Source organism: Musca domestica, unplaced genomic scaffold (genome assembly GCF_030504385.1).
Source record: "Musca domestica strain aabys unplaced genomic scaffold, Musca_domestica.polishedcontigs.V.1.1 137, whole genome shotgun sequence".
Taxonomy (NCBI): domain Eukaryota; kingdom Metazoa; phylum Arthropoda; class Insecta; order Diptera; family Muscidae; genus Musca; species Musca domestica.
This window is the reverse complement of record NW_026712187.1, coordinates 255,863-377,758: the sequence shown is the minus strand read 5'-3', so window position 1 is coordinate 377,758 and position 121,896 is coordinate 255,863. Positions and strand designations below refer to the sequence as shown.

Genomic DNA, 121,896 nt, shown 5'->3' with positions numbered 1-121,896 from the left:
TCGATTTTTTCCAAGGGAGGTACTAGAAGGAGTGAACCGATACATTCCATTTTCACCAGAGCTAGGGTTAATACAATTATTGGGATATGAGAAATTTGAAGGCAATCGGACTCTTACATCACGTTTTATAAGAGTTGTAATTATTCAAAATTACAAAGTTGGAGCAAAATCGGATAATCTTTTCTCTTTCTGTGCAAAAATATATTTTTTGAAAATTTCGACCTTTTGTGGGGGAGGTACCAGAAGGAGTGGACCGATATCGTCCATTTTAACACCAGACCTTGGGTTAATATAAATATTGGGATGTGTGAAATTTGAAGACAATCGGAATCTTACATCACATTTTATGAGAGTTATAACTATTAAAAATTTTGACCATTTGTGGGGGAGGTACTTGATGGAGTTGAGCGATATTGACCATTTACACACCTGACCTAGCACTGACGCAAATACTGGTATTTGCGAAGTTGGAGCAAATTCGGATAATCTTTTCTCTTTCTGAGCAGTAAAATATAGTTGTTTGAAAATTTCGATCTTTTGTGGGGGAGGTACCAGAAGGAGTGAACCGATATTGTCCATCTCCGAACTCGATCTAAGTTTGACAATAATATTACGATGTAAAGTGACCTAGGGTTTCAAATCGTTATTTCGATGAGGCACGTTTTGGCCGTATGAAATGATACATCTGCAGCTATATGGCTGAGGATATAATTATGGCGTTAGACTTTGTTGCAGTTTTTTTATCACACTCTGTATATTAGATCCCCCTGAAACCAAATTAAAACTGCTCGAAAGCCAAATGTAGATAGGTGGTATGATCTATTTCAAATAAATTCTTTTATTACGGGAGCTCTACTAAATATGCTTAGTGGTGTAGGGTATCATATAGTCGGCCGGCCCGACTTTTGACTTTTCCTTACTGGTTTTATGCAAGGAGTGTGGGTTAATTTTATACAATTTAAATAGTAACTCTCCCCTTATGGCGAAGTCCTTTAAAAAGGAAGTTGTGCATTATGTAATTAAATATAATTCCGTAAATAACTTCCACTCCCACAAATAAACACTAACAACCATAAGGGGGATAATCGCCCAAGGCACAATATTAAAATAATCAAGATTACATCGTCGCATAGTATTCCATTGCTCAAATTCAGTTGATGGCTTGGTTTCAATTTTTGCGAGTAGGTTAGACTCTTTAAAAATCAGTGACATGAAATGTTTAAAATTCAAATTTATTTTAAAATCTATTTGGCAAATGTACTTTGAAGCTGGTTTATGTGCCACTTTCGGACAAAGTGTAAGTATATGGAACAGGATAGCAAGGTAAGTATATCAGTTCATAGTGTGCATCATAGGGGATACATATCGTTGTAATTTATTTCTATTGATTTAGAAATAAAGTCTTGGTTGGCCATAGCCTATCACGGCTGCCCGCCGGTATTAGAAGAGAGGCAACGCATGGTTTTTGTAGGCCTACGTTGGGATGCCGTACCATGTAAAATATAAATGGCAACGCACAATGTGTAGTACCTCAGGGGTTGTGTGGAAATCTACACGATGCAGGGTAATTGCTGGCCGCATTTAAAAAAATAAATATTTTTAATATTTAATATTTTTAATATTTAATTTAATATTTTAATATTTTTAATAAATATTTAAATAATTTAAATAAATATTTAAATAAATATTTTTTTTTTTAAATTGCTGTCATAAATCATAAAAAATTTAAAAAAAAATTGTTTTCAAAGTGTGTGTGTGTAAAGTAATATTTGACAAACTGTATATTTCTGTAACCTAAAAATATCAATTAATTTTTTATTTTCGACAAAGACTGTGTAAATATTTTGTTGCCAAAAAGAAAATCTATCTTGCGAACATTCCTCAACTTTCCGTAAGCTTATTTGCGTCATGTCTCGAAACTTTCCATTCGAGACTATTTCAAAATAAACAAACATTATTTAATATCGAGAAAAACAAGTGAATTTTATTTTAATAAATAAAATTGGTATTTTATTGAAAATAGAACATTTAATTTCAAGACAAGATATAAATATCTTCCATCACTACCCCAAAGAACAGTGCAGAACTGGCAAGCATAGAACTATGAACGCATTGAAGACTTTTGTGGTATTGGCCTCCCTTATTGGCTTGACCTTGGCCGAGGACTATTGCAACAAAGATTTGTGTTGGTATGGAACACACGTTGCCTGTGGCCATAATGGGGTAAGATTTCGAACATGAAATTTGAAAATTATTTTGAAAATATACATCTTTTTCTAATATCCTCCCAAACATACAGCAATTCGCCAAAACATGTCCCAAAGATGCTGCCCTGGTCAAAATAGATCAAACCTTGAAAGATCGCATTGTGGCTGATTTCAATAAGAAACGTAACTTCATTGCTGGTGGTGGTGACTCGAATCACTCTCCTGCCTGTCGCATGGCCACAATGGAGTGGGACGATGAATTGGCCAAATTGGCTGAGTTGAATGTCAAGCAGTGTGAAATGGAACATGACGATTGTCACAACACCCAAAGCTTCCCAGTGTCGGGACAAAATCTCGCCTGGATGACCTACTTTGGTACACCCCACATTCCAAGTCTTATCGATGGTTCGATTCAAATGTGGTATGATGAACTCAAGGATAGTAGCATGAAATACATCAGGAGCTATCATCAGCATGAGCAAAATGCGTAAGTTTTATCGCTAGAAGCCTTACCATGAAAGAGTGGGATATTAATGGAAATTTTCTAAAATTTCAGTGTCATTGGTCACTTCACCGCCATGGTTGCCGATCGCAACTATCGCCTGGGTTGTGCTGCCTCCACCTACACCGAAACTGGCAAAGATTATTCATCCTTCTTGTTTGCCTGCAACTTTGCCTTCACCAACGTTTTGGACCAACCCATCTACACTGACTGCGCTAAAGCCGGTACGGATTGTGCCACTGGTGTCAATCCTAAATATCCTAATTTGTGTTCAACATCGGAAAAATATAAGGTTACATTCTTTTAGGTAATGAAAATAATAAAAACAAAATAAAAAATAAACTTATAAAAATTTGTTTGTATTTCTTTGATTTGTAGTCCTGGTAGTACCCAACATACCAAAAATACAATACAGCTTGAGAACAATATTATAAAAATATAATTTTTCAACAATGCTTGAGAAACACTTATGTTCCACAAACATTTCTCAAGTCTGTCCCTTGTTGACAAATTAGTTTTGGTTTTTTGTGAAAATTGTCAGCAAGAAATTATTTTCTTTGGCAAAAAACCAAATCACGCGAATTTAGGACCCATTTGTGGACCGAACCCTTAAGGTATGGATGAATAATAAATCCGGGAATCTTTCACATAAATTATTCCAATCCCATTTCAGATTGGAAGCATCAAAAAAGTTGCAGTTCAATAAATGTGTAGTCTTAGTGGAAGAGATGCAGAAGTTCAAATAAGGGAGAAGAAAGCGTCAGGGTATCAAGGCCACATGCGGCAGTGACTAATGGGATGTCCATCAAGAAAAAACGTTAAAAATGATTAAAAACTAAAAAAAAATAATATTTTATACTATTACAAAAATAAGCTTATTATAATATTATTTTTGTAAGCTTATTCTACAATTTCAAATATAAGCTTATAAATAAGGGTTCCGTTTCGATTATTCTATACTTGTTATACAAACATTTTTCAATGTTTTCTCAAGATTTTCTCAAGCTTAAGGCTTATGTTCATAAGCTTATTGTAATATTATTCTCAAGCCATTTTGGTATGTTGGGTAATTACCCAACATACCAAATTGACTTGAGAATAATATTTTAATAAGCTTACAAACATAAGCCTAAAGCTTGAGAAAATCTTGAGAAAACATTGAAAAATGTTTGTTTAACAATTATAGAATAATCGAAAAGGAACCCTTATTCATAAGCTTATTCTTGTAATTGCAGAATAAGCTTACGAAAGTAATATTTTATAAAGCTTATTTTTTCAATGGTAAAAAATATTTATTTATTCATTTTTTAATTATTTTACACATTTCATTCATTGATTGCCATCCCAGCTGTCACTGCATCCTGTTGCCTTGATACCTAGATGCTTTCTTTCCCCTTATTTGAGCTTCTGTATCTCCTCCACTTATTCTTCACTTCTGTTGAATTCCTGCAACTTTTTGACGCCTCCATTCTGAAATGAGATTGAAATAATTTATACTACAGATTCCCAGATTTATTATTCATCATTACCTTAGAGTTTCGTCCGGAAATGGGTCCTAAATTCGCGTGATTTTGATTTTAACCAAAGAAAATAATTTTTTGTTGACAATTTTCACAAAAAAAATCAAAACAAATTTGTCAACAAAGGACAGATTTGAGAAAAGTTTGTGCAAAAAAGTGTTTCTCAAGCATTGTTGAAAAATTCTTATGATAAACTATTTTCATAATATTATTCTCAAGCTGTATTGTATTTTTGGTATGTTGGGTACAATTAGGCAATAACAGAGTAACTGATTTAATAAATGTAAGAGCATTAGAATTTACTTAAGAGAGGGAGAGAGAGAATGTTACAATAGCATAGACAAATAAAGGTAAACTATACATGTCTATGAAAGTAAGTTCGAAAGAGATCATCTATTAATACAGAGAATTAAGTAGAATAGAGATACTTTAATAATGAAAAGAGAGGAGTAAATAATATTTAAAGAACGGAGATATTAATAATTAAAAAAAGTTAAAAATTAACGGTCTCTTTTGCTGACAGATGTACACTCTCAGCATAGACAAATTAAGGTATAGACTAAAAAGTTTTAAAATTTACCCCTTCCGGCAGATGTCACTATTGTTGATCTTGGGCCAGTCAAGTCACTCAGGGCTAGTGAAGTCACTCGACTTCGAAAACAATTTATTCATTTTTCTGCTATTTAAGTTCTATATATTTATATTTCACTACATATTTGGATAATGTTAAAGTAAACAAAGTCACTGTTTCGTTTTTAATTGATAAATAATAAAGAATCATAAAAATATTTAATATTTTGTGTTTTGAGAGAATTGAGTTCTCTCACAGCATGAACGACATCTATTGAAGCACTTTTTTCGAAGATAACAGATGAGACAACTTTTTAGTCTATACCTACATCGCTGACTTGCCAAATTTAAAAGGAGCATTTTTATGAGCATTTGGGTTATTCAAAATTGTAACCCCTTTGTAGGGAAAGTAACAGAAGGGGTGGACCGATACATCTTCACACCAGATCTTACGTTCGTTGTATTGGAATGTGTGAAAATTGACACCGACAGAAGTATACCCTCAGCCAATGTTCGATTATTTAAATAAATTTTGACTTCAGTTATGATTATTCAAATTATTGACCCTCAATGGCTAGGTTCTGAAGGAATGACCATTTCGTATTGGAGCTAAATAAATATGATATAATTACTGCAACGCGCCAGACATGTGCTGATAGAAATATTGAGATGTGCCAAATCTGATTGGAATTGGATGTTAATTTCGCTTTTTATGAGCTTCACGGATATTCAAAATTTTGACCCTTTGTGGGCGTGGTAAAAGGAGTGGTCTGATATATTCCATTTTCACACCAGCTAATGGGTTAGTAAAAGTATTGTGATGTGTATAATTTGAAGACAATTGAACTATTATCACATTTTATAAGAGTTATAATTATTCCAAATTTTGACGCTATGTGGGGAAGGTACTTGGTGGTGTGGGCCGATATTGTCCATTTTCGCACCTGACCTAGCACTCATACAAATATTAGAATTTGTTAAGTTAGATATTAGGATATGTTAAATTAGATGATTCTTTTTTTTTGAAAATTTCGACCTTCCGATATTGCCCATCTCGAACTCGATCTAAATTTGATAATAATATTACGATGTACCAAGTTTGGACCAAATAGAATTGTCCCTTCGAGAGTTGTCGTGTGCACCAACCATCCAAATAGGCGAACGAACATCACTAGATTGATTCCAAATGTCCGGAAACGAATTTGGTCTAAAGGAACCTAAGGTATAAAACCATTTTTTCGATTAAGCATGCTTTGATAGTATGAAATCATATATACCGTCTGCAATCATATGGCTGAGGGTATAATAAGCATATGATATGACTCGATGGTGTATCTCTCCCATGCCTGTATTACTTAGAGGAAATAGAGGAAATTCTAGTGGCATAGAGAGCGTTATGGATCGACTCGAGCTACACTTTATTGAAAGGCCTCTCCATAATGAGCTGGCAATGCAGTATTGGGGGTTCCCATATTCTTTCCAACGTATCCACATCTTCAAATATGCGGTCGCCACTACCGACCTTTGACATAAGGGTGTTTCGATGTGCTTATGGTATATGAATTTCTTATGGTATATGATCTATCTAAGATCGTCAACAGAAAGGAAGGAAGAAATGTTAATCGGTCTGTAATCTTTGACCACAGTGTAGGTTTCCCAGCTTTGAGGATACAGGTCACCATTACCTCTTTTTACGCAAAACCGGAGACAAGCATTATAGACTTCCTACAAGATAGCCAACACCGGCTCAGACACATATACCTACCATCTGGGAAATAGGTCCCTCATAGAAATTCAAGAGTCTCCAGACAAGAGTTTGTCCATGTTCTATCATATGACTTTATACTGCCATGGATTTGGGGTCCTAAGATACTATTCTACGAAATCTGACATCATTATCCACTCCCTCTATAGACTCACAAAAGCTGGTCCAACATTTACGTGTTGACTTCTTTAACTCAATTTTATACTTATTGAAGTCTGCTTTATTGGCGTTCCAATCAGTACTACGTTTAGCTCTGCAGGCGCTGTTATATGAACTCTTTGCCGTTTTACAAAGAATAGAAAGGGCTATGTCTAACAGCCCAGCTGGGGTTTCCTCCCAGGGAAGGTGATCGAGAGTTTTCTCGTACTTTGAACAAAGAACATACGTGGCAGCGTTCACAGTTTTCTCGACATCATTTGTTGATTACAGACCTGGAGGAACATAGTTCAACTATGACGTGAGATATTTGAATTGTTCCTAGTTCGTCCCTTTTAAATCCCGATACGATTTTTGTTTAAATCCAAAAGAAACACTCGAACGAATATTATTTTGTGATCTGATTAAAATAATATCCCCATTTACACCGTTCTGAGAAGTTGGTCTGTATTAGAAGATTTTTATTAAAGGCTCGATTACACATGATGTTAGAGTCATATGTAAAGTGCATTTTTCCACCATTATCTGTAGCATTTTTAAAGCCTACTCGTAGGTTATATTCTAAAAGGAATTATTGAGCCCCTCAATGTATGCTAAAAAAATCTCACTTTGCATATGACTCTAACATCACGTGTAATCGAGCATTAACAATAAAATTGAATACCGACTCACCTCTTATATTCTTGTCGTTCTTTCCCCAATATAATGATGTCATTGCATGGTGGATTCGGGTCTTCGTAAGGCATGCATGAGGAGAATATCAGCAGTGGTTTTGTCAGCAGTGGTTTGGTGTTACAATTACCTCCTGAACCTCAAAAAAGTCACCTAATAAGTTTGTTTGTTTATTATACCCTTCACCTTAGTATGGAGGGTATATTAATTTTGTCATTCCGTTTGTAATACCTCGAAATATACATTTTAGACCCTACAAAGTATATATAATCTTGATCAACATAAAATTCTATGTCAATTTAGCGATGTCCGAACGTCTGTCCGTCTGTGGAAATCACTCTAGCCGGTTGATAAAATTTTACTCCAATCTATATTATGTAGGTCCACGTTTTGGTATAGCCCCCATATTACGGTACCTCCCGATATTCAGTATTTTAATGAGTTTAGTGACATTATTTACCGGAATTGTTTCAAATTTGGTATTTGAAGTTCGAAATGAATATTACAGCCTATGACAGAAAATTGTCTGTGCAGGTCCATATCTTCTTCCAGCCCCCATATAACGGTACCTCCCTATGTTTGGTATTTTAATGATTTTAGCGACATTGTTTACCCGGATTGTTTCAAAATTCGTATTTGCAGTTGGTAACAGGTACTTCAGCCTGTGACAGAAAATTGTCTGTGCAGGTCCACATTCTCGTATATCCCCCACATAACGGTACCTCCCTATATTCGGTATTTTGATGATATTAGCGACATTACTTACTAAAATTGTTTCAAATTTCGTATTTAAAGTTCGGAACAGGCTCTTCAGCCTGTGGCGGAAAATTGTCTATGCAGGTCGACATTCTCGTATAGACCCCAATATAACTGTAACTCCCTATATTCGGCATTTTTATGATATTAAACAGTATTTTTCAATGTATTTTTTATAATTTTCAAATTTATCTCAAATTGTGGAGGGTTTTGAAAGTTCGACCCGGCCGAAGTTACAGTTTTTTACTGCCCTTTTTCAGACGAAGATTAAAAACTTCCTTCTAACTTGATCTTCGTATAAGAATGCAAATCAAACAAATTGCAAATAATTTTTTGTATGTTTTATTTTGTTTTAACATTTCCGCTTCCTAAAAGAATGTAACCTTATATTTTTCCGATGTTGAACACAAATTAGGATATTTAGGATTGACACCAGTGGCACAATCCTTAGCGGGTCTAGCGCAGTCAGTGTAGATGGGTTGATCCAAAACGTTGGTGAAGGCAAAGTTGCAGGCAAACAAGAATGATGAATAATCTTTGCCAGTTTCGGTGTAGGTAGAGGCAGCACAACCCAGGCGATAGTTGCGATCAGCAACCATGGCGGTGAAGTGACCAATGACACTGAAATTAACAAAATTTCCATTAATATCCCACTCTTTCATGGTAAAACTTCTGGCGATAAAACTTACGCATTTTCCTCATGCTGATGATAGCTCCTGATGTATTTCATGCTACTATCCTTGAGTTCATCGTACCACATTTGAATCGAACCATCGATAAGACTTGGAATGTGAGGTGTACCAAAGTAGGTCATCCAGGCAAGATTTTGTCCCGACACTGGGAAGCTCTGAGTGTTGTGACAATCGTCATGTTCCATTTCACACTGCTTGACATTCAGCTCAGCCAATTTGGCCAGCTCGTCGTCCCACTCCATTGTGGCCATGCGACAGGCAGGAGAATGATTCGAGTCGCCACCACCGGCAATGAAGTTACGTTTCTTATTGAAGTCAGCCACAATGCGATCTTTCAAGTTCTGATCTATTTTGACCAGGGCAGCATCTTTGGGACATGTCCTGGCAAATTGCTGCGTGTTGGAGGGATGTTAGAAAAAGATGTATATTTTCAAAATAATTTTTAAATTTCGAGTTCGAAGTCTTACCCCATTATGGCCACAGGCAACGTGTGTTCCATACCAACACAAATCTTTGTTGCAATAGTCTTCGGCCACGGCAAAGCCAATTAGACAGGCCAAAAGCAAAATGCTTGTGGTGGATTTCATAATTTAATATTCTCTCTAGCGAAGCTTTGCAACTGTTGCACTGCTGATCGCAGCATGGTGTGGGAGATATTTATATCTGAAATGAATATTCTATTTGAAATTCCAATGGAATATGTTGGAAAATTTTTTCATTCTAATCAATTTCAAATGTTTTTCATGCTATTGAATAACATTTATTTGTTTTGTTAAAAATAAGACTCCCAGCTATGTTTGTCGTGCTGATGACGAAGAGAAAAAAATAGCAAAGCGATGCTAATAATTTTTCCAAGTTGTTGTTGCGGATTTCCTTTTGGAACGGAATGTTTAAACAGTTCTTTAAAGTTAGGCTTTTATTTTTGGATGGAAAAAAACATCTGTTATGTATTTACATATGGCGATCATAATAGATTTGTTTTTCGATAACAATTCGATATTTGGGTTATACAGGATGAGATAAAAAAATCTGCAACAAAGTCAAACGCTATAATTTTCACATATTTTTTTTTAAATTTTATTGGATGAAAGCAAAAAATGTCGGAAATAGCATCAAATTTTAGAATAAGTTTAGATTTGTTCGAGTTGGTCAGCTTTCTCCAAAACGGCCAATGAAACCGTCACACGCTGCCCGAATGTTGCTCTGCGGTATTTTGGCCCATTCCCGGCGAAGCGCTTGCTTGAGGTGCTCGACACTTTGGTATTGCTTTCCAAATTACTTCAGACACAATAGTCCAACGGATTGGTATCCGGAGATTTTGGTGGCCATATGAAGCGAGGAACCTCATTTTATAACCACTCATGGGTAGCGCGTGCTGAGTGCGATGGTGCTGAATACTGAATACATTTAGTCTGATGCCACGGTCGATTAATACGAGAGGCGAGCGACCATCGGCTGTTATGGCGGCCGGGGGCCATCGACATGGCCTGCGCTTGAGTTCTGGTGGCCAATCGGAGATGCACATTTTCAGCTGACCTCTTTGGCAAGTAAACACGATAATTTTGTTTGTTTACAAATTGCTGGACAACGAATGTTTTCTCATCGGAGAAAACCAAATTCGGCATTTCATCACTTTCGGCCAAGCGAAGCAACTCTTTAGCTCTTTTGAGTCTATTTTCTTTCTGTTGCGGTGTAAGTTCTTGCACTTTTTGGAATTTTAATGGCTTTACCCCGAACTCATTTTTCAACATTTGCCGAATGGAATATTGCGATATGTTCAGCTCACGAGTCATTTTTCGGCCACTGCGATGCGGTTTTCGATCAAGTCGCTTCTTTACTTTTCGAACCATTTTTGTTGATGTTGCGGTTTTCTTCCGTCCACTTTCTTGACGTCGGGCTACGCTACCAGTATCACGGTAACGGGCTATGGTACGAGACACAAAAGATTTATTCACATTTAAATGCTGGAGTGCTCTAACGATAGCCACTTGTGGTTTTCTGGCCAAATATAAAGAAATCACACTATCACGCTTGAATTCCGTCACGAATAACTTTTTTCTGAAAAATTCTCACTAGAATGCTTTTGTACGCTTGTAAACAATATAATGAGCTGTCACAGGAATAATTTTAACAGCTGTCGGACGATTTGCTTAGAAATGACGGCAGTCTGAAGTTAGCTGCAGTTTTTTCATCTCACCCTGTAATGTTATTGTATAATAATATTGCTCGCTAAGTGCACCAAGACACCATGCAGGTTCGCAAACGCGTCTCTGATGTATCTTATCCTGAAAATGTGACCAACCAAAGTTCTAGTTGCCGCCGCATTCCGGGGGATAAACTAAAGTGTCAAAAAGGGGCTCCAACATCGTCTCTTCTAAGAGCTATGATGTCTTTGCCGTCAATGGTGAACTGTTTTATGTGTCGTCAAATACATCGTTTTTAGCAAACCCAATTCCGTGGAACCTCGTTGATCCTAACCATCTTATGTTTGATGTCTGACAGATTCCTTCGGTTATTCACAGCCCTTCCTCTTTTTTAATTCGTAGTTCATAATCACAATTCAGTCATTCCCTGCAGTAGATGATTGCTGTTGTTTTATTATTCGAATTTTTCAAGGTGGCCTTTATGTGATTTTCCATAAATACGCCTGGTATTTTAGCTGTTACACCAAAAGTCTTCAAAATCTTTTATTTTGAAGTTTACCAAGAAGGATATAACCATTGCACAATGGATCCAAATCTAATTTTTCTGTCCAAAACTATTTCAATGTCTCCATATATAAACCCTAGAAACCAACAGCGACCTTAATATCAAATTTCAGCTCTATCCTTTCACCCAATACCAAATTTAAAGAATTTACATCCATCTCCATCCCAAACTTAGTACCATTTAATACTTTTCGAGCAATTATGGTACGCATTTGCAAAACCACCACCAGATCTCAACACTAGATGCCAATAGAGATCACAATATCACATTTGAGGATTCCAGCTCTATCTCTTAACCCAATACCAAACTTAGTACCATTTAGCACTTTTCGTACAAATATAGGACGCATTTCTAAACCACCGTCAGATCTCAAACACAGATGCCATCAAAAATCGAAATTCGGAATTTTATCTCTATTCCTCCACCCAATACCAAAAATAGTACAATTCAGTACTTTTCGTACAATTACCACCTCCATATATCCGTGCTACACATGAACAGCGACCCAATAACAAATTTCAGATATAAAGCATTATCTGCTCCTCCAATACCAAATTGTACCAAATATAGTGCTATGTAGTCCATTTCGTTCTCTTATAGTACACATTTCCAAAACCATCTCTTTATTACTAATAGACCACTAAATTTCGCATGTCATATTTTGTGACATATCATAGAGGTATGTCAGAGCCGCACTCGACTATTGACGTGGTTTTCTTATAATTTTACATTAATATACCTAGCCATGATGCCAAGCTGCTTATGTACCCACACCTTTACTTTACAAAATGGATACTCATGCCAAATTTCAAGTTTTTACCTTCACCCCATTTTTACAATTTTAAAAGTTTAGTACCATTTTAAAACTTTTCGTAACCTCAAAACCAAAACCCTTCCAAAAACCCATTGGTACATCTGTCCTGCACTCCATCAGTGAGCATTTGTTTGTCCAATACAAAGTATTAAATTATTAGTAAATTTTAGTACATTTCGTACCCTTTTAGTACGCCCACGCACCTCGTGTAAAATTTTAAGATTATAGGCACAGCCTTTTCGTCTGGGAGTTGATTCTCGTTTAGCCAGTCAGTTATTTCACTACTCTTTTATATACATAGATACCTGATACCAAATAATTAGGAATTTTTATACCTCAATCATACAATCCCATAGAAATCTTATTTCCAAATTTCAGAATTCCAGCTCTATCGGTTCACCACCATTTCAGTTTGTACCAAATGTAGTACAGGGTTGTCCATATTCGACGGACCCATCTGGCAACGCCATAACGTTTGACACAGATGTCACATCGCTTAATAACATACCGCGTTTGAAGCGTCAGTCCAAGCAGATTTTTACCATGAACCAATACACACCACGCGAGCGCTCGGAAATAGTTGAAATTTACATTCAACAGAAGAAGTCAATTGTGAAAACTCAACGTGCTTTTAAAACATTAAAAAATGTGAGAAGTGCGCCTTCTAAGAACACCATTAAGCGTTTATACGAAAAATTTTCGACTGGTAAGGCTCTTTCTAATTCGAAGAGGCCATATAAAATCGCTGCCGTACGAGCCAGTGTTGAGAGGTCTCCAAGAACATCCCAAAAACGCCGTTCTTAGCAGTTGGGCATGGCTCGGTCCACTTTACAACGGATTATTGGCATTGATTTGTATTTGTTCCCGTACAAAATTCAATTGACGCATAGAATGTTGCCTGCGGACAAGCCTCGTCGATTGGAATGGACCCAAAGAGTCATGGGTCCGTCGAATATGGGCAACCCTGTACCTGTTGGTACACATAAGTACACATTTCCAAAGCCCAATCCAACACTCCCACAATATTCTCAGTTCCCAATTTCAGGATTCCACCCATATAGGTTTACCCAAATACAAATTGTGCCAAATTTAGTACCTGCTAGTACACATTAGTACAAATTCCCATAAATACCTGCATCATATAATCCAATAGAAACCTTATTCCTAAAATTCACGATTCCAACTCTGCAGGCTCTCCCAAAATTTTAATTTACCAAATTTAGTACCATTTTGTACACATAAGTATTCCAGCTTTATCAGTTTACCCAATTCGAAATTGTACCAAATTTAATACCATTTTTTACTTTTCGTGTACATAAGTACAAATTTCGAAAACTCCATATCCATATCCTAATCCTACACTCCGCCGGTAATGTTAATTTCAAATTTCAGAATTCCAGCTCCATCCGTTTTTCCAAATTCAAATTGTACTAAATTTAGTGTACTTAATGGCACTAAATTTAGTACAATTTGAATTTGAAAAAACGGGTACACATATCCATAAATGAGTACACATATACAAAATTACCTCTTTAAGCTTGATTCCAATTTCACATTTTTATACCCTCCACCATCCTATGGAGGGTATATTAGCTTTGTCATTCCGTTTGTAATTTCTCGAAACATTCATAATAGACCCTACAAAGTATACATATTCTGGATCAGCGTAAAATTCTCCAGCGATGTCCGTCTGTCTGTTGTAATCACGCTATCTTTCGAGAAGGCTAAAATTTTGCATATATGCATAGTTTGCCAGTAGGCAAGTTACCTTCGTAAATGGGCCATGTCGGTCCACGTTTTCGTATAGCCATCCCCCCTATAACAGTACCTCCCTACATTGGGTATTTTCATGATTTTAGCAACATTATTTACCGGAATTATTTCGAATTTCATATTTAAAGTTCGTAATGGGAACTACAGTCTGTGACGGAAAAGTGTCCATGCAGGTCCAGGAGTTCGTATAGCCCCCTTACAACAATATCTCCCGATTGTCGGTATTTTTATGATTTAAGAAACATTGTTTACCAAAATTGGTTCAAATTTCGTATTGGAAGATTTTAATTGGTACTACAACCTATGGAAAAAAGTTGCCTATGCAGGCCCACGTCTTCGTATAGCCCCGATATAACGGTACCTCCCGATATCCGATATTTTAATGATTTTAGCGACATTATTCACTGGAACTTTTTTAAATTTCCTATTTGAAGTTCGTAATGGGTACTACAGCCTATGACAAACGTTTTTCATTTAAGTGGTAGTTTTCGGATTTTGAAATTTTTTAAGTTTCTTCCAAATGGTGGAGTGTATTAATAGTTCGTTCTGGCCGAACTTAGCTGCTTTTTTACTTGTTTTTTTATATGCATCATACACTCCATCAGTAACCCTCGTTCCAAGTTTAAGAGTTCTAGCTCTACTGGTTCGTCAAATACATATTTAGTACCCTTCAGTACTTTTCCTACCGTTCTAGTTCGTATTTCCAAAAACCAAGCCAATAGTGACCCTCACTCAAAATTACAATCTTTTCGCTTCAGCCGTTCCGTCTGGGCGTTGATAACTCAATAAGTCTGTCAGTCAATCGATCACAATCAATATTTTAGTGACAGAACACATTGGGGATCAACAACATTTCATCCTATAGTTGTGCTTTAAATGTTAACATAGCTCTGTTATTGACCTTCATATACTACACATTGTCTAGTCTCTAGTTTTAGTTTTGTCTTCGCTGGCAGAAACGTTTTTCTATAGTCCCCAAATACCAAATTTGGAACAGTTCCGATACTGTTATATATAGAGGCTAAAGGAAAACGCGAGGCAATATAAACAATGTTAAGCCAGAGGGGGTAAAACCCATTCCAAAAGTTAAATATCGAATTCCAAAAAAAAAAACATTAAGTTCGGCCGACCGAACTTTTAATACAATCCACCTTAGGGTAATGGAAACATTAGAACCAATTATGACCCACAAATACGAATTTTTAGACTTATTCGTGGCAAAAATCATCAAAATACCGAATATCGGGAGGAACCGCTATATATAGGACTATACAAAAAACGTGGACCTATACATACAATGTTTCGCCAACGGAGCTAGAACCTGTTATGTCAAACTAATACCAATTCTCAGACAAATCCGTGCAAAAGTGTGACAAAATCCATCAAAATACCGAATATCGGGAGGTACCGTTATATGGGGGCTATACGAAAACGTGGACCTATACATGCAATGTTTCGCCACCGGAACTAGAACCCACTATGACCAACAAATACAATTTTTTTTGACAAATACATGAAAAAAATGAGGCAAAAACAATCAAAATACCGAATATCGGGAGGTACCGTTATATGGGGGCTATACCAAAGCGTGGACTTATACATGCAATGTTTCGTCACCGGAGCTAGAACCCACTATGACCATCAAATATCAATTTTGAGACAAATACAGGGTTGCCCATATTCGACGGACCAATGTCTCCAATCGACGAGGCTTGTCCTCAGGCAACATTTTTTGCGTCAAATGAGTTTTGTACGGGAACAAATGCAATGCAATGCGAATAATCTGTTGTAAAGTGGACCGAGCCATGCCCAACTGCTGAGAACGGCGTTTTTGGGATGTTCTTGGGGACCTCTCAACACTGGCTCGTACGGCAGCGATATTCTCGGCCGATCGCCTTGGTCGACTTTTATATGGCCTCTTCGGATTAGAAAGAGCCTTACGAGTCGAAAATTTTTTGTATAAACGCTTATTTGGTGTTCTTAGAAGGCGCACTTCTCACATTTTTTAATGCTTTAAAAGCACGTTGAGTTTTCACAATTGACTTCTTCTGTTGTATGTAAATTTCAACTATTTCAGAGCGCTCGCGTGGCGTGTATTGGTTCATGGTAAAAATCTGCTTGGACTGACGCTTCAAACGCGGTATGTCATTAAGCGCTGTGACATCTCTGTCAAAATTATGGCGTTGCCAGATGGGTCCGTCGAATATGGGCAACCCTGTACTCTTTTGTCTTTGCTGGCAGAAAATTCTCATATAGGCCCACTTTCCATAGTCCCCAAATACCAAATTTGGAACAGTTCCGATACCGTTATATAAGGGCTATAGGAAAACTTAAAACCCATTCCAAAAGCTAAATATCAAATTCCAAAAAAAAAAATGTTAAAAAAATAGGGGGCTAAAATCATCAAAATATCGAAAATCGGGAGGTAAAGTTATTTGGGGGCAATATGAAAATGTGGACCCATTACAAACTCTTAATATTAATTTAGGAACAATTCCGTGAAAAATTGTGGTAAAATCATTAAAATACCGAATATCGGGAGTTACCGTTATATGGATTATAGAAAAACATTGACTGAAATTTTCAATACCAACCATATTAAAAATTTGAAAGCTCTACGTCAAAAAATGTGGGCTGTATCGTGATTTCAACAGCAAATTTAATATGCCCCCCTTTCCATGGTGGAGGGTATAACAATTCTACGGACTGTGGAATACATTAAAGTAATTGATTGAATGGTCCTCGATGATCCAGAATGACCACCTACTTCATTCCGTTCGAAAGTTAGAGTGATTTCCACAGACGGGCGGATAGGTCTGAATCACTTTGTGCAGTTTGGTCGCTATTTGCCGAAAATTTTCATTAATTACAGAAATATATAAATATTTTAGCGATTTTTGTCGATAACTCAAAACATGAGTTAGAGAATCCTACTACAGACATCGGAAAACGCACCAAAACTCAATAGCTTTAATTTAAGAAAATGGTACTGCAAAGAACCTACCAATTCCAACATGTCATTAATACATCATCAAAGTCCGCTTTAAGTTGCTTAATTAATAGACATTATATATTTCCGAATTTGAACATAAGTTGGGATATTTTAAATTTCTTCCCGTTGTACAGTTCATTGCAGCTTTGGGACAATCTTCGTAGACGGCTTCATCCATTACATTGTTGTGGGCAAAATTGCAGGCCATCAAACATACCTTGTAATCTTCGCCAGAAACTGAATAAGTGGAGGCAGCACATCCCACACGAGTATTGCGATCCGTTACCATGGCGGTGAAATGACCTATTACCCTGTAATGAGAAAAATTCTAATCTAAAACCATTAAATATTCATAAATAACCTTCCACTTACGCTCCGGTGTGATGTTGAGGATACTTCCGTATGTAGCCCATTTTACATTGGTTAACTTCATCGTACCATATTTGCAGGGAATGTTCAATGAGTTCCACAAAATCTGGTTTATTCTTATAGGTCAACCAGGCTAAATTTTGTCCAGAATTGCGATATGCTTGTGTATTGTGACAGGCTTCCCGTTTCATTTCACACTGCTTGACATTCAATTCGGCCAGTTGAGCCAATTCATCATCCCATTGCATGGTGGCCATACGGCAGGCTGGTCTATGATTGTGATGGCCACCACCTGCTATAAAATTGCGCTTTTCATTGAAGCCATTTACTATGGAGGTCTTTAAAGGGTTAGTTAGATCCATCAAGACCGCATCTTTGGGACAGCTGGGAGCAAAGTTCTGGGAAATTATAGAAGTTATTACTATTGTTATTAAAAAGAAAATTATTAACAAGTAAAAAAGCTGTAAGTTAGGCCGGGCCGATTTTTGAATACCCTTCACCATTTGGAACGAATTTGGCAATTTTCAAAAAAAAAAAAATAATAATAATAAATAAATAAATAAAATTATTAATAAATAAATAAAATCCGCTAAAAATTCTTTTAAAATCTTCGAAAAATACCGAATGTAGGGTATATACGAGGGTCATACGACGACGTGGACCTGCATAGGCAACTTTTGTCATAAGCCATAAGAATATTCAAATACGAAACTCGAAAAAAAATCTGTTTAGAATGTAGCTAAAATCATCAAAATTACCGAATATATGGAGGTACCGTTATATTGGGGCTATACGAAGACCTGCACAGACAATTTTCTGTCTTAGGCTGTAGTATTCATTACGAACTTCAAATAACAAATTTCAAACATTTCCGGGGAATAATGTCGCTTAAATCATCAAAATACCGAATATCGGCAGGTACCGCTATATGGGGGCTATACGAAGACGTGAACCTGCACAGACAATTTTCTGTCTTAGGCTGTAGTATTCATTACGAACTTCAAACACCAAATTTGAAACAATTTCGGCGAATAATGTTGCTAAAATCATCAAAATGCCGAATATCGGGAGGTACCGTCATATGGGGGCTATACGAAGACGTGGGCCTGCACAGACAATTTTCTATCTTAGGCTGTAGTATCAATTACGAACTTCAAATACGAAATTTGAAACAATTCCGGTAAATAATGTCACTAACCGAATATCGGGAGGTACCGTCATATGCGGGCTAAACGAAGACGTGAACCTGCAAAGACAATTTTCTGTCTTAGGCTGTAGCATCTATTACGAACTTCAAATACCAAATTTGAAAGAATTCTGGTGAAAAAATGTTCATAAAATCAATAAAATACCGAATATCGGGAGGTACCGTCATATGGGGGCTATACGAAGACGTGGGCCTGCACAGACAATTTTCTATCTTAGGCAGTAGTATCAATTACGAACTTCAAATACGAAATTTGAAACAATTCCGGTAAATAATGTCACTAACCGAATATCGGGAGGTACCGTCATATGCGGGCTAAACGAAGACGTGAACCTGCAAAGACAATTTTCTGTCTTAGGCTGTAGCATCTATTACGAACTTCAAATACCAAATTTGAAAGAATTCTGGTGAAAAAATGTTCATAAAATCAATAAAATACCGAATATCGGGAGGTACCGTCATATGGGGGCTATACGAAGATGTGAACCCGCACAGACAATTTTCTGTCATAGGCTGTAGTCTCCATTACGAACTTCAAATACCAAATTTGAAACAATTCCGGTGAATAATGTCGCTAAAATCATCAAAATACCGAATATCGGGAGGTACCGTTACATGGGGACTATACGAACACCTGGACCTGAAAAGACAATTTTCCAAATTTCAAACATTTCCTGTGAATAATGTCGCTAAAATCATCAAAGTACAGAAAAAAGGGAGATACCGTCATATGGGGGCTATACGAAGACGTGGACCGGCACAGACAATTTTCTGTCTTAGGCTGTACGAACTTCAAATAACAAATTTCAAACATTTCCGGTGAATAATGTCGCTTAAATCATCAAAATACCGAATATCGGGAGGTACCGTTATATGGGGGCTATACGAAGACGTGGACTTGCACAGACAATTTTCTGTCGTAGGCTGTAGCATCCATTACGAACTTCAAATACCAAATTTGAAACCATTCCGGTGAATAATGTCGATAAAATCAACAAAATACCGAATATCGGGAGGTACCGTTATATGGGGGCTATACCAAAACGTGGACCTACATGACCCATTTTCAATACCAAAAGTCCTGCAGCCATAATACACATTTGAGTAAAATTGTATCAACCTACTTCATTTCGTTCGGAAGCTAGAGTGATTTCCACAGACGGACAGACGGATAGAGGATAGACGGGCAGAGGGACAGTCGGAGAGATGGACGGACATCGCTGAATCGTCATAGAATTTTATGCTGATCAAGAATATTTATACTTTGTGGGGTCTACAATGTATATTTCGACGTGTTACAAACGGAATGACAAACTTAATATACCCTCCATACTATGGTGGATGGTATAAAAAATGCAAAAAAAAACTTACTCCATTATGTTCACATGCAATATGTTTACCCGCAGGACAGAGGCTTTGATCACAATAATCGATGCAATAGATTTCACCAATCAAAACGATAAAAATTGGGATAAGACTATGTTTCATTTTGAGTATTTTTATGCTTGGGCGCCGTTCAACGTTGAATGACTTAAAAATTTATTTCTTCGACCCAATGCCTCTCCAATTGTTTGATTTTATCAATTTTTAAGTCTATTGTCATTGCGCTATTGTGGTAACAGGTGTTCTATTTTTGTTAATTCATGATTAATATTTTGCGAGTCTCAAGCTAAGTAAGATGGGACAGTATAATGACGACAATAGCAAGTATACGTAGTCTCTTTTCGAAGTTTCAAAATTAAATAAATGAATAATTGCAGGCATAACAAGAGTGGGAAATAAAATAGCTATATATGCTGAAATATTATCGATCCGTACTCTTTAATAGACTAGTAAGGTGTCAAATGCCTTACAGATTACCTCCGGAAACATATACTCCCTCTCCAGGGGATGAAAATCTGATGTTTGATTGATTTAAAAACTACACGTTTTCAAATGTCATAATATAAATACAGGGAGAGATGAAAAAACTGCAACCAACTTCCGACTGCTGTCATTTCTAAGCCACTCGTCCGACAGCTGTTAAAATTATTCCAGTGACATCTCATTATATTGCTTACAAGCGTACAAAAGCATTTTGATGAGAATTTTCCAGAAAAAAAGTTATTCGTGATGGAATTCAAGCCATCACGCTTGAATGTGATTTCTTTATATTTGGCTGGAAAACCATAAGTGGCTATCGTTAGAGCACTCCAGCATTTAAATGTGAATAAATCTTTTGTGTCTCGTACCATCACTCGTTACTGTGGTACTGGTAGCGTAGCGCGACGTCAAGAAAGTGGACGGAAGAAAACAGCAACATCAGCAGAAATGGTTTGAAAAGTAAAGAAGCAACTTGATCTAAACCCGCGTCGCAGTGGCCCAAAAATGGCTCGTGAGCTGAACATATCGCAATATTCCATTTAGCAAATATTGAAAAATGAGCTCGGGGTAAAGCCATCGAAATTCCAAAAAGTGCAAGAAGTTACAGCGCAACAGAAAAAAACATAGACCCAAAAGAGCTAAAGAGTTGCTTCGCTTGGCCGAAAGTGGTGAACTGCCGAATTTGGTTTTCTCCGATGAGAAAACATTCGTTGTCCAGCAGTTTTTAAGCAAACAAAATGATCGTGTTTACTTGCCAAAGAGGTCAGCTGAAAATGTGAAAACCTTCGGTTGGCCACCAGAACTCAAGCGCGGGCCATGGTGATGGTGTGGGTCGCCATAACAGCCGATGGTCGCTCTACGCTCGTATTAATCGACCGTGGCATCAGAATAAATGCCGAATATTATCACGAAAATATTCTGGAGTGTATATTAAAGCCTTGGGCACGCAAACATTTTGGCCGCAGACCTTGGACATTCCAATAGGAATCCACACCATCGCACTCAGCACGCGCCACCCATGAATATTTACAAAATGAGGTTCCTCACTTCATTTCTATCCCACAATGGCCACCAAAATCTCCGGACACCAATCCTAGTGTCGATCACTTCAAGCAAGCGCTTTGTTTGCCGGGAATGGACCAAAATACCGCAGAGCAACATTCGGGCAACGTGTGACGGTTTCATTGGCCGTTTGAAGGCCACAACTCGTGCCAAAGGTGACCAATTAGAACAAATCTAAACTTATTCTAAAATTTGATGCTATTTTCGACATTTTTTGCATTCATTCAATAAAATTTAAATTTGTTTAAAATTTGTTGCTGTTTTTTTATCTCACCCTGTATATCCTTGATCAGCGTAAAATTCTAAAACGATTTATCCCTCTCCGTCCGTATGTCCGTCTGTTGTAATCACGCTAGGGTCAAAAGGAATTGAGATAGGAAGCTAAAATTTTGCATAGATTAGTCTATTGTCTGCAATTAGGTCGAAGATTCGAAGTTAGAAGATGGTCTATATCGATCCACGATATCATATAGCCCTGGTATTTGGTATTTTTATGGTTGTAGCCAAAATTTTTCAATGAAATTGTCTGAAAATTCACACAAGAAGTTCCTTCTGAGTACTTTACTGCCTGGAAGAGCATTGTCTATATAGCTCCACGATATCGTATAGCCCCCATACAACGACATCCCCCGATATTCGGTATTTTCATGATTTTAGGGACATTATTCATCGAAGTTGTTAAAAATTGTTTATTTACAGTTCGTAATGGGTACTACAGCCTATGACAAAAAATTACATATGCAGGCCCACGTCTTCGTATAATCTCCGTACCTCGCAATAATCGGTATTTTTATGATTTTACCCACATTACTCACCGGAGTTGTTTCAAATTTCGTATTTAGTGATCGTAATGGGAACTACAGTCTATGACAGAAAATTGTCTATGCAAGTCCAGGTCTTCGTAAAGGCTCCATATATCGGTACCTCTCTATATTCGGCATTTTTACGATTTTAGGTACAATATTCACCAACATTGTATGAAATTTCGTATTTGAAGTTCCTTATAGGTACTACAGCCTGTGACATGAAATTGTCTATGCAGGTACAGGTCTTCGTATAGGCCCCATATATCGGAACCTCCCTATATTCGGTATTTTCAGGATTTTAGCTACAATATTCACCGCAATTGTTTGAAATTTAGTATTTGAAGTTCCTAATAGGTACTACAGCCTGTGACATGGAATTGTCTATGTGACATGGAATTGTCTTCGTATATCGGTACCTCCCTATATTCGGTATTTGAACGATTTTAGCTACAATATTCACCGAAATTGTTTGAAATTTCGTATTTGAAGTTCCTTATAGGTGCTATAGCCTGTGACATGAAATTGTCTATGCAGGTACAGGTCTTCGTATAGCCCTCATATAACGGTATCTCCCTATATTCCGTATTTTCATGATTTTAGCGATATTATTCAAGGGAATTGTTTCATATTTCGTATTTGAAGTTCCTAATGGGTACAGTCTATGACAAAAAATCGTCTATGCAGGTCCACGTTCTCGTATATGAAAAAATTTGCCTATGCACTTCCACGTCTTCGTACTTCGGTACTTTTAAGATTTTAACAGAATTTTGAGCGTTTTTTTTTTAAATTTTCCAAATTCGTTCGAAATGGTGGAATTTACTGCGTTTTTACTTTTTTTTTGGTGCCGATATCCTGTCAAAACATGTCAAATTAATCAAAATTCAGTTGTAACAAAAATTCACAGTTAATAGAGAATACATTTCAGAATTTTGATATAAAATTATATTACCCTTCAACCTTCGAATCATTTTTCTGGAATAAACCTCATATTTTATTCATGTAAAAAAAAGTTTCCGACCCATTTTAGGGAATTTAAATACTTAAATTATAATTTACAAATTTATTCAAACCGATGTGATAATACCGCTTACAATTGAGTATCAAATTTCCTTGCGAAAAAAATATTCTGTCTTCTATTTATCATCACCGAAATTGAGGAAATTTTATATTTGTTTTTAATAGCTACAATACAACAAATAATACCCAATAGAAATATAAACTATTAAAAATTCCATGATTTACTGTGGCAGCAAAATAATTTTTCAAATCTACGATTTTTACCTGAATCACACCCAGCATTCATTCAACCATATTCCCACATTCGTCTCGTGTCGGCTATGAAATACAAACTGTTAATAACATTTATCATGTTCGCACTATTTTGTGGAAAATCCCTTTAAATGAATTGATTAGATGAAATAAAATTTTACGATTATTTTTTGCATTAATTTACAATTCAATTTCAGTTTCATAGTTTGTTGATCTTTTTAATTAATCAAAAACAATATACAATTCGTACAATTATCTTAAACATTTGTAGAGCAAATGAGAAAGATTTGTTAAGATTTTAAGGAAATATACGGTTGAATATGTTTATAAAAGGTAAAGATCAGTTAAAAGTGTTTATAATGAAACGAATATTCGGGTAACTAAGTTGGTCTGAGAAAATATGTAATTTAATATATTTTAAACTACCGCGCCGTAAAAATTTAAGATTGGTATTATTTAAAACTAGATTGAAGAAGTAATGAAAACGATAGATGTTCTATACTTCCGGGTAGCTCTTCTAATTATGTGAACTATTGTAGGGCAACATAACTGAGGCAGTTATTAATATTTAAAACCCGTAAAGAAAATAAAGTCGGCGGGACCAACTTTATGATACTCTACACCACTTTGCATATTTAGTAGAGCTTCACATAACAAATAAAAGTTTTTATGAGGAATTTGTGAGAATTAAATCATACCAACTATGATTATAGTTATAATTTGAAGTCCAAAAGAACAAATATATGAGGCAAATATCCTCCTCTGAATCGATTTCTACTGAATTTTTCGAGGCATTTGTATCTTTTAAATTCGGTATTGTATTGCCCATTTGGTGCGCAATTAATTTGAAATCGGATAAAGATATATATGGGAGCTATATACAAATCTGAATCGATTTCGATAAAATTTGGAAAAGATATTTCTAAGCTGTATTTGATATATTTCCCTGAAAATCGTTGTTACGGAGCGCATATCATGGCTGTGGGTAACAAATATAACAAGTCGGATAAACAATATATAAAGGAGTTATGGCTATATCTGAACCGATCTTCACCAAATTTGACATACTCTCAATTCGGGCGTAAGTGACAAATTCCATCCCATTTGTATGGAATATTAGACGTTTGATGATAAAGGTGAACCGGACGAATTTATATATGGGAGCTATATCCAAATCTGAACCGATCTCAATAAAATATTGCATAGGTATTTCTGAGCTGTATTTGATATATCGTTGTTACGGAGTGCATATTACTGCTGTGGGTAAAAAATATAATAAATCGGATGAACAATATGTATGGGAGCTATAGCTATATCTGAACCGATCTTCACCTCCATGTAATAGAACTTCACTATATTGATGGTTTTTAGCTACATTATTCACCGAATTTTTTTCAAGTTTCTCATTTGAATATTGCAATGGCTTATGACAAAAGTTGCCTATGCAGGTCCTTGTCGTCGTTTAGACTCAAAAATGACGACTACATTAGGTATTTTTTAAAGTTTTAACAGAATTTTTATCGGATTTTATTTTTTTGAAAATTGCTATATTTGTTCTAAATGTTCGGCCGAACTTACAGCTTTTTTACTTGTTATGTTTTTCCTTATTTTTAAAATTAGTTAAATAGCGCGAAAAATGAATGAAATATCTGGATTTTCTACCAAAAATATGATCCGAACTATTCATTCTTTCAATTTCATGGCTAAAATGGTTAATAGCTTTAATGCGCGAGCCGCAATGTTCGTGTCTTCCAGTCTTTAGATTTGAAAATGTTTTGTTTTCCTTTTTTTTTCAAAACAATAAATACATACACAAAATTAGTAAAAGTCGGACAAACTTAGAAAAATATTGTAATTAGCTGGTAGCTCTATCCTACCTTTTTATGGTACCATGGTTAAAGCTAAAATTTTGAAATTTGGTATGGGAATCAAGGTTGGAAAGTAAAGCTGGAGATACATAAAGCGCTTATCTGGCTGGCTTCTTCGTAGATGAACAAAGGAGTTTTAGGTTGACCTAGTTCGATTTTGGCCATTTCCGAAGAAGCCAGCCGATGACTTAAGCCAGCCAGATAAGCGCTTTATGTATTTCCAGCTTAAGTTTGATATATGAAGGTGGCTTTGAAAATGTGTACTACAAGAGCATGAAATGTAGTAAATAGTACTTTATTTGGTACAATTGGTTTTTAGTTGAAGGGATGAAGCTGGAATTTTGTAATTTTGTGTTGGAAAGTGAATGAAATGTACCAAATAGTATTATATTTGGAACGATTTGGTATTGGTTAAACACATAGTGCTCGAACTTTGAGGTTTGGTATTAGGGTCACTAATCATGTGTAGCCTGAACAAATGAAGGTGGTTTCGGAAATGTTGGTTTCGGAAATTGTACGAAAAGTATTTAAAGGTATTAAATTTGATATTGGGTAAGGGAATAGAAGGAAATTCTGAAATTTGATATAGATGTCGCTGTTGGTAACTGTGGTTATGATATGTTTATGTTTTGGAAATGTGTACTATAAGTGTACGAAAGGTACTAAATGGTACTAAACTGGATAGTGGGTGAAGAGATAGGGCTGGAATTCTCAAATTTGATGTTGAGGTCCCTGTTGGTATCTGAAATTGAGATATGTAGGTGGTTTTGTAAACAAAGGAGGCATTTATAAAACGAAAAGTACTAAATTGAATTAAATTTTGTATTGCATGAAGGAATTGGGAGGAAATGCTCACATTTATTTACATACATATATTAAAAAAGAAGTTAAAAGTATCAATCGGTTTTGTCGACAGATGTAGCCAATGTTCGATTATTTAAATATATTATAACTTCTGTTATGATTATTCAAATTGTTGACCCTCAATGTTGTACGAAAGAAGAAATTGGCCAATATTGTACATTTCGTATCGGACCTAAATAAATATGGTTTAAATATTGCGACGTGCCAGGTTTGGACGCTCACTTTATATGAGATATGTGATACTTTTAAGAAAATGTTAAAATGTGCGGGAGATACCAGATATAGTCGACCGAAGTATTCCATTTTCATACTTAAGCTAATACCGATAAAAATATAGGGTATGGGCAAAATTACAAGAAAATCAAACATTTATATTCAATTATATGCTAAATAATAAATTCCACATTCATTTCAGATTTCTGGTTGACTTGTTTCGCAAGTTATGAAAGGCAAAAGTATTGCATGTGTGAAATTTGAAGAGAGTTGAATGAATATTTCGCTTTCTTTGAACGCTTTGTTCTTTTCAAAATCGTGAACCCTATTTGGGTGAGGTACAAGAAGAAATGGTCCGATCTCTACCATCTTTATAACAGATCTTGTGTTGATGGAAATATTGATATATACCAAGTCTGAATGTAATCGGATGTTAATTTCGGGGTTTATGAGATTCAAGGATATTCAAAATGTTGACCCTTTGCGGAGGAGGTACCAGAAGGTACCCAGCAGATAATGCGTATGTAGAAGTAATAGTATGTCTGAAATATGAAGGGAATCAGATGCTTTTTTCAAATTTTATGATCGTTTTAGTTATTCAAAACATGGACATTTGTGGGGAGGTTCCAGAAATAATAGTCCGATCTCTACCATATTTATAACATATCTTATATTTTTTTGATGGAAATATTGAGATGTAGGAGTTTCATGGGTATTCCAAATTTTGGGGGGGAGGTATCAGAAGAACCGAACCGATATATTCCATTATCACACCAGACCTTGGGTTAGTAAAAATATTGTGATGTGTGTAATTTTATATCATATTTAAAAGAGTTATATACTTGATGGAGTGGACCGATATTGTTCATTTTCGCTCCTAAACTAGCTTAAATGCAAATATTAGGATTTGCAAAGTTGGAGCAAAATCTGATTATGACTTTTCTTTCTGCGCAGTAAATATTTTTTTTGCAGCTTTCGAACTTTTGTTGGGGTGGTATCAGAAAGAGTGGATCGATATTGCCCATTCCGAACTCGATCAAAGTTTGATAAAAAGTTTACGATGTACGAAGTTTGGACCAAATCGGATACTCCCTTCGGGAGTTATCGTGTGCACCAGCCAGACAGACAGATGGACATCGCTAGATCGACCAAAGAGATCTAGGTTCTAAAAGCATTATTTCGATGAGGCACATTTTGGCCGTAACAAATGATACATACCCTCTCTAGCCATATGGTGGAGGGTATAATAAATAGGTCTCATGTTAGGACGTTTTGCTTTAAATTCATTCAAATGTTGCAAATGACTTTATTTTCCTTGTATTTGTATTAACTAAATCCTGACAAAATTTGGTAAATAATGTAACCTGAATAACGAAGTGATAAAATAATTCAGCCAATTGTGTACTAGGTAGGCTCTTCATTTTCAATGTAGTTGTATTTAAAAAAATATTTGAATAAAACTTATTACTACATCATCGCACGTGTTACTCATGAATAGTAATTCAGTTATCGTTGAAAATACATACATCTGTTTGTATGTATATTTACTTCTAACGTCAGACTTAACGGTGAGCGAATTCTATTTCTTACAACAGATATTAAATGTAAATAGATGTGTACGCCGGGAGACAATAGTGTCTGAACTGAATTCACTTGTACTTTTTGTTCGTGAAAAAGTGAAAACCTATTTGATATTCATAACCTGTCGGATGGACTTCATATCTGCTAGTCCCCGGTGTTGTGTAATAATTTCTATGTTTGCACAAAATTCTGTATAAAGATGCACCTCGATTCGAAGATAGGCATCAGTTGTTCAGCCTACGTTTCAACTATAGAACCCAACTTGGACATTAGGAAGAAGAAGTAGAAGTAAAGAAATATGGCCCAGTTTTCATTGTTCTCTGGAATTTTATTTGCATTCCTGTCCCTGGCCAAGGCCACCGATTATTGTTCTCCTTCTCTGTGCAAGGAGGGCGTTAATCACATTGCCTGTGGCCACGATGGGGTAAGTTTCAAAAGTCATACCTATCCCTTCTTTAATGATACGTAAATTTTATTTCAGGAATTATCTGAGGTCTGTCCCTCCGATGCCAAATTAGTCGAAATTGATGACCAATTAAAGGAGGTCTTAGTCAATGCCCACAATGCCAAACGTAATCTAATTGCTGGTGGTGATGAGGAGAAACATGAGCCTGCTTGCCGAATGGCTACCATTCAATGGGACGATGAATTGTCGCTATTGGCTGCCCTAAATGTCCTGCAGTGCGATTTGAAACATGACCGATGCCGCAATACCGATGATTTCAAATATTCCGGTCAGAATATTGCCTGGTTGGGTTACCATGGTACGGCTAACGATGCAAGCCTACTGGAAAAGGCCGTGGACTTCTGGTACAGTGAGGTGGCCGATAGTAAAATGGATTACATCAATAAATATCCCAAGAACTATACTGGACCGTAAGTTTTTAAAAAGGTGGGTGGATAATTTCGACTTACCTTAATTTTTTGTATTTGTAGAGCTATTGGCCATTTCACCGTCATGGTGGCGGATCGTAATGTTCGCGTTGGCTGTGCCGCTGCCACTTATTCGGTTGAAGGTGAAACGTATAAAGCTTATTTGGTAACCTGCAATTATGCCACAACGAATATGATTAACTTCCCCATTTATGAACGTTGCGATAAGGCAGCTGAATCCTGCACCACCGGCGCCAATCCCTTGTATCCAAATTTGTGCTCAACATCTGAAGAATATGCTGTCAATAAATGGTTCTGAAAATTCCGGTTTTAGGTTGAAAAATTCAAATTGAAATAAAAAAATATAATAAAATATAATTTCCGACATTCTTCGATTTTGAACATTTTGGGATTTTTTGGGATTTTCAGTGCCACCTTTGATATATCTCATTAGAGGCCTAGGATACTGAGTATTTTAAAAATATGTATAGCAACATTTTAAGGCATTGTCTCCAGTGTCCATTGGTAATGAGAGAGAGAGAGAGAGAGAGAGAGAGAGAAATGGAATGGAATATGGAGAACTATCGAGAGTCTGTAGTTATATCCGAAACTAGCAGAGTGCCCACTTTTAAATGTTAGATCCGTTCCAACAGAGAACAATTAGTTTAATTTGACAACCCTAGAAACCCACAGTGAATTTAATATCAAATTTCAGAACTTACAGCCAGTTCCACGATATCGAAAGAACACGTTCGCACAACTTTTACACGACAAACAGCTGATTTCCGTTCCACTAAAATCTATCAGAACGAAAATTTGCACGAAAATCAAAGCGAACGAAAACGTAAGCATTTCAGTGTAATTTTGCGTTCCACTATCTTTTTTCTTTCGTACGCATGCGAACACAAATGTCAAAATCAGTCACTTGTGTGTTTGCTATCGTATAATAACAATTAAGGAAAATTGTTTTAACATAAACATTGCTTGATTGAAAATGGAAACAAAAATGTAAGTAAAAATAATAAATGCAATTTAATATGTGAACAACAAATATATATTTTTTTTATTTTCTCAATTCCAGCACGAAAAAATCATCAACTACACAGCTGCGGGCACTAGTTGAGTAAATGGAGGAGAATCCTGTGTTCGCCAGAGGAATGCCAATTTTTGGAAGCAGCAGAAGAAGTTTTAAATCGGGGCGGATTTGGGTAGTTCTGCAACCGGGCACCCACGTCTCTTCCATCATATCCAAAAGAGCCCGAAAACTTCCTTCGACACACGAAAGTTGGCCACAAACCTAGAAAAAATCATTTTTTATTATTTCAAAAATGTAAAAATACATTCATACTTACTGGTTGTTAGGTACTTCAAATAAATTCGAAGCATCTCTTAAATGCCTCCGTGGCACATTTCGAACCTCCTCCATAAAAAATAGGGCTACGGAAATATTCTTTTTTTTATTTTCTAAGATCACAAATAGTTTGAACACAATCACTAGAAATTTTGTTTTGTTTGTTTATTTACAATTTGTTTGTTTACAACTGAAATGTCAGTTGAGACAGAGCCACTGCTGCTTTTTCGCGTTTAAATTAGACATTTGACGCTTTTTTTGCTTTATTTCGCGATTAATTTTTCCAAAAAAATATTTAGCAACACTGAATCACGTAAGGCTATGCGAAAGAAAGAACGAAAGTTAGTGGAACGCATTTTTATACGAAAGTGAGTGAGTAGCCTTCGTTCGCACAAATTTTCTTTCGAGATCGTGGAACAGGCTGTTAAGCTTTATCCCTTCACTGAATACCCAATTTAGTACCACTTGGTACTTTTCGTACAATTATAGTACACATTTTCAAGATCGCCTCCTTATCTCAGTTCGAGATACCAACGGAGACCTCAATATCAAATTAAAGCTTTCCAGCCTTGTCCCTTCACCCAATATCCAATTTAGTACCATTTAGTATTTTTGTACAATAATTGTACACATTTCTAAAACCACCTCCATATCTCAATTCCAGATACCAATAGCGACCTTAATATAAAATTTGAGGATTCCAGCCCTATTCCTTCAAATAATGTCAAATTTAGTACCATTTAGCAATTTCCGTACAAATATAAGAAGCATTTCCGAACCTCCTCAATATCTCAATTCCAGATACCAATAGAGACCTAAATATGAAATTTTAGAATTCCAGCCTTGTCCCTTCATCCAATACCAAATTTAGTACCATTCAGTACTTTTCGTACAATTATAATTCATTTCCAAAACCGCCTCCTTATCTCAATTCCAGATACCAACGGAGACCTCAATATCAAATTGGAGGATTCCAGCCTTGTCCCTTCACCCAATGCCAAATTTAGTACCATTTAGTAATTTTCGTACAAATATAAGACGCATTTCTAAGCCTCCTCCATATCTCAATTCCAGATACCAACGGAGACCTCAATATCAAATTTGAGGATTCCATCCTTGTCCCTTCACCCAATACCAAATTTAGTACCATTTAGTATTTTTCGTACAATAATTGTACACATTTCTAAAACCACCTCCATATCTCAATTCCAGATACCAATAGAGACCTTAATATAAAATTTGAGGATTCCAGCCCTATCCCTTCAAATAATGTCAAATTTAGTACCATTTAGCAATTTCCGTACAAATATAAGAAGCATTTCCAAACCTCCTCAATATCTCAATTCCAAATACCAATAGAGACCTCAATATGAAATTTTAGAATTCCAGCCTTGTCCCTTCATCCAATACCAAATTTAGTACCATTCAGTACTTTTCGTACAATTATAATTCATTTCCAAAACCGCCTCCTTATCTCAATTCCAGATACCAACGGAGACCTCAATATCAAATTGGAGGATTCCAGCCTTGTCCTTTCACCCAATGCCAAATTTAGTACCATTCAGTACTCTTCGTACAATTATAGTACACTTTTCCAAGACCACTGCCAAATCTCAATTCCAGATACCAACGGCTACCTCAATATGAAATTTTAGAATTCCAGCCTTGTCCCCTCATCCAATATCAAATTTAGTACCATTCAGTACTTTTCGTACAATTATAATTCATTTCCAAAACCGCCTCCTTATCTCAATTCCAAATACCAACAGAGATCTCAATATCAAATTTGAGAATTTCAGCCTTATCCCTTCACTTAATACCGAATTTAGTACCATTTAGTACTATTCGTACAATAATTGTACACATTTCTAAAACCACCTCCATATCTCAATTCCAGATACCAATAGAGACCTCAATATAAAATTTGAGGATTCCAGCCCTATCCCTTCAAATAATGTCAAATTTAGTACCATTTAGTAATTTTCGTACAAATATAAGACGCATTTCAAAATCTCCTCCATATCTCAACTCCAGATACCAATATGAAATTTTAGAATTCCAGCCTTGTCCCTTCATCCAATACCAAATTTAGTACCATTCAGTACTTTTCGTACAATTACAATTAATTTCCAAGACCGCCTTCGATTCCAGATACCAACGGAGACCTCAATATCAAATTGGAGGATTCCAGCCTTGTCCCTTCACCCAATACCAAATTTAGTACCATTCAGTACTCTTCGTACAATTAAAGTACACATTTCCAAAACCACCGCCAAATCTCAATTCCAGATACCAACGGCTACCTCAATATCAAATTTGAGGATTCCAGCCTTGTCCCTTTACCCAATACCAAATTTAGTACCATTCAGTACTTTTCGTATAATTATAATTCATTTTCAAAACCGCCTCCATATCTCAATCCCAGACCAACAGAGACATAAATATCAAATTTGAGAATTATAGCCCCATCCCTTCACTTAATACCGAATTTAGTACCATTTAGTACTATTCGTACAAATGTAGGACACATTTCCAAATCACCGCCAAATCCCAAACACATCATACCACCAGTAATCTAAATATCAAATTTCTGAATTTTATCTTTATCTCTTCACCCAATACCAAATATAGTACCATTCAGTACTTTTCGTACAATTATAGTACACATTTTCCAAACCACCTTCATATATCTAGGCTACACATGAACAGCAACTCTAATACAAAATTTCAGATTTCAAACACTATTTGTTCACCCAATACCAAATTGTACGAAATATAGTACTATTTTGTACTATTTGAAAATCGGCATATAAAACCCTTCAATGTTCAAAATCGAAGAATATCAGAAATTCTGCTTTTGAACAATTTTTTTATTTCAATTAAAATTTTTCAAAATTTCACAAAAAATTTTCAAAACCATTTGTTGACTGCATATTCTTCAGCTGTTGAGCACAAATTCGGATACGAAGGATTGGCGCCGGTGGTGCAGGATTCAGCTGCCTTATCGCAACGTTCATAAATGGGGAAGTTAATCATGTTCGTTGTGGCATAATTGCAGGTCACCAAATAAGCTTTATACGTTTCACCTTCAACCGAATAAGTGGCAGCGGCGCAGCCAACGCGAACATTACGATCAGCCACCATGACGGTGAAATGACCAATGGCTCTAAAAATACAAAACAATGAAGGTAAGTCAGAATTATCCACCTACCTTTTTAAAAACTCACGGTCCCGTATAATTCTTGGGATATTTAATGATGTAATCCATTTTACTATCGGCCACCTCACTGTACCAGAAGTCCACGGCCTTTTCCAGGAGGCTTGCATCGTTAGCTGCACCATGATAACCCAACCAGGCAATATTCTGACCGGAATATTTGAAATCATCAGTGTTGCGACATCGGTCATGTTTCATATCGCACTGCAGGACATTTAGGGCAGCCAATAGCGACAATTCATCGTCCCATTGGATGGTAGCCATACGACAAGCAGGCTCATGTTTCTCCTCCTCACCACCGGCAATTAGATTACGTTTGGCATTGTGGGCATTGACTAAGACCTCCTTCAATTGATCATCAATTTCGACTAATTTGGCATCGGAGGGACAGACTTCAGATAATTCCTGAAATAAAATTTAAGTTTTATTAAAGAAGGCTTAGGTATGACTATTAAGACTTACTCCATCGTGGCCACAGGCAATGTGATTAACGCCCTCCTTGCACAGCGAAGGAGAACAATAATCGGTGGCCTTGGCCAAAGCCAGGGATGCCAATAAAATTCCAGAGAACAATGAAAACTGGACCATATTTCTTTACTTCTACTTCTTCCTAATGTCCTAGTTGGGTTCTATAGTTGAAGCGTGGGCTAAACAACTGATGCCTACCTTCGCATCGGGGTGCATCTTTATACAGAATTTTGTGCAAACATAGAAATTATTACACAACGCCGAGGAGCAGCAGATATGAAGTACATCGGACGGGTTATGAATATCAAATAGGTTTTCACTTTTAATTTCTTTATTTTGAATTCGAACAAATAGTACAAGTGAATTCAGTTCAGACACTATTGTTTCCAGGCGTACATATCTATTTACATTAAATGTCTGTTGTAAAAAATAGAATTCGCCCACCACTGAGTCTGCCGTTAGAAGTGAATATACATACTAACAGTATGTAAGTACTTTCGATTATAGGTGGATTACTATTTATGAGTAATACGTGCGATAATATTGGAACTGCAGTTGTACCTCATCGAAATAACGGGTTTGCATCCTTTGCCTCAGGACATTTGGAGTTGATATAGCGGTGTCCGTCTGTCTGTCTGTCTCTCTGGCTGGTGCTCACGACCATTCTCGAAGGGAGTATCCGATATGGCCCAAACTTGATACGTCGTAAAATTATTATCAAACATAGATTGAGTTCGCAAATGAGTAAAATGGGTTTACTCCAAACTCCCCCACAAAAGATCAACTTTTTCACAGAAAATAAATTAGCTCAGAGAAAGAGGAAGCTTCTTACGATTTTGCTAAATTTTTGGCCAACTCCATCAAGTACCTTTCCCAAAATGGTTCAATATTTTGAGTAATCATAACACTTAATTAAGCGTATATCAATATTTTTATCAGCACACTAACTTGTGTGAAGATGGTATATGGGAACACCTCCTTCTTGTAACTCTTCCACAAATGGGGAAATATTTTCAATGATTGTTACCCTCAATGTTTCACTCAACCCGAGGTCTGATGTGAATATGGGATTATTCGAACCAATACTTCTGTTGAAAGTTGTAGTTTTTCAAAATTTTGTACTCCAATGGGGAAAGAACTAAAGGTCAAAATTTTGAATAATTATAACTCTCATAAAATGTTAAATTATAATTCGACGTTTCTTCTAGCTTCGCTCAAGGCAATGTATTTACCTACATTAGAGCTAGTCGTTAAATCCTATCCCATGATCCCCTACAAGGGGTCAAAATTTTGACTAATTATAACTCTCATCAACGATTCTCAATATTTTTTTTCAACATTAAATCTAGTGTATATATGGAATATGTCGGCCTACTCTTTTTGGTGCCATCAGAATTGGATCAGATGCGACACGAAAAAGATTGACTCACTCACTCGGACTTTCATTGTCCGATTTTGTGTGAAAGTTCCTCACATTCGTAATATGCACTCCACAATAATGATATTTGATACCAGATATCAGATGTAGCCCAGAAATACCTCTGCCAAATTTTATCAAAATCGGTTCAGATTTGAATATAGCTCCCATATATTTCTTCAGCCGATTTCAGGTTGAAAATTAAATTTGTCTCCGTCAAATTTAGTGAAAATCGATTTTGCCTCCCATATATTAGTATCCTCTGCTCTAAAGCGAAATGTAGATAGGTGGTGTTTAAGTTGGCCTTCAACTTCCCGAGTCCGGTGAATCACGGATGCTGATTGACACCACGGGCATCTCCTCGGCGGAGACCGTAGAGCGCAGATGCCACTGGGCGGTGGTTGTTGGTTAGCTCACTTTGATGCATACGATACTCTGCTCTCATTGCAAACAATTGTAGATGTAGTAGTAGGCATCGATAAAGATCCTCGGCGATCGCCGCGATCCTCTGTGATTGCATGAACCTCGGCGTTCAATTGTCGATCAGTAGTTGGAGAGTACACTTCTCGCACGCTAACCGATTCTAACCCGTCCTCTGACGCCAGCCCAAATTACTAAGGTAATTTTGTTGTTGTATACGAAAAGACAAATCCACCAATAAAGCTATGAAACTATTTGGAATTATTTATTAATAATCTCTTGTGCTTCAATTCTTTTCACCATCACCATACTCTCGAAACGCACCTTTACCCATTCCCCCACTCCCCTGAGTTAAACAGGTGGTATAATTTACTTGAAATTAATTCTTTTCTTACGGGAGCTCTATTAAATATGCATAGTGGTGTAGGGTATCGTATATTCGGCCCCTACTTTTGACTTTCCATAGAAAATTATCCTTATCGGCCTACATTTAGGTATGGCTTTCATATATTTGTATATTTCGAGTTTCGATATTCGATAAAGCATGCCTCAATTTTCAATTAACAATTTCCGACCAAATCAACTGTAATTTGGCATTTAGATTTTGCCTCCATTTGGTATAGTCCTGTATTTCGTGGTACCTCAGGAATTTCTGCATCAATTATTTTTCTGCCTTAAATATAAAATTTGGAATTTGGCCATTAAGGCATGTAGCCGATGATTTTTGTACATATTTACTTATGTCTGGTTGCTAGGTACATATAGTGTTCATAACAAAGATGTGAACAACTTTGTAATACTTTAGGTATATTTACACAATTGGTGCTTCTGGCTACTTTTAATAGTAGTCTTTTACAAGTATAATATAATGGAATCGTGTAATCAATTATGGTTTTTTAATAATAACGCTTGAATGGTTTGCAAGATATACATACAGTCTACTTTGTATTAAAGTGTGTCTGCAAGAGTTGCCATAAGCTATTACAATATTTAAATGCGAAACTTAAAAAAAAATCTGTTTATAATGTAGCTAAAATCATCAAAATACCGAATATAGGGAGGTACCATGAGGATTATAAAACGTGGACCAGCACAGAAAAATTTCTATTTCTATTTAATTCCGGTAAATAATGTCTCTTAAGTCATCAAAATACCGAATATCAGGGGTACCGTTATATGGGGGCTATACGAAGACGTGGACCAGCCCATTATCAATACCAAAAGTCCTGCAGACATAATATATAATAATATAATACATTTGAGTAAATTTTCCACAGACGGACAGACGGGTAGACAGATAGACGGACAGACATTGCTAAATCGACATGATCAAGAATATAATATAATAATAAGTTTAAAAAAATTGGTTGAAAAATGTAGCTGAAATCATTAACATACCGAATATCTGGAGATACCGTTATGTGGGGGCTACACGAAGACATAAATTTGAATTTTATGTTAAAGAAAGGAAGCAGTTCCCACGGAGAACTCCAAATTTCGAATTTTGAAATAGTTCTGGTGAAGAGTCTGGCTAACATCGTCAAAATACCGAATATCTTAGTGTCGATTATAGGGGCCTACACGAAACCGTGCAAGTCTACAGCCAATTATCTGCCAGGGAAGATGGAGCCTATTACGAAATACAAATACCAAATTTAATAAAATTCTGTTGAAAAATGGGGTTAAAGTCATTAACAAACCTATACATAATATTGGTAGGTACAGTTTGGGAGCCCTAAGAAGATGATGATCTATACAGGGTGAGATAAAAAGACTGCAACCAATTTCAGACTGCTGTCATTTCTAGGCCACTCGACCGACAGCTGTTAAAATTATTCCAGCGACAGCTCATCATATTGTTTACAAGCGTACAAAAGCATTTTGGTGAGAATTTTCCAGAAAAAAAGTTATTCGTGATGAAATTCCAGCGTGATAGTGTGATTTCTTTATATGTGGCTGGAAGACCAGAATTGGCTATCGTTAGAGCACTCCAGCTTTTAAATGTGAATAAACCGTTTGTGTCTTGTACCATCGCTCGTTACCATGATACTGGTAGCGTAGCCTGACGTCAAAGAAATGGACGGAAGAAAACAGCAACATCAGCAGAAATGGTTCGAAGAGTAAAGAAACGACTTGATCGAAACCCGCGTCACAGTGGCCGAAAAATGGCTCGTTAGCTGAACATATCGTAATATTCCATTGCGAAAATATTGAAAAATGAGCTCGGGGTTAAGCCATGGAAATTCCAAAAAGTGCAAGAACTTACACCGCAACAGAAAGAAAATAGACTCAAAAGAGGAAAAGAAAGTGGTGAACTTCCGAATTTGGTTTTCTCCGATGAGAAAAATTGTCGTTGTCCAGCAGTTTGTAAATAAACAACGTGAAAATTCGCACCTTCGGTTGGTCACCAGAACTCAAGTGCCGACCGTGGTGATGGTGTGGGCCACCATAACAGCCGATGGTCGCTCTCCGCTCGTATTAATCGACCGTGGCATCAGAATAAATGACGCAAAAATATTCTGGAGGGTGTATTAAAGCCTTGGGTACGCAAACTCTTTGTCCGCAGACCTTGGGCATTCCAACAGAACTCAGCAACATCTTCCTCAGCACGCGCCACCCAAGGATGTTTATAAAATGAGGTTTCTCGCTTCATTTCCAGTCCACAATGGTCACCAAAATCTCCAATCCGTTGGATACCAATCCTATTTTTCTGGAGTATTTTGGAAAGCAAGGTTGGCAATGGCCGTTTGAAGGCCACAATTCGTGCCAAAGGTGACCAATTGATGTTTATATAATGAGGTTTCTCGCTTCATTTCCAGCCCACAACCAATTCGAACAAATCTAAACTTATTCTAAAATTTGATGCTATTTCCGACATTTTTTGCTTTCATTCAATAAAATTAAAAATTATGGCGTTTGACTTTGTTGCAGTTTTTTATCTCACCCTGTATATGCAATTTTCTTTCATTGGCGGTAGTACCCATTACAAACTCCAAATATCAAATTAAAAACAAACCAGTAAGGAAAGCTCAAAAGTCGGGCGGGGCCGACTATATGATACCCTACACCACTATGCATATTTAGTCGAGCTCTCGTAAAAAGGTTTATATAGGGCATTTCAGAGCTCTATGAGATATTTGGTACAAAATCAAAATCTATCTAATTCTATCGTGCATTTTACGAACTATAGCTATCTCTGAACCGGGTTTCTCCAAATTTGACGTATTAGCTTCTAGACTGAATTCGGTCTTATGTACGAAAATTCATGCCATTTGGGCTTATATTGGCCATTTGATGCACAATTAACACGAAATCGGATGAAGATATATATGGGAGCTATAGCTATATCTGAACCGATTTTTACTAAAATTGGTGTATTTGCTTCTAAGCTTATTTCGGTCGGATTTACCAAAATTGATGCTATTACGGCCATTTGGTGGTCAATCACCCGAAATCGGATGAAGATATATATGGGAGCTATATCCAAATCTGAACCGATTTCGATAAAATTTAAAACAGCTATTTCAGTGCTCCATCTAATACCTGACACCAAGTATCACGGTTGTGGAGTGCATATTAGGAAGGTGAGGGACTTAAAGATCAAATCAGATGAAAGATATATATGGGAGCTATAGCTATATCTGAACCGATTTTCTCCAAATTTGAAATACTTGCTTCTAGGCCGAACTCGGTTGGGTGTGCCAAAATTCAGGTAATTTGGGCTGATAGTGGGCATTTGGTGCACATTTAACCCGAAATCGGATGAAGATATATATGGGAGCTATATCCAAATCTGAACCGATTTCGATAAAATTACAAACAGCTATTTCTGGGCTGTATCTTATATCTGGTACCAAATATCATTCTTGTGGAGTGCATATTACGAATGTGAGAGGCTTAAACACCAAATCGGATAAAACATATATATGGGAGCTATAGCTGTTTCTGAACCGATTTTCTCCAAATTTGTTGTATTTGCTTTTAGGCTAATCTAGGTCACATGTGCCAAAATTCGGGCCATTTGGGCTGATATTGGCCATTTGGTGGTCAATTAACCCGAAATCGGATGAAGATATATATGGGAGCTATATCCAAATCTGAACCGATTTCGATAAAATTTAAAACAGCTATTTCTGTGCTCCATCTAATACCTGGTACCAAATATCACGGTTGTGGAGTGCATAGTAGGAATGTGAGGGACTTAAAGATCAAATCGGATGAAAGATATATATGGGAGCTATAGCTATATCTGAACCGATTTTCTCCAAATTTGATATACTTGCTTCTAGGCTGAACTCGGTTGGGTGTGCCAAAATTCAGGTAATTTGGACTGATAGTGGACATTTGGTGCACATTTAACCCGAAATTGGATGAAGATATATATGGGAGCTGTATCTAAATTTGATCCGTTTCTCACCAATTTCAATAGGGTTCGTCCTTGGGCCAAAGAAATATTGTTTGGAAAATTTCATCTCAATCGGATAATAAATGCGACCTGCATTTTGTTCACAAGAATACATGGACAGACGGACGGACGGACTCACATGCATAAATCGACTCAGAAAGTGATTCTATGAAGGTTCTCAAAAGTAACTATGGGTCTATCTCGTTTCCTTCTCCATGTTACAAACAAATGCACAAAGACATAATACCCTTACCACTATGTGGTGTAGGGTATAAAAATACCGAATATCTAAAGGTACACTTATATGAGGTCTATACCAAAATTTGAACCCATGTGTACAGTTCTCTACAAGGATGTTTCCAACATATCAGGAGCACATACCTCGAATTTGTAGCAATTACAGCAAATTCGGGTTAATATTGTGACTAAAACACACAAAAAAATACTTTAAATCAGCCGGTACCGTCATATGGGGCCTATATATAAGGACCTATGTAGCCCATTTTCAATACCAACAAGTAAAAAAAAAACATTAAGTTCGGCCGGGCCAAACTTTATTACCCACATATACCAATTTTTACACATATTCATGGGAAAATGTGCCAAAAAGCATCAAAATACCGAATATCGGGAAATACGGCTATATGGGGCTATACAAAAACGTGGACCTATACATACAGTGTTTCGCCAAAAGAGCTAGAATCTATTAAGACCAACAAATATCAATTTCTAGACAAATCCGCGAAGAAATGTGGCAAGAACCATTAATACGCCGAATATCGGGAGGTACCGTTATATGGGGGCTATACCAAATCGTGGACTCATATATGCAATGTTTCGCCACCGGAGCTAGAACCCATTATGACCAATAAATACCAATTTTTAGACATATCCTTGAAAAAATGTGGCGAAAATAATCAAAATACCGAATATCGGGAGGTACCTTTATATGGAGGCTATACCAAAGCGTGAACCTATACATACATCAAATAATGTGGGCTGTATCGTGATTTCAACAGACAGACAGACGGACATCGTTAAATCGACTTAGAATTTATGCTGATTATGAATATATATACTTTATGGGGTCTACGACGAATATTTAAGGATGTTACAAACGGAATGAGAAAGTTAAGATACCCCTCTTTCCAAGGTGGAGGTTATAAAAATACTGCAGGTATAGAACATATCTGAGTAAAATGTCATCAACCAACTTCTTTTTGTTCGGAAGCTAAAGTGATTTCCATAGACAGACAGGTGGACAGACATCGCTATGTAGGTCCACATCTTCGTATAGGTACCTCCCTATATTCGGTTTTTATACCCTACACCACAAGGTGGTCAGGGTATTATGTCTTTGTGCATTTGTTTGTAACAGGCAAAAGGAAACGAGATAGACCCATAGTTCCTTTTGATGATCTGCATAGAATCACTTTCTGAGTTGATTTATGCATGTCAGTGCGTCTGTCCGTCCGTCCGTCTGTTCATGTAATCTTGTGAACAAAATGCAGGTCGCATTTATTATCCGATTGAGATGAAATTTTGCAAACAACATTTGTTTGGCCCAAGGACGAACCCTATTGAAATTGGAGATTATCGGTAAAAATTTAGATATAGCTCCCATATATATCTTCGTCCGATTTGCCTTTTATTGTGCACCAAACGTGTAATATCAGCCCGAATAGTATGGAATTTTGCACATACAACCAAATTAGGCCTGAAAATAAGTATGCTAAATTTTATCGAAATCGGATCAGATATAGATATGGCTCCCATATATATTGTTCATCCGATTCGTTATTTTTGTCCGCAGCCGTAATATGCACTCTGTAACAACAATATTTGGGGAAATATATCAAATGCAGCTCAGAAATACCTTTGCTAAATTTTATCGAGATCGGTTCAGATTTGGATATAGCTCCCATATATAACTTCGTCCGATTTACCATTTATTGTGCACCAAACGTCTAATATTTGTCCAAATGGGATGGAATTTGGCACATACTACCGAATTGAATCTAGAAGGTAGTATGCCAAATTTGGTGAAGATCGGTTCAGATATAGTTATAGCTCCCATATATATTGTTTATCCGATTTATGGTATTTGTTACCCACAGCCGTAATATGCACTCCGTAACAACGATATTCAGGGAAATATATCAAATACAGCTCAGAAATATCTTTGCCAAATTTTATCGAGATCGGTTCCGTTTTGGATATAGTTATCGGATTTCAAATTATCCGATTTCAAATTAATTGTGCACCAAATGGGCAATACAATTCCGAATTTAAAAGATACAAATGCTTCGGCATATTTAGTCCTTTGAGCTTTAAATTATAATCATAGCGTGTATGATTGAACTCTCCCATAAAAACTTTTAATTGTTGTGCGGAGCTCTACTAAATAAGTAAAGTGGCGTAGGGTATTATAAAGTCGGCCCTGCCCGACTTTAAGACTTTCTTTACTGTTTTTATACCCTACACCACATAGTGGTAAGGGTATTATGTCTTTGTGCATTTGTTTGTAACATGGAGAAGGAAACGAGATAGACCCATAGTTACTTTTGAGAACCTTCATAGAATCACTTTCTGAGTCGATTTATGCATGTCAGTCCGTCTGTCCGTCCGTCCGTCTGTCCATGTATTCTTGTGAACAAAATGCAGGTCGCATTTATAATCCGATTGAGATGAAATTTTCCAAACAAAATTTTTTTGGCCCAAGGACGAACCCTATTGAAATTGGTGAGAATCGGATCAAATTTAGATATAGCTCCCATATATATCTTCATCCGATTTCGGGTTAAATGTGCACCAAATGTCCACTATCAGTCCAAATTACCTGAATTTTGGCACACCCAACCGAGTTCGGCCTAGAAGCAAGTATATCAAATTTGGAGAAAATCGGTACAGATATAGATATAGCAACCATATATATCTTTCATCCGATTTGATCTTTAAGTCCCTCACATTCCTACTATGCACTCCACAACCGTGATATTTGGTACCAGGTATTAGATGGAGCACAGAAATAGCTGTTTTAAATTTTATCGAAATCGGTTCAGATTTGGATATAGCTCCCATATATATCTTCATCCGATTTCGGGTTAATTGACCACCAAATGGCCAATATCAGCCCAAATGGCCCGAATTTTGGCACATGTAATCGAGATTAGCCTTAAAGCAAATACAACAAATTTGGATAAAATCGGTTCAGAAACAGCTATAGCTCCCATATACATGTTTTATCCGATTTGATCTTTAAGTCCCTCACATTCCTACTATGCACATCACAACCGTGATATTTGGTACCAGGTATTAGATGCAGCACAGAAATAGCTGTTTGTAATTTTATCGAAATCGGTTCAGATTTGGATATAGCTCCCATATATATCTTCATCCGATTTCGGGTTAATTGTGCACCAAATGGCCGATATAACTCCAAATGGACTGAATTTTAGTACATCGGACCAAATTCAGCCTAGAAGCAAGTATATAAAATTTAGTGAAAATCGGTTCAGATATAGATATAGCAACCATATATATGTTTCATCCGATTTAGTGTTTTAGTCCCTTACATTCGTAATATTCACTCCACGACCGTGATATTTGGTACCAGGTATTAGATGGAGCACAGGAATAGCTGTTTAAAATTTTATCGAAATCGGTTCAGATTTGGATATAGCTCCCATATATATCTTCATCCGATTCCGGGTGATTGACCACCAAATGGCCGTAATAGCATCAATTTTGGTAAATCCGACCGAAACCAGCTTAGAAGCAAGTACACCAATTTTAGTAAAAATCGGTTCAGATATAGCTATAGCTCCCATATATATCTTTCGTCCGATTTGGTCTTTAAGTCCCTCACATTCGTAATATGCACTCCACAGGAATGATATTTGGTACAGATATTAGATAAAGCCCAAAAATAGTTGATTTTAATTTTATTAAAATCTGTTCCGATTTGGATATGCCTCCCATATATATCTTCATCCGATTTCGTGTTAATTGTGCATCAAATGGCCAATATCAGCCCAAATGGCATGAATTTTCGTACATAAGACCGAATTCAGTCTAGAAGCTAATACGTCAAATTTGGAGAAACCCGGTTCAGAGATAGCTATAGTTCGTAAAATGCACGATAGAATTAGATAGATTTTGATTTTGTACCAAATATCTCATAGATCTCTGAAATGCCCTGTATAAACCTTTTTACGAGAGCTCTACTAAATATGCATAGTGGTGTAGGGTATCATATAGTCGGACCCGCCCGACTTTTGAGCTTTCCTTACTGTTTTTTTTTGGAAATTTGCAAATTCCCTTCATATAGTGGAGGGCATTCAAAGTTCGGAAATTACTGTCAACAATGTTTCTCTTTATTTATTTTTATTATTTTTTTACCAATTTGGACTTTCACCATTTGTTAACATTGTAAACTTCTTTGGGAGCGCATAAATTGGGATATTTGGAATTTTTACCGGCTTTACATTTTGCAGTTGCTCTCGCGCATCCAGTATAGATAGGACTCCCGATCATATTTGTCGTTGCATAATTGCAGGCCACTAAAAATGTTTTGTATTTAACGCCTTGAGTGGAATATGTGGAGGCAGCACAGCCCACGGCAATGTTGCGCTCGCCCATCAAGGCTGTAAAATGGCCGATGGCTCTAAGGGGAAAAAATTGGAATTTCTTTATGAAGAATTGGAAAAGTCAATAATTTTCCTTTACTTACGGTCCTTTATAGTTCGACGGATAAGATTGGATTTGGGTCCATTTGGTGTTTTTATATTCTGAGTACCAGGCGTTTATCGCTGCCTTTATTAGCTGTTGTTTATTCGGTGTTCCCGTATACGATCGCCAGGCCAAATTTTGTCCCGCAAATTTATATTTTTGTGTATTGCGACATTTATCATGTTCCATCTTACACTGACGAACATTGTACGAAGCTATTTTGGCTAATTCCGCATCCCATTTCATGGTGGCCATACGACAGGCTGGCTTAAACTTGGCAACCTTGCCACCAGCAATCAAGTTACGTTTATTATTATGTTGATTGACAATAAACTTTTGTAGATTCGGTCCAATTTGTACCATGGCAGCATCTTTCGAACAACTGGAATAAAATTTCTGAAAAAAGTGGGATTATTTATATTTCCGTTTTCTTTACAGAATTGTATTCAACTCTAATACCCCAGTATTGTTGCAGGCAATGTGTGTTTGACCTGTTGGACATAATCCCGATTTACAATAATTGGTGGCAGCTGTGCTCAGATATGCGGCTGTACAGAGTATTGAGATAAATAAATATTTTTTCATTTCTTTTTTTTTTCGAAAAATTTTCACTTCTACAGAACGTCTAAACTAGGTTACAGCTCAAATTTAATTGAATTTAAGAGATTTTAATTTATCATTTTTGTGTTTTTTAGAGTTTTTTTTTCCGTTTCGTACAGGAAATTATTTCCGCACAAGTTTTGTATTTTGTTTACATTAAAATTGGAAACGCAAATATTTGTTCTCAAATATTCTGTACACATGTTTCAGATTCATTTACGTTTTAAATCTTTATGAATGGTTTAAAATTTTTTAAAATGAATGTCAGTTCATCTGTCCGTCCGTCCATGTATTTTCGGCCAATATCACCAACTGGCCAATATCAATCCGAATGACCTGTATTTTGGCACATTCGAACGAATTCAGTCTAGAAGCAAATGCATCAAATTTCGAAAATCGTTTCAGATATAGTTATAATCCTCATATATATGCTTCATACGATTTCGTGTTTAGGTCCCACACATTCGTAATATGCGCTCTACAGCAATGATATTTGGTACCAGATATATTATAAAGCTTAGAACTACCTCTGTCAAATTTTATAGAGATCGGTTCAGATTTGAATGTAGCTCCCACATTTATTTTTATTCAATTTCAGGATTACTGTGCACTAAATGGCTAATATCAGATAAAATGAGGTGAAATTTGTCAAGTAAGACCGAATTCCGCCTAAAACCAAGTACTTCAAATTTGGAGAATATTGGTTTAGATTAGCTTTATATATCTAAACCGATATTCTATATGTATATTGTCCATCCAATTTTTTATTTTAGTTACCTACAGCCGTAATATGGACTCCACAACAACGATATTCGGGAAAAGATATCAAATACAGCTTAGAAATATATATGACACATTTTATCAAGATTGGTTTAGATTTAGATATAGCTTCCGTATATGTCTTTATCCGTTTCACGGTTATTGTTCACCATATATGTCATATCAGCCCAAATCAGATAGATTTTTTCATATACAACCGAATTTTTCCATTTATTGGAATTCGACTCCGATATATAGTTATTAATATAATACTTCTCAAAGTGATGTTATTTAGTATGAGAGGTAAAAACGCCTCCGCCAAATTTAGTAATAATCGATTCAGAATTAGTTCCATTTGAAATCAAATTATAACTGCTCTAAAATAGGGTTCATGGTTTGATGATCTACTTCACATAAATTCCCAATATAAACTTTTTTATGTGTTTGTTTCTCTTTCGATTTAGTATATGCATATGTAACGGGATCAGTACTATATTCGTATAGTGGTTTAGGGTATCATAAAGTCGGCCATGCCCGAATATTTATTCTTTCCTGAAGATTAATAGAAATGTGTTTATCTGACATCTAAAAATAATTTATTTAAACAAATGTTACCAAATTTAACCATAGTGAGGAAGGTGAATATGTTTATAAAGTACGTCAAAGTTTACGCTACAGTCTCAGCAAAATCTCTTTAAAATTCTGTCAAACTTTTCAAACATACGTTTGAATTGGCAAACAAATACGACATCGTTTATGTACTCAAAATTATTTTTTTAATTAGCAAAATGTTTTTACAAATAATTTTTTCACCACTTCATAACATGGTTGTTGCATTGGATGTTAATTTTAGCTAAGACACTAAATGGAAAAATATAATTATAGTTCATAGTGTTATTATTAGATGGCGCTTTGAGACGTTATTCGCTCCACATTCAATTCGCTTTAACGTAAAACATTAGTTGGACACATGAAATTGAAGTGATGAAAAACTATTTCATATTAATATATTTATTTTTATTTATTTAGTTTTAAATTATTTATTTACGTTTCTTGGTAAATATTTTTAATTTTTGTTTTAGTTTGTTTAACCTTCCAATCTCTATTGGGGGCTAATGAGCCTCCAACTGAGATGCATTCTCTTTTATGTGATTAAATCTCATGTTCAATTGTATATCTTCGAACTTCAAACATTTGACAAAAATTGTTATAATCAAAAAAAAAAAAAAAAAAAAAAAAACGTTTCTCCATGTCTAGTTGACTATTTATTCTTAGTTTGGTAGTGGGTAACGCTATTACCTAGGGCATTAACATGCCTATGCATACCCAGTGAAAACAATACTTACATAATTCTAAATTATATTATTATTATTCTAGTCCCTCACTTTCGTAATAGGCACTCTACAGGAATTGTAACGATAGAACTTGGAATTGTAAAAAATAACGCAAAAAATTAAATTTTAATCAAAAATTTTTTTTATTCGAAAGATCAATACGTGACATTACCATTTGAAAATGATTTCGGGCATATGGGCGGTGCCTGTTGGCTGTTCTTGACGAAGTGCATTCTGGACGTCCAATTTTTGGCCACTTTTTCGAGCACTGCTGGCCGTATGTCACGAATAACACGAACAATGCTGGCCTCCAAGGCGTCAATTGTTGCTGGTTTATCAGCATAAACCAGTGACTTCACGTAGCCCCACAGGAAATAATCGAGAGGTGTCAAATCACACGACCTTGGAGGCCAATTGACAGGTCCACTTCTCGAAATCAACTTATCGCCAAATTCTGATTTCAATAAGTCGATGGTTCGTTCGTCGTATGGCACGTAGCGCCATCCTGTTGAAACCACATCTCCTCCGGATCAATGTCATCCATATTTTTAAACAAAAAATCATTGATCATGGTGCGGTAACGATCTCCATTGACCGTAACGCGAGCTCCGACCTCATTTTTGAAGAAATAAGGTCCGATGACGCCACCAGCGTGAAAACCGCACCATACGGTGCATTTTTCTGGATGTAATGGAGTCTGTAGGGTCTCTTGTGGATTGGTCTCACTCCATATGCGGCAATTTTGCTTATTAACACACCCGTTAAGCCAAAAATGCGCCTCATCGCAGAACACAATTTTGCGATAAAACAACGGGTCATTTGCCAACAGCTCTAGAGCCCAATCGGCGAAAGATTTTTTTTGAATTTTTTGTGTTACTTTTTACAATTTAAAGTTCTATCTAGCTTAAAAAACACCCTTTACAAGATTGCAGATAACAGATAAAGCTCAGAGAAACCTCTGTCAAATTTTATCGAGATCGGTTCAGCTATGGCTTCCATATACATCACCAACCATATACATAATATCAGCTCAAATTGGATGGATTTTGGCACATTTAACCGAATGTTTAAGTAACCATTTAAACTCGAATTTTCTGAAAATTGGCCGTATTTTCACAGTATGTAGGAAGCCTAGGATACTTCCCAATATTTATGGTTTTAGCTACATTTTTCAAAACAATTATATCAAATTTTTATTTGAAGTTCGTATTAGGTACCGTCTTCTCTGGTAGATAATCGACTATAAAGGTCCAAATTTTTTTTATAGCCACACATTTCACCGGAGATATTTCTTATTTGAAGTTTAGTGTTTCCAATGGATACTTCTTGTTTTATTTAATATTTTTCATGCCCAAATTTTCGTATTTTGGAAAGAGCGTATTTTTTTCCACATGTTAGTTCCATATATGAAATCACCACCCCACGGTTCAGGCATCATTGACACTAAGATATTTAAAACGAATCACCGGACCGTCCATGACCATGGGTAACTAATAAATCAACTGGGCATTCTTCAATCCGTAAACCGTGAATCTTTTAAATTAGAAATAAGTAATTTCAAATTTCAACAAAATTTTCCTTGTTATAACTGTAGTATTAAGTAAGTTTTAAAAAAAATAATTCAAATAAGGTGTGAGCATTTCGAACTTTTTCAAATTTCTAATTTTTACAGAAAAAAAATTGAAATGATAAACTATGCCTACAAATTGAGGGTGGTAAGTCTTTAAATTTTAATATAAAATAAAAATATTATGAAAAAAATAAAATATTATGGTTGTTACAAACAAATAAGTTATGTAAGCCCTTTGTTTGCCATGTTATCATTTAGGTCAAAACAATCTTGACAATCTATTGTTTTACTTTCCCACGATTATTTTATATTTTCTTCTGAAAAAAAAAAAATATATAATTAGTGAACGTCATTCAATGGAAGGTCAAAATAAAACAATTTGTGCCCGTTAATCGTCAAGTGTTACCATTAAATTATTTCGTAACTAGGGTTTTGGATTATTTATATTTCTCCAAAATTTGAAACAATTTATGGTTATTGTAATAACTTACCACTGTAATCTCAATGTTATAACTAAAAGGGTGTAAATCTTTTGGTATGAACAAAATATGGCTAAACTCTGCTTTTCAATAAATTAAGTTTAGTAGATGCAAAGGTTGGTTTACCTTCATTATTTGAAATTTTGGGTTATAAAAGCATTTGTAGTGGGATTCTCGATCTCACTTCTTGATTTACGCAGAAATATTGGTAAAACAAGTTAAAAAGTATCAGTCGGTATTGCCGACAGATATATACCCTCAGCCTATGTTCGATTAAATAATCGAAATATATTTGACTAGTGTTACAATTATTCAAAAGTTTGACCCTATATGGAGCCGGTTCCGAAGTAATGTGTCAATATTGTCCATTTCGAATCAGACCCAAAGAGAGGTACTTGATTGAGTGGACCGGTACTGTCAATTTTAGCACATGACCTAGCACTGATGCAAATATTAGGATTTGCAAAGTTCGAGCAAAATCGAATTATCGTTTCTCTTTCTGTGCAAAAAATATTTTCAGTCACCCGAAGGAGTGGACCGATACATTCCATTTGCACACCAGACCTTGTGCTAATAAAATTATTGCGATGTGTGACATTTAAAGACTATCGGACTCTTACATCACATTTTATAAGAGTTGTAATTATTCAAAATTTTGACCCTTTGTGGGGGAGGTCCCTGATGGAGTGGACCAATATTGTCCATTTTCTCACCTGACCTAGAACTGATGAAAATATTAGGATTTGCAAAGTCCGAGGAAAATCGGATTATACTTTCTCTTTCTGTGCAATAATTTTTTTTTTTTAATTTTTTAATTTTCTTTGAAAATTTTGACATTTTGTGTGGGAGGTACCAGAAGGAGTGGGCCGATATTGCCCATCTCCGAACACGCTCTAAGTTTGACAAAAATATTGCGATGTACTAAGTTTGGGTCAAATCGGATGTTCCCTTCGAGAGTTATCGTGCGCACCAGCCAGGCAGACAGACAGACAGATGGACGGACGGACATTGATAGATCGACTCCGACTCTGTAGCCATATGGCTGAGGGTATAATTAGAACGTAAAGTTATGAATGAAAGATCTATATTAAAGTTGACATTAGGAATTTGCGGGCGATGCCGACCCTACACCACTACGCGTATTTAATAGAGTTCGGAGACAACAAAATTTTATATTGGGAATTTATGTGAAGCAGATTATACCAACTATGAACCTTATTCGAATACGAATTATGCCTTATGAGCAGTCAAAATTTTGGAACTATGTCCAACTCTAAATCGATTTTCAACAAATTTAATTGAGACTTCTAGTACCAAGAAAACATTGCTGTATAGTGCATGATATGACTTCGATAAGGATTATATCAAATAATATTTATTTGAGCAATCGATTTACCGGACCGAGTTTCACCAAATGGTAAAATCCGGTTGAATATAAAACAAGTAAAATGACATTAAGTTCGGCCGGTCCAAACTTTTAATACCCTCCATCTTAGGGTAAAGGAAACATAAGAGCCCATTATGACCCACATATACCAATTTTTAGACATATTCCTGTGAAAATGTGCCAAAAATCATCAAAATACCGAATATTGGGAAATACGGTTATATGGGGCTATAAAAAAACGTGGACCTATACATACAGTGTTTCACCATAAGAGGTAGAACCTATTAAGACCAACAAATACCAATTTCTAGACAAATCCGCAAAGAAATGTGGCAAAAACAATTAAAATGCCGAATATCGGGAGGTACCGTTATATGGGATCTATACCAAATCATGGACCTATACATGCAATGTTTCACCAAAGGAGCTAGAACCCATTATGACCTACAAATACCAATTTTCAGACAATTCCGTGAAAAAATGTGGCAAAAATCATCAAAATACCGAATATCGGGAGGTACCGTTATATGGGGACTATATCAAAACGTGGACCTATACATGCAATGTTTTGCCACCGGAGCTGGAACCCATTATGACCTACAAATACCAATTTTCAGATAAATCCGTGAAAAAATGTGGCATAAATCATTAAAATACCGAATATCGGGAGGTACCGTTATATGGGGACTATACCAAAACGTGGACCGATTTAGAATTTTATGCTGATTATGAATATATATACTTTATGGGGTCTACGATGAATATTTAAGGATGTTACAAACGGAATGACAAAGTTAATATACCCTCCTTTCCAAGGTGGAGGGTATAGAAATCTATTCAATTTGGTCTGACATTACATATAAGATGAGCAATGACCATAAAGTCGGATGAAAATATATATCGAAGTTATATAACAATCTGAACCGATCTCGATAATATTTGGCAGAGGTATTTTCGAGCTGTACCTGATGTCCGGTATCAAATATACTTGGAGTGTGGAGTGCATATTACGCATGTGATGGACTTTAAGGCTAAATCGGATGAAACATATATATGGGAGCTATAGCTATATCTTAACCGATTTTCACCAAATTAGAAGTACTTGTTTCTAGAATGAATTCGGTCGGTTGTACCCAAAAATCAGGACTTTTGGACAAATATTGGCCATTTGTTACACAATTAACCCGAGATCGGTGGAAGATATATATGGGAGCTATATCCAAATTTGAACCGATCTTGAAAGAATTTGGCATAAGTATTTTCGAGCTCTATAAGTATTAAATATCATTGTTGTCGAATGCATATTCCGCATGTGTTAAAGCACTAAATTGGATGAAACATATATATGGGAGCTATAGCTATATCTTAACCGATTTTCTCCAAATTTGATGTACTTGCTTCTAGACTGAATTTAGTCGGATATGCAAAAAGACAGGTCATTTGGATTTACATTAGATATATCATTAACCGAAATCGGTTAATGATATATGGAAGCAATATCTAAATATGATCCTATTATCACCAGTTTCGATAGGGTTCGTCCTTGGTTCAAACAAATATTGTTCTCAATCGGATAATAAATGCGACCTGCAGTTTGTTCACGAGTCAGACGGTCAGACGGACGGACATGCATACATCGACTCACAATTTGATTCTATGCAGATCATCAAAAGTAACTATGGGTCTATCTCGTGTCCTTTTTACCAACAAAAGCACAAAGACATAACACCCTGACCACCTTGTGGTGTAGGGTATAAACATCGAATGCGATAAAAATATGAAAAAATTGAAAAAAAAAATATTTTTTTTGCGATTTTCTTCACTCTTCTGTTAAAAAAACCCGTCAAGCGGTTCCTGACTTATAAGCGGAATAACTAACATCAGTTGTACCTATTTCGCCAAATATTCAATATCTTTGCTATCAGCATCACTGTAATGGTCAGAAGTGACCTTCTAATGTATTTGTGATTTCGTCGGGATTAAAAATATTCACGGTTTAGTGGAGATTTTCGTTTATTTTTTACCTAAAAGTTATGGTTTATTTTAACCTATTTTTCGATGACCATCCGAATTTGTTGTCTTCTGTCCAGCCCTAAACCCTAAATCCATGCAAAATTCCATCTGTAGAGCAACAAAATCACAATCCAGATTTTTTCTGTTTTTGGTCCATTTCAACCTCTAAATATTTTGCGATCAGTTCCAAAAACAATAGGCTTCTATTCTGAACCTAACGCTACCTCCATTATCAATTTGGTGAGGATCGGATCGGAATTAACATGGACGGACATACATAGCTAAATCGACCCAGCTCGGCGAGATGGGAAGATCCATATATAGTTTCCTATGTGCAAACCATTATTGTTAAATAATTTTTGGCCAAACTTATAATACCCCCAACACATACATAGTGTTGCAGGGTATAATGAACCCAGCTATCTATTCCAGTTAAACAAACACTGAGAGGAAACATCACAATACCCTTCAAAAAAAAAAAAAAACACAAATGTTAATATTTAAATATTTTATTTTTATTTAATATCTACAATTAATTATAGTTAACAATAATATATTACATTATGAAAATATCCTACAGCTATATAAATAAATAACAAAGTAAATGTTAATAATAACATAATAACGATAACAGCTCATAAATAACAAAAATTAAACAAGAAAATGAAAACAATTAGTTGGTCGGTCAGTATTGTAAACTATCCATCCATACATACATACATATGTATGTACGAGCATTCGTGTGCATTTTAATGGTTACACACAAATATTGTCAATTATTTTTAAAATGTCATTTAACACAAACGGTGGGGAGTTTGGGATAGAAAGCATGAAGAAAGCTCAATGCGTTAAGTGATTAGAAATGTATCGTAATTTAAAAAATTGAAATGCTCATTAATATTTAGAGTTGGAATTTATATTTGAACTCGTAAAAAATATGTGGGTACACACATTCGCCGTTATTTCTGTTTTACTATTGGCTAATCGTATGATGTTCGTTTTTTTACTTAACCGATTTGCAATTTCCAAATCTTTGTTCCGAATATTAAACGCGAAACCGTATATATACTACGACTATAGTCGCCTCCCCCAGTCTCTATGCATATTTAGCAGAGATAATCGTAAGAATTTTCCAAAGTGTTATATGGAGATCACCAAATATAGCTATCGGTCCATTTCATCTCTCCTTCTTTATGTTACAAACAAATTCACAAAGAGATAATGCCCAGTCCATATCGGTGTACATATCGGAGAAAAGTTTGTATGATAACTGTGTAAAAATTCGATTCTTGGAAAAACTAGAAGATTCGTATATGAGAAAAATATATTTAGAAATCGCCTTACCATCTGGTTCTATGAAGATCTTAAAAAGATATATTCTGCGTGTTAACAATATAATACCAAAATGGGGCGTCTATTGATAACCCGAAACCAAGACCAAATTCGTTGGAAGATTTGGCAAAACCCTTTAAAACAATTGTCATTGAAACATTATTGCAACGGTAGCATTTTAGCTATGGATGATTCAATTAAAAAATCTGGTAAAAACTCGAAAACAAGATTAATTAATGTAGTACCGATTCCGAATTTCAAATACAAAATTTGAAATAATTCCGGTGAATAATGTCGCTAATATCATCAAAATACCGAATATAGGGAAGATATATGGGGGCTATACGAAGAACTGAACCTAAATATGTAATTTTCTGTCATGGACTGTAGTACACATTAGAAACGTCAAATACGAAATTTGAAACAATTTCGGTGAGTAATGTCGCTATCGTCAAAATACCGAAAATCTGAAGGCACCGTTATATGAGGTCTATACCATTTCCTGAACTGGAATCAAAATTTTTCGCAACGAGAGAACCCCAAATGTAAAGTTTCAGCTAATTTGGTTGGAAATTGTGGCAGAAACCTTCAAAATACCGAAAATCGGGAAGTACCTTTATATGGGGGCTATACCAATTGGTGGACCTGAAGCAAACATTTTTTGCAGAGAGATAACAGACCTACCGAGAACTCCAAATCAATCAAGTTTCATCTAATTTGGTTGGAAATTGTGTCAGAAACCTTCAAAATTCCGAAAATAACTCCTATAAAATGTTTACCCTTGTGGGGAATGTACCAGAAGGGGTAAGCGGATATATCCAATCCCCATACTTGATCTTGTGTTGGCACTTACGACCGAATTGAGTCTAGAAGGTAGTATGCCAAATTTGGTGAAGATCGGTTCAGATATAGCTATAGCTCCCATATATATTGTTCATCCGATTTGCCACGTTTGAAAAGAATCAGATGCTCATTTCGCTTTTATGAGCGTCATGGTTAACCCCTTTGTGGGAGTGTAGTAAAAATATTGAGATATATGAAAATTGAGGAGAATCTTTATAAGAGTGAAATTATTCAAAATTGTGACCCTTTGTGGGGCGAGCTACATGTTGGAGTGAGCCGATATTGTCCATTTTCGCACCTGACCTAGCACTGACATATATATTGATATTTGATATGATTCTGTCTCCTTCTATTAGGTAAATTATTCTTTGTGAAAATTCTGACCTTTTGTGGGATAGGTACTGGAAGGGGTGGACATGGACGATAATGCCCATGTCTGAACTCGACCTAAGTTTGAAAATAATATTACGACATACCAAGTTTGGATGAAGTCGGATATACCATTCGAGTGTTATCGTGCCACCAGCCAGTCAGCCAGACGGAGGGACAACCCTAGATCGACCCCAAATGCCCTGAATCAGATTTGATCCAAAAAGTCCCTGTGTCTAAAACCGTTACGTCGATTTATATTGGGAATTTATGCGAAGTAGATAATACCAACTATGAACCAATTTGGGAACTATATCTAACTCTAAATCGATTACCTCTAGTACTAAATATCATTGCTGTATAGGGCATGATATGACTTCGATAAGAATTATATTTTAAAAAATATTATTGAAGCAATAGTTTTATGGGAGCTATAGCTATATCTAAACCGATTTTTTACCAAATTTTAAGAACTTGTTTCTTGGATGATAGAATGGCCATTTGGTGCACAATTAACCCGGAATCGGTTGAAGATATATATGGGTGCTATATCTAAATTTCAACCAATTTCTAAAGGGCTCGTCCTTGAGCCAAATATATATTGTTTGGAATATTTCAGCTCAATCGGATAATAAATGCGATCTGCATTTTGTTCACAAAAATACATGGACAGACGGACTGACATACATATATCGACCCAGAAATTGATTCTATGAAGATCCTCAAAAGTATCTATGGACAGAAAATCAAAATTCAAATGGTTACTACGTTAGGAGTTGTGGCTATGGCGTTATGGTATGTCACAAAAAAAACAATTACATTTTACCCCCTTAGTTTGGTTTGAACAACTGTTTTATGTGGTAACGGTTATGGTTATGGCATGTCTAATTGAGCCTTTAGCATAAGATTACCTTATATAAATTTTGCCATAGATGCTACTTTAAGTATGGTCCACTCATTATTAAACATGAATTTCCAATAAAAATGTAAATATTCCCATCACTTCTCTCTAACACTCTCTCTCTCCCACGAATGTGTTAATGGTACTGTTAGAGCCTCTCACGTTTGACTTTAAGTCCCACGAATGTGTTAATGACAATGTAAATGTGTTTGTTTGTTTGTCACTTATGCTCTGTTTGGAAAAAAAACTATTTACAAATATAATTATGTTAAAAAATAACAAATAAATAAATCTTCCCCCCTTGGAGAATAGACACCAGTTTCGCGCACTTTCAATTGTGTTACACATTGTCTTGATGATAATGGGGATAATGCTGACTTGGGCGATATTTGTGACCACCTCGGAATCGTGCGGGTATATTTTTCTCTCTATACATTCGGTGTAGCTGACGGGCAGGTGTTTGAGGTGTTGTTGTTACGCTGTCATTGTTGCTGACAGTTAGCGCCTCTGTGAGCTGTGGTGACGGGCTGTGATTCTCAATTGCATTTGTGGTGTTCAGACTGCTAAGCGTTTGATTTGTGCTTGTTAAGCTCTCGCTGGAGTCGTTGTTGTTGTTTTTGTTGTCTTTTTCTTCGTTGTCATTGTTTTTGTTATCTTTGGCATTAAGCATGTCATCTGGGGATAATTGAAGATTTACAGCATTCATTTCATTGTCGGATTTCTCAACAATGCCATTTGTCGTTAGTGATAATGTTTGGTTTGTGGCAATGATTTGTTGATGACTTGTTGCTGGTGTTGTCGATGTTGAAGTCGCAGCATCAAGGCCACTCTTTGGATTATTGTCATTGGCTGGGGCATCCGTTGCACTTTCATCGTACTCTTCTTCATAATCATCAGCATCATCTTCATCATCATCATCCTCTTCTTCATCCCCCTTTTCTTCTTCATCCGTACTTTTTTCTTCATCTGGTTTGGTTGTTGTAGCAACAATTATATTTTTATTGTTGTCATCTGTTGTGGTTGTCAATTTCTGTTCGATTATGGCATTTTCGGGCTCTTTCACTTCACTCGTAGTCGATTCATCATCATCTTCTTCGTCGTCTTCATCTTCCTCTTCTTCGTCAGCATCATCATCGTCGTCATCGTCCTCATCTTCATCGATTTCATCATCCTCTTTCTCTTTCTCCTCTCCACTTTCTTCATTATCATAATCACTCTCATTATGGGCACTGTTACTTTCCTCTGTCTTTGTAATAGACGTTGAGTTCAATGGTCCGGTTAATGGTGAAGCTGTCGTTGTTGTTGTTTCTGGTAAAATGACTATTGGAGCTTCACTGGAGCTGGAAGATGTAATACTCATTACGGAGTCATTGATATTGTCAGCAAGTTTGTTTTCTATTGTGACATTGGCCATAGGGGTGGGGAAATCGTTGGCCAACTCCGTGGTTTGCTCCAACGTTTCCTCTGACTTGGCATTCGAGTCATTGCCAATATTGGAGACACTCAAATTTTCATTGGGAGTATTTTCCGTGGACATCTGGCTGTCATTTTTTGTCAACATATCAAAAGTTTCGGTTTCGGCTGATTCCTCCTCTTCCTCCTCACTTTTGGGTTTTGGCCTTAACATAGCAGCAATGCCCACATTTGTAAGTTTTATGTTCTCTTCCCTTTTCTCCTCATCTGTTACAACTTCGTTTTCTTTCGAAGACTTTTTATCGTTTTCTTGCGCGAGGTCATTATAATCCACTTCTTCCTCAGCCTTATTTTCATTCTCCTCTTCATTCTCTTTATCCTCCAACTCATTTTTCTCAGCATTTTCTTCATTAATGACATTTTCCTTTTCCACCTTATCTTCCTTCTCTTCCTCTTCATCGTAATACTCATCCGAAGTGCCATAATCTTCATCATTACGATCGGTTATCTTACTCTGTGATGGCGGTATAACCGATCCACCACCACCTGGCAACACCCATTGAGCTCCCTGTGCCCCCAATTGCATACACTGGAAATGCATTTCGAAAATTTGCGTCGATGCCAATTGTACCATAAAATCCATACAGGCATGCATATTATCACCCTGCAAACCGACATCAGACATCTGGACACACATGGACATGGGGATGCCTAACATAACCGGTATACAGAACGGTGAGGGGTTACGGGCGGATACAGCATATTTGGCCGATTGTGTTTCATTGACGAACATTTCCAGATTTAGTTCGTTTTTCGGACCCACATACGTCACATTGGCGCACACTGAAAGAAGAAGAGAGGAAAATGGACCATAATTAGAAAATTTTGTAGAGACGGTAATTGGAAGTAAATACATATATTTGTTTGGGAAATTTCAATATTTTCCAAAATTACGGAAATGTATGTGGCTATGAAAGAAAATCTGAATATATGTGAGGACTATTTTTTGGTTCAGCAGAGGCTTTTTCGTGTTTATACCCTACAATACAATATGTTGACATGTGGTGGTTTCAAGTATTTTATGCATTTAGCCCGAGATTCCGAAAAATCTTGTCTTGATCTGAGTCAGTCATGCAAAATTCTTATCTTGGGCCGGAAATCCAGAAAATTCGTGTTTCGTGTCAATTGCCGATGGGAATTTTGATATTTTCTATATAAAAGTCATGGTCAATTTCAAAATATTCTAAAATGGATTTTTTTCAAAAAAAAAAAAAAAAAAAACTTGGAGAATTGGAATTTTCGAATTTTGAAATAAATAAAGTTGTGCTGAATTATTCTCGGTTTGTGCTTATTTGTACCATTAACATTTTTTCGATATCTCTTACCAAATTAAAAAAAAAAACGATATTTTCGAAAGTATGTCAGAATTGCAGTTTTCGAATTTCGATAAACTAACTGTTGTGATGAGTTGTTCTTGATTTGTGCTAACTTGTGCAGTTTATTTTTTTTCTCTATTTTCGAGATATGACAATTTCGAAAAACAGAAAAATCGTTGCAATTTTTTAAAAATTTAAATATTGATATGCTGGGGAATGAGCGAAAAATTATGTTAAGTGGGCACGTCTCATTAAATTTTTTCACATCTCAATGTTTGAATATTTACAAAAGTTACAGTGATTTTTCTGAAAAATACAGTTTTTTCGAAATTGTCATATCTCGAAAACGGTAAAAGATATTGAGAAAAAATATACGGCACAAGTTAGCACAACCTAGCACAACTGCTGGTTTTTCGAAAATCAAAAATTGCAATTCTGGCATACTTTCGGAATTGTCGTTCTTTTCGAATTTAGTAAGAGAGAACAGTAATGAGAACAATTCTGCATACTTTAATTTTTTGAAATTCGAATATTGCAATTCTCTCAGATTTTTTTTTCGGAAAAAATTTTTTTCGAGCATTTTTTTCTAAAATCTTTGATATTTTTCGAATTTCGAAAAAAAAGATACGTATCGGGTAATATTTAGCACGACTCTTGTACTAAAAATATATATTTTGACTTCTGTTATGATTATTTAAATTGTTGACCCTCTATAATTAGGTTCCGCAGGAATGGACCAATATTGTCGGACCTAAATAAACAAGATATAAACATTGCGACGTGACGTTTGGTCTATATCGAGTAATTCCTTCACTTTTTATGAGATATGTGATTATTTTTAGAAACTGTTAAAATGTGCGTGAGTTACCAGATATAGTCGACCGAAGTATTCCATTTTCATGCTTCATCTAATACAGACAATAGAAAAAATTGGTATAGGCAATATGGGTAATATCAAGAAAATCGAATATTTATATCCAATTTTTTGCGAAATCATAAATTACACATGCATCTCAGGTTTCTGTTTGGGAGAAATATTTAGATATAGCAAGTTGTAAAGAATCGCTGACTTGTTTCGCAAGTTATGACTGATACAAGTATTGAAAATTGTGACCCTTTGTGGGTGAGGTACCAGAAGGGGTTCATCTTCACAAGAGATCTTGCGTTAGCAAAAATGTTTGTGTGTGTGAAAGTTGAGGAGAGTTGGATGCTTATTTCGCTTTCTTTGTGCGTTTTGTTTTTCAAAATCTTGAACCCTATGTGAGGCAGGTAGCAAAGGAAATGATCCATACCATCTTTATCTTGTGTTGATGAAAATATTAAGATGTACCAAGTCTGGAATAGAATCCGATGTTAATTTCGCTTTTTATGAGCTTCATGGATATTCAAAATGTTGAAACTTTAAGGGGGAGGTACCAGAAGGAGTGTATGTATTCCATCTTAACACCAGACCTTGGGTTAATAACATTATTGGGATGTGTGAAATTTGAAGACAATCGGACCTTACATCACATTTTGTAAAGTTGTAATTTTTCAAAATTTAGACCCTTTGTGGAAGAGGTACTTGATGGAGTGGACCGATATTAGGATTATATATATTTTAGGATTTGCAAAGTTGGAGCGAAATCGGACTATCGTTTTTCTTTCTGTGCAGAAAATACATTTTTTGAAAATGTGGATCTTTTGTGGGGGACGTATCAGCAGGAGTGGACCGATGTTGCCCATCTCCGAACTCAATCTATGTTTGACAAAAATATTACGATGTACCAAGTTTGGACCAAATCGGATACTCCCTTCGAGAGTTATCGTGCGCATCAGCCAGTCAGATAGACTGACGGACGGACGGACATCGCTAGATCGACTTCAAATGTTCTGAAATGGATTTGGTCTAAAGACACCTTGGGTTTAAAACCGTTATTTCGACTACGCACATTTTGACCGTATCAAATGATATATACCCTCTCTAGCCATATGGCTGAGGGTACAAAAATTGTCAAACTGAAAAAATTATGCATTTTGAGTACTGAAAAGGCTAAAATGAACTGTTGAATCGAATTTAAACTTTTAATATGGACATTTCGCTGATGAAGCAACAGGCACTTGCAAGCTTGCTTAAAAAATATATGGACAAAAGGACATGTGCCTTTTTGGACCAAATCTTTATTATATTTTAACCAGTGCATTTTGCGGCTCCAGGGGAAAAATTTGCAATTTAGTTTGACTCCGTGTGTTACTATCAATTTTATTCGGAATATCAGATTTAGGACAGAATATACATTAAATCGGATTAAATTTTAAGGTTGTATTCTCACTGGGCCAATAATCGACATTTTCAAAATTGAAGCACATTTAAGCTTTAAGCACAGACATTTACTCTATTTGATTTCGAATAGTTTTTCATGGAATTTTCTTTTTTTAATCAAAATTCAAAATTTTAAATTTCTTTGGTTAATATTTTCGCTAAAAGAATGGTCGTTTTGTGATATTTAATCCAATTTTACATATAAACAAGTAAAAAAATCACTTAAGTTCGGATACTTAAGTTATACCCTCCACAATTTGGAAAGTAACTCATGTAAAAATATATATGTAAATGCCGATATTCCAGTATTCGAGGGGCATGCGTTACGTCTGTTATTAGGAACATGCAATCCAAATTTCAAACAATTCTGTAAAAAAATTGACTTCACACATCAAAATATCGAATTCCGGGAGGAAAAACTTTGACTTATATAGAAATTGCTGAGAAAAAGCAGTAGGACCCATTACGGAATCCATAAATTACGTTTTATGTAATTCAGGTAGAAAATGTGGATTAAGTCGTCAAAATACCGAATATCGGTAAGTATCTTTAAATGGGAGCTATAGGCAAACGTGGTCCTAGACAGTGTTCTGCTGCAGGATATAGAATCTAATATGAACTCTAAATATATAATTTTAAGCTATTCCGCTTTATCGTCAAAATTCCGAATATGGAGAGGTACAATTATATGGGAACTATAAGAAAAAGGGGATCTGTAAAGAACAAGTTCTGCCACTCGAGACAAGATACAACTCTTTGCCAAATTATAGCTTCCTGTCACACCCCGTTTGGACTTTAGCATGATTACAACATACGGACGGACGGACATGACTAAATAAACTTAGTTGATCACGAATATATATACTTTGTTGGGTCTAAAAATCCCTACTATGTATGTGGAGGGTATAAAAATATAATTAAGCAAAAAACATTTTAAAGAGATTTGTATACCTAAACTTCTTGAAGAAGTTTAGGTATTTTCATGCCACAACTTGTTATTGTAGATGTTTTGAAGATTTTGCAATTTTTTTCCATGAAAATGGCTTATTTAGACATTTTATCTTCCTACCGTAATCGTAAACATTGCTATTTGTTTTGGTTTAGCCTAAATATATGTGAAATCACTTCTTGTTATTTTCGGCCACTGGAGTCTGAAATTGGATAGATTTTTCTTGAAGACACATTTGGGCAAAAATGCATTTTTTAGACATTTCTTAGTGTACTAAAGTTATGACAATGTTGCAATACCCCCCCCCCCACCCCCACACTCCCTTCACATCACATGCAGACATGATCCCTAAACTATTTACATTTTAATTATAAATAATGCATTTTTAAAATAGACCAAAAACAACAGAAAAAATAACATTGTTTAAAATGAAATTTATTATGCCCCACGAAAGTAATGCAAATTTGAAGCTGTCGCTTCGCCGTCTTGTCGGTGATATATCTGAAATGTAAAATAAAATAGTTTGAATGACTGACATTGTCGTTGAAAGTGAACATTTTTATGGATAATTTACTAGTCATTTGATTTGATTTGCATGCCTACTAAGCCTCCGTTGTATTTACATGCCATCCACTTAATTCGCTCGCAAGCGAAACAAAAAGCTGCACTCTGCCAGCTAAAAATTGCTTGCAATGAGAAAGTTTTGTTTTTTTTCTTTCTTTCGTTTCAATGAATCAAAGTTGAAAGTGTCTTGCAAACGCCGCCAACTTCCATTCGCATGACAAAAGAGTAGCGCCAATAAATTGTATCATAGGGTGTTAAAATAATTTATAAACAATGGAATTTAATGATAAGCTAATGTGTTGTTGTTTCTATCGAGCGTTTTCACATGTTAACAAGTGGTGATTATAATCTTATTAAGATGGCAAAGATATAAAACTGGTAAAATGCACCGAAATACGTCACACTCTACCCTACTAGCTCTATGCAGTTTTGAGAGAATTGGAGTTAATGTGCATCATTTACATAATATCGACGGAATTTATATAGGCGCTATATCCAAATATGAACCGAAAAGGCCCATGTTTGAGCTCATAGGATAAGGCCGGATTTTTTTTTGATAAAAGAAATTCGGAATTAAATAGGAAAAATATGAATTTTTCTCCCCAAATAAAAAAACATTGTTTTTATAAAAACAATAAAAGTGGGATTAAGCCCGACTAATCGAAATATGTTATAGAGCTCGGAAATACCTTTGTCAAATTTTATTGAGATCGGCTCAGATTTGGATATAGGTCGCATATATATCCTTAATCCGATTTCAGTTTTTTTTTTGTGAATTTCGGGATGTACGTTTCCTATTGGTGGAACTAGGCTCCAACATATTATATAATATAATCCTTCTCGGAGTGATATCATACACTCTATACCAATGTTATTTGGTATAAAACATAAAAATGTCTCAGTCAAAAATTTGGTGAAAATCGATTTGATCGATCGATCTCTCTGAAACCAAATTATAACTGCTCTAAAGCCAAAGGTTGATAGGTGGTGTGATCTACTTCAATTAAATTCCCAATATAATTTGCGGTTACGGAATCTCCACTAAATATACATAGTGGTGTAGAGTATAAATATACCGATTATATGGTCCCGCCCAATGTTTGGCTGTAAGTTCGGCCAGACCGAACTTTGAATACCCTCCACCATTTGGAACGAATTTGGCAATTCTCAAAAACAATAAAATCCGTTAAAAATTCTGTTTAAATCTTAAAAATACCGAATGTAGCTATTATATTAGTGTCTATACCACGAGATGAACCTGCGTAGGTAAAATTTGTCAAAAGTCATTACAATATTCAAATGCGAAACTTAAAAAAATCGGTATAATGTCGATAAAATCAAAATACCGAATATCGGGAGGTACCGTTATATGGGGGGTATAAACAAACGTGAGAATTCTTATAAGGAGTAAAAGGCAGCATTCGAATGGGTCGAACATTTCATGTCTCGATATATCCATAATTTTACCCTCAACCATACAGAGGTATGTATCATTTGAAACGGTCAAACCGTGCCTCATCGAATTACGATTTTAGACCCTAGGTCTCTTTGGACAAAATCTGTTTCAGTACATTTGGAGTCGATCTAGCGATGTCCGTCCGTCTATCTGTATGACTGGGTGATTTGATCCAAACTTTTTACATCGTAATATCATTATCAAACTTAGATTGAGTTCGGAGATGCGCAATATCGATCCACTTCTTCTTTTACCTCCCCCACAGAAGGTCGAAGTTTTCAACAAAATATTTTACTTCACAGAAAGAAAAAGTATGATACGATTTTGCTCATGATGTAAGAGTCCGATTGTCTTAAAATTAGGCACATCACAATGTTTTTTATTAACCCAAGCTCTGGTGTGAAGATGGGATATACCGAACTATTACTTTTGATATCAATATTTTTTTTAACTCAAGGTGGGATATATCAAACCACCCCATTCTGGTACCTTCCTCTCAAAGGGGTCAACATTTTGAATATCCATGAAGCTCAAAAAAAAAAAAAAAAAAAAAACGCCGAACTAAGATCCAATTCCATTCAGACTTAGCTCAATATTTCGGACCATTCCCTCTGGTTCCTCCCCCACAAAGGGTCAAAGTTTTGAATAACAAAAACGATTATAAAATCCGAAGTAAACATTCAGTTCTCTTCATATTTCTGATACCTCCCTCATATAGGGTTTCCGGTTTTGAAAAACAGCCCAGAAATAATATAGGATATCAGTTTTATTGTATACCAAATGGCAAATATCAACCCAAATGGGCTGAATCTTGACAATTAAGACTGAATTTAACCCAGAAACCAGTACTTCAAATTAGGTGGAAATCGGTTCAGATATAGCAACAGCTACCATATATATGTTTTATCCGATTTGGGGTTTAAAGTACCTCACAAGTGTAAAATGCATTCGACAACAATGATATTTGGTACCAGATATCAGATACAACTCTGAAATAAGTGTATCAAATTTTGTCAAGATCGGTTCAGATTTGGATATATCTCCCATATATATCCTTAACCGGTTTCGAGTTAATTGTGCATCATATAACCAATATCAAGCCAAATTACCTGAATTTTGGCAAATCCGACCGAATTCAGTCTAGAAGCAAGTAAATTAAATTTGGTGAAAATCGGTTTAGATATAGCTATAGCTCTCTTATATATGTTTCATCCGATTCTGTGTGTAAGTTTCTCACATTCGTAATATGCATTTGACTACAATGATATTTGGTACCAGATATCTTATGGAGCTAGGAAATACCTTTGATAAATTTTATCGAGAACGGCTAAGATTTGGATATAGCTACCATATATATCCTCAATCCGATTTCAGGTTTATTGCGCAAATAATGGCTAATATTAGCCCAAGTGGAGTATATTTCAGGACGTAAGTTTCCATTTTGTGGAACTCGGTTCCCATATATATATTTTTTAATATAATCCTTCTCGAAGTAATATCATGTACTCTACAGCAATATTATATGCTATAAAAGATTAAAATGTCTCCTTCAAATTCAGTGAAAATCCATTCACAATTGGATATGCCTCCAATATATTTGTTCCCTTTGGAACCAAATTATAACTGCTCTAAAGCCAAGGGCTGATAGGATGTATGTTCTACTTAAAAAAAAAGAAAAGAAAAAAAAAAAAAAAAAAAAAAAAAAAATATATATATATATATATATATATATATATATATATATATATATATATATATATATATATATATATATATATATGTATATATTTTTTTTTTTTTTTTTTTGTTACGTGAACTCTACTAAATATGCATAGTGGTGTAGGGCATCATGTAGTCGGTCCCGCCCGAATTTTGAAATTTCCTTACTGGTTTATCTGTATTAGATGAAATATGAAAATGGAATACTTCGGTCGATTATATCTGGTACCTCATTCGCGTCTGAACATTTTCTAAAAATTATCACATATTTCATATAAATTGAAGGAAGTAACCTATATAGTCCAAACTTGGCACTTCGCAATATTTATATTATATTTATTTAGGTCCGATATGTAATGGACATTATTAGTCCATTCCTTCGGAATGCACTCCATGGATTGTTAACAATTTGAAAAATCATAACAGAAGTCAAAATATATTTAAGTAAACGAGTATTGGCTGAGGGTATACATCTGTCGGCTAAACCTACATATAGTTATACCCTACACCACATAGTGGTAAAGGTATTATGTATTTGTGCATTTGTTTGTAACATGCAAAAGGAAACGAGATAGACCCATAGTTACTTTTGATCTCCATAGAATGACTTTCTGAGTTGACTTACGCATGGCAGTCCGTCTGTCCGTCCGTCCGTCTGTCCATGAATTCTTGTGAACAAAATGCAGGTCGCATTTATTATCCGATTGAGATGAAATTTTGCATATATCATTTGTTTGGCCCAAGGACGAACCCTATTGATATTGGAGATAATCGGTAAAAATTTAGATATAGCTCCCATATATATCTTCGTCCGATTTGCTTTTATTGTGCACCAAACGTGTAATATCAGCCCGAATAGTATGGGATTTTGCACATACAACTAAATTAGGCCTGAAAATAAGTATGCCAAATTTAATCGAAATCGGTTCAGATATAGCGAAAGCTCCCGTATATATTGTTTATCCGATTTGTTATTTTTGTCCTCCGCAGCCGTAATATGCACTCTGTAACAACAATATTTGGGGAAATATATCAAATTCAGCTCAGAAATACCTTTGCTAAATTTCATCGAGATCGGTTCAGATTTGGATATAGGTCACATGTATAACTTCGTCCGATTTACATTGTATTGTACACCAAACGTCTAATATTTGCCCAAATGGGATGGAATTTGGCACATACGATCGAATTGAGTCTAGAAGCTAATATGTCAAATTTGGTGAAGATCGGTTCAGGTATAGCTATAGCTCCCATATATACTGTTCATCCGATTTGATGTATTTGCTACCCACAGCCGTAATATGCACTCCGTAAAAACGATATTCAGGGAAATATATCAAATACAGCTCAGAAATATATTTGCCAAATTTTATCGAGATCGGTTCAGATTTGGATATAGCTCCTATATATATCGTTGTCTGATTTCAAATTAATTTTGCACCAAATGGGCAATACAAGTCCGAATTTAAAAGATACAAATGCTTCGGCATATTTAGTCCTTTGAACTTTAAATTATAATTATAATCATAGCGTGTATGATTAAAGCTCTACAAAATTAGCAAAGTGGTGTAATGTATCATAAAGTCGGCCCCGCCCGATTTTAGGACTTTCTTTACTGGTTTAATTTAAATTAATATTTTGGAAAATAGGGAACGTTTTTTTTTTTTGTTTAAGATTTTCTTGATTGTTTGTCTTTATCGCTTGTAGCCAATATTTTCTTAGCATCAGCAAATCTTCTTCAGGCTAGTTAAAATAATGGTACGAAAAAATTTCTTTCACAATTTAAAATATACACTCTTATATTATCATTTATTAAAACAGTTTTAATAAAACTAAAAATGTTGTCTATATTTCGAAATATTGCACTGATGCCAAGGACATTTTCATAAAAAATGTAATGACTTCATTTTTATTGGCAATTGCAAGATTGGAAAATTTGGCATTTTTTCCATTTGTATAGGTTTGTCCAATATTTGGCTTTGTCATCTTCATAAGTGTATTTTAATGTCTTCAGATAATAACTTTCATTTTCTTGTTTGGCTCAATACCGATATGCTCATATCATCTACTCTGATTCGCGTAATATTTGCAATTGGATATTTGTATTCAATTAGCACGCTGGCAGTTGTGATACAACGAGGATGGTAATTTCACTTAACAGTAATTAAATTTCTTTTTTTTTCGGATCACAACAACAAATAAAAAATTGAAATTGTTGACACATTGTCGGTGGTTCATATCTGATCTGGCATACTATGTTTCTTTGGTAACTATTGTAAATCATTCATTTGTTAGGTGCTCACTTTGTTTGAACTTCAGACATGTTCGAAATAAACAATTAATTTTTTTTTTGCCAAATTTTTATGTTTTTTTTTTTCTTTTATCAACATTATCCAATAGTCATCTTGAATCGCATTGTATAAGACAAAAATATTTAATATTTTCAACACGTACTTTTCTGATCGAAATTATATTGTTTCACTTTGATACCAACACAACAGCCACATAAGGGTCCGGCACAATCGCATGGTTTACCAAAAGTAGACCATATGGAACCTTTGCTGGAGAATTTAAAATTGGACAAACTACGGCCGCGAGACACCGATACGGTTGGTGGCAGGAAGACTTGTTTCGTTGTAAGGTCATAGAAGATGAGACCATTGTTGTAGCTGCGATTTTCGACTAGAATACATGAGGTGACTACGATTAGCACAAGCGTACATATTTTCGGCGCGAACGACATTTTGTTATTTGTCGTTTTTAAAAAATAATTTTTCTGAGTTTGAAATTTTCTTTTAATATTTAATTTTTTTCTGCTTCTTTGGTTTTAAAAATACTTAATTTTTTGTCACTTGAATTGTATTTTTTTTTGTTAATTTTTATTGGCCAAACGACCGGACCGCACTCTTCGAAAGTTGATTATGCATTAAAGATGTGTTTGCGGTTAGCATTTGTTTAAAAATGAAATTGAAACTCTTTTTTGTGGTGCTGTGTTTGGCCGTTTGGCAGGCAGGCAGACGGGCGGGCAGATTGGTGCTGTGCTATGAGCCGTTTCTCAGCTTGTGGCACATGCGCAACAATGATGGGTGCCAAACAACAGCCAGTCTGCCTACTTCTGTGTGTCGCTGTGTCGGTTTGTCTATCTTAAGACGCCGTCACTAAAGCAACTGACGATAATGATGTTCATCATCATCGTCGTCATTGTCTCAGCCAAACAGTCAGCAACTGTAACACCTTCAGTAAAAACAACAACAACAAAAAAGAGTCAGTAACCAAATGCACAGCACAAAGTTTGCATGCAATGCTCACAACGTGATCGTGTCTTAGCCGTAGTGGAAGAATGAATTGAATCAGTGTTACCACTTTGGCGAGTTTTTAAATAAAGGAGAAAACTTCCTTAGCCCGTTGTGAGTTATGAGGAACTCCTACCCGAAATATTCGACTTCAATCGATCTTAGGATTTACGGCCAGATTGAAGAGATTTATATTCTTATTATTTTAACCAAAAAGGATTCAAAGAATTTTGACACTCATTAGTTCTTGGGAGCGGAATTATTTTTATACCTTCCTACATTCATAGTATTGAGGGTTTATTAAGTTCGTCTCATCTAAATAATAAGTCATCGAAATAATAATTTAAGACACAACAAAGTATATATATATATTCTTGATCAAAGTAAAAATCTCAGACGATTTAGCCCTGTCCGTCCGTCTATTGTAATCACGCTAATCAAAACTAATAAAGAGAGGAAGCTAAAATGTTGCACAGATCAATCTATGGTTTGCAGGCAGGTCAAGATGGGATATATCGGTCCACAATATCGTATAGCCCCCATATAACGGTACCCACACGATATTTGGTATTTTGACGATTGTAGCCAAAATTTTCAATGAAATTGTCTGAAAATCCACAAAAGGAATTCCTTCTGAGTACTTTACCACCTGGAAGAGAAATGTCTATATAGGTCCACGATATCGTATAGCCCACATACAACAGTACCCCCGATATTCGATATTTTGACGATTTTAGGGACATTATTCATCGGAGTTGTTACAAATTTAATGTTTAGAATTCGTAATGGTAACTACAGCCTTTGCCAGAAAATTGTGTATACGGGTCCAGATCTTCGTATAGGCCCCATATATCAGTGCCTCCCTATACATATTTTGTCGATTTTAGGTACAATATTCACCGAAATTATTTGAAATTTCGTGTTTAAAATGACAGAAAATTGTCTATACAGGACCAGGTTCGTATAGCTCCGATATAACGATACTTCACAATATTCAGTATTTTGATGATTTTAGCGACATTATTCCTCGGAGTTGTTTCAAATTTCGTATTTAGAGTTCGAAATGGCAACAACAGTCTATGACAAAAGTTGCCTATGCAGATCCAGGTCTGCGTATAGACCCCAGTATAACGGCTATATTCGGTATTTTTAAGATTTTAACAGAATTTTTAACGGAGTTTTTTGTTTTTGAAAATTTCCAATTGATGGAGGGTATTTAAAGTTCGGCTAGGCTGAACTGACTGTTTTTTTAATTGTTCAATATTCAAAGTTTTTTGTGTAACTCCTTACACCAGCCTATGATGTCTTTTAGGAATCATATAATCGAGGTTAAAGGATCGAGGTAGTAGAAATTTTTCAAGAAACACATAAAAAACGCTGTGAAGTTCAGTCGGCGTGAACTTTTAATACCTTCTACCATATGGAAAATATGTCTGAAATTATAAACCAGTAATGAAAAATCAGAAGTCAGGCGGGCCGACTATATGATACCCTACACCACTATGCATATTTAGTAGATCTCCCGGAATAAAATAATTGATTTGCAGTATATCATACTACCTATCAGCATTTGGCTTTAGAGCAGTTATAGTTTGGTTTCAGAGGGAACTAATATATGGGAGGCACTTTCGGGCCGAACTTTGAATACCCTCCACCATTTGGTACAAATTTGGCAATTTCCAAAAAATTAAAATCCATTAAAAATTCTGTTACAATCATAAAAATACCGAAGTGGGTCTATACGACGAAGTGGACCTGCATACCCAACTTTTGTCATAAGCCTACACAGACAATTGTCTGGCAAAGGGTGTAGTACCATCAAATATCAAATTTGAAACAATTTCGGTGTTTAATGTAGCTAAAATCATCAAAATACCGAATATCGAGAGGTAGTGTTATATGGAGGCTATACGAAGACGTGGACCTGCACAGACAATTTTCTGTCATAGGCTGTAGTACCCATTACGAACTTCAAATACCAAATTTGAAACATTTCCGGTGAATAATGTCGTTTAAATCACCAAAATACGGAATATCGGGAGGTAACATTATATGGGGGCTATAGCAAAACGTGTACCTACATCACCCATTTTCAATACCAAAAGTCATAATACACATTTGAGTAAAATTTTATTAATCTACTTCATTTTGTTCGGAAGCTAGAGTGATTTCCACAGACGGACAGATGGATAGACGGGCGGACATCGTTAAGTGGACATATAATTATATGCTGATCAATAATATATATATATATATATATATATATATATATATATATATATATATATATATATATATATATATATATATATATATATATATATATATATATATATATATATATATATATACTTTGTGGGGTCTAAAATGTGTTTTTCGAGGTGTTACAAACGGAATGACAAACTCAATATACCCTCCATACTATGGTGGAGAGTATAAACCTATATATATATATATATATATATATATATATATATATACTTTGTGGGGTCTAAATGTATATTTCGAGGTGTTACAAACTTAATACTATAATACTATGATGGAGGGTATACAAATTATATGTTTTTGTTGTTTACTGTCAATTAAACACCTGATCATTCTCTGTCAAAATCTTCCTTAATATTTCCGTTTTTGAAAAAAGAGTCAAAAAATGTTTAAACCCCTATATCAAGAGTTTTATAAACTGTTGCCATACTTTCCATTTAATTTCGCTTAATTTTTGCATTTTAAGTACTGATAATGTAGGAACGCTACCAGCAAAAATCCTTCAATATTGGTTCAGGTTGCGGTACAGACTTTGTATAAAGACACCACCTGATTTTAGTTATTGCGATTGTCTTGGCGATATTTCCCAATTGACTAGCCAGAAAAAATTTATGTTGTTTTTTTCGGAGGAAGAATAGCTTCTGTCAGAAACTATTTAATATATAAAATGGAAATAAAGATTTATTGTCTTATAAGTCACAAAGAAAATAACGTCATCATTCTAAAATGTGACGTCATCATTCTAAAATGTTGATTTGTGGGAGTATTTTGCATAATTTAATGATATTTTTCTTACCTCTCCGAAAAAAGTCGTTTTGTAAAAACCGCTAAACGACAACATTGTTGCAAGTTCAAACATTTAGGCTGAGACGGATTATTCACCGCTTGTTGTTTTGTTTGAAATGGATTTGAATGATTGGTTCAGATTTGCTGCTGGTTTATTTTTCTATCGTTATGATTGTTGTTGCAGTTGTTGTTGTTGTTGTTGGCGTTATTGTTGTTCCACCACTGCAAACAAATCAAGCACATATGTCGTTGATTATTGAGTGGCAATCTTTCACCTTTGGAAATTTTTACGTGATATTGTTACTTTACTCTGTGATATAGAAAGCGATAGTGATTTTCATTACAAATAAAATAAAATGCAAATATATCAACATTATAATGACTAATTGCTTTCGATTTGAATTTTTTTCCATGAATACACATATATGAGTAAATAGGTGTTATAATTATAGTTTTTCTCATTTTATTGGAAAATTTTGAAGTTGTTCGTTTGATGTTTGTAAGAAGTGTGGGGGAATTTATTAGGGAGAATTTTTGCTCCTTTCTTTAAATGAATAACAAAGATGTGAATTGTATTAATTTTTCAAAGAATATTTTTTTGGTCCAAGGACGAACCCTATTGAAATTGGCGAGAATCGTTTAAAATTTAGATATAGCTCCCATATGTATCTTCAACCAATTTTGGGGTAATTGTGCATCAAATGGCCAATTATCAGTCTAAATAACCTGCATTTTGGTATATCCGACCGAATTTAGTCTAGAATCAAGTACATCAAATTTGGTGAAAACGGTTCCCATATACATGTTTCATTCGATATGGTGTTTAAGTCCTTCACATGCGTAATGTGAATACGATCAAAATGATATTTGCCAACAGATATCTTGTAGAGCTCGGAAATATCTTTGCCAAATATTCGGCTAAGATTTGGATACATAAATTCCTAATCCGATTTCAGGTTTATTGTGCAAATAATCACTAATAACAGCCCAAACGGAGTGAATTTCGGGACTTACGTTTCAATTTCGATATATATTGTTGATATAATCCCCCTCGAAGTGATATTATGCACTGTCATGTCATGTCATGTTATTTGGTAAAAATGTCTACGTCAAGTTTGGTGAAAATCAATTCAGAATTGGATATGCCTTCCAAATATTAGTTCCCTCTGAAACCAAATTTTAACTGCTCTAAAGCCAAAGGTTGATAGGTGGTATGATCTACTTCAAATAAATTCTTTTGTTACGGGAGCTCTACTAAATATGCCTAGTGTGGTGTAGGGTATCATATAGTCGGTCGCGCCTCACTTTTGACTTTTCCTTACTGTTTAATAATGGCCCGTTCAACTTTATAAAATGGGTCTATCCTAAATGGCGGATGCCATATCCATATCTTAGACTCTTTCAAGCTTTCCTTCAACACAAACAACACAACACAAAAAAATATTTTTCAAAAATAATCATTGGTTGTGTTGCCAAATTAGAATAAAATTCTGAGTCGATTTAACTTTTGTCTGTTGAAATCCAGATAGATTTTATACCACTTAAGATAAGTCTTTGCAAGTTTGCGCAGACATTGAAGTTATTCCAAGAAAAAAATAATCCATACAAGTCCGCTTTTCGAAAAACAGAATTTTAGGATATTAGTACGACCCACAGCCAATTTTTCTGTTCAAAACTATTTAAACGTCTCCAAATGTAAACCCTAAAAACCAACAGCGACCTCAAAATCAAACCAAATTTATTAAACCAATCTACATCTCTCCATCCTAGACACAAGCAGTGATCCAACATTGGTGCTATTTAGCACTCTTCGAACAATTATAGTACACATTTAGGAAACCACATCCATGTCAAGGTGACAGCTGAACAACGACCCTAAAACAAAATTTTAGATTTCAAGCACCATCTGTTCACTCAATAAAAATTATACTAAATATCGTACTATTTAGTACTTTTCGTGCACTTGTAGTACACAGTTCCAAAACTACCTCCATATCTCAATTCCAGATACCAACAGTGGCCACAATATCAAATTTGAGAATTTCATACCTATTCCTTCCCTCAATACAAAATTTAGTACCATTTAGTACTTTTCATTCAAAAATAGGTACCATCAGTAATCTAAATATTACATTTTTTTGATTTTCATTCCAAATTTCAAGTTTTTAGCTCTAACCGTGGTACCAAATGTTGTACATTTTAGTACTTTTCGTACACTTATAGAGGAATTTTCAAAACTCTGATGGAGTGCATGATGGATATATCATCAGATTCCAGATTTCAGAATTCTAGCTCATTCGGTTTGTTCAAGACATACATACAATGTAGAAATTTCCACAGATCACTTGTTTGGCCCAAAGACGAACCCTACTGAGTTTGGGGTTTTAACACACACAACAACAATAATTTTTGGTACCAGATATCAAATACAGTTCAGAAATAAATGCTTAAAATTTTATCAAGATCGGTTCAGATTTCGATATAGCTTCCATATATATCTTTATCAGATTTCAATTTTTTGTGCGCCAAATGACTAATTGGACTGAATTTTGGCACTTACGATGAAATTCGGCCTAAAAGCAAATGCTTAAAATTTTGGTGACAATTGGTTCAGATATAACTATAGCTCTCATATATATCTTCAATCGATTTCGGATAAAATGGCTAATATCAGCCCAAATGACCTGCTTTTTGGCACATCCCACTGAATTCAGTCTATAAGCAAGTACATCGAAATTTGGAGAAAATCGGTTCAGATATAGCTATAGCACCCATAAATATGTTTCATCCGATTTGGGGTTTTAAGTCCCTGGCATGCGTAATAAGTGCTCCACAACAATGATATTTGATACCGGGCATCAGATACTTTATGGAGATCGTTTCAGATTTTTATGTAGCCTCGATATACATCTTTATCCGATTTTACGGTTATTGCTCACCATATATATGTAATATTTCTCCAAATTGAATAGATTTTTTCACATTCAGCTGAATTTTACCATTGCTGAAACTCGGTCCGGTATATCTATTGCTTCAATAAATAGTTTTTATACCATCAGCCATACGGCTAGAGATGATATATATCATTTGACAGGTCAAAACGTGCCTAGTCGAAATAACGGGTTTAGACCCTAGGTCTCTTTTTGGACCAAATCCGTTTCAGAACATTTGGAGTCGATCTAGCGATGTCCGTCCGTCCGTCCGTCTGTATGTCTGTCTGTCTGCCTGATGCGCACAATAACTATCGAAGGGAGTATCCGATTTGATCCATACTTGGCATATCGTAATATTTTTGTCAAACTTAGATCGAGTTCGTAGATGGACAATATCGCCCCACTCCTTCTGGTACATCCCCCACACAAGCTTTAGATTTCAAAATATATATTTTCTGCACAGAAAGAGAAAGGATAATCCGATTTTGCTGTAACTTTGCAAATCCTACTGTTTTGGTCAGTGGTAGGTCAAGCGCGAACATGGACAACAACGGTCCACTCCATCAAGTACCTCCAAACTCAAACTTCACACATTCCAATATTTGTATTAACCCAAGGTCTGGTGTTAGGATGGAATACCACTCCTTGTGGTACCTCCCCTACAAATGGTCTAATTTTTCAAATATATATATTTTCTGCACAGAAAGAGAAACGATAATCCGATTTAGACCAACTTTGCGAATCCTGATATTTGCGTCAGTGCTAGGTCAGGTGCGAAAATGGACAATATCGCCCCCCCCACCCTCTATCAAGTTCCTCCCCCACAAAGGGTCAAAATTTTGAATAATTTCAACTCTTATAAAATGTGATATAAGACTCCGATTGTCTCCAAATGTCACACATACCGATATTTATATTAACCCAAGGTCTGGCGTTAAGATGGAATATATCGGTCCACTCCTTCTGGTACCTCCCTCACATATGGTCGAATTTTTTAAAAATATATATTTTCTGCACAGGAAGATATAAACGATAATCCGATTTTGCACCAACTTTGCGAATCCTAATATTTGCGTCAGTACTAGGTCAGGTGCGAAAATGGACAATATCGGTCCCCTCTATCAAGTTCCGCCCCCAAAAAGGGTCAACATTTTGAATAATTACAACTCTTATAAAATGTGATATAAGAATCCGATTATCTTCAAATTTCACATATCCTACTGTTTTTCTGAAGTTAAGATCTGATAGTAAGACAGAATATATCGGTCCCCTCCTTCTGGTACCTCCCACACAAAATGTCGAAATTTTGAATATCCATTAAGCTCATAAAACGCGAAATTAACATCCGATTCCATTCCAGACATGGTACATTTCAATATTTCCATCAACACAAGATCTGTTATAAAGATGGTAGAGATCGGACCATTTCTTTTGCTACCAGCCACCCACATGGAAAGAAAGCGAAATGAGCATCCAACTTTCTTCAAATTTCACACATACAAACATTTTTGCTAACACAAGATCTGTTGTGAAGATGCTATATATCTGCGAACCCTTTCTGGAACTTCACCCACAAAGGGACAAAATTTTCAATACTTTTATCTGTCATAAATTGCGAAACAACTCGGCGATTCTTTACAACTTGTTATATCTAAATATATGTCTCTCATCCAGAATCTTGAGATAAATATGGAATTTATGATTTCCCATAAATTGGATTGGTCAGATACTAAATGGACTATATTGACCCATTCTTATCAAACCCACTCCATAGAGGGTCAAGAGTGTGAAAATTCATAACAGAAGTCAAAATATTTTAAAATAATCGAACATTGACTGAGGGTATAAATCTGTCGGCAAAAGCGACCGATACTTTTTTACTTGTTAATATAATCCTTATCGAAGTGCTTGGTCATGTCCTATACAACAACAACGTCATTTGGTTCATATTCGGCATTTTTGTTACGGAAGCTCTACTAAATACGCATAGTGGTGTAGGGTACCAAATAGTCGGCCTTGCCCGACTTTTGATCTTTCCTTACTGGTTCTTCGTCCAATTGTAATACATTTTCACCAAAAAATAAATCCCATACGAATAGCTTTATTGTTTACACGCTCTACATGAATTAAATCACAAGGTCAAACAAAATCGTAACTTTAAATTAGGCCTATTTTGATTTCTTTCCGTAAGTGTAATATGCGTGTCGAATGGTATTTAAAACGCCGACGTAATCTGTGTTTACAGTTAGACAACAAATAACATTATTTTGTCAATTTTTAAATTAACGGAAGTATTTTTTAAAGTACCGACTAGGGGGTCTTACAAAAATGTTGTTTTTTGTTTTTTTTTTGGTTCATTTCCAACAACTTCCAAATCTGATAAATTTGTCGTGGAATTTATTATTGGAAATAATGAATTTACAAAAAAAAAAAAAAAAATAAAATAAAATAAATGAAAATAAATAAAATAAAAATAATAAACACAAAATATTTTCAAGACTACCCCTTGGCTTTGAATGGAACAATAAAAATATTTTTTTATATCAAAAGCGACACCACGCCGACGTACGCTACGGCGTGTGATTATAATTTGCTTGTAATAACGCCCTAAGGTCGTGCACTGCCGCCTAAATCGTATCGTTAAATATCTTCATTTAGCAGCTAATGATACACATAACAGGTTCCGTTCGAAAACAAAAGCTGAGTGGAAAATCATGTCTTAACTTCTTACATCAAAGCGAGCAAGCCAAGCAAGGTTACAATGACTCAACGAAAAAAAAAAAAAAAAAAATACAAAAATAGAAGGTTTTGCAACTGGGAAAATATTTGAGAGAAGCCAGCGGCTGGAGCAAAACAATGGATATGAAAGAAAAGTCATTGTTGATGGCATGGAGATTTTCTTATAACATTTTTTTGTAATCCGCAAAACACTCTGGGGGCATAAGTTTAGCGATTGCATGCAGCCAAAGAAAAGTGTAAGTGATTTTACTTTTAGACCAAAACAACAGCCACTAACCGTTAACGCCATTGTCGGATCTGATGCTGCTACTTACCGCCACAGAAGGCAAACGAGAGGCAAACAAGAAACCATACAAATTCCCATTGCCAAAAAGGATTCATGCAAAATGCTGGCGCTTATCGCAGATCTTATCCAACTTTGAGTCGCTAAATGGATGTAAAGGCTTCGGAAAATATGTTTGCATATTCCGGTTTAAACAAGCCGTCGCAAATCATCAACAATAGTCAGTTCACCAAGTGTTGTAAATATCAGCTCCTTGGGACATCTACCGGCTGCACAGAATGGATGGATGCAGATGAGTTTTGGCTTCACCAATCCCTAACAAGTTGTGTTGCGGAAAATGCCAAAATATGGTAATACCACAGTATTCGAAATTTACAAGACAACGCAAAAGGCTGAACAAAATGGTAAAAGGGTTAATATGAGGAGGTTTTTTTTTTGGAAATGTATGCTAAGTGTATCAAGTGATCGATTGAAGATTATCCAGAGATTCGTAGACCTAAATGAAATACAACGACCTTTAAATAATTCGATGAAAAACATAAGCTCTTATTAAAAAAAAGTAAAAAAGCTGAAAGTTCTGGCCGGGCATATCTTTGAATGCCCTTCACCATTGGGAATGAATTTGGAAATTTTCAAAAAATAAAATCTTTAAATTCTGTTAACAATCTTTAAATTCTTTTAAAATTCTGTTAACATTTTAAAAATACCGAATATAGCCGTTATATTGGGGTCTATGCGACGTGGACCTACATAGGCATTGTTTGTCATAAGCCATTACCATATTCAAATTCGAAACTTGAAATAAACGGTGAATAATGTCGCTAAAATCATCAAAATATCGTATATAGGGGGGTACCGTTATATCGGAACTGTGTGAAGACCTGGACCAGCATAGACAATTTTCTGTCATAGGCTGTAGCATCCATTACGAACTTCAAATATGACATCTCGTACAATTTCGGTGAGAATTGTACCTAAACTCGTTAAAATACCGAACATAGGGAGGTACTGATACATGGGGCTTATGCGAAGATCTGAAGTTGCATCGACAATTTTCTGTCATAGGCTGTAGTATTCATTACGAACTCTAAATACGTAATTTGAAACGATACCGGGGAATAATGAAGCTAAAATCATCAAAATACCGAATATTGGGAGGAACAGTTATATGGGGGCTATATGATGACGTGGACCTGCACAGACAATTTTCTTTCATATGCTGTAGTATCCCTTTCGAACTTCAAATACCAAATTTGAAAGAATTCCGGTGAATAATGTCGCTAAAATCAACAAAGAACCGAATATCCGGAGCTACCGTTATATGAGAGCTATACGATGTCGTGGACCTACATGGCTCATTTTCTGTCTTAGGCTGTAGTATCCATTACGAACTCGATTTACCGAATTTGAAACAATTCCGGTAAATAATGTCGCTAAAATAATCAAAATTCCGAATATCGAGGAGTACGATTATATGGGGGCTATACGAAGACGTGGACCCGCACAGACAATTTTCTGTAATTTTTTCAAACTTCAAATACCAAATTTGAAATAATTCCGGTAAATAATGTCGCTAAAATCACCAAAATACCGAATATAGGGAGGTACCGTTATATAGGGACTATACCTAAACGCGGACCTACATGGCCCATTTTCAATACCAAAAGCAGTGCAGGCATAATACACATTCGTTCGGACGCTAGAGTGATTTCCACAGCCGGACAGATGGAGATCGCTAAATCGACATAGAATTTCATGCTGATTAAGAATATATATACTTTGTGGGGTCTAAAATGTGTATTTCGAGGTGTTACAAACGGAATGTGTTACACACGAGGTGTTAGAAATATACTATAGTGGAGGGTATAAAAATGTATATCGGAGCCGAGTTCCACTAAATGGAAACGTACGCCCCGAAATACACCTCATTTGGGCTGATATTAGCCATTATATGCAAAATAAACCTGAAATCGGATTAAGGATATATATGGGAGCTATATCCCAATTTTAGCAGATCTCGATAAAATTTGGCAAAGGTATTTTCGAGCTCTATAAGATAGCTGGTACCAATTATCATTGTTGTAGAATGCATATTACGAATGTGAGGCACTTAAAGATCAAATCGGATATTACATATATATGGGAGCTAAATCTATATCTGAACCGATTTTATCCCAATTTGATGTACTTGACTGAATTCGGTTGTATTTGCCGAAATTCAGATCATGTGGATTGATATTGGATATTTGGTGCACAATTAACCCGAAATAGGTTGAAGATATATATGGGAGCTATATCCAAATCTTATTTCTGAGCTGTATCTGATATCTGGTACCAACGATTATTATTGTGGAGTGCATATTACGCATTTGAGGGGCTTTAACACCAAATCGGATAGAACATATATATGGGAGCCGTAGCCATATCTGAACCGATTTTCACCAAATTCGAAGTACTTATTTCTAGGATGAATTCTGTCGGAATTGCTAAAATTCAGTCCTTTTTGGGCTGATATTAGCCATTTGGTGCACAATAAGCCTGATATCGGTTGAAGATATATATGAGAGCTACATCCAAATCTGAACCGATCTTGAAAAAGTTTAATTCACTTCTTTCTGAGCTGTATCTGATTTCTGGTTACAACGATTATTATTGTGTAGTGCATATTACGCATTTGAGGGGCTTTAACGCCAAATCGGATAGAACATATATATGGGACCTATAACTATATCTGAACCGATTTTCACAAAATTTGAAGCACTTATTTCTAGGATGAATTCTGTCGGAATTGCCAAAAATGCAGTCCATTTGGGCTGATATTAGCAATTTGGTGCAGAATAAGTCTGATATCGAATAAAGATATATATGAGAGCTATATCCAAATCTGAACCGATCTTGAAAAAAATTGATTCACTTCTTTCTGAGCTGTATCTGATATCTGGTTCCAACTATTATTATTGTGAAGTGCATATTACGCATTTGAGGGGCTTTAACACCAAATCGGATAGAACATATATATGGGAGCTATAGCTATATATGAACCGATATCGGATAAAATCTCCATAAAATTTGGCAGGTGTATTTTTGAGCTCCATTAATTATCTGGTACCAAATATCATTCTTGTGGAGTGTCATATTACGCATGTGTGGGACTTAAAATCCCAATATTGTTTTGTGTGGAGGTACAAGAAGGAATAGACAAATAACGTCCATATTCGCACATGCTTTCATCAGGTACGTGCCGAGTTCGAACAATGGATGATATTACCTAAGCTCAATATGTTCTCATCATAAATTATTGCCCGTCTCCGAGCTCAGTCTAAACTTTCAAAAAATATTCCGATGTACCACGTTTGGAAGAAATCGAGTACCCCTTCGTACACATATTTTCAGTTTGATCCGAATTAATTTTTAATTATTTTTCGGTAACACTCTGATATTTCATAAAATTGTTGGTATCGAAATTGTCTTCTTGCATTGATTTCCTGATTTAACGAGTTCATAATTTCTCTTTTCACCCATAAAATCGCAAAACTGGCATCTGCTATAACCGGTAGTTGATTAGCATGTGCCAAAAATTTAGGCTACCAGATACTGTGCCAAGAAAACCCAACTTGGTCGATCGTTGTGGGTTAGTACCGTGAAGAAAAAAAAAAAAAAACAACTGCCGAGAGATCTAAGCATTTCGATGTCGTGGTTGTTGTTCGACGGGTATGTTGTCCAGGAATTCAACTCTTTCGTTAGTTCGTATGAATGTATTTTCACTTTCTTTCGGCTGGTCATGTAATAAACAGAAGTTGGTCGTAACTTTGGTTGTTCGTTTGTTTGTTTGTTGGTGGAAAACTAAAGACGACAGCAGCAACAAATTAAGGAGTCATTTAAACACGATATCCAAGCGGCTGCTACTTTCTTCTCCTTCCCCCATTCAGTCATACCGAGAAAAATCCAATGGAACAATTGTCCGCTCAATTATTTGGGAAGTTGTATTCAATGCCAAACATCGTCGTGGTTGCCATGACAATGCATCTATTGATCGGAGTGGCAAGTTGTACAGAGTTGTTGTATGTTGCCACTATTATTGTCGTTGTTGTTGTTGCTGGTGGTGATGTCTTGAATTGTTGGTAAATTTCTACTGCCACAAATTGTTAACATTATCATTTTTTTGTTTAGGCTTCTTCAGCATCACCATCATCATCATTATTGTTATCATCATCGTTTTTGTTTTGCTTTGGTTTTACATTTTAAACCATTGCTTTAGGCAATTACGGTACAGGTTGTGTGTTTTTCTTCTCTGTTTGGATCACCAAATGAATGGAATTGCTCAAAATAGAAGTGGCTCAAAGTGAGCTTAAAAAGAATTTGAAGTTTTTTCCCTCAGCCATATGGCTACAGAGGGTATATATCATTTGATCATCGAAATAACGGTTTTAGACCCTATATCTCTTTAGACAAAATCTGTTTCGGGGCATTTGGAGTCGATCTAGGAGTCCGACAGTCTGTCTGGCTGGCTGGTGTGCTCGATAACTTTCGAAGGGAGTATCCGATTCGATTCAAACTTTGCATATCGTAATATTATTGTCGTACTTAAATCGAGTTCGGAGATGTACAATATCGGAACATTACTTCTGGTACCTCCCCCACAAAAGGTCAACATTTTGAAAAAAAACATATTTACCTCATTAGGAGGCAGGATCATACGATTTTGTGCAAAACTTTGCAAACTCCAATATTTTTGTCATTGGTAGGTCAGGTGTGAAAATGGACAATATTGACCCACTCCCTCAAGTACTTTCCTCAAAAAGGGCCAACATCTGAAATTATTATAACTTTAACAAAATGAGCAATAAACGTCCGATTGTCTTTAAATTTTGCCCATACAAATATTTATAACCTACACCACATAGTGGGAAGAGTATTATGTCTTTGTGCATCTGTTTTTAACATGCAGAATGAAGCGAGATACTCCCAAGTTACTTTTGAGGATCTTTATAGAATCACTTTCTCCGTCCGTCCGTCTGTCCATGTATTCTTGTGAACAAAATGCAGGTCGCATTTATTATCCGATTGAGATGAAATTTTCCAAACAATATTTGTCAGGACGAACCCCACTGTAATTGGTGATAATCGGATCAGATTTAGATATAGCTCCCATATATATCTTCAACCAATTTCAGGTTAATTGTACACCAAATGACCAATAACAGTCCAAATGTCTTGAATTTTAGTACATCCGTCCGAATTTAGTCTAGAAGCAAGTAGATCAAATTTGATGAAAATCAGTTCAGACATAGATATAGCTCCCATATACTGGGCTAGATGAAAAAAAAAAAAAACTGAAACAAAGTCAAATGCTATAATTTTTACATTTTTTGAAATTTTATTGAATGAAAGCAAAAAATGTCGGAAATAGCATCAAATTTTAGAATAAATTTAGATTTATACGAATTGGTCACATTTGGCACAAATTATGGCCTTTAAATGGCCAATGGAACCGTCACACGCTGCCCGAATGTTGTTCTGCGCTATTTTGGCCCATTCTCTGCGAAGCGCTTGCTTGAGGTGATCGACACATTGATATTTTTTAGTGCCAACCTTGCTTTCCAAAATATACTCCAGACACAATAGTCCAACGGCTTGGTATCCGGATATTTTGGTGGTCATTGCGCCTAGGAAATGAAGCGAGAAGACTCATTTTGTCACCATTCTTGGGTGGCGCGTGCTGAGTGGGGTGTGGTTTTCCAGCCAAATATAAAGAAATCACACCATCACGCTTAAATTCCATCACGAATAACTTTTTTTCTAGAAAATCCTCACCAAAAGGCTTTTGTACGTTTGTAAACAATATAATGAGCTGACACTGGAATAATTTTAACAGTTGTCGGACGAGTTTCTTAGACATGACAGCAGTCTGAAGTTGGTTACAGTTTTTTCATCTCACTCTGTAAGTCCAAATGGCCAATATAAGTTCTAAAAGCCTAAGCTTTGGCAAATCCAACCTAATTCAGTATAGAAGCAACTAGATTAAATTTAGTGAAAGTCAGTTCAGACATAGCTATAGCTCCCATATATATGTTTCGTCTGATTTGGATTTCGACATAGCTCCCATATATATCTTATTCCGTTTTCAAGCTTTTTGTGTACCAAATGGCTAATATCAACGCAAATGAACTGAATTTTGGCAATTCTGACAGAATTCGGCCTAGATGCAGCTGCTTAAAATTTTGGTGACAATGGGTTCAGATATAGCTATAGCTCCCCTCGCATTCGTCATATGCACTTCACAACAATTATCTTTGGTAGAAGTTATCAGATACAGCTTAGAAATAAGTGCCTAAAATTTTGTCAAGATCGGTTCAAATTTGGAAGAAGCTCCCATACATATGTTTATCTTCAAATTTTGGTAAATAGCGGTTCAGATATAGCCCAGCTCCCATATAATTGTTTCTTCCGATTTGGTGTTTAAGTCCCTCACATTTGTATTATGTATTCGACAACAATGATATTTAGTACCAGATATCAGATACAGCCCAAAAATACCTCTACTAAATGTTATCAAGATCGGTTCTGATTTGGATATAGCTGTCATAGATATATCTTCAAACGATTTCGGGTTAATTGTGCACCAAATGGCCAATATTTGTCCAAAAGTCCTTATTTTTAGTACACCCGACCAAATTCAGCTCAAAAGCGAATACATAAAATTTGAAGAAAATTATCGAGATCGGCTAAGGTTTGGATATAGCTCCCACAAATATCCTTAATATGATTTCAGGTTTATGGTGCAAATAATGGCTAATATCAGTCTGAATGGAGTGAATTTCGTGACGTATGTTTCCATTTTGTGGAACTCGGCTCCGATACATATTTTTTAATATCTCGAAGTGACATCATGCACTTTATAGCAAAGTTATTATTCACAATTGGATACGCCTCAAATATATTACTTTCCTCTGAAACTAAACTATAACTGCTCTAAAGCCAAATGTTGATAGGTGGTATGATCTACTTTAAATAAATTCTTTTATTACGTGAGCTCTACTCGTTATTCCTAAGAGTTGGATTAGTATTTGCATGTAGAAAAAAATTCCGCTTACCTTCAAAATTTTGAATACTATGAAAGCACATTGAGCCACTGTATCACTACAGACATTTTACAATTTCTTGGTTTTTGAAACATTTTTCTTTACGTTTTTTGTATAGTTTTTTTTTTTTTTTTTTTTGCATATTTGTAACTATCGCTTTTTTTCAGCATAACAGGTGGCTCGTTTGCCAACAATCACTGTGGTTTCGTGATTCAGTATGACATTTAAAATTATGGTCATTTATGTGGAGAAGAAACGAAATAAAAAACATCGCCTAGAAACTACTAAAGGTGTCACATTGTGTGAAACGCATGGAAATTGTTTTTCTTCTTCTCTGGACTCGCCATACCTCCAAATTAACGTTTAACTGTAGTTGTTCACATTTTATCATATTTTTTGTAAGTATTATTTTGAACTCTGTGGGAGTGTAATTCACAATTCGACACATGTTAATAATTGTTTTCCAACGCATACCACATTCATTTTCAATTTAAATGCAATACAGCTAAATGGTTCAAAGATGGATCGAGGTTATTTGTTTTGGAGTACATAGCTTAAATTTTTCAAATTGTTTTTGTGTTTTTCTTGGTTTTCAAAGAAGATCATTCATCATAATTTTAGTTAAAATGTATTAACACGCGAGGGGAAATTATACAAAAAAATGTGTTAACCCATTGTTATAATCATTAATGAAACAACACGAAAGAAATAATGTTCTAACCATGCGGTATAGTTTGTGAAATTTGTCGGGTTTTCATCTTGATATTTATTACGATATTTTGATACTCAAAAAAAAAAAAAAAAATTCGTTAACTAATAACAATTAAAACAAGTAAAAAAACAGCCGGGCCGAACTTTTAATGCCCTCCACCGTTGGGTAAATAAAATATTTTTATATAAAAGCATTTGAATTCAAACATGTTTCACTTTCAACTACAAATACCATTAAGACCGTTTGGATAATGCTATTAAACTTTTCAAAAAACCATAAAGTGGGTGAAGCTGTTATATGGGGGCCAAAGCAAAACCGGATCCTCTATAGACAATTTTATACCTCAAGGATTGTAATCTACCAAATCTTTTTACATACCAAATTAGAAACAATTTTGTGGGTAAATGTGACTAGGATAATCAAAAGTACCGAATATCGGTGGGTACCGTACAAATTCCAATTTTTAGACAAATCTGTGGAAAAATGTGTCAAAAATCATAAAAATATTGAATACCTGGAGGTACCATTATGTGGGGGCTATACTACAGCGTGGACTTTACTTAGAATATTTCGCCACACGTGCTAAAACCCATTACGAACTACAAATACAATTTTTAAACAAATTCGTGGAAATATGTGGCAAAAATCATTAAAATACCGATTATCGGGTGGTACCGTTAAATGGGTGCTATACCAAAACGTAGACCTATATATACTAAGTTCCGCCACCGGAGGTAGAACCCATTACCAACTACACATTTTTAAATAAATCCGTGAAAAAATGTGGCAAAAATCATCAAAATACCGATTATCGGGAGGTACCGTCATATGGCGGTGGACCGATCTCATTTTCAATACCAACCACATTACAAATTGTTGTGCCAAATTTTGAAGCTCTATGTACGTCATAGTACTGTATCGTGATTTCAATAGACAGACGGGCATCGTTAAATCGACTTAGAAATGTAGGCTCATCGTGAATATATGTACTTTATGGGGTCTACGACGAATATTTAGGGATGCTAAAAACGGAATGGCAAAGTTAATATACCCTTCTTTTCAAGGTGGAGTGTATAAAAATTAACTTAGGCTAGACTGAACTTTTGATAGCTTCCTCTAACGGAGCAAGAAACCCTTTGTGCCGACATTCTGTATGCGTTGCAGATACCAAATACGATTTTTCTTAGCAGTGAGAAGTTGACAAAATGCTGTCTATTTTCCAGTTGGAAAGTTGATAAGATATTTCCAATTGAAAATTAAGTTTTTCACTTTAAAGTTTACTAAACTGGGAAAGGTATAGAGGATACAGCGGTGTTTATACACTACTCATACCTTACAGAGTAAGGAAGAAAAACAGTAGCATTGTTTACGTTTTCATTTATAGATCAGTTGAAAATCCATGATTTGGAAAGCATGACAATTTTCCGAAATGCGTGGTCTCATACGGGAGAGAGAGAAAAACTGCAACAAAGTCATACGCCATAATTTTTACATTTTTTATTGAAAGAAGTCAAAAAATGTCGGGAATAGCATCAAATTTTAGAATAAGTTTAGATTTTTTTCGAATCGGTCACCTTTGGCACGAATTATGGCCTTCAAACGGCCAATGAAACCGACACACGCTGCCCGAATGTTGCTCTGAAGCGAGGAATCACATTTTGTAGCCATTTTTGGGTGGTGCGTGCTGAGTCCTGTTGAAATGTCCAAGGTCTGTGGCCAAAATGTTTGCGTGTCCAAGGCTTTAATACACTCTCCAGAATATTATCGCGATAATATTCGGCATTTATTCTGATGGTACGGTCGATTAATACGAGCGGTGAGCGACCATCGGCTGTTGTGGCCGAACACACTGTGGCCGGCGCTTAAATTCTGGTGGCCAACCGAAGGTGCACATTTTCAGCTGACCACTTTGGCAAGTAAATATATCAAATGCAGCTCAGAAATACCTTTGCTAAATTTTATCGAGATCGGGACAGATTTGGATATAGCTTCCATACATAACTTCGTCCGATTTGATTTTTATTGTGCACCAAACGTGTAATATTAGACCAAATGGGATGGAATTTGGCACTTACGACTGAATTGAGTCTAGAAGCTAGTATGTAAAATGTGGTGAAGATCGGTTCAGGTGTAGCTATAGCTTCCATATATATTGTTCATCTGATTTGTTATATTTGTCCTCCGCAGCCGTAATATGCACTCTGTAACAACAATATTTGGGGAAATATATCAAATGAAGCTCAGAAATACCTTTGCAAAATTTATCGAGATCGGTTCAGATTTAGATATAGCTCCTATATGTAACTTCGTCCGATTTACCTTTTATTGTGCACTAAACGTCTAATATTTGTCCAAATGGGATGGAATTTGGCACTTATGACCGAATTTAGTGTAGAAGCTAGTAGTTGGTGAAGATCGGTTCGGATATAGCTATAGCTCCCATACACATATATTGTTCATCCGATTTGTTACCCACAGCCGTAATATGAACTCCGTAACATCGATATTCGGGGAAATATATCAAGTACAGCTCAAAAATATCTATGCCAAATTTTATCGAGATCGGTTCAGATTTGGATATAGCTTCCATTTATATCTTTTTATGATTTCAAATTAATTTTGCACCAAATGGGCAATACAAGCCCCAATTGAAAATATACAAATACTTCGGCATATTTAGTCTTTTGACCCAACATACCAAAATGGCTTGAGAATAATATTACAATAAGCTTATGAACATAAGCCTTAAGCTTGAGAAAATCTTGAGAAAACATTGAAAAATGTTTGTGTAACAAGTATAGAATAATCGAAACGGAACCCTTATTTATAAGCTTATACTTGAAATTGTAGAATAAGCTTACGAAAATAATATTATATTAAGCTAATTCTTGTAATGGTATAAAATAATATTTTTTTTAATTTTTAATCATTTTTCACATTTTTTTTCTTGATGGACATCCCAGTAGTCACTGCCTCATGTGGCCTTGATACCCTGACGCTTTCTTCTCCCTTATTTAAGCTTCTGCATCTCTTCCACTAAGACTACACATCTATTGAATTCCTGAAACTTTATTGATGCTTCCAATCTGAAATGGGATTGGAATAATTTATGTGAAAGATTCCCGGATTTATTATTCATCCATACCTTAAGAGTTCGGTCCAGAAATGGGTCCTAAATTCGCGTGATTTTGCTTTTTACCAAAGAAAATAATTTCTTTCTGACAATTTTCACAAAAAAATCAAAACTAATTTGTCAACAAAGGACAGATTTGAGAAAAGTTTATGGAACATAAGTGTTTCTCAAGCATTGTTAAAAAATTATATTAAAATTATATTTTTATAATATTGTTCTCAAGCTATATTGTATTTTTGGTATGTTGGGGAACTTTAAATTATAATTATAATCATAGCGTGTAGGATTGAATTCCCCCATAAAAACTTTTAATTGTTATGTGAAGCTCTACTAAAAATGCAAAGTGGTGTAGGGTATCATAAAGTCGGCCCGCCCGACTTTAAGACTTTCTTCACTGGTTTTACTTATCCATATTTGAATTTTGATTTTTCCTGTCTTAATAATAATTATTTACTTTATAAAATTTATAATATAATAAAACTAATAAATTGTATTGACAATGATTAAGCAAAATTTTCAGTCTCATCAAACTTCACTAACATATTTCTGGTTATTAAATGAAGATTTATGTAATTTCGTTGTGAGCACTCGACCTTGAACATGTTTAATATTTTCAAATCTTACTTATTTTTCAAATTGTACATATCATCCTTAAGGTTGACATAAATAAAACACTTCAATGTGACAAAATGCGCGTATGAATAATTCCAACAACATAAGTGTGCACTTAAGACCTTAAAACAATTTGGAATATGTTTGGAAATGCAATTGAAGAAGAAGTCCACCGTACTATGCGGCATGCGTAAAGTATTGCATCTTATCAAATAGCAATTAATGAAATTAAAATCAACGGTATGGGCGAAAACAATACTCAAAATCACAAGAGAAAAATCAAATTATTTTCAAAAAAAAAAAAAAAAAAAAACTTGACTGGGAAGACCTAAGCAAAGTGTCAGAAATATGTTTTGTGCAATTATAGAAATTTGACAAGTATATTTTATTGTTTATTGTAGTGTTCACGCATTTTTTTTTTTTTTTTTGAAATGTTATGTAATTAAAGTTAACTAATGCACAAATGTACGAACATATGTACATATATTATCAGATTTTACTTCATTCATTAAAAACATAATTAAACGACAGCTTAATGATCGCATTAAAGCATGAAACACGACAACAAAACGCCGTAGCAATTGAAAGTTATTTGTCAACGAACCAATCAGTCAGTCAGACTTCGAACATAAAGTTGTATGCTCTTTTTTTGAATGAGAAATATTTGTGTGTACCATTATTTAGTCATTTGTACGAAGCTATACACATTTTTTCTATTCTACATAAATATTGTGGTAAAAGTAAACAATCAACGTATTGAGTATTGGACGTGCGACTTTTTAGAAAAAAGCGCCTTATGAAAGTTGGTTGCACACCTGTATGATGCAGCAGTTGTGTTACAACATGGTCACATATATATTAGGATCAGTTCTGGGCAATTGCTTGAAATTTGAAGTTAAAACGAAACATTTTATAATTTTTGGAAATTCAAACTTTAAGGGTATTAAAAGTCTAAAATGGTACTAAACTTCTAAAATGGAACCATTTGGTTGTTGTTGTAGCAGCTCATACATCTGTGTTCGTTCGGTTTCCATTTTCTGACTCTATTCAATCAGGTTCTGCCTCTAAGTACAGTCTCAAAAAGGATGCAACCTGTATGGGTTGTGTCCATAACGAGACTGGAGTTAGGTGAGTAGGTTTGGCTGGGCAGCGAAATAGGTGCAGCGTCTCATATGCTGGGCAGATGTTCTGCACGTCGCTGTTTATCCGGTCGCTGTTTCATCCGGATTGTAATTGAGCCAAAACTACTCGGGGCAGCTCTGGTTCTTCAGCTGCGACGGGAGGGGGATGGTCTCCTAGCACAGTATTCACTCTATACCTAAGATGCACAAAATAGTACATTTTCGTCGATGTCGCGTTCGTGTGTATTTTTATTCTCTCGCTTTCAGTCGTTGATGAGACTTCAACGGATACACACATGCCTGGGTGGTGCACGCATTGTTTTGCCGTGAACACTTAGAGAAAACAAATGACAGATTTAATGAGACTAGATGCGTAGGGAAAATATGAATATGTTCAGTTGTTATTTTATGCTTTTGGAAATGTACAGTGCGTTTTGTGTTACAAAACGTTTAAAAGGAAGAGGGGAGATGTCCTAAAGACACATTTTCATAAAGCCCACAATGCAGTCAGTTGTTTAGGCGAAGATGACAAGAGACGTCTTTTTGAGGAAAAACAAGAAATTTTTATAAATAAATTAAAGACATGATTGATTGGTGCGGATAATAATAATAAGAAAAGTAAGAAGTTAAAAAATGAAATGTCAAGAATTTTATATAATAAAACAAGGGAGACCATTCAGCGATGGCGTATTTATTAAAAATATTCTTGAAAAGATAATGGAGAAGTAGCATTCGAAACCCAATTACATAAATACTATTTTCATTTTATTTTCATAAAAAAATATAATCAAAAATTTCTTTACGTGCATTTTTGTTTTCTCTCACACATACAAGCGCAATGTTCATTTTGTGCATCATAGATCTAGAGACTCTCTCTTATACCTCTCTCTCTAGATCATGAAGGCCTTTCCTAACGTGCCTGGGCGAAGTTTGCCTATCCACAAGATGGTGATTCGGATGGCTTTGTCTATAACACCCTTAGGCATTCTGCCCTTAGGCATTCTGCAGGACTGAACATTTTTCCACAGCGTAGCACTGCACATTCAAGGATAGCCCCATCTCCCCAGTCCATGTGGTGAAAAGTGTGGCCGTCGACTTAGTGGCGGATATCTTCATATTCCTCGCAGTGAAAGAGGCGGTAAGATCAACAAGGTAAGCGTTTAACCGATCGCAAATGTCATCAATAATGGGTCCGGACGCCACGAGCGTACGTTTTAATCACTATGCCGTTTGGAGGGCGAGTAATGTCAGAAAGGTAGAGGTTAAATAGTTCCGGAGATATCACCCCACTTTGGGAAACTCCCTGTTTAACTCTACGGATGCTCGACTTCTTGTTTCTGAATTCCACGTACGACTGGCGTCCACACATGTAGTTTAGTATCCAATGTTTCAAACTTGGCCGGAGGGCGGTGCGCTCAATGTCCTCGAACAGCATGGCATGATTGACTGTATCAAAGGCTTTTGATAAATCAAGTGCCACCATAACTGTTCCATCACACGGTCTGTTCTGGTTGAGACCTCTGCTGACATGTGTGGATATGGCGTGTAAAGCTGTTGTTGTGCTGTGCAATTTTCGGAATCCGTGTTGATGATCGGCTACTGGGAAACACTCTCTTATGCTGGGGAGGAGTAAAGCCTCAAGCGTCTTTGCTACTGGTGACAAAAGTGATATCGGCCGGTATGAATCGCTTTTGCTGGCATCCATGCCTGGCTTCAGTAGCGGGACCACCCTGCCCATTTTCCAGACATCGGGAACTACTGGGGTGGCTAACGACTGATTGAGAAACTTTGTGAGATACTCAACTCCTGGTTCATCCAGTTGCTTCAACATCACCATTGAGATTCCGTCAGGACCAAGCGCTTTGGATGACTTTGTGCTTCTAATGACATGTGCAACATCTGCCAACGTAAATTGTGGCGGTACCTCCTCGACTGGAAGGGATCGTACACGGCGTAGGATCCTTATCTTCGCCCTGTCGCTCTCGGGGTGCTCTACAAACTGCCGGTTAAAATAACACGCACACCTATTCGGATCAGTCACTTCTACGTCGTTAAATGAGACAGACGTCCGATCGTTCTTTTTCCCAGGGTTCGAGAGCGACTTAACCGTTGCCCACAATTTACTCGTTCCGGTACTGATGTTCTAACCACTTTTTCCGCTTATGCTCAACTACTAACCTGTTTACCTCCACTTCGTATGGACATTTGGCTAAGAATCACGATTGGGAATTAAGTTAAATAATAGAAGGTGGTTTTGGAAATGTGTACTGCAAGTGCACTAAAAGTTCTAAATAGTACTATGTTTCGTACAAGGCATCTCTTGGTATCTGGTGGTAGCTTTGCAAAGTGGTTCTAAATTTGGAAATTAAAGAGCTGAAATTTGATATTGTGGTCACTGTCGGTTTCTTGGGTTTATATATGAAGACGTTCAAATAGTTTCGGACAGAAGAAAATGTAAAATGTTGAGATTTTTTTAAGGACTTTTCACTGACGAAATAGCACGCAGTTGCTAGTAGTTACGTGTTTCGGTACAGCTCTCATTGTTTACATTAGAGTCCCTTTGTTTTTGGTCTAGTTATCCTCAGTATATATATCATTTGATACGGCAAAATCGTACCTCATTTGTCCATCGTCTCATAAGACGAAGTAACCATTAGGAACTTCAAATTGCAAATTTTAAACATTTCCGGTGAAAAGTGTGACACAAATCATCAAAATACCGAATATTTGGAGGTACAGTTTTATGGGCACTATAACGAAACTTAGACCTACATTGACAGTTCTATGCAAAGATGTTTCTTAACAATTTACAGCAAATTCGGGTTAAGACTGTGACTAAAGCAGCCAAAAAACATGAATTCTGCCGCTACAGTTATACGGGGGTTATACCAAAACGTGGACCTATATAGCCCATTTTCAATACCAAAAGTCCTACAGAACAAACACACATCTGAGTAAATCAACCTACCTTATTTCGTTCGGTTCCTAGTGTGATTTCCACAGACGGGCAGATGAAAAAAATAATTTTACATTGATCAAGAATATATATCCTAAAAGGTATGTTTCGAGGTGCTACAAACGGAATGACAAACTTAAAATACCATCTATACTATGGTGGAGGGTATACATCTCATATAAATTGAAGGAAGTAGTTGATTTAGTCCAAATCTGTCACGTCTTAATATTTATATTAGAGTTAGGTCAGATATTCCACTCCTTTCCATAAAGGGTCAACATAATTAAATGTTTTTTCAAATATCAGTAGATTTTTATATGTTTTCTTAAACGACGTCATTTTCAACAATTTTTACAAATTTAAATAATTTTTCATTCAACATGTTTAATTCCAAAATTTGTTTGACAGTTTATTGTCCCAGCAGCTGTGTCGAAATAAATTGTTTTGAATTTTCTGTCAAAATGGTTTTGGGAGAATATTTAGTTTTGTTCGAGCAGTCGATATGGAAGATGCTGTCGGATATTTTTATGAATACACCGTAAGATCATATTTGAAACAAATATTTCTGAAATTGTAAAAATTACAACTGTTAGGATTTATCTTTTTTAATGAATCCTGTTTTTACAGCATTTGTATAAAAATTCGCATTTTAGGACAAATCAATGGTCCTTCTAAATTAGTTGAATGACATGTACGTTCTAAGTTAATTTTAGGAAAAATAACAGGATGTGATGTTTGTCATTCTGTGTGTACTTCAAGGATCATCGTAAATTTCTACGACTGTTTGCATATATCCATATGTCAGACTGTTGTAATCGGTAGTACTTTTGAAAGGGTCAACTTGGATGGTTAGCATATTTTGTCGAAAATTATTAAAAACACAAATTTCATCACAATTATTTAAAATTTCTGAAAATATCAACTTATATATTTTCGGAGCTCCGAATTTCTACCAACGAATTCCGATTACAAATTGACGTTAAAAACAAAGCAAACTTAAACAATAAATTATAAAAGCTAGAGTTGTTTTGAAAAGAGAAAATTTATAACTGAAAACTTACAATATCAAATTATTTCCAAAAACACATACACAAAACATTTTTGAGACTCTCTGCCTACCCCTGTTTTAAAGGTTGTTCCAGTAATAGATGTATGTTTATTTTGGGACTTTGTGTAATGAAAACTAAATCGCGCAGAGCACATTTGTATATGGCAGATAAGTTTAAGAAGTTATTGCAGTAAAAACTTAAAATTGAATTTTATCCGATTTTAACCAAATTTTCTAGATGTATTTTAAGCTGAACCTTATATTCCCTTCACTATTTTAATTACTTTAATCATAGAAACATGACATAGAGCGATATTAAAAATAAGAGCCGTGTTTTAAAGATTGTGGAATTATTGGATATTTATGCAAGAAAGTCAAATTTTACGAATATTTTGATAAAATTATATTAAACTAGCTGGCCCAGTCCGCGTTGCCGGCCCGTACTTTTAGTCTTTAAAGCATAATAAATTACAGATCTGACTTATGTAGGCGGCACAATTTTGATTATAAGTAATGACGCCATTATAATTACTCCAATTTTGATTATAAGTAATGACTTGATTATGAGTAATACCTCCATGACTAAATATAAATTAATATTCATGGCAAAAATTATAATCACGGTCGGTTTTAAATATTTTGAATAACCTGATCTTATTTTTCAGATATAGGCTTTAATTTGAGTGTTAAATACCTATATGATAAAGAACATCTATAATATCCCCATGTGAAAATTCAGCTCAATTTTTGATATTGTAAAAAGCATTAAAATGAGCTATAATTTGAAATTTGTATTTCCAACGTTTAAAATCCCATACTGCGTGGTATTCAGTTTTGTCCACCTCATACTTGAAGGCAGAACGTTGTCAGAATAGCCAAAAAAAAATACTCTTTTGCTCCGATTACAGTAAGATGGGAATTAATAGTGTGTAATTTAAATTGTGCGGTGGAGATCCAATAAAGATACTTTATAATTTCGTATTTTGTTATGTTTCTGTCACAATTTCCGACTGAATGAGTCCCAGATAGACATTTCGGAGTTTATTTCATATAGACGTACATACCAAATCTGCGTTCCCAACCAATATTCTCTTGGGGGTTACAAATTCAATAGAATACCACATTTTCTTTTCCGACCACACATTGGTTTGGAAAGTAAACTTGGGGGTATACTAATGTGGGGACTATACTTAAATAAATTCCTATGAGTATAATTATCTGTAAGATGATTTTCTACCCCAGGGTTTTTTACCCCAGGTAGCCTCAAGACTAAGATGCGCACTTTTCCGACAATTTATTGTCATATGAAAGAATCAGGTCCACTTTTTGAAATTAACCCCATAACGCTTCTTCGATCATTTTTGTTTGTTTAAATGTGTTCGCATCTTCCAGCTGAAGCACGATGTAGGTCCTGGAGTAGAAAGCATTTAACATCGTATTGCGCCCTCGTTTCATTTTTAATATTATTCATTCAGAATTCAAACCAATAAAAAATGTACACTTCAATATAGAAAAAAGAAAAAGAATCTCCAACTGGTTCTCTGATTTTTTATCGGTAGAAAGTACTATTATTTTGAAATTCGATTCCATTGAAAAATTGTCGATTATTCCCGATTTTAGAATTTTCATATAAAGCGACAACGAATAAATACATAAAATCTATAAATAACAGTTTTATCCGTTGTGGCTTTATACTACCCAAAAAACCCTACACATCATATTAGAATTCAAAAAAAAAAAAAAAAAAAAAAACACTACAAATGTACATTCGAAAATAGTAAGTCAAAATGGAAAAAAATATGCAATATAAAACATTACTATTGTACATTTTAAAAGTCAAAATGAAAATGTTCAAATTTCACATTTTTACGCTATTTTTTTTTTTGGATTTTATTCTTTTCTGCCAAGAGGCAATTCCGAATTTGTCTAAATCGTTAAAATCAGACCGGCGGTCTTTGTGTTATAAGAGTAGTAACTAACACAACTTTCTTTTACATATAGAGAGATAGATTTAAATATAGGCGCGTTCCTCAGCCCCTAAATAAGTACTTAGGGTTGGATGGAAAGCCAACAGCATCTCGTGTAATAATTCTCAAACCGATATCTTCTCTATTTTGGCAAATATAAAGATTTTAGATAAATCGTAATAGTGGGCGTAAAAGGAGGCGTGGTCGATATTTTTTTCTTTAAAAACCTAACTCGGGGTATGAGGAACGTTTGTACAAAAAATTATGCAAATCGGCCCAGCCGTTTTCAACTGATTCCGTTACCAACAAACAACAATTGATTTTTATATATATAGATTATATTCACTTCGACTGGAAAACAAGACTATAAATAGCATAAAATCGGCCGCAACTTTCATATGTGACTTGTGACGTGTATTGAAAGGACATTGGCTTTATCCAAAGAGAACTGAGATTCTCAAGGTGGCGTTGAGACCTTTATTACTAATCAGCTGATGTAAAATAATCATTGCGACTTTATATATTCTAAAAGATTTCATCAAAAAAAAAAAAAAAAAATAAATAAATAAATAAATAAAGTATCAGTCGGAATTGCCGATAGATATATACCCTCAGCCTACGTTAGATTATTTAAATATATTTTGGCTAGTGTTACGATTATTCAAAGGTTTGACCCTCTATGCAGCAGGTTCCGAATGAATGGGTCAATATTGTCTATTTCGTATCGGACCCAAAAATATGATATAAATTTTGCGACGTTCCTGGTATGGATTATATCGACTTACACCTTCACCTCATATAGAAAATGTAATGATTGTAGAAATTGTTAAAATGGCGCGATGTACCAGATATAGTCTACCGAAATATTCCATTTTTATATTGGGCAAAGTTACAAGAAAGGATATTTATATCCAATTTCACGCGAAATCATAAATTCCGATAAATTTCATATTCATATCAGGCTTCTTATTGAGAGAAATATTTGGGCATAGCAATTAGTAAAGAATTGCTAAATTGTTTCGAAAGTTATGACAGATAAAATTATTGAATATTGTGACACTATGTGGGTGAAGTGCCTGAAGGTGTTCGAAGATATATATAAACTTCACGACAAATCTTGTGTTAGCATACATTTTTGTATGTTTGAAATTTGCAGAGAGTTGGATGCTTATTTCGCTTTATTTGAGCGTTTTGTTTTTCAAAATCTTGAACCCTATGTATGGGGGAGGTACCAGAAGAAATGGTTCGATCTATACCATCTTTATAACAGATCTTGTGTTGATAGAAATATTCAGATGTGCCAAGTCTAAATGGAATCGGATGTTAATTTGGCGTTTTATGAACCACATGGGCATTCAAAATTTCGACATTTTGTGGGGGAGGTACAGGAAGGAGTGGACCGATATATTCCATCTTAACACCAGATCTTGGGTTTATAGATATATTGGGATATGTGAAATTTTAAGAAGTTTGGATCCTTACATCACATTTTATAAGAGTTATAATTATTCAAAATTTTGACCCTTTGTGGTGGAGGTACTTGATGGAGTGGACCGATATTGTCAATTTTCGCACCTGACCTAGCACTTAGGCAAATATTACGATTCGCAAAGTTGGAGCAAAATCGGATCATCATTTCTCTTTCTGTGCAGAAAATATATTTTTGGAAAATTTCGACGTTTTGTGGGGGAGGTACCAGAAGGAGTGGACCGATATTGACCATCTCCAAACTCGATCTAAGTTTGACAAAAATATTACGATGTACAAAGTTTGGACCAAATCGGGTACTTCCTTCGAGAGTTATCGTGCGCACCAGCCAGACAGACAGACGGACGGACATCGCTAGATCGACTCCAAATGTCCTGAAACGGATTTGGTCCAAAGAGACCTAGGGTCTAAAACCGTTATTTCGACTAGGCACGTTTTGACCGTATCAAATGATATAGCCATATGGCTGAGGGTATAAAAAAAGGGATAGGGTAAGTGTACCAGTTGTCGGCACTTTTAGGATTTTCGCGTTTTTAATCGCTCACCATTCTGAGTGGAACATTTCAATTATTAAAAGGTTAATTTATTCAGATTCGAAATTTTCTATAGTTTTTGCAATAATAAGTAAAGTTTTAATAATTTTTTATTAAATTTTATAAATTTGTAGTTTTATTAAAACAATGCTTTTTTGCCAGTAGTCGGTACCACTTGCTAATTGTCGGTATGGCATGTTCCAACAGTGGGCAAACCAATTTTTTTGTAAGAATAATTAATAATAATAAATTAATTCATTAAAATATAATATTTTTGTTTAGTTAAACTGATTCGACGTCTTTATTGTACTTTTCTTAAGAATATGGATTGTTGAGGAACTTCACAGACAAAAATTTAATTTTTATTAGAGTAAATCATCTTTTCTTAGCGAAATTGTACACAAAGATAGCTGGTAATATATTTGAAGTAAACAAAATACATTTAGTTATAATAGTTTCGTTAAAAAAAAGTGCCGACTACTGGGACATGCCGAACTTAGACACACTTACCCCATTTCCGAAAATACTAGAAAATTTACTTCACATCATATTATGCGCCATCTATGTATCACAGCAAATACAGCGTTACTTATAATATTCAAAAATGTATTAGTAAAGACAACAACATATAATGTTGGTTTATTGTGAATGAAGGAGAAAGTGTAAATATGAAAAGTCGATTGTAGATGGCGCTTAATATAATCCACAAACTATCAAATCAGATTGCTAAGTAAATATAAAATATAATTATAGAAAAAATTCAGTAAATTAAAAAAGTACAGGTTACAAGTAACTAGTAAAAAAAAACTGTAAGTTCGGCTGGGCCGAACTTTGAATACCCTCCACCATTGGGAACGAATTCGGCAATTTTCAAAAAAAAAAATAAATAAGTAATAATAATAATAATAATAATAATAATAATAATAATAATAATAATAATAATAATAATAATAATAATAATAATAATAATAATAATAATAATAATAATAATAATAATAATAAAATCTGTTAAAAACTCTTTAAAATGTCAAAAATACCGCAGCCGTTATATAAGGGTCTATACGACTACGTGGACCTGCAAAGGCAACTTTTCTCATAATTAGATCATTACAATATTCAAATGCGAAACTTGAAAAAATAGGTGAATAATGTCGCAAAAATCATCAAAATACCGAATATAGGGAGGTACCTTTATATTGGGTCTATAAGAAGACGTGGACCTGCACAGATAATTTTCTGTCTTAGGCTATAGTATCCATTACTTACTTTAAATACCAAATTTGAAATTATTCCGGTGAATAATGTTGCTAAATTCATCAAAATACCGAATGTCGGAAGGTACCGTTATGTGAGGGCTATACGAAGACGTGGACCTACACATACAATTTTCTGTCATAGCCTGTAATATCCATTACGAATTTCAAATACCAAATTTGAAACAATTCCAGTGAATAATGTCGGTAAAAATCATTAAAATGTCGAATATCGGGAGGTACCGTTATATGGGGGCTACACAAAAACGTGGATCTACATAGCCCATTTTCAATACCAAAAGTCCTGCAGGCATAATATACATTTGAGTAAAATTTTATTAACCAACTTCGTTCGGAAACTGGAATGATTTCCACACTCGGACAGACGAACGGACACCGCTATCAACGTATAATGTTATGCTGATCAAGCATATATACAACTATACTATGGTGGAGGGAATAAAAACGTCATTTACATGTTGTCATTACCGCAAAAAAAAAAAATGAAATATATAAACACTATTTATAAACTCAATACGACAGCAAAAAGTACTACGAACAAGAAAAAACTATGCCATTACTTTAATACTTTTTGTATTTAAAATACAAATGTTTTGACGTTGTTGAATTAAATGTATTTCGGTATGCCAAAATAAATAAAACAAGAGACTTTCTGTTCACAGTTAATTGCTAATAAAAATAACTTAATTTTAGTGTCAAGTGAATTATTAACAAGTTTGCTAACAAGTAACATAGTTCTGCAAGCTATTAGGCTTGTTATTGAACTTTCTTTTATCCATAGTGACAGGAGTAACTATAAGTACCAAAAAAATGTCAAAGTTGCTTATCATTTTAATTAGATAGTTGTTAATCTATTTAGATATGATTCCAGAATTGAAAAAAATAAAACAATTACGAGTTTTATAAAACAATAAAATATTTATAGAAAGAAAACTATGTTGTGTGGAAACTAATAAATCCATATTCTCAATAATAAATGTATTACGAACAAGTAAAAAAGTATCGGTCGGTTTTGCCGACAGATGTATACCCTCAGCCCTATTCACCCTCTATGGAGTGGGTTTGGAAAAATCGTTCAATATTGTCCATTTCGTATCCCACATATATAAATATGATATAAATATAATTATATATAAAACTAATTATATATGTAAACAAATAAATTATAGTAGATGGATATAGCAATTGTAAAGAATCGCTGAATCGCTTCGTAATTTATGATAGATGAAAATATTGAAAATTGTGTCCCTTTGTGGGTGAGGTGCCAGAAGGTATTCGAAGATATATAGCATCTTCACAACAGATCTGGTGTTAGCAAAAATTATTGTATGTGTGAAATTTGAAGAGAGTTGGATCCTTATTTCGCTTTCTTTGAGTGTTATGTTTTTCAAAATTAGATTATTGCTTCCCTTTCTGTGCAGAAAATATATATTTTTAAAATTTCGACCATTTGTGGGCGATGTACCAGAAGAAGTGGACCGATATACTCCATCTTAACACCACACCTTGACTAATAAAATGATTAGGATGGGTGAAATTTGAAGACAATCGAACTCTTAAATCACATTTTATGAGAGTTGTAATTATTCACAATTTTGACCATTTGTGAGGGAGGTACTTGAAGGAGTGAACCGATATTATCCATTTTAAGACCAGACCTAGCACTGATGCAAATATTAGGATTTGCAAAGTTGGAGCAAAATCGGATCATCGTTTATCTTTCTGTGCAAAAAATATATGATTTGCAAATTTCGACCTTTTGTGGGGAGGTACCAGAAGGAGTGGACCGATATTGTCCATTTTTACACCTAACGTAAAACTGATGCAAATATTAGGATTTGCAAAGTTGGAGCAAAATCGGATTATCCCTTCTCTTTCTGTGCAAAAAATATATTTTTTGCAAATTTCGACCTTTTGTGGGGGAGGTACCAGAAGGAGTGGACCGATATTGTCCATTTTTACACCTAACGTAAAACTGATGCAAATATTAGGATTTGCAAAGTTGGAGCAAAATCGGATTATCCCTTCTCTTTCTGTGCAAAAAATATATTTTTTTGCAAATTTCGACCTTTTGTGGGGGAGGTACCAGAAGGAGTGGACCGATATTGCTCATCTTAACACCAGACCTTGGGTTAATATAAATATTGGGATGTGTAAAATTTGAAGACAATCGGACTCTTAAATCAAATTTTATGAGAGTTGTAATTATTCAAAATTTTGACCACTTGTGGGGGAGGTACTTGATGGAGTGGACCGATATTGTCCATTTTCACACCTGACCTAGCACTGATGCAAATATTAGGATTTGCAAAATTTAAAGCAAATCGGATTTTCCCTTCTCTTTCTGTGCAAAGAATAAATTTTTTGCAAATTTCGACCTTTTGTGGGGGAGGTACCAGAAGGAGTGGACCGATATTGCCCATCTTCGAACTCGATCTAAGTTTGACAAAAATATTACGATGTACCAAGTTTGGACCAAATCGGATACTCCCTTCGAGAGTTATCGTGCGCACCAGCCAGCCAGACAGACAGACAGACAGACGGACGGACGGACATCGCTAGATCGACTCCAAATGTTCTGAAACGGATTTGGTCCAAAGAGACCTAGGGTCTAAAACCGTTATTTCGACTAGGCACGTTTTGACCGTATCAAATGATATATACCCTCTGTAGCCATATGGCTGAGGGTATAATCTGTAGCCATATGGCTGAGGGTATAAAAATTATATTAAAGCAGGTTGCTTGATCTGTGTCAGAAAAAAAAATTAATTTACATTTTGAGAGAACGAAAGGGGTAAAAATGCTGGTATAAAAATGAACAGGTCACAGACAAATCGTTTAAAAAGAATCATATCAAAGATTAGTGACTAAAATTATTATTCAACCCCTGACGGAAGACATTTTAGACAACTCACTTTTTTAAAAAAAATTGACGAACCACTTTCTATAGAAGCAGAAGAATCCATTGGAACTTTCACAAGTTCAGCGTCAGCTGTTCGATTTGTGGGATGATACAGCTGAACCGCATACTTGAGAAATTCCAAAAATTTGATACTGACCTTCACACCTCACCCCCACAATTGGCATAAGTCAACAATTATAATACGTGACCAATATTACATTTCCCCCATGGTAATCCCATTTCTGAATTTTTTTTCCACGAATTATAAAACCGACCTATTTTTGTTAAGATGGAACGAATTCATTTCTTCCCAAGTGCCTTGCCTAACATGGCTGATTGCGAACGGCGTTAACTTGTTGGAAGTCTGGAGTTGCCTTTGTCTACTATTTATTAGACATGATTAGTTTTCCCCCTGGAAGAGTATTGTCTATATATGTCCACGATATCGTATATCCCCCCTATAACGGTACCTCCCTATATTCGGTATTTTGATGATTGTAGCTACATTTGGAATTGCCTAAGCACTTTGCCCCATGGAAGAGAAACAAGTAAAAAAGCAGCTAAGTTCGGCCGGGCAAAACTTATAAACGCTACACCATTTGGGAGGACATGAAATTTTTCAAAAAAAAAAAAAAAAAACATCCGAAATTTCCCACTAAATGAAAACCGTTATATGGGGACTATACGAGGACGTGGACCTGCATATGAAATTTTTTGCCATAGGTTGTTGTACCGATTAGGATCTTCCAATACGAAATTTGAAATGATTCCGGTGAATAATGTTGCTGAAATCATCAAAATACCGAATATCGGGAGGTACCTTTACATGGGGGCTATACTGGCTGTAGTACCCATTACGAACTTTAAATATGAAATTTGAAAATCATGAAAATACCGAATATCGGGCGGAACCGTTATATGGGGGCTATACGAAAACGTGAAGCTACACAGACAATTTTCCGTCTTAGGCTGTAGTATCCATAACGAACTTCAAATACCACATTTCCCATAAATAACGTCGCTTAAATCGCTCAAATACCGAAAATATGGAGGTACCATTATATGGGGGCTATACCTAAACCTGGACCTACATGACCCATTTTCAATACCTGCACCAACTGACAAAATTCGGTCGAATATGAAAAAATCTATTCAATTTGGTAAGCATTTAAAAATCTTAACAGCTCTCGATAAAATTCGGCAGAAGTATTTCCGAGCAGTGCCTGATGACCGGTATCAAATATCATTGTTTCGGAGTGCATATTACGAATATAAGGGACTTTAACACCAAATCGGATAAAGTATATACAGGGTTGCCCATATTCGACGGACCCATCTGGCAACGCCATAACTTTTGACAGGGATGTCACATCGCTTAATGACATACCGCGTTTGAAGCGTCAGTCCAAGCAGATTTTTACCATGAACCAATACACGCCACGCGAGCGCTCTGAAATAGTTGAAATTTACATCAAACAGAAGAAGTCATTTGTGAAAACTCAACGTGCTTTTAAAACACGTCAAATATGGGCAACCCTGTATATGTAGGCTATATCTCAACCGATTTTCAGCAGTATTTGAAGCACTTGATTTTAGGCTGAATTCCATCGGAAGTGCCAAAATTCAGTCGATTTGGGCTAATGTTAGCCATTTGGTGCACAAAAAACTTGAAATCGGATAAAGATTTATGCGGGATAAAGATATACTTATATCGAAATCTGAACCGATGTTGACAACATTTTCAACACTTATTTTTGAACTGTATGTGATGTCCAATATCAAATATCATTCTTGCGCATGTGAGAGACTTAAAACCCAAAAAAGGGGAGCTATAGCTATATCTGAAACTATTTTAACCAAAATTGTATGTACTTGTTTCTAGGACGATTTCAGTCGGAAGAGCCAAGATTCAGTTCATTTGGGCTGATATTAGCCATTTGGTGCATAATAAACCTGATATATGATAAAGATATACAGGGTGAGATAAAAAACTGCAACAAAGTCAAACGTCATAGTTTTTACTTTTTTTTTTAATTTAATTGAATGAAAGCAGAAAGTGTCGGAAATAGCATCAAATTTCAGAATAAGTTTAGATTTGTTCGAATTGGTTACCTTTGGCACGAATTATGGCCCTCAAACGGCCAATGAAACCGTCACACTCTGCCCGAATGTTGCTCTGCGGTATTTTGGCCCATTCCCGGCGAAGCGCTTGCTTGAGGTGATCGACTCTTTGGTATTTTTTTAGTGCCAACCTTGCTTTTCAAAATACTCCAAACACAATAGTCCAACGGATTTGTATCCAGAGATTTTGGCGACCATTGTACGCTGGAAATGAAGCGAGGAACCTAATTCTGTAACCATTCTTGGGTGGCGCGTGCTGAGTGCAATGGTGCTGAGCCCTGTTGGAATGTCCAAGGTCTGCGGCTAAAATGTTTGAGTGCCCAACGCTTTAATACTCCCTCCAGAATATTTTAGCGATAATGTTCGGATATACTGATACCACGGTCGAATAATACGAGCGGACAGCGACCATCGGCTGTTATGGCGGCCCACACCATCACCATGGCCAGCGCTTGAATTCTGGTGACCAACCGAAAGTGCAGATTTTAAGCTGACCTCTTTGGCAAGTAAACACGACAACGAATGTTTTCTCATCGGAGAAAACCAAATTCGCAGTTCACCACTTTCGGCCAAGCAAAGCAACTCTTTGGCTCTTTTGAGTCTATTTTCTTTCTGTTGCGGTGTATGTTCTTGCATTTTTTTTAATTTCAATGGCTTTACCCCGAGCTCATTTTTCAATATTTGCCGAATGGAATATTGCGATATGTTCAGCTCACGAGCCATTTTTCGGCCACTGCGACGCGAGTTTCGATCAAGTCGCTTCTTTACTTTTCGAACCATTTCTGCAGATGTTGCTGTTTTCTTCCGTCCACTTCCTTGTCGTCTGGTTACGCTACAAGCATCACGGTAACGAGCGATGGTACGAGACACAAAAGATTTACTCACATTTAAATGCGGGAGTTTTCTAACGATGGCCACTTGTGGTTTTCTAGCCAAATATAAAGAAATCACACTAGCACGCTTAAATTCCATCACGAATAACTTTTTTTCTGAAAAATTCCCTCCAAAATGCTTTTGTACGCTTGTAAACAATATAATGAGCTGTCACTGGAATAATTTCAACAGCTGTCGGACGAGTGGCTTAGGAATGACAGCAGTTTGAATATTGTTGCAGTTTTTATACCCCCCTACCATATTAAATTAACTTTGTCATTCCGTATGTAACTCCTCGAAATACTCATGTCAGACCCAACAAAGTATATATATTCCTGATCAGCGTAAAATTCTAAGTCGATTAAGCGATGTCCATCTGTCTGTCTGTCTGTTGTAATCACGCTATTTTTCGAACGAACTGAGACAGAAGGCTAAAATTTTGCACACATGTTTATTTTGCCAGTAGGCAAAATTATTGGTATTTGAAGTTCATAATGGATACTGCAGCCTATGACAGAAGATTGTCTGTGCAGGTCCAAGTCTTCGTATAGCTCCCATATAACGCTACCCCGGATAATCGATATTTTGATGATTTTAGCGGCATTATGTACCGGAATTTTTTCAAATTTTGTATTTGAAGTTCGTAATGGATACTACAGCCTATACTAGAAAATTGTCTGTGCAGGTCCACGTTTTTGTATAGCCCACATATAACGGTACCTCCCGATATTCGGTATTTTGATGATTTTAGCTACATTATTACCGATTTTTTTAAGTTTCGCATTTGAATATTGTAATGGCTTATGACAAATGTTACCTATGCAGGTCCATGTCGTTGTATAGACCCTAATACACCAGCTACATTTGGTATTTTTAAAATTTTAACAGAATTTTTAACGGAATTTGTTGTTTTTGAGAATTGCCAAATTCGTTCCAAATGGTGGAGGGCATTTAAAGCTCGTCCGGACGAACTTTAAGCTTTTTTACTTGTTTTATTTATATTATACATTTATTTATATTATAAATAAAACAATATGTGATTACTGGGAGACTCCAAATGACTGGCAGAATTTGGAATCTGGTAAGGTCCTTTCTAGTAAAGCAAAAAAATTTGCCTATACAGGGTGAGATAAAAAACTGCAACAAAGTCAAACGCAATAAATTTTACAAAAAAATGTCGGAAATAGCATCAAATTTTAAAAAAAGTTTAGATTTATTCGAAATGGTCACCCGAATTATGGCCTTCAAACGGCAAATGAAACCGTCATACGCTGCTCGAATGTTGCTCTGCGGTATTTTGGCCCATTCCCGTATGTTCTTGCACTTTTTGAAATTTCAATGGCTTTACCCCGAGCTCATTTTTCAATATTTGCCGAATGGAATATTGCGATATGTTCAGCTTACGAGCCATTTTTCGGCCACTGCGACGTGGGTATCGATCAAGTCGCTTCTTTACTTTTTGAACCATTTCTTCTGATATTGTTGTTTTCTTTCGTCCACTTTCTTGACGTCTGGCTACGCTACCAGTATCACGGTAACGAGCGACGGTACGAGACACAAAAGATTTATTCGCATTTAAATGCTGGAGTGCTCTAACGATAGCCCCTTTTGGTTTTCCAGTCTCAAATTTCCTTTAAAATATTACCAATTTTCACTTCCAAATATATGCACTGCAAAAAGAGTTAATTGCTGTTTGTAATTTCCAATAAGCAGATTATCAAATCCCATTTACGTTAAATGTAGTAAACAACCATTTACGATTATTCCATTTAGTTTGCAAAGCCATAAAGGTTCATTATCATTGTAGCAGGCACCCTACTGTCTTATGGGATATGGGTGTTCATGTTCCATAGGTTTTCGTTTTCTATTCTTTTGGGAATAAGTCTTGTGTACACATGGAAACGAATTTAATATTCGTTAACCAGACCTGAAAGGACACACGCACTACTTCTGAAAATCTACATATGTCGACATTCAGACAAACACATGCAAGCATGTATGTTCGTATGTTCGTTCGCACATGTCCTTGGTGCGTCACATAAAAATATAAGTCTATACCATGTTTTATCAATCAAACACAAATCCTTATAAACATCCCTTAATTTCCGCCCTCGATGTCCGACAAGTGCCGGACAAGTTTTGGGTTTTGTTTGTATTTTTTTGATGAAATGTCAAACGCAAACTAGCACTTGTTTACTTTTTTCTTGCTGTTGTTGTTCTTGTGCATAGAAATGGGGTCAAAAAAGGAGAGATTCCCTCCATGTGGTCTTAAATATTTAAATGGGCACACAATGTGTGCATGTGGCTAAGTCCTGGTCTTGGCTCGTCACACTATTGTGGGCAAAATGAGAATTTAATACATTAACTACAGTAGTTTAATGGAGTTACAGAATAATGCGGACTATTGTGCCCAAATGAGGTAACATAATTGTGTTTAAATTCTTTACACAATTAAACAATGAAATGAACTTTCCAGACGATCCATTACAGGATGTTGATAACTGGTTAAAATAAAGGGGAACTTCGATAGTAGACATGCAAACACATTTGCTAGGGAGACATGCAGTAGGGAGACATGCAGTATACTATTTTTATACCTTCCACCTTGGAAAGGAGGGTATATTAACATTGTCATTCCGTTTGTTACATCCCTAAATATTCATCGTAGATCCCATAGGGTATATATATTCATAATCTAATATAAGCATAAATTTCTCATAAATGAGACATATCGGTCCACGTTTTGGTATAGTCCCCATATAACGGTACCTCCCAATATTCGGTATTTTGTTGATTTTTTTCCAAATGTTTTCACGGATTTGTATAAAAATTGGTATTTGTAGGTCATAATGGGTTCTTGCTCATGTGCCGAAACATTGTATGTATAGGTCCACGTTTTGGTATAGCCCCCATATAATTTTACCTCCCGATATTCGGTATTTTGATGATCTTTGCCACATTTTTTACGGATTAGTCTAAAAATCGGTGTTTGTAGTTCATAATGGGTTCTCGATCTTGTGGAGAAACATTGTATGTATATGTCCACGTTTTGGTATGGCCCATACAAGGGTAGCTCCTGATATTCGGTATTTTGATGAGTTTTCCCACTAATTTGTCTAAAAATTAGAATTTGTTTGCCATGATGGTTTCTAGCTCCGGTGGCGAATTATTGTATGTATAGGCTTACGATTTGCTATGGCCCCCATATAAGGGAACCTCCCGATATTCGGTATTTTGATGATTTTTGTGACATTTTTTCACGGATTTGTCTTAAAATTGGTATTTGTGAGTCATAACGGATTCTAGCTCCGGTGGCGAAACATTGAAAATTTAGGTCCATGCTTTCCTATAGCGCATATAGACCGATACCCACCCATATTCGGTATTTTGACAATCCTAGTCACATTTGCCCATGAAATTGTTTCAATTTTGGTATTTTAGAAGATTGATTATTGATTGATTATTTTAGAAATGTCTGAAAAGGCTCCCGTTTTGGTATGGCCCGATATAACGGCCTCACCCACTGTTTGGTTTTTTGATAAGTTTTACTGTATTATGCAAAAGGTCTTACTGGTATTTGTAGTTTAAAGTGGAGCACGCTTTAATTCAGACACTTCTATATATAAAAAAAAGGTGGAGGGTGTTAAAAGTTCGGCCCGACCCCCTCGATATTCGCTATTTGGATGATTTATCGGAATTGTTTTAAATTTCGTATTTACTAAAATCTATGAAGAAAAATTGCGTATGCAGGTCCACATCTTCCTGATATTCGGTATTTTGATTTGATTTAAAGAACATTATTCAGCGGAATTGTTTCAAATTTGGCATTTGAAGTTTGTAATAGGTACTACAGCCTATGACGGAAAATTGTCTATGTAGGTCCACTTCTTCATATAGCCCACATATAACGGAACATCCCTATTTTTTGCCATAAACTGTTGTAGCGATTCCGAGCTTGAAATACGACATTTGAGACAATTCATGTAAAAAATGTTTCTAATATTATAAAAATACCGAATATTTGGAGGTACCGTTATATGGGTGCTAAACGAAAACGTGGACCGACATAACCCAATACGATTCGCTGGATTCGGATTCCAGCTCTATCTCTTCGCCCGAATTTGTTAAATTTTAACACTTTTTATATAATTTGAGTACTCGTTTGCAAAATCATATTTAGTACTTTTCATACAATGATAGTACACATTTTCAAGACCACCTCCATACCCCAATCCCAGATACCAACAGAAACCTCAATAAAAAAGATTGGAATTCCAGCTCTATCCCTTCACCCAATACCAACTTTCGTACCTTTTCAACAATTGTAGTACGCATATCCAAAAGCAGCTACGTCTCTTAAGCACAGACACCAACAGTGACCTCAATATCAAAGTTAAGAATACCAGCTCAATTCCTTCACCCAACGTCAAATTTGGTACTATCTGGTACTTTTCGTACAGTTATAGTACGCATTTCCAAAACAATTTTCATATCTCAGCATCAGATACTAACAGCAATATTTATATCCAATTTCAGCATTTCAGCTCTATTCTCTCACCCAATACTAAATTTAGTACTAGTTTTTCGTACAATTATAGAACATAAAAACACCAAAACTCAACACCAGTTACTAATAGAGACCGCAATTCAGTACTTTTCGTACAATTATATTGCACATTTCTGAAACCACCTCCATATGTCCAGGCTTCACATGAGCAGCGACCCTAATACCTAATTTCAGATTGCAAGTACTCTCTGTTCACCCAGTACAAAATTATACCAATGATAGGACTATGTAATACTTTTCGTACAATTATAGCACACATTTCCAAAACCACTACCAGATATCAATAGCGACCTCAATATCAAATTTGAGGATTCCAGCCCTATCACTTCAAACAATACCAAAATTTAGTACTTTTCGTACAATTATAATACACACTTCCAAAACTCCTTCCATATCTCAATACTAGATACCAAGAGAGACTTCAGTTCCAATTTTTAGGTTCTAGCCCTATTCTATCACATAATATCAAATTCGTACAAGTAAAGGACGCATTGCCAAACACAAATATTATCAGTAATCTAAATATCAAATTTAAGAACTTTCAGATTTTTCAGGAATATTCATTCAGAACTTTCCGTACAATTATGGTACACATTTCCGATAACACCTCTACATGTGCAGGCTACACATGAACAACGACTATAATAGCAAATTTCTGATTTCAAAGCACCATTTGTTCACCCAATACTAAATTGTACCAAATATAGTACTATTTAGTAATTTTCGCACACATTTCCAAAACCACTGCATTTCTATAAATTGATTCTCATACAAAATTTCAAGTTTTTACCACTTTCAGTTCTCATAATTCCAAATTGTACCAAATTTAGTGCATTTTAGTACTTTTGGTAGAATTTCGAAAAAAAAAAACATTTAGTTTATCTCTTCTACACAATGTCAAAAACTCTCACTCTGCATATCAGAGTTCGAGCTCTATTCCTTCCCTCAAATACCAAATATAATATTATTTAGTACATTTTGTACTTTTTTGTACGTATTTCCAAATCTTCTGGCATGTATTAACTAAACCGTGCAAAAGGTGATTCAAAAGCCAAATTTTTGGAATTCCAAGTAAATCCCTTACCCAAATACCAAATTTAGTACCATTAAGTACTTTTTGGTACGTATTTCCAATAACACCTCCGACTCTGAACCACTTACACACAGATTTCAAGCAGTATTTGTTCAAGCAATATCAAATGTAGTACCATTTAGCATCTTTCGTACGCTTGCTGTAAGCTTTTCCAAACCCAACTCTTTATCTTAACCCTACCAACAGCAAACACCGCAGTACCAACATTTTAATTATCGAGATCGATCCGTTAAACCAAAACACAATTGTACCGTTTAAAGCACCCCCAAATACTCGCCAGTGACCTTATAAAGTTTATTTTTATACCCTCCACCATAGTATGGAGGGTATATAACTTTTGTCTTTCTGTTTGTAACACCTCCAAATATACATTTAAGACCCCACAAAGTGTATATATTCTTGATCAGCATACAATTCTATGTCGATTTAGGGGTGTCCGTCCGTCTGTGGAAATCACTCTAGATTCGGAACGAAATTAAGTAGGTTGATAAAATTTTACTCAAATGTGTTTTATGTCTGCAGGACTTTTGGTATTGAAAATGGGTGATGTTGGTCCACTTTTTGGTATAGCCCCCATATAATGGTATCTCCCTTTTTTCGGTATTTTGATGATTTTAGCGACATTATTCAGCGTAAATGTTTCAAATTTGGCATTTGAAGTTCGCAATGGATACTACAGCCTGATACAGAACATGGTCTGGTCACGTTTTGGTATAGCCAACATATCCCTGTATTTCCCTGTATTCTGTTTTTTGATGATTATAGCTACATTATTCACCGAATTTTTTTCAAGTTTCGCATTTAAATATTGTAATGGCTTATGACAAAGGACGTCGTATAGACCATAATATTAAGGCTAAATTCGGTATTTTTGAGATTTTAACAGAATTTTCAACGGATTTTATTTTTTTTAAAGTGCCAAATTCGTTCCAAATGGTGGAGGGTGTTAAAAGTTCGGCCCGACCGAACTTACAGCTTTTTATACCCTACACCACATAGTGGTAAGGGTACTATGTCTTTGTGCATTTGTTTGTAACATGGAGAAGGAAGCGAGATAGACCCATAGTTACTTTTGAGGATATCCATAGAATCACTTTCTGAGTTGATTTGTGCATGTCAGTCCTTCTGTCCATGTATTCATGTGAACAAAATGGAGGTCGCATTTATTATCCGTTTGAGAAAAAATTATCCAAACAACATTTGTTTGGCCCAAGGACGAACCCTATTGAAATCGGAGATAATCGGTAAAAAAATAGATATAGCTCCCATATATATCTTCGTCCGATTTGCCTTTTATTGTGCACCAAACGTGTAATATCAGCCCAAATAGTATGGAATTTTGCACATACAACCAAAGTAGGCCTGAAAATAAGTATGCCAAATTCGAAATCGGTTCAGATTTAGCTATAGCTCCCATATATATTGTTCATCCGTTATGTTATTGTTATTTTTGTCCTCCGCAGCCGTAATATGCACTCTGTAACAACAATATTTGGGGAAATATATCAAATGCAGCTCAGAAATACCTTTGCTAAATTTTATCGAGATCGGTTCAGATTTGGATATAGCTCCCATATATAAAAAATGGGCAATACAAGTCCGAATTTAAAAGATGTAAATGCTTCGGCATATTTAGTCTTTTGAACTTTAAACTATAATTATAATCATAGCGTGCATGATTGAATTCTCCCATAAAAACTTTTTATTGTTATGTGGAGCTCTACTAAATTAGCAAAGTGGTGTAGGGTATCATAAAGTCTTCCCCGCCCCTTTAAGACTTTCTTTACTGGTTTACTGGCTTACTTGTTTTAATTTTGATTTTTTATTTAGAAAAAATTTCTGTGGGCTTGTTTCGGTTTCATCTGCGTCATGCGGATAATGCCTGGTGATCGGAAATGCCAGTGGTTATTATTGCAGTCTAAGATTCTATAAGATTTTCGTTCCTCCGGATAAAGATATGATCTGTGCATGTTTTAGTTATGTGATTTTCGTCCTCACTCTCGTAGGCATTTAAATTATAGATTTTAACCCATAGTGCTTAAATATTTGAGATATTTATATTTTGACCATTAATCCTTAGTACCATAAGCCGAAGAGGTGACAGTTCAGAACAATATTTGAAATGTTATTCGAGTAGTTCAGCGTGGAAACAGTTCGAATAAATTTCTTTTATATATCTTTAAAATATTGTCTTTTATTAAATTTCAACCTAACGATTGTTATACGATATCAAAATGTACATCTATACACATGAATATCTACCCAAATTATTATACACTCGAATGCTCATATACTCACACACATACACATGTATGTAAGGACTATTGTCTTGTTGTTTATTCAGATAAACATGAGTGATGGAGGTGAATTGTATCTGGCATCAATGCGATTAGGCACGTCTGGATTTCGTCGTTTTCGTCAAAGGGAAGTGACAAACAAAAGAAGTACCCAAAGATAATAATAACTGTAAAAACGGAAGATGACTAAATAAAATTGAAAGATGAAGTTTGACACGTTTCGGTGAGCATTTGTGTGTTATTGTTTTAACATACCTATTTAACATGGACGTAGGTTGGAACACTTGCCTGGGTGATATAAACCAACTTAGTAGTCTAAATATTTCTCCTTAGCAAAATGTGTGGTACGCCTATGCCGGCATCCATCTGCATGTAACCTGTTTGCTTTGCCGTGTAAAGGAAACTTTGTGGGTTTTGTGAACTAAGAGATTATCAAGGCTAAAGTGATATAAGATCATTTAAGCATTTGTTTTGCGAGGCTTATTTTGAATAAATGTCGATAAAACGTGTACAGACTTTTGTTCTCAAATCCTTTAGAATTTTCGGATGATAACATGTTTATATAAATGGTTTATTGGCATGTTATTTGGAATTCAGCAACAAGAAGCGAAAACAAAACATGTATGATATAAAAGGTTTGAATTGAAAAGCTTTTAAAAATATAGCTCCATTTTTTATCTGGAACTCGAATAGGCTTTGAGTACCCGATGCACACATCATTTTTAAACTATCTTGTAGGTATATATATATATATATATATATATATATATATATATATATATATATATATATATTGGGTGAATAGATAGTACTTGAAATCTGAAATTTTGATATACTAGTCGCTCTTCATGTGTAGGTAGCCTGGACACACGGAGGTGGTTTTAGAAATGTCTACTATAATTGTACGAAAAGTTGCACTGCAGGCAGATAGAGCTGAGGTCCTGAAATTTGATATTGAGATATGGAGGTGGTTTTGGAAATATGTACTATAATTATACGAAAAGTTCTATGGAGTACTATCAAATAGTACTAATTTTGGATCACCTTTTTTTTTTTGGATATGAGTACTTAATCTTACTAAATTTGGTATGGGGTGAATGGGATAGATCTGGAATCCAAATTTGGTATTGAGGTCACTGTTGGTTTCTAGGGTTTATACATGGATGTTTGATAGAGTTTTGGACAGAAATTGAATTTTGTGAGAGTTGTAATTGTACAAAAATTGTATTCTTTTTGGAAGAAATTAATATTGGATCCCTCGTTGGTCATATGTTCCAAAATAAATCTTTTTTGGAAAAATGTGACACATACTGCGAACAATAAAATTTAAATACTACGAAGATCTGTATAGCAGCTATATCCAAATCCTTCTTGTTTGCTGATAATTTCTTCTTAATCAAACAATACAGGGTGAAATATAAAAACTGTAACAAAGTCAAATGCCATAATTTTAACATTTTTTTTTAATTTTATTTAATGAAAGCAAAAAATGTCGGAAATAGCATCAAATTTTAGAATAAGTTTAGATTTGTTTGAATTGCTTACCTTTGGCACGAATTATGGCCTTCAAACGGCCAATGAAACCGTCACACGCTGCCCGAACGTGCTGCTTGAGCTGATCGACACTTTGGTATTTTTTAGTGCCAACCTTGCTTTTCAAAATACTCCAGACACAATAGTCCAACGGATTGGTATCCGGAGATTTTGGTGGCCATTGTGCGCTGGAAATGAACCATTCTTGGGTGGCGCGTGTTGTGTGCGATGGTGCTGAGTCCTTTTGGAATGTCCAAGGTCTGCGGCCAAAATGTTTGCGTGCCCAAGGCTTTAATACACCCTCCAGAATATTTTCGTGATATTATTCGGCATTTATTCTGATGCCACGGTCGATAAATACGAGTGGAGAGCGACCATCGGCTGTTATGGCGGCTCACACCATTACCAGGGCGTCGCTTGAGTTTTAGTGGTTGGCCACTGACCAAGGTGCAAATTTTCAGCTGACCTCTAGGGCAAGTACACAAGATCATTTTGTTTGTTTACAAACCGCTGGACAACGAATGTTTTCTCATCGGAGAAAACCAAATTCGGCAGTTCACCACTTTCGGCCAAGCGAAGCAACTCTTTAGCTCTTTTGAGCCTATTTTGTTTCTCTAGTGGTGTAAGTTTTTGTACTTTTTGGAATTTCAATGGCTTTACACCGAACTCATTTTTCAATATTTGCCGAATGGAATATTGCGATATGTTCGGCTCACGAGCAATTTTTCGGCCACTGGCGGGTTTCGATCATGTCGCTTCTTTACTTTTCGAACCATTTTTGCTAATGTTGCTGTTTTCTTCCGCCCACTTCCTTGACGTCGAGATACGCTACCAGTATCACGGTAACGAGCCATGGTACGAGACATAAAAGATTTAATCAAATTTAAATGTTGTAGTGCTGTAAGGAAGGCCACTTGTGGTTTTCCAGCCAAATATAAAGAAATCACACTATCACGCTTGAATTCCATCACGAATAACTTGGAAAATTCTAACCAAAATGCTTTTGTACTTTTGTTCAAAATATTGTGAGCTGTCACTGGAATAATTTTAAAAGCTGTCAGACAGAAGCCTGAAGTTGGCAGCAGTTTTTTTCATCTCACCCTGTATAGAAATTGTTATGCTACAGGTTTAAGATCCTTTATGAAAATCCAATACCGAATTCCGCTACGATCAAATATCTAATATAAGGAGATACAATTATTATCGGCCATATAATTGTACCTCCCGACCACTGTGTGGACTTATATCAACTGTCCTTTGCAAGGTGGTTTGGAACCCGTAACAACCTTAAAATATCAAATTCCAGACAATTCCGTTGAAAAATTAGGCGAGAATCGTCGAAATGCTTAGGGAACCGTTTTATGGGTACTATAGCCCAATGTGGACACAACTTTAACTGTTTTTTGCAAATCCTTCAAATAACAAAATCAGGGGTTGCGATATATGGCGGCCAATATCTTGATTACAACAGGTGGAAACACAGACGGAAGGACTAACGTGGCTAAATCGGATTAAAATTTTACGCTGATCATGAATATATACCAACGTTAATGGTTCTTATGGTGGACCTTAAATATGTTATATCTATGTTATCTATACCTTAGTAGCCTTTAAAATAATATTCATCACAAATCTTCTTTATGGTGGCCCTGAAAGAAAAATACACTTTAACAAGTTAAAAAGCAGTAAGTTCCGGGCCGTGCCGGACTTTGAATACACTCCAATACTTTGAACGAATTAGGAAATTTCAAAAAAAAAAAAATATAAATAAATAAAATAAATAAAATCATAAAAATATTTACCGTTTTTTTAAGTCTATTCGAAAATGTGGACCTGCATAGGCAATATCCTGTCACAGGTTATAGTACCCATTACGAAGTGCAAATATGAAATTGGAAACAATTCCGCTGAGTAATATCGCCATATGAAGACCTGGACCTGCAAAGACAATTTTCTGTCATAGACTGATGTTCCCATTAGGACCTTCAAATACGAAATTGAAGGAGATCCGGTGAATAATGTCGCTAATTTTGTAAAAATACCGAATATAGGGAGGTACCGATATATGGGGGCTATACGAAGACCTGGACCTACATAGGTACACTATGTGTTGGGGGTATTATAAGTTTGATTGGGCCAGAATTTATGTAACACCTCGAAATATTGGTTTCCCATATAGGAAAGTATATATGGATCTTCCTAGCTCGCCGAGCTGAGTCGATCTAGCTATGTATGTCCGTCCGTCCGTCTGTCCGTCTGTCCATGTTAATTTGTAATCACTCTACAGGTCGCAATTATAGCCCGATCTTCAAGAAATTTAAAATGTAGGTGGGGTTAATGTCAGAATAGAACCCTATTTCTTTTGGAGATTATCGCCAAATGATTAGGGGTTGAAATGGACCAAATACTGAAAAAAAGTCGGATTTTGCAGTAGCTATACAGGTCGCAATTATAGACCAATCGACGCGGAATTTCGCATGTAGCTAGAGTTTAGGGCGGGAAAGAAGCCTACCAATTTGGGTGGTTATCGGATAATATTTAGCGCGTAAAATAGACCATATCTTTTGTGTTGAAAAAAATCAAAATTTTTCATTAAACCGCGAATATTTTAAATCCTGGCGAAATCGCAAAGCCATGACAAGGTTACTTCTAATCTTTACATTGATGTTAACATCCAACAAAACGGATATATAGCAAAATATGTGCGATATATATGTCTACCAAAGAAGATATGCTTGAAAAATCTCTTATATATCGAGAACGGCTGAACTGATTTCGACAGTTCTCATTAATTCAGAATGGCCTCTTGGCAGGAAAGAAAAAACGTCTAAAAAAATCGCATAAAAATATCTCTCTAAAGATGAAAATATTGATTTTGTAAAATTTTCTCATATTTTTTCAATTTTGTCATATTTTTGGCATATTTTCATTTTGAATTAAACATTTGGTAATATTTCTACAGCTAACAAAACTAAGTAGTTAGGATATCAGGATATCATATACAGATCGCATTTATGGCCCGATTCTTACGAAATTTTGCATGGGGATAAGATGAGGGTCAGAATAGAAGCCTACTCTTTTTGGAGATAATCGCCATATATTTAGGGGTTGAAATGGACCAACTGCAAAATTGTCAGCAGGTCGTAATTATCGCCCGATCCTCACGCACATTTGAATGGGGGTTACCGGACATTGCAAAAGCCGAGCAGTTTTGGATGGCCATCCAAAAATATTCAATGTGTGAAATAGTTTGCCAACTTTTGTCGACAAAATACGAAAATGTCCATTGCAGTGACTTTGCCACTTCTGAGAGATTATGGGTCTTTGGGAAATATTGGTTCCATATCTAGGAAGACCATTTATGTGCAACATCTACCAATAAATTGGAAATGAGCAAATTAGTTTAAGTTGCTATTATTCGAAAATTAGAGAACGAAAGCTGATGGTTTTCTTTTATTATTTGTCACAATATCTTCTGGAATTCTTTCGAGTATCTCGCCTATATAAACTGTAACGTTTATTGTAGTGTTGTAGGGTATTCAACGGTCGGCCCCGCTCGACTGTAGCCTTTGCTTACTTGTTTGTCATATATTGGAGTAGCCATTGCTATCGTTGTGAATGTCGACCTGCAGACAAAACACACATTTGAGTAAAATTTTATCACCCTATTTCAATTGGTTCGGTAGCTAGTGTGGTTTCCTTAGACGTACAGACAGTCAACGTGAAATCGACCTAGAATTTTATGCCAATTAATAATATATATACTTTATTCAGTCTAAAATGTATATTTCGAGGTGTTACAAACGGAATGACAAACTTAATATACCGGATACTACTAATATACCATGCTATGGTAGAGGGTTTAAAAATATCTACGTATATGGCTCCGGTGGCCTTTGAAAAAATATTCTTTAAGCCCCCTCTAGCGGTTCTTGGAAAATATTTTAAAAAATCCATAAGTCTTCTCTGATGTTTGTGAAAAACACAATTCTGGAAATGTGTTAAATAAATGTGTGTAATTGTAATTTTCTCTACATATTTTGCAATCAATTGACTAAATTGTTGGTTAATACTTCAATATTTATTTAACGGAAAATGTAATCTCTGGAATTTCATTGTTAAAGCATTAAAATTCCTTTCCCATTAACTTCACAATTAATAGGTTATGAAATCTATTAATATAATATTATATGTTTGTACTTAACCCACACACACACACACATCCACATACACACACACACACACACACACAATAAAACCCAATCACTTGGTATCACTTAAGGGCTCTAAGAATCTATTTCTTTAGTTGTTTTGGCTTTCGTTTGTAATAAACTAAAGAGAGAGGGAGGAAGGGTATAGATAGCTTCATCCACAATAAGTGCTATCGTAGAAAAGATGCCACTGAGTGAGTGGGTGAGTAGACTGAACTCAGACACTCACACCCACACACCCATCCAGTCCATTCTGAGAAAAGCAAACACACACACTTTCATTCATGTGGATGTATCTACAGCTTCTTGTAACTTAGTAACCAGGCTGAATGAATAGCATCGACCTCAGCTGAGTTCAATTAGACACAACGTTGACACATAAATACAGTTGTAATTCAGACGGTTGGTTGCTTAACAAAGCCATCCTCCAGACAATGATGTTGAAAGAACTTTAACCTTAGTTTAGGATAGAACGATACTCACTCACTATTTATGTATGGCTAAATAATTGCTTATGAACTAATTCAATTTTCTGCGGCGAAGATAAATAAGGATGACAGTTTTGCTTTTGTCATGCCCTCCAGGGTTTGTGAGAGTGAAAGGTTTTATCAATGCGTATTACTAGCTTAGAAAATTTCCCGATGATGTGGTATTAACAAGCCATCCTAATATAGATTTTTTTTACTTTCGTGACTTGTCAAAAGTCTGAGTATAACGTCGGTTCGGTTTTAATGTCAATTAGATAACGTCACTGGTACTAATTTCATCGGTAATCAGTTTTCTAGTATTTTCATTAGAATAACTTAAAATGTTTATCTCATTACGGGTTGACGACCTTTCAACCAATAAATCAGAGGAAATTTAATCAAAATTTAAATCTTATGTCTGAGATGGAGATTTTTGTTGAAGTAAAACTGAATTAATTTTTGCGGAGAAAAGAAAATGAAGAAAATTAAATTTCTACAAGTAAATGTGAACATTTAAAATCTGTAATAATAGAATTTTGTTGGATTTATTTTTCAAATAATGGTAGCGGAGGGGGAAGAGGCGTGTCTCGGGTTTTAGAAGTTTTCGCGTTTTAAAAGTTTACATAGCAAAGTAACTTAATTTGAGGGGACCAGTTCCACATTTTTATACCCTCCACCATACATAGTATGGATGGTATATTAAGTTCGTCATTCCGTCATTCCTCATAGAAATAATAATTTAGGCACTAACAAAGTATATACAAGGTGAGATGAAAAAACTGCAACCAACTTCAGACTGCTGTCATTTCTAAGCCACTCGTCCGACAGCTGTTAAAATTATTCCAGTGACAGCTCATTATATTGTTTACAATGAGGTTCGTCGCTTCATTTCCAGACAATGGCCACCAAAATCTCCGGATACCAATCCGTTGCACTATTGTGTCAGGAGTATTTTGGAAAGCAAGGTTGGCACTAAAAATACCAAAGTGTCGATCATCTCAAGCAAGCTCTTCGCCATGAATGGACCAAAATACCGCAGAGCAACATTCGGGCAGCGTGTGACGGTTTCATTGGACGTTTGAAGGCCATAATTCGTGCCAAAGGTGACCAATTCGAAAAAATCTAAACT

At 35.5% G+C, this 121,896-nt stretch overlaps 7 protein-coding genes and 2 long non-coding RNA genes across 10 annotated transcripts; 2 read left to right on the top strand and 7 right to left on the bottom strand.

Moving 5' to 3' along the window:
• Positions 1-2,033: 2,033 nt before the first annotated feature.
• Positions 2,034-3,054, top strand: LOC131800990 (antigen 5 like allergen Cul n 1-like). Its single transcript, XM_059118909.1, has 3 exons — positions 2,034-2,223; positions 2,300-2,694; positions 2,764-3,054. Exons 1-3 carry the CDS (start codon positions 2,104-2,106, stop codon positions 3,014-3,016), a joined length of 768 nt encoding a protein of 255 aa, XP_058974892.1. The 5' UTR covers positions 2,034-2,103; the 3' UTR covers positions 3,017-3,054.
• Positions 3,055-8,516: 5,462 nt separating this feature from the next.
• On the bottom strand, positions 8,517-9,464 carry LOC131801006 (antigen 5 like allergen Cul n 1-like). Its single transcript, XM_059118928.1, has 3 exons — positions 9,308-9,464; positions 8,838-9,232; positions 8,517-8,769 (listed from the first exon to the last, which is right to left on the bottom strand). The coding sequence occupies exons 1-3, from the start codon at positions 9,425-9,427 to the stop codon at positions 8,517-8,519; spliced, it is 768 nt and encodes a 255-aa protein (XP_058974911.1). The 5' UTR covers positions 9,428-9,464.
• A 7,709-nt stretch (positions 9,465-17,173) lies between these two features.
• LOC131800989 (antigen 5 like allergen Cul n 1-like) lies at positions 17,174-29,281 on the bottom strand. 2 transcript variants are annotated; one of them, XM_059118907.1, is made up of 3 exons: positions 29,146-29,281; positions 17,501-17,895; positions 17,174-17,439 (listed from the first exon to the last, which is right to left on the bottom strand). In XM_059118907.1, exons 1-3 carry the CDS (start codon positions 29,188-29,190, stop codon positions 17,193-17,195), a joined length of 687 nt encoding a protein of 228 aa, XP_058974890.1. In that variant the 5' UTR covers positions 29,191-29,281; the 3' UTR covers positions 17,174-17,192. The 2 variants fall into 2 exon arrangements, with proteins under 2 accessions (XP_058974890.1, XP_058974889.1); XM_059118906.1 differs by lacking the exon at positions 29,146-29,281 and adding an exon at positions 20,076-20,246.
• LOC101892172 (antigen 5 like allergen Cul n 1-like) lies at positions 28,447-29,431 on the top strand. The gene is made up of 3 exons (XM_005185994.4): positions 28,447-28,654; positions 28,712-29,106; positions 29,167-29,431. The coding sequence occupies exons 1-3, from the start codon at positions 28,529-28,531 to the stop codon at positions 29,420-29,422; spliced, it is 777 nt and encodes a 258-aa protein (XP_005186051.2). The 5' UTR covers positions 28,447-28,528; the 3' UTR covers positions 29,423-29,431.
• Positions 29,432-30,134: 703 nt separating this feature from the next.
• LOC131800988 (uncharacterized) lies at positions 30,135-30,852 on the bottom strand. Its single transcript, XR_009341653.1, has 3 exons — positions 30,628-30,852; positions 30,456-30,567; positions 30,135-30,400 (listed from the first exon to the last, which is right to left on the bottom strand). It is a non-coding gene; the product is annotated as an uncharacterized LOC131800988 (long non-coding RNA).
• Positions 30,853-33,303: 2,451 nt separating this feature from the next.
• LOC101890327 (antigen 5 like allergen Cul n 1-like) lies at positions 33,304-34,346 on the bottom strand. The gene is made up of 3 exons (XM_005185981.4): positions 34,134-34,346; positions 33,682-34,076; positions 33,304-33,620 (listed from the first exon to the last, which is right to left on the bottom strand). Exons 1-3 carry the CDS (start codon positions 34,257-34,259, stop codon positions 33,365-33,367), a joined length of 777 nt encoding a protein of 258 aa, XP_005186038.2. The 5' UTR covers positions 34,260-34,346; the 3' UTR covers positions 33,304-33,364.
• Positions 34,347-44,794: 10,448 nt separating this feature from the next.
• LOC101890284 (antigen 5 like allergen Cul n 1-like) lies at positions 44,795-45,697 on the bottom strand. The gene is made up of 3 exons (XM_011297594.2): positions 45,572-45,697; positions 45,114-45,508; positions 44,795-45,047 (listed from the first exon to the last, which is right to left on the bottom strand). The coding sequence occupies exons 1-3, from the start codon at positions 45,695-45,697 to the stop codon at positions 44,795-44,797; spliced, it is 774 nt and encodes a 257-aa protein (XP_011295896.2).
• Positions 45,698-56,998: 11,301 nt separating this feature from the next.
• Positions 56,999-69,221, bottom strand: LOC101890457 (FK506-binding protein 5-like). Its single transcript, XM_011297595.3, has 2 exons — positions 68,933-69,221; positions 56,999-58,955 (listed from the first exon to the last, which is right to left on the bottom strand). The coding sequence occupies exons 1-2, from the start codon at positions 69,219-69,221 to the stop codon at positions 57,040-57,042; spliced, it is 2,205 nt and encodes a 734-aa protein (XP_011295897.2). The 3' UTR covers positions 56,999-57,039.
• Positions 69,222-89,423: 20,202 nt separating this feature from the next.
• On the bottom strand, positions 89,424-89,824 carry LOC131800987 (uncharacterized). Its single transcript, XR_009341652.1, has 2 exons — positions 89,717-89,824; positions 89,424-89,657 (listed from the first exon to the last, which is right to left on the bottom strand). It is a non-coding gene; the product is annotated as an uncharacterized LOC131800987 (long non-coding RNA).
• Between the last annotated feature and the right edge of the window lie 32,072 nt (positions 89,825-121,896).

What these genes read in the sequence shown, in the direction of transcription:
- LOC101892172 (XM_005185994.4), top strand. Translation starts at nt 28,529, where the DNA reads ATGGCCCAGTTTTCATTGTTCTCTGGAATTTTATTTGCATTCCTGTCC. An exon ending in TTGCCTGTGGCCACGATGGG is followed by an intron (nt 28,655 to 28,711) that starts GTAAGTTTCAAA and finishes ATTTTATTTCAG; the next exon opens with GAATTATCTGAGGTCTGTCC. An exon ending in CCCAAGAACTATACTGGACC is followed by an intron (nt 29,107 to 29,166) that starts GTAAGTTTTTAA and finishes TTGTATTTGTAG; the next exon opens with AGCTATTGGCCATTTCACCG.
- LOC101890327 (XM_005185981.4), bottom strand. Translation starts at nt 34,259, where the DNA reads ATGGTCCAGTTTTCATTGTTCTCTGGAATTTTATTGGCATCCCTGGCT. An exon ending in TTGCCTGTGGCCACGATGGA is followed by an intron (nt 34,077 to 34,133) that starts GTAAGTCTTAAT and finishes ATTTTATTTCAG; the next exon opens with GAATTATCTGAAGTCTGTCC. An exon ending in CCCAAGAATTATACGGGACC is followed by an intron (nt 33,621 to 33,681) that starts GTGAGTTTTTAA and finishes TTGTATTTTTAG; the next exon opens with AGCCATTGGTCATTTCACCG.
- LOC131800989 (XM_059118906.1), bottom strand. Translation starts at nt 20,192, where the DNA reads ATGAAACATAGTCTTATCCCAATTTTTATCGTTTTGATTGGTGAAATC. An exon ending in TTGCATGTGAACATAATGGA is followed by an intron (nt 17,896 to 20,075) that starts GTAAGTTTTTTT and finishes ATAATTTCCCAG; the next exon opens with AACTTTGCTCCCAGCTGTCC. An exon ending in CCTCAACATCACACCGGAGC is followed by an intron (nt 17,440 to 17,500) that starts GTAAGTGGAAGG and finishes TTCTCATTACAG; the next exon opens with GGTAATAGGTCATTTCACCG.
- LOC131800990 (XM_059118909.1), top strand. Translation starts at nt 2,104, where the DNA reads ATGAACGCATTGAAGACTTTTGTGGTATTGGCCTCCCTTATTGGCTTG. An exon ending in TTGCCTGTGGCCATAATGGG is followed by an intron (nt 2,224 to 2,299) that starts GTAAGATTTCGA and finishes CCAAACATACAG; the next exon opens with CAATTCGCCAAAACATGTCC. An exon ending in CATCAGCATGAGCAAAATGC is followed by an intron (nt 2,695 to 2,763) that starts GTAAGTTTTATC and finishes CTAAAATTTCAG; the next exon opens with TGTCATTGGTCACTTCACCG.
- LOC101890457 (XM_011297595.3), bottom strand. Translation starts at nt 69,221, where the DNA reads ATGTCGTTCGCGCCGAAAATATGTACGCTTGTGCTAATCGTAGTCACC. An exon ending in ATATAATTTCGATCAGAAAA is followed by an intron (nt 58,956 to 68,932) that starts GTACGTGTTGAA and finishes TTCTTCTTTCAG; the next exon opens with TGTGCGCCAATGTGACGTAT.
- LOC131801006 (XM_059118928.1), bottom strand. Translation starts at nt 9,427, where the DNA reads ATGAAATCCACCACAAGCATTTTGCTTTTGGCCTGTCTAATTGGCTTT. An exon ending in TTGCCTGTGGCCATAATGGG is followed by an intron (nt 9,233 to 9,307) that starts GTAAGACTTCGA and finishes TCCAACACGCAG; the next exon opens with CAATTTGCCAGGACATGTCC. An exon ending in CATCAGCATGAGGAAAATGC is followed by an intron (nt 8,770 to 8,837) that starts GTAAGTTTTATC and finishes TGTTAATTTCAG; the next exon opens with TGTCATTGGTCACTTCACCG.
- LOC101890284 (XM_011297594.2), bottom strand. Translation starts at nt 45,697, where the DNA reads ATGAAAAAATATTTATTTATCTCAATACTCTGTACAGCCGCATATCTG. An exon ending in TTGCCTGCAACAATACTGGG is followed by an intron (nt 45,509 to 45,571) that starts GTATTAGAGTTG and finishes CACTTTTTTCAG; the next exon opens with AAATTTTATTCCAGTTGTTC. An exon ending in CCGTCGAACTATAAAGGACC is followed by an intron (nt 45,048 to 45,113) that starts GTAAGTAAAGGA and finishes TTTTCCCCTTAG; the next exon opens with AGCCATCGGCCATTTTACAG.